Below are 143736 nucleotides of genomic sequence, written 5' to 3' on the forward strand. Positions count from 1 at the left end.
GGAGTAGGGTTGCCAGCTCTGGGTTGGGAAATATCTGGAGATTTTGGGGGTGGAGCCTTGGGTGGGTGGGGTTTGGTGAGGGGAGGGATTTCAATGCCATACAGTCCAATTGCCAAAGTGGCCATTTTCTCCAGGTGAACTGATCTCTATCGGCTAGAGATCAGTTGTAATAGCAGGAGATCTCCAGCTAGTACCTGGAGGTAGGCAACCCTACCTGAGAGGGAATTAAATAGTATCATAGGAGATAACACAAACCTCCCCTGAGACTAGTAAGGATGCCAGCCTCCAAGTGGGACCTGGAGATCCCCTGGAATCACAGCTCATCTCCAGACTGCAGAGATCAGTTCCCCTGGAGAAAATGGGTGCTTTGGAGGCACACTATAGGGTATTGTACCCCACTGAGATCCCTGTCCTCTCCAGGTTCCACCGCCAAATCTCCAGGAGTTTTCCAACCTGGAGCTGGCAACCCTATCCCCCATCCCCCGCCAGTCACCAGGGGGACCTGGCCATGCTAACTGAGGGTGAAAATATGTTGTTTCTGAACTAGGGTTGCCAGCATTCTCCCAACATTACAACTAATCTCCAGACTACAGAAATTTCCTTGGAGAAAATGGCTGCTTTGGAGAATGTACTGTATACCTCACTGAGGTCCCTCCCCTCCCCAAACCCTGCCCTCCCCAGGCTCCACCCCCAAATCTCCAGAAATTTCTCAGTCTGAAGTTGGCATCAGAACAGGTATAGCATAAACCAACCAAACTTCCGATCTGGAAGCCCCAACTATGGTTCCCCCTTTTAAAGCTTTATAGTATGACTTTCTGTCTGTGCTGCTTCTCCCCGTTTTTCTTCTCCTTTGGCTTTAGTACACTAGCTTATCCATCCATCCATCCAGGTTAATTTTAGAATCATATTTATACAGAGTGGGGTATTCTTGGACTTCAGCTTTCAATCAGGAAAGTCTAAATACGGATGACTTTCTCAAAGTCACCCACTGAGCTTCATGGCCAGGCAGAGATTTTAACTCATGCTTTCCAAGTCATAAAACGTTTACACGAGCCATAAGTGAAAAATGAATCTGCAAATGTCCTGTGAAGCAGAAGGTCTTGAGGGGCTTTTTGCACGATTGGGGGCCCTTTAAAGTATCTTCCAGAACAGCCCACAGAATTGGCGCTGCCAGCAAAAAAAAGCAGCCGGGATTTACAGCACACATGCGTGCAACTGTGGGCCATGGAGCTAAATGCAGCCTTCTAGGAGTGTTGAGAGCTCATTTGAATATATCAATCCAGAGGGTTGGGTGTTTCCCCAGAGAGGGAAAAAATGGTTCATCACCAGGGCTACTTCAGGGCAGGAAACTGGTGCTGGGAAAAAGTTTAAACCAGGGGTCCGCAATGTTTTTGAGCCTGCAGGCACCTTTAGAATTCTGACTCAGCACGGGGGCGGGGGGGGGGGTGCAGCTACAAAATGGCTGCCTAGGAGGCGGAGCCAACCACAACATGTCAGGGAGTGAGGTCTCACATAACTCTAACTCTTCAGCATTTCAGGCAGAAGCTCTGCGTAACAGGACACCTTTTAAAATGAAAATACTGTTTTTAATTTTTTTCCCCCCGCACACACAGCTAACCTTCATTCCTGTAGTGAAGATCCTTGTGCTGTGCCGGCAGCTACTGCCAAAGCAACTTTTTAAAAGTCTGCATATCCAATCAGATCTCCATGGGGTTGCCATAAGTCAGCTGTGATCTGACAGCAAAACAAGGGTATTCAAAAAGATTACATAAGCGAATAAATAAATACATGGCTGAAGCAAAGAATCATACTAAAGTTGCATAAAATCCCCAGCGTGGACCTTCTCCCCCCCCCCCATGAAACGATGCTTCCTTTGCACATGAATTGCTGGAACCTCACCAGATTCTCCCCTCTGCCTTAACTAATTGACACACGTACAATAGATAACATGATATGCCTGAATTTCGAATCTGGGAGGAACAGCCAAAGAAAGGTATGGAAATGAAACTTTGATTGAACATTGAATTTTTATTCCATTTTTTGTTTTGCTGTCAAGTCACATCTGAGTTATGGTGACCCCGCAGGGCTTTCAAGGCAAGAGACATTCGGAGGTTGTTTGCCATTACCTGCCTCTGCATCATGCCCCTAGTATTCCTTGGAGGTCTCCCATCCAAATACTAGCCAGGGTTGGGGCTGAGTGTGTGACTGCCCAAGGTTCCATGGTGCCGGTGGGGATTTGAACCTGGGTTTCCCAAGTTAACCACTACACCATGCTGGCTCCCTATTTGTATTAATAGCGGCACACCAGTTAATGCTGGAATGTTGTTCTGCTATGGCAAAGTAACACAGCTATCCACCTGAAATGTCAATTAATATGACTAACATTATCTTTCACCATGAACTGCAATTGATAGCATTCGTTACTGATTGTAGCTATTAGAGAAACGGTGAGTTTGTGTGTGTGTGTGTGCATATATATGTGTATATATATGTATATATGTGTGTGTATATATATGTGTATATGTATACGTGTGTGTGTGTATATATATATATATATACACACACACACATATGGGTGTGTATGTGTATATGTGTATATATATGTGTGTGTGTATGTATATATGTGTGTGTGTGTATATATGTGTATATGTATACATGTGTGTGTGTGTGTGTGTGTGTGTATATATATATATATATATATATATATATATATACACACACACACACACATATATACACACCCATATATATATATAGGCACTCTATCCCACCGTAGACCAGCCCTTTCCATAAAAGGACAACGAGCCCAGGGCACAGACAGTCCTGCTGTTCTTCTCATTCCTAAAGCAGAAACAGCAGAGCTCTGCCCTGTCTCACAACCACCCTGTGAGGGAGACTGGGAGTGACTGACCAAGGTCACCCAGCAACGTTCATGGCAGAGTGGAGCATTGCTCCCTAGTCTAAACCTGACACTATAGCCAGGGCCGTGACGCGGACACAGGCCATGGCAAACCACCTCGGAACGCCTCCTGCCTTGAAAACCCTACGGGGACACCATCAGTCAGCTGTGACTTGACAGCAAAAAGAAAAGGAAAAAAAAGAAATATAAATTACTGTTAATTAAAACAGAAAACATTAAATTCCAGCGTGTTCCTTTCCCATATTCAAGACCACCGTTGCAACCAGTGACGTTTAACCCCCGCGCTAACCCGGAGCCCCGCCCCCCGGCGCAGCCGCACCGCCGGCCCAGACGCCCCTCCCCCTTGGCCTTCTTGGGGAGCCACGCGGAGCCGCCCTGGCCACGTGACCGCGCCAGCCTCCCCTCCTCCGGAAGTGGCTGAGCGTGCCTCCGGCCTCGTTATGGCCTGGCGCTAACGTCACGCTGAAAGTCCTGTATCCCAAGGCTTGGAGGCCTTTCTCTCCCCCCCCCGCTTTTGCTCTTCCGCTTCCTTTTTCCGCCGGAAGCGAGGGAGGAATTTCCTTTTCCGGGTACGGGTCCCCAGGCGGAGGGAGAGCGAGAGCGCTTGAGCCCCTGGGTGCAGGAGGCAGAGAGGGGCGGGCGGCGGTTGAGGGACGGACGGCGGCAGGAGGAAGAAGAAGCGGCGGCGGCGGCGCGTGTCATGGCGGAGCTGGCGCAGGGCCCGAACGCGGCGCCCGTGGGCGGGATCAAGGCCGAAGGCTTCGCCGACGCGCTGCACCGCGTCCGCCAGGTGAGGAGGAGGCCGCGAGGCCTGGTAGGGGGTGGGGACGCCAGGCCCGGCTAGGCCGCCTCCCTCGAGCATCCAGCTTTGGGAGCCGCGAGAGGCTGTCCGACTCCTTCCCCTTCGGGCCTCCTCAGCCTCAAGCCCTGCGATGGGGGAGGCAGCCTCGGCCTGTTTCCCCCTCCCACGAACGAGCTCTTGTGGGGTCAGGGGGATGAGTCCTGGGCCTTCCGGTCTGTGCCACAAACTCTCCTGGCGGCCTGAGGCAGCAGCTGTCTCGTGGGCTTTCTCTTTATTATAATACTGCACGGCAAAATAACAGGGTGCTTGCTTGTCGAGCGTGGGTTTTTTCTAACGCTGCCAGGAGCTGAGGGTGGTGGACTTGGTTGTTCCCTTCCCCCTTTTTAGCCTCACAGCAACGACCCTGCAAGGTAGGTTAAGTCGCTGGCACAAGATTATCCAGCAGGCTTACATGGGCAGCGTGGGGGTTTGATTCTGGGTCTCCCAGATCTTAGTCTGACACTATAGCCAACGCACTGTGCTTGCGCTGTGTTATACAATGAGCAGTTTGACCAGTTAAAGTTTCATGCATAAATGTCAAAATTGTTTTTACTGTGGACATACTTTTTAGGGTATATTTTAAGTATTTAGAGTGGAATTGTCTACTCTGGCTGACAGCTGCTGTCATAAGTATTAAAAGGTCTTTGCTGTCATTTTTTTGCAGTAGCATTTGAGAAACCAAAGCTGTAATCTCTTGCACGTGGAGCAAGTGCTTCTGCTGCTTATCCAAGGGTTCATCTTATAGTGAACCAGATGGCTTATTTATTTCATTCAGTATTGTCTGCTCCATGGCACAGAAAAGCTGTTTCTGATTCCTGCTGCATAAGGGCCTTTAGGTGGAGATTCCAAAGGGTAAACCTGAGACTTCTACGTAAAGCATCTGGTACTGTGAGATCCATACCACTGAACTCCCAGTAATTGGTTGCCTAATATACAGTCAAACCATTGGTCTGCCTAGCTCAGAGCAACTTGTCCCAACTGGCAGCAGCTTTCCAGCATCTCATGTAGAGAAAAGTCTTAACACCTGCTGCTTGAGCCCCTTTAACTGGAGAGGCTGGGCCTGTCTTCTACAGTGTTGCCTAATCTGAAAGGATTTCTCCCTCATTTAATATACGGGTCTTTCCTAATAGCTCCTACCTGAATAGAAAAAGCTTACCTAAGACCCTGGAGAGCCGTTGCCAGCCACAATAAACAATACTGTGATAGACTAAGGCTAAGTCATGTAATGTTAGGCCCTTTAACAGGGGATGCCAGGAATTAGATCAGAGGCACTCAGTCTCTGAGCCATAGTCTTTTTTTTAGAGTTTTCTCTGCTTGCTTGGGAAGAGAGAAGAAAGTAAGAAAATCTTTGTCCACCCTTCTGGCACTTTATGATGGGGATAGGCACCCCTTTTGGCCCAGATGCTGGGGGGGAAAGCAACATCTGTCCTCAGAGGATTGTTTTGGACCAGGCTGGAGGCTGCCTAGTTCTGGAAGGTACCTACACTTCCAAGTCATGCCTCTCACTTCTCTGGTGGACATCCAGCCCCGCTTGTTGAGCAAAATGGTTTGGCGTGATGCTGTTCAATCCACCCGCTGGGGTTTACCCGCTCCTGGTTTATGGCATGTCATGCCTCCAAATTTGAAGTAAAAGAGTAAGGTGTGAAAAAGGAGCTCTTGGGTTCAGAACTTACTTCAGCCATCATCTCATGGACTTAGATTAGCTCATAGGTTCCCAACTTTTTTGAACCTGCGGGCACCTTTGGAATTCTGACACAGCCACAAAATAGTGGAGCCAGACACACAATAGCTGCCGTGGCTTAACACAGATCTTGTTTTGGCAGTGGTTGCCATTATAGCACAACATCTTAAAAAATCTGCACAGCCAGTCAATCTCCAGTGGCCAATCAGAAGCCTTCCTGGGCAAATGCCCCAACTACCCACTTTCTAAAACCACTTGGCCAGCACCGTGTTGGGGACCCCTGGATTAGGTACTCTCAAGATCTGCATCCCCCCCCATGTGGTGGTGGAAAGTGGCATCAGGTCACAGTGGACATTTGGTGATCTCATAGGGTTTTAAGGCAAGAGACATTCAGAGGTGGTCTGCCATTGCCTTTCTATACATAGCAGCCCTAGATTTATGTTCTTATTTCCTTGGTGGTCTCCCAGCCAAGTACTAACCAGGGCTGACCCTGTTTAGCTTATGAGATCTGAGGAGATTGGGCTAGCCTGGACCAGCCAGCTCAGGGGGGCCCCTCCCCCGCATATAGGAATGATAATACTTGCTTACCTAACTGTTCTGATAAAGTTGACTGTGATCAGTCCTTTGCTCAAAACACTCAGAAGCCTTGCTCAAATAGCATTATGATTGCATTTGCAAACAGCGTTGAACATCAATTCCACCTCAGTAAGTTTAGGGAAAATTAGAATTGTTCTCCTCTAACCTTGCTAAAAGAATGCTGCCAGAAGAGGCTGGGGCTTCCCTTTCCTATGATGGGACCATTGCCCTTTTTACAGGAATTCTCATTTTGGAGGACTGGAGATATAATGGGTTGGTGGTCTGTTCCACTAATGGTCTAGTGGTCTGTTCCTCTGGTGCAAGGAACTTTCTACAAACGACTGATATCAGCAGAAGGCTCCTTGCTCCAGCGGAGAGCATTGCCGTTAGTGGAGTGTGGGCATGCTCTGCCCTCCTCCCAGTCTGTTGTCCACCTTTCTCCTTTGCTGAGTTGTGATTTTTAAAGGCATGGTTCATTATCTGCCACCTTCTCTTTGCGTGATATTTTTGCCTGCTGGAAATTCTGTACCCTTGTTTGAAGCTTCTGCAGGAAGCTCTTCTGAAAAACCTAGTGGTTTTGTCTTGCCCTTTTGCAGTTACCCTGATGTGTGGCTTTGCAGACACTGTGGGGATGCCTTCCTGTGGGAGGGAAGAACATGTGCATGACCTTGCTGTAAGAAGCCCCGGACATATTATGTGAGATTGGAGTAATTAAGCATTGTGGGGTCCTGTAATAATGGCTGACATCTCCTAATCTGTGAGAGTGCTTGTGTAGATTCCCCTTGATCATAAATGAAATGTAATTTGGCTTTTTAGTCATCTTCTCCGTCAACTGTGATGGCGCTAATCTCTTCATTTCCCCGTAGTTCAGTGGATCAAGCTATCCTGATGAGTGATAAAAACACTAGTGCATGTCTGTCAGTTTATCCAATCTTTTACTAGCTCCTGTACACTCACACATTTTTTAAAAAAACCTCTGTATTTAGATATCTTGAGACTTTTTCCAAAGCAAGCTTCCATGTGGTTAGAAGGCTCCATCTGACTGTAGTAGCTATTGGTTTGAACACATGAAGCTGCCTTGCACTGGATTAGACTATTTGATCTGTCAAGGTCAGTATTGTCTACTCTGCCTCGGAGCATCTGTCCAGGCTTTTAAGTAGAGGTCTTTCACATCACCTACTACCGGTGATGCGGCATGAACATTTTTCCAAAATGGAAGATTTTCCGCCCCCATATGTAAATATACTCTGAGGTTGTAAATGTTGCTTAAGTATTTAAATTCGAAAGTTTCCTGATCCAAATTTTTTCAGTCCTTTTTAATTGGAGATGCAGGAGATTGAACTTTGGACCTTTTTCGTACGGTGCAGATGCTCAGCCTACTGATCCATGGCCCCTCCTTGTTTTTTTAATAGATGACAGACAGAGTCACTTGGGGAACCCTGTTCTAGTCCCTTTACGGACCAACAACTGTGCATTCTCCTCTCCCTGCCCCTGATACTATCTGAATTCTACTTCCTGCAGTTGAAAGGGAAAAGGAAGTTGCATCATCTTCGTTGTTTGGCTCTGTTGTTTGAACAAATATTTGGGTGTGGCTGTAGGACAGGCCACTCTGAGAGAAGGCTGGAATGGGATTCTCTGGCTCAGTAGCGCCTTCCAGAACCAGTTGCCGCTGTAGCCATCTTGAGCAGGACTATGGAGGGGCAGCATGTAAATATTCTAAATTATGCAGAGAAACAGATTTCTAACTACATGTTTTGGTCTGTGGTATGAGTTGGCTGCATGCTTCTCTCCTTTAGCTGCTTCAGTCTTGGTAGGGCTTAGAGGGCAGTCTCATGTCCTTTTCCTTAAATCCACTGTTGAATGCAAGAATTGCTCCTGGTGCTTCGTATCCTGGGTCTTTTACATGAAGAGTCTCAACCCTGTCTTCTCCCTTACCAGGGCCTTCAAGCAGTTTCTAAAAATCGCAAAATGTGAATCTTCATGCATATCAAGTTTTCTGTTCTATAAAACCTGGACTCAGGTTCTCTGGAGATCATAACGGATAACATTACCTGATTCTTTTGCACTGTACTCGTAGCACTATGAAAACCACTATGTCAATGCCATTTATTGTTGTTCGGTGTATGGTGCTGTCTCAGATAGCTTCATACCAGTTGGAATCTCTCCAGTTTAGAGGAGGAAGTATTGTCAGCTAAAGCATAGGCTTCCAAACCTATTAGGCAGTATTAGTCTTAGCAAATAACTTCAGTCCAAGGTGTAGTCTTGAGGACCTCTTCTTTACTACATAATGCAGTCCATGGGTCGGTGCACTGCCCCACTCCCACCCCTGGCCAGCAGCTCACTCTCACCCCGTAGTTTTCTTTCCTAGCAGGACGGTTCCCACAGACGAAAAGATCTCTTGGTTCTCTAGAAGCACCTCTAGGGTTGGAGATTTCCTTACGTGATTGTTCTACTAAGTATATATATTCAACAGAAAAATCATGTTAGAAAATCCTCCGTCACAGGGACCCCATAGGTATCTTCCTGGTCTGTAGGAAGGCCAGGTTTGGTATACTGTTGTGTTATATATTTTGCACCCTTTCCCTGGATTTAGCAGGCCTGTAAGAGTTTTTGTCTAAACTGCAGGGCCTCCTACCATATCACAGATTTAATTTGAAAGGCAATGTACAGTCCCGTCCCCGGTTCCAAAAGTGCCATGGAAAGAAATATACAGTGTCTATTTGCAGTGATTTGAGCTGGTTATGTGATTTTATTTAGAGTCCTCTCAGGGACTGGTGGAGAACAATTGGGGCCTCTTTTCAAACATGTGAGATGGACTTTCCTCTCTTTGGAGAATGTTTGGTTGGAAGATGGGAAGGGGCAGTCTGTGTTGCGAGTGGGCAGAGGGAAGATCTCCAGACCATGTGTCTGTATATAATAGGTAAGCATGGTATGAGTTTTGAAATGGGTTGATTTGCTTTGGAGGTGGGCTGGTATATTTGTGTAGCTTTGAATTTGGGGGCTCAGACCCTCATGAGGCAACTTCACACGGTACATTTATCCACATCGAAAACTCCATTATTGTACACATATGGGGGCCTAGTCACAGTGCATTTGTCATCTCTATTTTCTTATTAAGACGCCTTTGAAAAGATGCCCTGAGCTGGCTAAGGAGGTGTGCTCATTCAGCCAGACTTCATTGCTACGTGAGATACTGTGGATGCATATTGATTGCATGTCCCAGCATCAATTCTGTGTATCCATACAGTGTTGCTCTCCACATGATATGTGTTCAGATGGCAATCCATGTTTGGTGCAACTAACAGAGCATTTGCAAAGCATGCTCAAAGCTGAATCAGGTGTATATGAAGTGTCCACTGTACAGAGGCATAACGGATGTAGTCAATAAGTATGAACAAAAATTAAATAACATTTACTTTCTCAAATTGTTTTCTCGTGTAGCTTGTAGTACTGAGAAAAGTGGGTTTCCAGTCATGTGGAATTGACATTTCCCTGGCTTGGCATTAGGATTGGTACTTAAAAAAGACTTAGCATTTTTGGCTTGGCTGTTGGAAGGTAGAATGAGGTGTGGAAAAAGTTACATGGGGTATGTGTGTCTGTCTGCTAGATGCTCGCTGAGTCATCATTTTCTACCCAGAGTGCAGAAGCCTCATTACATCTAGCACAGCATGGCAGCAAAACTAACCTGTGCAATACCTGTCATCATGAGAGGTAAGGTCCTGCTGGATCTAACCCTGGGTCCTTCTGGTCCAGTGTCTCATTTCCACTTGTGAAAGCATCAGTCCTCCACCAAGGGCAGAACACCCATCCCCTCTGCAGGCATCTAATATTTGCCTGTATCATGCCTCTGATTATGGAGATTTAGCTGTCAAGACACATAGGTCTATGAGGCACAATTCTGAGTAGAGAAATTGTCACTGGACCTGGGTTAAGACACCTCCCCCATTAAATTCCTGGTAAAATAGTATCCTACAGTCAAGAAAGCATTCATTTGCAAACACAAAATCAAGCACATTTTTTAAAAAGTTGCATAATTTAGAGCCCAGTTTTTTGCAATTCATTTAAAGGTTTCTGCCAGATTGCATGGAAGCCCCAGGGGATTTGGTGACCATCCTGACACCTGCTTGGCATCGACATGGGTGTTCCAAGGATTTTTTTTTTTAAAGTATTTTATTGAAGGTTTTTTTGGGGGGGTACAAAAATAAAAAGGCGAAGGGAAAGGGGGAAAACATTTAATTTTCTGTGTCCAAACTTTTCCAATACACCATAAACATGTCTCATAAATTAGTTTTGTTTAAAATACACTCTTTAGTTTCCATAATTAAAAAATACAGTATATATTTTTTCTCTTTTTATAAGCCTATCATAAACACGTGCTATAACATTTTATGCCAATAAAAAAAATTTCCCCTGATAATAATACAATTATCTCTGTTAAATACAATTATCTCGGTTAAAAACAAAAACTATGTCATCAACAGATTATATATAACAAATTAGCATATTAAATACAGTTGGCAATATTGTTGCTGAAGCGTATTTGTCATATACTGGTTGCCATTTACACTTGAGGTCATCAAGCAGGTTTGTTTAGACATTGAGGCAAAGTCAAATAATTTGTAAATCCACTCGTTTCTTGTAGGGATCTTAGAGTCTTTCCAGTAAGAAGCGTACAAAATTCTGGCCGCAGTGGTTGCATATTGGAAGTTCTCTATGGATTGGGCTCACTTGTGAAGGAATAATGCCCAATAACATGAATTTAGGATTTAGTTCGAATTGTACATGTCTTGAATTCTTTGGTGTATCAACTTCCAAAACTGTTGACTCTTTTTGCAAGTCCACCATTGGTGAAAAAAGGTCCCCTCTGTCTCTGAACACTTCCAGCAGTTTGCTTGGTTCGTCTTAAACATCTTTTGGAGATCTTTCGGAGAGAGATACCGCCTGTAAAACATTTTATACCAAGGATTTATTATAGGGGCACATTTGCAATGCCTTTAATTGATTAGGATCTTGTTAGCATGCTTGTTTGAGTCATGATTAATAACCAAAATGTTTAAAAGTTCACCTGGTAAGTTTTCATATAGTATCAATAGTCGTTTTTAATAGCCAAAACTAATTGAATTGAAATGTGTGATGAGGTGGTGGAACCAAGTAAAGCATATTTAATGTAGCCTAAATGTTTTCAGTTGTGGCTCCCACCTTGTGGAACGGCCTGCCCGAGGAGGTCGGGAAAGCTCCCTCTCCTCTGTCCTTCTGCAAACTATGCAGAACTGAACTATTCAAGGGCGCTTTTCTGTGCAGGTAATAAGGCTGCACGGTACAAAATGGTTCACAGATTTACTTGGATAAATGATTGGGACCTTGGTCTATATTGCTGTGTATAGCGTATGGTAAGTAGGATCCTCTTATGTAATTTCTGTACCACTTAATGTGTCATGTGAATACTTATGCTATGCTTCAGTTCTTTCTGGAGGTTCAGGTTTTTAAAATCCTAATGCATTGGTGATTGAATGTCCTATTTGGTTGATTGTACTGATGCACTGTGTGTAATCCACCTTGAGTCCCTGTGGGAAAGGCTGATTATAAATAACATAATTTTTAAAAAAGATTCAGGCACATACAAGTCTTTACTTGAAGATTTATGTTTACTGGACTACTTTTAAATACTTTAAGATGTGTAGGATTTACTTCCCTTATATTATTCAAATGTTAAGGGGGGAAATATTAAGGCACAAAAAACTGTTGTCTTAGTTTTGGGTTGGATCTTGTGAAACGTTTCCATTGGTGGAAGGATTTTCTGTCAGCACCGCATAACTTCCTTGCTCTGCAGCCCAAAAATGCCCCTAAAATTCTGTTCCGGGGGGAGGGGATCGTCTGTCCTTTCTGACAGCAGAAACAATCTATAAGATCCAAACCCTAAGTCTTACTATATGACAAGAATGCTTCATATGTTGCTGTGTTAATCTGCTTCAAAAGGGTCTTTTGCTGGGCATTTTTGTTTTTTCATCTTTGCCATCGGTAGGGCTGCTTGGTGGTGGAAGGGTGCCACCAGCTCACTGGGGGCTTATGGTTTTCAAGGCTTAGAGGCAAAGAGAGGTGGTTTGCCATTGCCTGCCTCTGCATGGCAACCCTGGACTTTCTTAGTGGTCTCCCAACCAAGTACTTAACCTTCTTAGCTTCCAAGATCTGATGAGATCAGGCTTGCCTTAGAACTTCTCAATTCCAGTTCAGAAGGAGGCACAATTCATTTTGAATCTTATTCTCCTGGTTCCACTTGCAATGAGTCTTTTAGTAACTTATCACATGCTGCCTCCTTCACTAGTTGTGCTTGTAGGCCTGCTCAGGGAAAGGGAGTTGGGGGCAGACTTCTGGGGGCAAGGTAAGCCGTGTGATTATGTGTTAGGGTTGTTGTTTTTAATAGCCCACTGATCCCTTTCTAGCAGGGCCCAAGGTAGCTCATGAGATGTTTGGGCTGGGCGGTATGAGTGAGGTCCAGATGAACCTTTATCTGGGGGCTTTCGGGCCTGCTAATCATTGGTAAGGCAGGGTGGAATTTTTTCCACAGAGAAAAACAGTAGTGGAGAACTTCCTGCCGTGTGTGGCTGCTCTTGGGTGTGATTGGTCTCCCTCCCCCCAGCCTCCAATATCCTTGTTCAGAGAGGTTTGCCACTGCAGAGGGCAGTTAAGGGGCCTCCTGCCAGCCCTAGCTGCTGACCCCCACCCCATATCGTTATTAAAGGGTTGGCTGCATTATAAAGCGTTGTGCGCAAACCCACAGAAGTTACACAAGAGGTATTTAGCCTGGCTGCCTGTGTCTACCTTGCCCTTCCCGTTGCAGTTCTGGCTTTCTGCGAGGGCCAAGGAAACTCTGGAATACTTGATGGCTGCTGATTATTTGGTCCTGTTCAAGCATCATTTGAGTAGAATGTTATCCTGTAAATGAAAAAGGCGTGATTCCGCTACAGCTTGGTTTGCATGCCATTCTGTTCTCTACAAAGGGCACCGGATAACTGGCTTAGCTGATCTCATACTAGGGCAGTAGCCTGCACTGTGCTGCTGTTGCTGAATTGGATGGAAGTAGGGTGGAAGGTGTCAGAATTGGGGTTCTCAAGTAACAAAGCTCATGGTGCCCACAAATGGAGAGGTTTAACTTGCTTCTGTTGGAGAGGTTTAGCTTGCTGATTTTCTTTTCCCCAACCCAGCAACTTTGTTCTGCCCACTCCTCCCTTTTCTTATCTTGTGGCTAGTGGATTGTGTTACATAAGCTGGATTTCAAGTGTTTGCTGAGCGTTTTCTGAGCAGCTGCGAGCAATAGTAGAGGGGAGAGAAGGTATGCATGGCCCAAGGGCCTAAACAGAGCAATAGTCTGGATATTGTCGAAGGCTTTCACGGTCAGAGTTCATTGGTTCTTGTGGGTTATCCGGGCTGTGTAACCGTGGTCTTGGTATTTTCTTTCCTGACGTTTCGCCAGCAGCTGCGGCAGGCATCTTCAGAGGAGTAACACTGAAGGACAGTGTTTCTCAGTGTCAAGTGTGTAGGAAGAGTAATATATAGTCAGAAAGGGGTTGGGTTGAGCTGAATCATTGTCCTACAAAAAGTATCCAAGGTAATGTGCTAATTAGCTAATGTGCTAATTAGGTAATGTGCATTAAGTAATTAGGTAATTAGCACATTACCTTGGATACTTTTTGCAGGACAATGATTCAGCTCAACCCAACCCCTTTCTGACTATATATTACTCTTCTTACACACTTGACACTGAGAGGCACTGTCCTTCAGTGTTACTCCTCTGAAGATGCCTGCCGCAGCTGCTGGCGAAACTTCAGGAAAGAAAATACCAAGACCACGGTTACACAGCCCGGATAACCCACAAGAACCAATAGTCTGGAGTCTGACCATTGCAAACTGTAATTCAAGCTCTGTAGCTTCCCATTACATAGCTGAGAAAAGAGAACTGCTGTGTAATGGGTAGTTGGTATTTATTTCCACCATCGATATCCTGCTTCCTTGGCCTGTCATCAGTCCTCCTAGCAGTTTACTAATTAGTGAAATACAGAAATATGAAAATATTCAACAGCTCATTTGAAATTATACCACATAAAATCCAATTAATAAAAACACATGCCCTAAATCAGGGGTGGGGAACCTTTTTTCCACCAAGGGCCATTTGGATATTTATAACATCATTCATGGGCCATACAAAATTATCAATTTAAAATTTAGCCAACCAAGCCCCAAGCAGGCAGCTGCCCCAGATGCCCCCCTCCCCGGGGCGCAGGCAAGCATCAAACCGGTGGTGCACTCGCCCACCTGGTGGCACAGGATGGTCTGTTGCACCAGCCAGGCATAGCCATCCAGCCACACGCTGGAATTGCTCCTGCTCCGCATGGTCGGGGCCAGATTCTACAGCCGGCTCCAGCTACCTCCGCCTGCAGGGGTGAAATGAGGACACACTGGCTAAGAACTTGCCCCCCCCACACACACACACATTCTGGCCCTGCTCCCTTTAACCCCTCCATTATTGCCACTTCTGCCCTCAGCCCTCTTGTAGTACAGAGGGAATACGTTTCTCCACGGCCCGGGTGGGAAAGGGTTAACACAGTTTCTTGGGCGGTTCTAGCAGCTCCATAGCTAACAACTCTCCTGCAAGGGGGGGGAAATGTTCCTTTTCTCAGCAAAACAAACTCACATCTGCCTTGAATAGAGGCTATTCCTGTCCGCGGGAGGGGGTGGATTGCCAGTCTTAGATCCTTCTGAGTTAGAGATCTGTCAGGACCCACGAAGGGCCAGACACCAAATGATTTCTCGGGCCTTAAATGGCCCCCAGGCCTGACACTCCCCACCCCGCCCTAAATCCTCATGCTGCTATCTGGAACCATAATTAGTCCCCTCCCAATGACTTAGAAAGCAAAAAATGTTTCAATCTGGGATGGTCCACTGGCCATATCCAGCCTTTACAGAGAGCCTCATCTTGGGATGGCCATTGGTCCTGTCAAAAAAGATTTGGTCATGTGACCAGTCAACAATGGATGAGGTATCTTTAATGCATTAACTTCATTGGATAATAAAAATATGTTGCTTATCAGTGAGCTTTACCCTGGTGCTGAGCACTTTCTCCTGATTTGTTTATTGGAGATAGTGTATATCTGTTGGCGTTGTGACTCATTCACAGGATGTGTCCATTGAACATATGCTTTGGGCATGTCCGGTCATTTGGTTTTTCTGAGAAATTATTGTTTATATTAATTTTGTATTCAAGTATTCATTAATTTTTGAGAATGATTATATACTTTTAAACGTTCTGCCTGTCTCTTGGAGGCTAACCAATGGTCAACAAAAATGGATCCTCTGCCCTGTGCTAAAAAACTTGTACTACAACATTGGAAAGATAAATGCCCACCTCTGTTAATGGATTGAGGACCTTAGAACATCAGTATTTGAACACGTGTCATAGAGATGATAATTGCATATGGACTTATTTTTAGATATTTGGAAACTTTTTTCAAAAACTAATGTGTAGTTCTGCTAAAAAGGTAAAGGTAGTCCCTTGTGCAAGCACCGGGTCATTCCTGACCCATGGGGTGATGTCACATCCTGACGTTTTCTAGGCAGACTTGGTTTACTGGGTGGTTTTCCAGTGCCTTCCCCAGTCATCTTCCCTTTTCCCCCAGCAAGCTGGGTACTCATTTTACATACCTCGGAAGAATGGAAGGCTGAGTCAACCTTGAGCTCTGCTACCACCGTTATATTTATGTCTCTAGGTATACTTTTTTTCTTTTTCTTTTTTACATTCTACTTAGCTGCTGAATTTTGAGGGTTTTTCCCCCTTGTTCCTTTTTTCTTTTTGAAAAAAGAAAAAAAATCTAGAGGGAAGTGTGGCTGTTAGCGGGTAGATCCGTGGGAGTCAATCCAATAGCGGGTCTCTCAATTGAATTATTCCAACAATGATAAATATTACTGGTACACTGAATGGGTCTTCTCTTTGTTTTGTTTAGTAGATTTTTAACCCGCCCTATCCCAACCATGGCTGGACTCAGGGCGGCTTACATCAGTTAAAATACAACATCATACCATAAATAAATCACATTAAAATTAGTAATACTAGTTCTAGTGCAAAAAGAGCACTTGTATGCAAATGAGCATTTAAGCTTAACTTGATTATAAGAAGAAGAAGAGTTGGTTTTTATATGCCAACTTTCTCTCCCATTTAAGGAACTATAGAATCATAGAATAGAATCTTAGAGTTGGAAGGGACCACCAGGGTCATCTAGTCCAACCCCCTGCACAATGCAGGAATTTCACAACTACCTCCCCCACACACACCCCAGCGACCTGTACTCCATGCCCAGAAGACGGAAAAGATGCCCTCCCTCTCACGAACTACCTAAGGTCATAGAATCAGCATTGCTGACAGATGGCCATCTAGCCTCTGCTTAAAAATCTCTAGGGAAGGAGCACTTACCACCTCCCGAGAAAGCCTGTTCCACTGAGGAACCACTCTAACTGTTAGAAAATTCTTCCTAATGTCTAGATGGAAACTCTTCTGATTTAATTTCAACCCGTTGGTTCTGGTCCAACCTTCTGGGACAACAGAAAACCACTTGGCACCATCCTCCATATGACAGCCCTTCAGGTACTTGAAGATGGTTATCATATCCCCTCTCAGTCTTCTCTTCAGGCTAAACATACCCAGCTCCTTCAACCTTTCCTCATAGGACTTGGTCTCCACACCCCTCACCATCTTAGTTGCCCTCCTCTGGACACGTTTATTTATTTACTTATTTTGTGATTTATAACTCGTCCTCCCCGGCCAAAGCCGGCTCAGAGAGGGTAACATCATATAAAAGTATTACTACATCAATATAAAAATCTAAATTTAAAATAATAATGTCTACATCTTTCTTAAATTGTAGTGCCCAAAACTGAACACAGTACTCTAGGTGAGGTCTGACCAGAGCAGAGTAAAGCGATACCATCACTTCACGTTATCTGGACTCTATACTTCTGTTGATGCAGCCCAAGATCGCATTTTCTTTTTAGCTACCGCATCACGCTGCTGACTCATGTTCAGTGTTTGGTCTACTAAGACCCCAAGATACTTTTCGCACACACTACTGCTAAGACAAGTCTCCCCCATCCCATAATTATGAATTTGATTTTTCCTACCTAAATGCAGAACTTTACATTTATCTCTGTTGAAATACATTTTATTGGTTTTAGCCCAATTCTCCAGCCTGTTAAGATCATCCTGTATCCTGGCTCTGTCTTCTACCGTATTTGCTACCCCTCCCAATTTAGTATCATCTGCAAATTTAATAAGCATCCCCTCTATTCCTTCATCCAAATCATTTATAAAGATATTGAACAACACAGGGCCCAGCACAGATCCCTGAGGCACTCCACTAGTCACTCCTCTCCAAGTGGACGAGAAACCATTAACAAGCAGTCTTTGGGTGCGATCTGTCGACCAATTACAGATCCACCTAACAGGAAGAATCAAACTGGCTTACAATCACCTTCCCTTCCCAACAACAGGCACCTTGTGAGGTAGGTGGGACTGAGAAAGTATGGAGAACTGTTACTAGCCCAAGATCACCCAGCTGATTTCATGTGTGGGAGTGGGGAAACCAACCCAGTTCATCAGATTAGCGTCCACCACTCATGTGGAGGAGTGGGGGATCAAACCCAGTTCTCCAGATCAGAGTCCACCACTCTTAACCACTACACCACGCTGACTCCCCACTTTCGGCGTATCTTGAAAGCGGCTGTTAAGTAGTAAACTACAGATAGAGTAACTGTCTTATCATTACCAGATGGCAGATAGATTAATTGGTAGTCATGAGAAGATTAATTGGTAGTCATGAGAACATACAGGAAAGCGTGAAATCAATGGAGTAATCAAAGAAGATATCATAGAAGAATATAAACCATATCTGAATAAAGAATGGATAAGTGTTGCTGTCTTTGCCTTTCCACACGGGCAGACTCTCTGTTCAACTGGGGTTCAAAAATCTGCCAGTTAATTCATTGTGTGGTAAGGCGTTATGTCTGGCCAAGAAGAAAAGTCTTCGAAAAGTTGGAATTGTTAAAAATTCCAAAAATCATTAATACTTTTTAAGAAATCAATTAAGCTAAACATCTAATGAATCCTTTAATATCAGTACCAGTGGTGTCATAGTGAGGTTGAAGGCGGAAGATAGATCAATACACAAAAAATAGGCAGATGGAGTAGGGAGGCTGGTCATGATGGAACCGCCGCTGCCCTCAACCATAGGCCTGGTGGAACATCTCAGTCTTACAGGCCCTGCGGAACTGAGCTAGGTCCCTCAGAGCCCAGGTCTCAGTCAACAGAGAGTTCCACCAGACCCGGGCCAAAGCCGAAAAGGCTCTGGTACTGGTTGAGGACAGCCGGATATCTCTTGGGCTGGAGATCTCCAGTAGGTTGTTATTTGATGAGCATATTGCTCTTTGAGGGGTGTATCAGGAGAGGCGGTCCCATAGGCCTGGCTTTTATCCTGGAAGACCAGAGGTAGCCCATCATTTAAGAATAAAGTAGAACAGAAATAAAGCAAGTAAGCAGCAACTATTGAAAACCAAAAGTCAGTTTTTAAAGGCGGTTGTGGTAACTGTGCAGAGAGCCATATTCTTATTTGGAAGCTATGACAGGTGGCACGTAGGGAGGGCTTTGCTGCTACGGTGTGGAGCAAGTAGTCCCCCTTGCTAAAGAATGAAACCAGAATTTTGCGGCGGGTGTGTGTGTAAATGGCTGCTTATGCAGCAAGGCAGGTTGGCTTCATAGAACATTCGGCACTACCTTCTTGATCAAATAGGTAGTCCACTGACCTCCACTTCACCCTCCCCCCCCCACCTCCCTAACACATTCCAGGCAAGGTGTTTGAAAAAGGTTTTTTTTTTACCATGTTCTTAAAAGGAGCCATAGCGTGCAGTAGTCTTGCTTATCCCTGAGCATTCTGGGAAAGCAAATGGCCACAGCCAGTATGCTTCTGGAGGTGGTCTTTCAGAAAGCCTGTTTGCTCCTCATCCCATAATCGCTGGCCTCATTCCACCCAAACCCGTGTCCTAGATATGGGTGAAGATTTCCACTGATATCACCTTCATCATGCAGGTGACCATCCTGGAAGGGGCCAGACTGACCTATGAAGAAAAGCCATTCCTCCCACACACACACACACACAACCTGGAACACAATTGTCAGTTTACCCTGGAAGGTATTAATCTGGTGTGCCTCTTTTGAGAGGGAATTCCTCAGTGTGGGACCACTACAGAAAGGGCCCTGCTCCTCATGGCCTCTAGCCATGCCTCCCCCTTAATCAGAGCCCCGTGAGTGATATGGGAGTTTCAGATAGAAAAATGCAGTCCCTGAGATCCTCTGGTCTCAGTTGGCTTAGACAGTTGTCTGCTTCTAAGACACAGGTGAGAATAAGAATTGAAGTCCTTTTTTTAAAAAGGCATTGTCCAGGTTATCCTGCCAAATTGTACTGCTTGCTTTGCTCTCCCTGCAGAAATTATAATCTTAAACCAGTCATACCTCCACCTAAAGAAAAAACCCTCTGGTAGTTTAAACAAGATCAGTCTTACATTTTAAGTGTGTGCTTGTACACATTTTGTGTTGGCTTTGTCCCTATAAATATACCAAGCGAGATAAACTTCTATGATTTGCAGTTCAACTCTGATAATCAGAGATTAAGTAGCTCGGGGGGAACGCATGAAATACTGTGAAAGGAGGGAGTTGGTACATTGAACATCTAGAAAGGCTTCTTTCAAGGTGGAAGAAGGCTTTGTTTGACTATCACTGTGATAAATCCCTCCCTCCAGAGCTGAAGACATCCCAGGTACTAGACTGCCCAGGTGTTACAAATAGTAATGATATTCTTCTGCCAGAGTTCCAATATAAAGGGCTTGCAACAACCATTTTCTTAGCTTATAATTGTCAGGAGCGGGCCTGTTCTCGTGGGTAAAAGTAAAAACAACGTGGCTGTAGCAGCCTCAAGGGGGACCGCCCTCTTCTCCTCCGAGACCTGAACTGGCTGAGCCAGGGGAGCTTCCTCTGCCTCCCACACATCCTGCCGCATCATCTGCCCGGCGCAGGTGCGACCGCGCCCAGGGCAGCCCGGCTCCTTCTGGCTGTCGGTCGGCCAGTTCCTCACCTCTCTGCTTGGGGTCTTCCCTGCCCTCGCGGACGGATCAGGGTTACAGGGTGTCTGGGTTAGTCCTGGACAGCCCGGGATGGGGGCTGTCCCAGGACAGTGGCGGCGACCCCCCAGAAAACACTTCGTGACCCCCTTGGGGGTCCCGACCCCCAGGTTGAGAACCACTGCTTTACTCGGTCAGGATCATGCCCCACTCCTCACCCTTTTGGAGCGAGAAGCCCTTTCGATAGTCACCGCGGCCGTCGCCTTGAAGCTTGAGGCCGACCAGGCGCTCGCAGACAAACAACGGGCTGAGGAACAACGGCAAGCCACGGAAGCAGCGGCGGCCAAGGCTTTGGCCGACAAAGAGAAGGAGCAACAATTGGTTGCCGAATGGGCCCGGGCAGATGCAAAAGATGTGCGCCCCAAAGGGACTATGGGGTCAGGGTTCTCTTTTGGGCCCTCTTTCTCCCCAACATTCACCCCGTCTCGCACCACGCAATGTGCCCGGCGCCTTGCTGAACGTCCCCCTGACTCGGACTATTCCGACGAGGAAGACTTATATGGCGACGGATCCCACTGGGCTGCCAACCTCCGGGTCAGCCGATCCAGATGCACTGGGGGGATCAGCGACGACATGTATTACTTGCGGAACCAGAATCGAGAATTGGCAGACCGCGTGAACCATCTACAAGATCAAATGGAAAAGCTACTCCGTGAGAATGAACGGTTGCAACGGGCTCAAACCGCCCCTGTTCTACCTGCTCCAACTCAGCCACTGCAACCAGCTCCGCAACCTCCACCCCAAGCACCGGGCCCAGGGGCGCCGGTTGTGCCCGGTGCGTCGCTGCGCCGCCCATCGGGGCGCCAGTACAGCCTCTCCCCGGGGCGCCAAATGTACCGCCCGTTGGAGCGCCAGTATTACCGCTCCCTGGGCAACCTATTCAATGGAAACAACCTCGACTAAAGATCACTTATGATGGCTCGGTCGAGGCTTTACCCTGTTTCCTGCATCATGTAGACAGTTACATGAGAGAACAAGGCCAGTTTTTCCCTACCGAGGACAGCCGGGTCCGTTTCGTTGCCTCCCTCTTAACGGGAAAGGCGGCAGACTGGATGATTCTCCAGTTCGACACTCGGGCTTGCTCCCTACGCTCTCTCAACAACTTCATGTCTGCTTTGCGGAGACGCTTCGAAGACCCCTTCTTGGGGGAGAGGGCTAAAGCCGAACTTTTGCAACTCCGTCAGGGCTCAACCCCAGTTCGAGAATTCGCTGATGAGTTTCAGCAACTCGCCAGTAAAATAGTGGATTGGCCTGAATCCACCCATATACACTATTTTCGGGAATCTTTACATCCCGACATTTTAAACTGGGCATACATGCGTGGGGATCCTGACACCTTGGAGGATTGGATCCTGCTGGCGGAGGAGGTAGAGAGCCGCCGCCAATTCATTTCCCTGGTTAGGCGCCGGACCAAAGAGGGCAGCAGCCAAAAGCCTCCTCCTAAAGTGTCAACCCCTGCTCCGCGGAGACCAATGCGACCCTCAGGACCGCGTATCCCGATTTCAGAGGGGAGCATGTCTCATTTGCGGCACCATGGGCCACTTCGCATCAGCCTGCCCGCGTCGTCCAGACCTCTCTCTCCCTCCCCGGCCAGAAGGACCCCCTCGGGCTTGAGGGCGACCTCAACGCAGGGGCACCGCGGCTGTATGCAGTGCTGCCCCAGGTCGACACACACCTGCACTTCACGTCGGAGAAGTCCCCAGTGCACCAACTCCTACCGACCCACCCGGGTCTCGGATTACAAGTGCCCCATTGGGGGACAGCTCTCCTTCCTCGGATGAGGTTCGCACCTGGGATGTCCTCTCGATCTGTCAAAAAACGGGCAGGGTCTGCGGTGAGCGGAGCGACATTGCAGACCTCTGCAGCTTCTCCTGTAATACCCAAGGCTCCTGTCATGGTGAGTGAAGTTGAGAATACAGTTTATGTGGATGTTGTGTTGCAACATTACAAACGAGGCCCCCAACTACATGTCAAAGCACTCATAGACTCTGGCTGTGGCCGCTCCCTAATCAATGAGGCCACTTTTAATGCACTTCAGGTCAAATCAGAGACACTGCCTGGTCCCATCCAGTTCGCTCAGATGGATGGCAGTACCTTCAGGGGTGGCCCAGTAGACCGTCGCACACGTGGTGTTGCGATGGGAATTGGCTCTCATTGGGAGCAGATTGACTTCACCATAGCCCCCATCCGGTACGAAGTCATTTTGGGAATAAACTGGCTCAAGGGACACAGCCCCTCTATAGACTGGAAGGCTGATACTATTACTTTTTCTCATCCTGACTGCGCCCAACACCGGCACGAAGTCGCTGTTGTCCTTCCCACAGCCTCAGCTTTAGTCTCTGACACCCCCCCTCCTTTATTGCTGCCCGCTGAGTATCGGGACTTTGCAGACGTTTTTGATGTAAAAGAATGCTATGCTCTACCCCCCCCCCCACCGCAGAACGGACTGCGCCATTGAAGTCGTGGGGGACGGCAAATTTCCTAAGAGTAAAATTTATCCCATGAGCACTGCCGAACGCACTGTATTACGAGACTTTTTAGACAAAAACCTTGCTCGTGGTTTTATTCGGCTGTCTTCAGCTCCCAACTCAGCCCCTGCTTTCTTTGTCCGTAAAAAGGAGGGCGATTTACGTCTGTGCATTGACTTTAGGAAGCTCAATGCGGTCACTCAAACTAATGCCTACCCCATTCCTCTAATTTCTGATATTTTAGGACAACTAAAGGAGGGGCGCATTTTCACCAAACTGGACTTAGTCGAAGCCTATTATGAAGTCCGCATTCGTGACGGAGATGAGCCCCTCACAGCATTCTCCAGCTGTTTTGGTATGTTTGAGTTCCTCGTCATGCCCTTCGGATTAAAAGGGGCCCCGGGGGTCTTCATGCAGTTCATTAATGAGATCCTACATGACTTATTATACCGGGGCGTGGTGGTTTATCTGGATGACATCCTTATTTATTCTAACTCTATTGATGAGCATGTGACTTTGGTGCGAGAAGTGCTACAACGTCTCCGGGACAATCAGCTCTATGCTAAGGCATCTAAATGCGAATTCCATCAGAGACAACTGACTTTTCTGGGTTACATTATTTCGCACCAAGGTCTTACCATGGACCCCGCTAAGATACAGTCTGTTATAGATTGGGCTCCCCCCTTGACTCGAAGGCAAGTGCAGCAATTTCTTGGCTTTGCTAACTTTTATCGAGGATTCATTCCCAACTTTGCCCAAATAGCACTCCCAATCACGGACCTCCTAAAAACTAAAAGGGAAAGAAGCTTCAGCCTCGTTACCCACAGCCAAAATCCACTGGACTACCCAATGCCAGACCGCTTTTGACACCCTTAAGCAACTGTTCACTTCTGAACCAGTATTAAAGCATCCTGATTGTATGTTTGTGGTGCAAGTGGATGCTTCAGATGTGGCTATGGGAGGTGCTCTCCTGCAACAAGGGAATGATGGTCTGCTACACCCCTGCACTTACTTGTCTAAGAAGTTTGCGCACTCCCAGCTCAACTGGCCCATTTGGGAGAAAGAAGCAGCCGCCATCTACCACACCCTAACTACTTGGCGACAATTCCTTGAGGGTTCCAGGGTCCCCTTTTAAGTCTGGACTGATCACAAAAATCTGGCAGCCCTCACTGGGACCCATAAACTGTCCGCGAAACAACTTCGTTGGGCCGACTTCTTTGCCCAATTCCATTTCGTACTCAAGCATGTCCCTGGAAAACAAAATGTGCTGGCAGACGCTCTCTCCAGACTGCCCCAGTATCCTTCTAAAGTCGACTGTCCAACTGTCTCCTTATTCACCCCTGTGCAAAGGAATCTCCTTCCTACTTTGGCCGTCCAAACAAGGTCACAGACCCAACCCCATTCTCAATCGGCCGAAGCCCCCGCTCGGGGGGGGGGTGACTACTGTCCAAAGACCAAACCTGGCTCCCTCGCCTACTTCGCCCGCACCTCCGACACCCAGGCACTCAAGCAAGCCGGTCCCTCCACCCTCTCCACCGGTTTGTCCTTCGGCTCAGCAGCCTGCCGCCAACCCGCCCACCTCGCCGGGAAAGATGGATTTGCCTGCTTCTTTTCTGGACTTGCTCCGTGCCCAATGCCAGACTGAACTCTCTGCTCAAACTCTTCCCCCTTTCCTACTTGAACGTGGTGGTGGTTGGTACAGACTCTAAACTGTACGTACCCAAAGGGCTACGAAGTCCTGCAACTGGCCCATGGAGCTGAAACGGCGGGACACTTTGGTTTCTTAAAAACTCTCCACTTGTTGCGCAGACAATTTTGGTGGGCGGGTATGTGTACTGACGTGGACTCCTTCATCCTCAGTTGCCCGGTTTGTGCCACCGTCAAACGCTCCCAAGGGAAACCCCCTGGACTCTTGCTACCATTGGAAGTCCCCTCTAGATCCTGGGAGGTGATTGCAATGGATTTTATGACTGACCTCCCTCTCAGCGAGGGTAAACTGTGTTGTGGGTTATTACCGATCTTTTCTCCAAACAGGTGCACCTCGTCCCGTGCGCAGGTATTCCCTCCGCCCCAAAACTGGCCTGCCTCTTCGTGTCACATGTCTTCCACCTACATTCCTTTCTGCGCAAGATTGTGAACGACCGCGGAAGTAGCTATGTGGCAAAATTTTGGAAAGCTTTCCTTAAACTGGTGGGGGTGGAACAGGGTCAATGCTGTATTGGAATGTTATCTTCGTTGTTATGTGAATTACCACCAAGATAGCTGGGTAGAGCTGTTGCCTTTTGCTGAGTATGCCTACAACAATGCTGTTCACCAATCCACAGGCTTCAGCCCGTTTCAAGCTGTATATGGTCAGGACTTTGGTCCTATCAACTAGATTGATGTTTCAAGGGGGGAGGGCGGTGTAGATGTGGCAACGTGGGTAGAAGCAATTCACACCACCTGGCCCTGGCTAGTGAAGAATCTGGAACGAGCGAAACGTAAATACAAGGCTCAAGCTGACAAGCACCGATCTCCTAGTCAGGACTATAAAGTGGGTGATTTGGTCTACCTATCCACCAAAAACCTTAGGTCCACCCGCCCTTGTGACAAGCTTAGTGCCAAATATGTGGGTCCTTATCCCATTTCTCGTATCATCAACCCGGTGACAGTAGAACTCTCCCTTCCAAAGGCACTAAGACGTATCCATCCGGTTTTCCATGTAAGCCTTCTGAAACCTCACACTTCCTCCACAGAGTGGCATCCCGACCCGCTTCCAGAGCAACCGGTGATGGTGGTGGTGGGGAGGAGCATTTTGAGGTTGCTAAGATCCTAGATTCTCGCATTCGTCACGGTTCCCTCCAGTATCTCGTCCGTTGGAAGCACTTCCCCCCTGCCTACGACAAGTGGGTATGCTCCGCGATGTTGCCGCCCCTCGGCTAGTGCGTGCCTTCCACTCCGCCTACCCCCACAAGCCAACCCCCTTTCCAGCCGGGAGGGGGCCTTGAGGGGAGCAGAATGTCAGGAGCGGGCCTGTTCTCGACACTTCTGGATTGTTTTGGGTTTCTCGCAGCTGCTCTGCTTTGCTTGTCTCAGCCAAGGACTATTTACCTAACGGACATTCCTCTTGGCTCCTCTCCCGTGGGAGCTTGGCCGAGGGGTTACCATGCCAACCTGTGTTATCTGATATGACTTTATATACAACTGTGTAGATTCTGTTTGCCATTCCTGGCTTAGTTTAGTTTGCAAGCTCTGTTTTCCTGCCTGTTTTCCATTAAAGTCAACTTTCCTTGGATTACCTGCCTGGGCTGTTGCTTTTGGGAAATTCTTCAGGACAAGTGCTTACAATAATGCTTGACTGCACCATGAGCTGAGCTCCCTGTGCCCTAAAGTTCTTACCCTGCTTGGACTCCTCCCCCAAACTGATAGACTAATCTGTTAATCTGTTCTGATGGTCATAACTTGACAGCAGGAACTGATGTAACTTGTTGGCTAAGGAAATGAGCTGTGCTCTGCAAATTGCTGGTTCAAATCTTCAACATACTTGCTTGGCTTTGGGTAAACCATTCTCTTTCCCAGTCTCAGTCCCCCCGCAATCTGCAATGGTCATGGTTCCAGCCTACCTTACAAGGGCTGCAATAATTGTGTGTGCGCAAAGCATTTCAAACACTGACAGTGCTGTCTAAATGCTAAGTGCATTTATTCCAATTTGTGGTGTCCGTTTCAGTTACTCTTAACTTGTGCTGTGATATTTACCCATTTTACCTATTTTCTCTACTTTGTTACAATCAGTTGTAACACTAAAGTTGACAGAAAACGTGTGTTATGAGTGCACGTGTGTCTGACTGCTGAATAGGATCACTGTGTTTGCACAGATTACTTAAATCATTTCTCCCTACCCCACCTTCCCTTGATTTACTGAAATTGACTAGAACTTTTGAGAACAGTAAATTACAAAACAGTATCCTGGCTTTTGTTAATGAGTCTTGGTGGGGGTGGAAGAAGCAACTTTTAAAAAAGTATTTGGCAATAACAGCTACATGATTGACAACTTAGTTATGATTTGAACAGAGGGGAAATGACAATCACTAATAGCAGTTCTTGCATTTACCTAGCATATTTTAAGTGTTCAAAGGGCTTCATGTACAGTAATCTTTACAGCATCCTGGTAAGATAGTAAATATCAGTAGTAATATTAGAGATGGGATGGAGGACTGAGGCTGAGATTTTTGAGGGGACTGCTTGGTTTTGATCCGCTGTGACCAGTGTAGCCATTGTGCATGGTTGTGCTGTGTGGCTTCCGGGCACAGTAGCCCAACTTTTCACTGACTTTAGGTTGCAATAAGGTTGGCTTGCTGCCTTTTAAAATTTTCTGCTCCTAGGTCATTCAGTAGGGATGCTGTTCTTGGGTACACCTGCATCATTCTTCCAAATGGGAAAATTACCCTTTACTTCTATTCTCCCCCCTTCCCTGCCTTACACATACCTGGGGTTGGTGGTGGACCATGCCATCAAGTTGCAGGCAATTTATGGCAACCCAGTAGAGTTTTCAAGGCAAGAGATGCCCAGAGGTGGTTTGCCATTGCCTTCCTCAGCATAGCCACCCAGGTATTCCTTGGATAGGTTCTCCCATCCAAATACTAACCAGGGTGGGCCATGCTTAGCTTCCAAGATCTGACGAGATGGGGCTAGTCTGAGCTATCCAGGTCAGGGCATACCGTACAGAATCCAGCCAGAGCATGCTTGGAATCATCAAAACTTAACTTTGGTTGGATCATGTCCATCAAAAGGGAACTATTTGGCAGCAGCAGTGAGAAGGTATTCATGGCTTCTTGTGTGTGTGTGTGTGTGTGTGTGTGTTAAATGCTGTCAAGTCGCTTCCGACTCATGGCAACCCTATGAATCAAAGTCCTCCAAAATGTCCTATTTTTGACAGCCTTGCTCAGGTCTTGCAAATTGAGGGCTATGGCTTCCTTTATTGAGTCAATCCATCTCTTGTTGCGTCTTCCTCTTTTCTCCCTTTATCTCTCTGCATCAGGGATATGAATGACCTCTCCTGCAGAGCAGTTGTGTTGGTGGTCACATGAACAGTTATGCAGCTCTTCTGTGAGTTGCTGGCACTCTCTGACCAGCAGTGGCCCACTTTGGAGCGTCAGTCCCTTTGCTCAGTCTAATCTGTACCTCAGTAATTCTCACAGTACCTCTGAGCAGCAGTTGCTCCCACGGTACAGTAGGGGAACTGAGGCAGTGGGGCTCTCTGAGATGCGCTGTGGGATCACATCCAAGTCGGAGACCAACATGGCTCCCGGGTCTTTGCCGAACCCCCTGGGCCATCAGACAGTCATGCAACTTGTCGTTTGAAGCAGGTACTCCTCCCCCCCCAGCAAAAAGCACTGCTGCTCCCTTAAAGTTGTGAATTCCTGTAAAGCTGCAGAAATTGCCCTGATCTCAAGCCTCTCTTGCTCATCCCCATGTGGAGGAGATGGTTCACACAGACATGCTTCTGCCTGAGTGTGGCCCAGCTTTTCACTCGATTGTACCCTTGCAGGCTCTTGAGGTATTTGTGTGAGGACCCCTGACAAGAATTAAGTCACCGTTGACGTGATGCTAGCCAGTGACGTGGTGGGTGGTGGTGGAGAGGGGTGTATGCGTGGAAGGGCTTGTATGTTGCCAAGTCCCTGGAAGGACCAAAAAAATATTACTCCTAGTTCTGCTGAAATAGTTTAATATAATGTACAACAGTAGGCTCAATAAATATCAAACAATATCCTTGGGAAACTAACTTAGCTCTCTTGAGCATAAGCATTGGAAAACTCGCTGAAGTATACTGGGCAACTAGAGAAACTATTTGAGGTTGATGAAGCCTTAGGTGAAACGCAATGAATACCATGGATCTGCATTCCTCCTCCTGATCTGGTTCTGAACACCTTGATTCAGTTGTGGTCCCCACCGGACATTTGGCATTACCCTTTTAAGTGTAAGCTCTGTGCTTGGTGACAAATCCATTAACAGATTCCATAGGCAGGAAATCCTAAGAAAGCTGGTTTATTGGGAAATGTACAACAAGTTGCAGAAGCTAGAAAAGTAGAAGGACTCTAATGGGATGCAGTCTACAGAGGTTTGTATATATAGAAGAAAGGCTACAAAGTCAGGCCACCTCCGGTTGCTAGGGCAACCTTCATTTCCCACAGAAGTTAGGCAAAACATTAGTATGACAGCATAACAGTTGCAACCTTGGATTAGCACCTGGCTAAACCTCAGTACTCCGTTCTCAGGCCAGGCCGGTCCTGACATTAAGCAAATTTCAAGAAACAGAAGAAGCCGGGTGCTCAACTTTGAGTCTACCGACAATACATGTATCTATAAGCTGGGTAGCTTAATGGACTTATCTAGTGGTGACTATTTTTTGTAAATATTGTATATAGTACACTATTATTGTTCAGCACCATTGTTCGTTTGCATAGTCCTTGTTTGTGGCTTGTTGTTTTGAATACATTTGATATTGTTTGATATTAATTGAGCCTACTGTTGTACATTATATTGAAGTCCCTGGAAGGGGCAGCCCCTTTGGAATCTCATTGGTGGCGAGGTGAGCCGACCAATAACGGAGTGCGAGTTTTGCCATTGCTGCAGCCATGCCCCCTCATTGAATTTTCAGGGAGTGAATGGCAACCATTCGAGGACATGGGAAGCAGTTAAAGGAGGGAGGCTAAACTCAGGGAGGGGGCTAAAATTGCTCTGGTCCCTTGGTTTCCCCATCTCTTAAAATTCCAGTCTGCTTCTGTTTGCACGGTACCGCTGCCTCATCTGCATCTCACCATCCTGAATACTGTTTTGGTCATGCTTGAGTGTTACAGAATGTTTGGGAATGACTTATAGGGTACTTTCACACAGGCTGAATAGTGAACTTTCAGTCCACATTCAATGCACTATAGTGATTGTTTGCAAGTGGATTTTGCCATTCCACAGAGTAAAATCCATCTGCAAAGTGTATTGAAAGTGGATTAAAAGTACATTATTCAGCATGTGTGAAAGCGCGCATGTATATTGTACTGGAAAGGCAAATTCACAATCAGTCTACCCATATAAATGGTAGTATCCATGCTAACGTATTAAAAATCTTTTTTCAACAGATTGCTGCTAAAATTGGAGATATTCCCCACTTGAATAATTCCACACCGCTTGTGGATCCCTCCGTCTATGGTTATGGAGTACAAAAACGGCCCCTGGATGACGGAAGTAAGTTCCTTATTGCTCTCCCCTAGTGCTTCAGACAATATTTTTGTAGGGGATGGGAAGTGAACCGGAATGCTGAGTGTGAAAGAACACAATAGTTCTGGAATCCCAGAAGTCCAGTTAGAAGAGTAATGTTGTATGCAGTAGTGATGCCTGGACTTCCCAGTGCTTCATCTTCCCCAGATGAAGCAAACTGTGGCTGTCGAACTGCACTGAGAACACCTGTCAGATGACAGCTAGGCTTCATTGCTGCTGGTGAAACCTGATTATGGACCCTGGATTACTGAAAGTGAAGTTCAGTGGAAACTTTACTATTTATATAAAATATTTATACTCTGCCTCCATATAAGCATTTGCAAGGAAAGTTACAGCAGTAGAAATTCTAAAAATAAATGATAAATCGGCAAGGTAATAGGATAGAAATGTCAGTGGAATCAGAATGAAATACAATAAAACAAATTAAACCAGCATGAAATGAAACCAGGGGAAGAACTGTAGGATGGTGGCAGAACAGCTCCAGTGCTTCCTGAATGACTCACCTGCCCTTCACCCATTTAGGTCTGGATTCATGCCTGGGTTTGGTACCGAGACAGCTTTGGCTGCACATTTAAAGTTGGTCAGGGGACTATCTTGCCTATTGATACTGTTGGACCTCTTGACTACTCCATTCTTATCCACCAACTTGAATATGGAGTTGGTATTAAGGGCATATCCCTTCGATGGCTTCACTCTGATCTGTCTGACCAGATGCTAAAAAGGGTACTTTTACTATAGCTGAATAATGCACCTTACGTCCATTTTCAATGCACTTCAGCGATCGTTTGCAAGTGGATTTTGCCCTTATACACAGTAAAATCCAGCTGCAACGTGCATTGATAGTGGATTGAAAGTGCATTATTTGGAATGTTTGAAAGCACCCAGAGAGTTTCCACTGGAGGTGAAAAATAAACCAACGGTGGAATTTATCTTGTAGGGTGCCACAGAGTTCTATTCTCTCACATAGATAGACAGCTGTCTGTCTCATATACACACACACACATAAATATGATGCTGAGTGAGATTGTCAGAAGCTTTGTGATTGGGTATCACCAATATGCAGATAACACCCAGCTCTATATTTCATTGTCCAAGCCTCCAGATGCGTCCATCTTAGTTTCCAGAACCAGTTCTTTGAGGCTGTGGTCAGGTGACTAAAGCAGAACAAACTGAATCTGAATCCAGACAAGACAGAGGTAATGCTGGTTGAGAAGGCTGGTATTCTAGAGGGACTGAATCCACTTGTCCTAGATGGAGTAACATTGACTGAATCCACTTGGCAGGATATAAATGTTTTAATAAATAAAGTAAATAAAATAAAAGAAGCGTCGACTCATAAAGGGGAGGGGGATCTGAAAGGCCTAGGAGAGTGCAGATGTCTTTGTCAGTCACCTAAAAGTTTGTCAGATCAGTGCCAGGCTTACCAACATGGTGTAGTAGTAGTAGCGGTGGTTTGGAGTGGTGGTCTGTGATCTGGAGAACTGGGTTTGATTCCCCATTCCTCCACTTGAACGGCAGAGGCTAATCTGGTGAACTGGGTTTGTTTCCCTGCTCTTCCCCATGAAGCCAGCTGGGTGACCTTGGGCTAGTCACTGCTCTCTTAGAGCTCTCTCAGCCCCACCTACCTCACAGGGTGTCTGTTGTGGGAAGGGAAGGTGATTATAAGCTGGTTTGTTTCTTAAGTGGTAGAGAAAGTCAGCATATAAAAACCAACTCTTCTTCTACCATTGCTTGAAAAAGAGGAGAGTTGTGAAGAGGCTGCGATCCTATGCATGCCTGACCTAATTATCTTTACCCTGAAGGGTTTGGACATACAGTGAGGAAAAAAAGTATTTGATCCCCTGCTAAATTTGCCCATTTGCCCTCTGACGAAGAAATGACCAGTCCATAATTTTAATGGTAGGTCTATTGTAGCTGTGAGAGACAGAATAACAACAGGAAAACCCCCAGAAACCCAGAAGACAAAAGTCAGAGATTGATATGCATTATAATGAGTGAAATAAGTATTTGATCCCTTTGCAAAAGATGACTTAGTACTTGGTGGCAAAACCCTTGTTGGCAATTACAGAGGTCAGACGTTTCTTGTAGGTGGCCACCAGGTTTGCACACATCTCAGGAGGTATTTTGTCCCATTCCTCTTTGCAGATCCTCTCCAAGTCAGTAAGATTTCGAGGCTGACGTGTAGCTACTCGAACCTTCAGCTCCCTCCACAGATTTTCAACGGGATTAAGGTCTGGAGACTGGCTAGGCCACTCCAGGACCTTAATGTGCTTCTTCTTGAGCCACTCCTTTGTTGTCTTGGCTGTGTGTTTTGGGTCATTGTCATGCTGGAATACCCATCCTCGACCCATTTTCAATGCCCTGGCTGAGGGAAGGAGGTGCTCACCCAAGATTTGACGATGCATGGTCCCGTCCATCGTCCCTTCGATGCGGAGAAGGTGTCCTGTCCCCTTAGCAGAAAAACACCCCCAAAGCATAATATGTCCCCCTCCATGTTGGACGGTGGGGATGGTGTTCTTGGGGTCGTAGGCAGCATTCCTCCTCCTCCAAACACGGCGAGTTGAGTTGAGGCCAAAGAGCTCGATTTTGGTCTCATCTGACCACAACACTTTCACCCAGTTCTCCTCTGGGTCATTCAGATGTGCATTGGCAAACTGCAGACGGGCCTGTACATGTGCTGTCTTGAGCAAGGGGACCTTGCGGGCTCTGCAAGATCTCAGTCCTTCACGGCGTAGTGTGTTACCAACTGTTTTCATGGTGACTATGGTCCCAGCTGTCCTGAGATCATTGACAAGTTCCCCCTGTGTAGTTCTGGGCTTCTTCATCACCGTTCTCATGATCATTGCAACTCCACGAGATGAGATCTTGCATGGAGCCCCAGACTGAGGGAGGTTGACAGTTATTTTGTGTTTCTTCCATTTGCGAATTATTGCACCAACTGTTGTCACCTTCTCACCAAGCTGCTTGGCAATAGTCTTGTAGCCCAGTCCAGCCTTGTGCAGGTCTACAATCTTGTCCCTGACATCCTTGGACAGCTCTTTGGTCTTGGTGGCTAGTTTGGAATCTGATGGATTGATTGCTTCTGTCGACAGGTGTCTTTTGTACAGGTACTGTAACGAGCTGGGATTATAGGTAAGACCTCTCCCTTACAGCAGGTGCTTCTAATCTCAGCTCGTTACATACAGTGAAGATACCAGGTGCCTGACATCTGGCTGGTTGATAGGGGATCGAATCTGGCTGGTTGATAGGGGATCAAATACTTATTTCACTCATTATAATGCACATCAATCTCTGACTTTTGTCTTCTGGGTTTCTGGGGGTTTTCCTGTTATTCTGTCTCTCACCTACCATTAAAATTATGGACTGGTCATTTCTTCGTCAGAGGGCAAATGGGCAAATTTAGCAGGGGATCAAATACTTTTTCCCCTCACTGTATATGTATGAGGCAGCACACGTGGAATGGCTGTTAGTCTCACGGTGCCTGCTTTTGTAGGCTGCATGCCTGGAAAAATGACACATCTTTGGGAGCTGGAGGTACCACGTGCCCCAGTGACTACTGTATTCTACTAGCTCATGCTTAAGGCAGAAGGCAGCAGAGAACCTTAAAATATATTCCCTTTTCCTGTTGAGGTGGTGTGCTTTGTTTATCACTCCTTTTTCCTCCCTTCAAGTCATCTGCGGCATGGTTTGGGCTCACATGCTCTGTGGCAGGAAAGGGTCTTGCAGGGGCTGGCAGACAACATCAAGCAGGATTCCTTCTACTTCCTCCTTGTGCAGAAAGGCCACTTGGTCCATTGCCGTGTGGGAAATTAGCTTGAGTACCAGTTGTTGAGGGACAGGGGGTGGAGGCCGCTGATGGGGGGCACAGAGCTGAGAGGAATGAACACACCACCCCATAGTTGTCTGGTTCTAGAGTTGTAGGTGGTGTTCATGTTCTCTGACACTTCCGTTGAAACCCCCTGAGGGCTAGTAACTTGGAACTAATTTCAGCATGTTGTGATGGGACTTGGGCAAGGGGAGCTGGAAAATTCAGACACCCCCACACACGTACCCCAAGAATAATACACACTAGAATAATACACATGTGGAGCATGGCGGGGGGATGCTCTTGAGCGGCATCCAAACCATGCAAGGGGCTGCAATTAGGAACAATCTGGCCAATCCCTGTCATGTGCAGAAAGCTTTCATTTTAGGATCATACACAGCGTTCTTTAGATTCCAGCAGGTGTGTGTTTGATTTTTTTTTTTTTTTTTTTACCCTGGGTGTGACTTGAGAAAAATGGAAAAATACCTCTCAGGGAATTTATTTTATCATCCAGAAAGTATTTTACTATAAATGCTACAGCAGCTCTTTATCCTTTCCTCCAAGTATAGAGTCTTAAAGGCATTTTTTGTAAAACTGCAGTACATTTCCTGCATACTGTAGCAATAACAACTGCAACCCCATGCTGTGAAACAGCTTCTGACTTGTATGCATTATTACAGAATTGAGCTAAATATGCAAGTGACCTCCTAGCCCTTTGGAGTGTTAGTCCCTTTAGAGGTGTATGAATTTTCTGAGCTGCTTTGCTAGATGTATACAGGTAATTTATCTGCTTGGTGGTGTGGAGCCATAAGTATTTCTATACACAAGTAATATAATGTTTGTAGCTTAACTCCAGTGTGGATGGGATCTCTTTTCAGTTTTCTGTTTGCCAGCTGACAGGTGCTTGAGTACATCATGGGGCAGCAGCTTGTAGCTCCATATATTCGTAATTTTTCAGAAATTAAAAAACAAACAAAACTTATGTTCCTCTAAAAGGCTCCAGATGCCTTCCACGCCAGTATTTATCCTCCCACGAGTCCTGTGTGAGGTTGGTTAGCCTGAGAAGGTATGTCTGGTCCAAGTCAATAGCTGTCATCCTTTGAACTTGGGCTTCCCCACACTATCTCACTATGTCATGCTGTTGCACCCCTGTGACAGTTCAGTGTGGCTAGAAGAAGCAACGTGATGAGTGTGTCCATCTATGTGAGTTAAAAGTTCAGATTAAACCAATGTGAAATATACCTATTAAATGTAGGTAAGCAGTTGCTCTCCAGAAAATAAAACTTAGCAAAGTCGTTGATTTCTGAAAACTAATAAAGAAGGATGTCCCCACTTCCTCATTATTATTAAACTTAAATTATTCATACTTATTCATGACTTGTTGATCCTGCTATCCATGTAGAAACATTTGAAGGTACCTTGCGCTGAATGAGACCATTGGTTCACCTTGCTCACTCTTTGGGTAAGCAGGGTCCCCTTTCACTGGAGATGCCAGGGATTGAACCTGAAGCCTTCAGTGTTACTCCTCTGAGTAACACTGTCCTTCAGTGTTACTCCTCTGAAGATGCCTGCCACAGCTGCTGGCGAAACGTCAGGAAAGAAAATACCAAGACCACGGTCACACTGCCTGGATAACCTACAAGAACCGCTGAAGCCTTCTGCTTGCAAAGCATGTGTTCTCCCACGGAGCCAAGGCCCTCCTACATATGGAGGGGTCTTACATGGAGCTGGAGCACAGGTCTGTGTAGTCAGCCAGGTCTTCTCTGACCAGCAGCAGGTCACCAGGATCTCAGCCAGGTAAAGGGTTTTTCCAGCACTTGCTGCCTGAGATGGTTTATGGGAAGATGCCGAGGACTGAACCTGGGGACTTGCGCAAGCACCACTTGCCTCCTTCACTGAGCTATGGCCTATCCGCTAATGGAGCTACTCCCTTCAACCACTGCTGAAATTATGATCTGGCACCTTCCATGGAGAGGGGTTTGGGATGTGCAAGAAAACATGCATGTTGTTCCTTCAGTTTGGGGCGCTTGGTACTAGAGCGGGGATCCCCAGTGTGGTGCCCCTGGGCATCATAGTGTCCACCGAAACCTTTCATGGCACCTGCCAAGTGCTTTGAGGGGCCAGGTGAAACTTTTGTCCACCAAGACTTCTGATTGGCACTGCAGATTTTAAAAAATTTGCCACCACAGTAGCCACTGTGTGACTGAAGGTAAGCCATAGCAACAATTTTGTGTCTGGCTCCGCCTCCAGTGGCAGCCATTTTGTGGCTGCACCCACCACACTGTGCCAGAATTCCAGATGTGCCCTCATGCTAAAAAATGGTTGGGAACCCCGTCCTAGAGGTATGGCTTGGAATGATTTAGGGGCTCCTGCAGAGATTCCTAGAGGGGCACGTAAGGGCACCTCATGATGCTCTCCCAGGAGCAGACGATGGTGACATGACCTCTCCCAGCTGGAGATAAGAGATGGAGTGCTGACTGACCAGCGTCTGTGGCAGTTCTGCCCCAGGGCTTGCCTCTGTGGGACCATAGCTGGAAGTCTCGTGGTGGTAAAGCAGAAGGCTCAAGGTACTAGGAGGAGGGATTTGTAAGTCCATGTAGAGCACCTCACATTCTTCTCTAAGGCCTGTTTGTGACATTAGGCCTTCTTTTTCTGCCTCCCCTTCCAGGATTACACATGTGTGAATGCCCATGCATTTGTACTAACAGTTCGGGCTGACAGATACATGTGACTGTCAGGCAAACTAGAAAATCTCAGCAATTTTATTTTTAAATGGGGCCATATCTTGTATTTTACAAGGGCTGGAGGGCCAGCAGTGTTTGTTCCAACTGCTTGAAGTCCTCGGCTAAGGGCTCCTTTAACTCTCTACTCCTCAGTCTTGAACAGCAGCAGAGGCTCTGGCAGGATGTAGTTATTTAATGTGTATCCCGATGGAGCTGACCCAGGGCCTCCTTATGCAGTGCGTCTGATTGCTACCCTTCCCCCTGGATCTTGGCTTGATCGGCTGAGGTCTAATAGTGGGAGAACTCTGGCAGATAAATTTGTGTTTTCCCACAGCGTGGGGTGAGTTTTCTTTTTAAAAGTCCATTGCCAGCAGGAGAAAGTGCCTGAGGAACATTATAGCGGGGGGTGGGGGAGATGCACTCGAGACAGAGAAATATTTTTAGCCAGTTTACATCCCGAAGTCTCTAGTTGCTGATCCCTAACTTAAAACCTCAGTTGTAACCTGGGCTGGGCAGTCTCATCTCTACAGAGGTTTGTCTTTCACTGTCTTTGCGGGTACAGGTAGCCATGATTGTCTGGCATTTATGTGTGTGTTTGGGGGGGGGGAGCCTTGACTTGACAAATCCTTAAATCTCTTTCTCCCTTTGTGTCACTGTTGCATATGCTCAGTCCTGCTTCCTAACAGCCTAGAATGACAACAAGCTTCAGCATCAAGGATAACTCTGTGCCCATCCATCTCTGTAAATAGACAGCTGATTAATACAGGATTATGGATCTGAGGTGCAGCAGCGAGTAACACTGAACATAACAAGTTCTTGGAGCTTTCTTAAGGTGGGGGAATTTATCATATTGAGAAAGCGGCCTACCATCCCCTTCTCCCTTCAGGTAGCCTTAATCTATATCTTGCAGCTGTTGGAATTTGCGGAGCTGACCTGGGCAATGGGCAGGAAATGAAGCTTGAACTGCGGGGTTGATTCTCTCCCCTGCCCCAGTTTCGATTATGTGCTGCAAAGTATACCTGCCTTTCCTCAAAACAATCAGCCAAAACTCAGTAGTAATTGTCTTGCTCAAAAGACGCTCGCTAGCACTTCTGTGATGATATTCTCAAGGAGCTGCCGTTGGGACTTGGGGAGGGGCCGGAGCAGGGAGCAGGCCAGGATGCTTTTCATGCAGAAGATTTCCGATTCAGTCCCCAACATTTCCAACTGCAAGTGTTGGAAAAGATCTTTTTCTGCCTGAGGTCCTGAAGAGCATCTGCCAGGAAGAGGAGACAGTGTTGAGTTCAGAAGCACCAACAGTCTGAATCTGTATAAGAAGTGCCACATGTTCATCTCTAAGGCTCCATCAATCTTCTGGCAAATCTGAGCTATTCTTACTCTAATTTTTACTCTCCCCCCCCCCTTCTGATCTCATATTTGCCAACAAGTGTGCAATTTGTGTGCTTTCAAATCTTAGTAGCCTGGGGTCCCCAGTGTGGTGCCCACCATCACCTTTCCTGGTGCCTGCCAAATATTTTCAGAGAGTGAGCGGGGCCATTGGGGCTTTTGGCCATTGGAGATAAGATAATCAGAGCCTCTTCCTGAAATGCTGAAGGGTTACTATTAGATTTTTGCACAGTCTTACTCCCTGACATTTTGAGGTTGGCGCTGCCTCCAGGGGCAGCTGTACTGATATTGTGCCCACCACCCTATGTTAGAATTCCAAAGGTGCCTGCAGGCTTAAAAAGGTTAGGGACCCCTGGAATAGCCTATCTGCTCATGCCTATGTTTGTAACCTGAAAGGGGCAAGCCATATTGGTAATGCTTCCCCTGCGTACCGCCTGGAGGTAAATTTTTACTTGCTATAGGTGCCTGTGAGTGCCCACTTATAAGACTGCCTCCTATGCATGACCCTGTGGGTGCTGTCATGTTTGCTGCCAGCGAGATGGAGTCCAGTCCTAGCCAAGATGCTGGAGGCCACAGAAACAGCTGTCCCCATTGGTGCTGAGCTGATGTTTTTCGCAGGTGTTTTGTGGAGTCTAGAGGGGATGAGGACACTGCCTATGAGAGCTTAACATGCACATTGGCTGAACAAGCTTGTGCTTTGAATATTGCAAATGGGATGGTAGTGAGCGATGCTGCGGCTGAGGGTGCAGTCAAGGGTGGGTCTTGGACCAGGAATGTCAGAACCTGAGACAGTGACCTAGTCCAGGGGTCGGCAAACTCATTAGTCAAAAGAGCCAAATATCAACAGTACAACGATTGAGATTTCTTTTGAGAGCCAAATTTCTTAAACTTAAACTATATAGGTAGGTACACTGTTTATTAACTTAATAAACTTTAATTAAAGTTTTAAGTCTTAATTAAACTATAGGTACACTGAATAAAACTTGATATCATACTTAATAGTGATCTTATTTATTGATAAAAATTAAATTGTAAGTCCCTGCCATTTCCCCCTCCCCGTCCGGAGTCCTCGTCTGGAGGCCTGGTCTACCGCCATAAAAGCCTATTGGTAGACCTGGCCTCCGGCTGAGTCCCATTGGGAGACCAGGTCTACCCACTGGCTTTCTTGGCAGTAGACCTGGCCTCCGGAGGCCCATAGAAGCCAATTGGTAGACCTGGCCTCTGAAGGGGGACTTTTTCCCCTCCTCGGAGTCCAGGACTACCGCCAAGAAAGCCAGTGGGTAGACATGGCCTCCCAATAGGACTCAGCCGGAGGCCAGGTCTACCAAAGGAAGCCCGCCCCACCCAACAGCTGATAGGAGGGGGGGCCCAGGAACCGCCGAGCCACCCGCCCAGCAATCACGCTGCTAGAGGGGAGGGGAGGCAACCATTGAGGGCAAGGGAAAGGGGGACCCGGCCATTCTCCACGGTGGGGGGGGAGAGAGACAGCTCGCCCACTCTCTCTCTCTCAGGCGCACCGGCTCTGCAGCCCGGCTGCCGGCGCGAGCGGGCGCAAGAGCAGGGGCTCCGAACCAAGTTCGGAGAGCCGCACTCAACGGGCCAAAGAGCCGCATGCGGCTCTGGAGCCGCAGTTTTGAGACCCCTGACCTAGTCCGTTAAGGGCTTGGTATTCCCCGTCCTCAAAAGCCCTCTTAAGGCACAGAAGACAATATGGTTGTGCTCTTTTTGTCCCTGCAACTGTGGTAGAATTACCAGGCCTACAGAGTAGTGCTTTCATCCTGCTGCGGCTCAAGTTCAAGCCCCCGGTTCCACCATCTGATTACAGGGGCTCTGGAATGATGGCTGCACTGCCTTCCCCATTATGCTAATTCTGTCTATCGCACTCGATCCTATCTGTCTCGTTTTGTCTGTCCCTCCAAGAAGGTCTGGATGGCCTGCACCCATGGCCTTCATTTGATTCTCCCAAAAGCTTTCTGTGGTGGGTTGGGCTGAGGGAGAGCGATGGGCCCGAGGAGCTTCTTGGTGGAGTCCTTGCCATACACTGCCACGACACTGGTTGGCCTTGTTTGGCTGTCCAACAAGTTCTGTGCCAACCTCATTGTCTGTAGCCACCAAGCTATGGTGTGCTGAACAAAATTCTCTTCTCTAAATATGGAGAGAGAAGAAACAAGTCAAAATTCCAAAGAGAGGGGATCTGTTGGCCTTTGTCTCTTAGTTTTCCCAGCATGAATAATAGAATCATAGAGTTGGATCATAGAGGGTCATCTAGTCCAACCCCCTGCACAATGCAGGAAACTCACAACTACCTCCCACACACACACCCAGTGACCCTTACTCCACGCCAAGAAGATGGCCAAGATGCCGTCCCTCCCAAGGTCTGAACTACCCAAGGTCATAGAATCAGCATTGCTGACATCCCATCAGCTGACATTGCTGATGGGATGTCTCTGTCTCTTGCACTAGTACACATGAAGCTGCCTTCTACTGAATTGGTCCATCGAAGTCAATATTCTCTACTCAGACCGGCAGCGGCTCTCCAGGGTCTCAGGCAGAGGTCTTTCACATCACCTACTTGCCTAGTCCCTTTAATTGGAGATGTCAGGGATTGAACCTGGGACCTTCTGCATGCCAAGCAGATGCTCTACCACTGAGCAATGGCCCCTTGTGTGATTGTTTCCACATTTAATCCCAAAGTGAGGGATGTCCAGAGGCAGTGATACCGCAAGGTAAGGGAGGTGGTTGCCTCCACTTAATTGTGGGAAATGGAAACATCTGTCCTTCTCAACTCCCATTCAAAGAAGGTCTGGTAGAAGAATTTTGCAGTGGACTATGCTGCATTTGGATTTTCCATCCCAAATGTATTGGATGAGTCACGTTCAGTGCATGAGAAATGCAGTGGTGGTGTTGGTGTTTCCTCATGCGGACAAAAATACATCTGCCTTGTTTTTTTTCGTCCTTTGTTAGGGCCAAGCTCAGTTAAGGAAAAGCCAGCAGCGGGATGGGATAGCATTCTGAATTCTTTTTCTTCTTCTTTTTTTTTTGAGAGGCAGAGGCCGTTAACGGGAAATGGGGCTGAATTTATGCAGTGCTTTTCCTTATTTTGCAGTAAAATGACTGCCATTACACTTAAATTGTGTTCAATAGACATGGGGGGGGGGTAGCGTGAGTGTGGCCTGTGAGTTCAGCCGCCCCTCCTCTGCCATTTCAGGCTGATGGGAAGTTCTTCTGCCTGGGCTGTAAGCGGCTGTGCGTGTTCTTGCAGCCTTCGTGTTCTTGCCCTCGGGTTCGCCTCTCTATTAGGCGCTCCAGTTTCAGAGCAAAATGGGTTCGTTTGACAGCGAATGAGGTTTCAGATTGTACATGGCAGTGGGAGGGTGTATAATTTATGTTCGGATGACTTGCCTGCATCTGCTTGTGTTTTGTGCTATGCAGAAGAGGGGAAGGGTGTATTCTTAGGCACGCTTACTCGGGAGTCAACCCCAGTGAATTTAGTGGGACTCATAAATGTGAATGTATCAACAGTTGCTAGCGTGACTTTCTAACCCCAGACTTCTTTCTGTGTATTCAGAACTTCCTGTCTTAGCTAAAAAGCTTCACCTGTTCCACTTGCTTAATACCTGGGGCTGTTTTCTGGAATGCCAGTCTGAGGTTGCGACTTACTATGATTAATCTCTTCTCCCTGCTCCAGAGCCTTTTCGCCTGACAGCTGAGCACAGACAAACCCCCCATGTCAAACTGTTTGTGCTGCTCAGCCTTCCATCTGCTCTTACCTGTTTCATACTCCCAAGTATGTATTGGGGTGCAGCGTGGCATCCAAGGCTCACTTCCTCTTCCTTCTAAGAGGTTTTATATCCTTTGTGAAAGGTTGAATTGACGCCCTGTAATTTTGTGTGTTTGTGTGTCTTGGCTAGCTTGATCTAAAATGTCTAGGAGAGATTCCATTGCAACAGCTTCAGGCAGACCCAAAGCTTAACTATGGCTAGCACTGTCCGCAGATGCCTTAACCCTGGTTAAGGTGCCAGGCATGAGGGAGGTATCATCTTGTTCTTCGCTGAACTTAGCTCTACCTTTTCATAGTGACTGTGTAGGGAGATGCCCTGACCTGGATGGCCCAGGCTAGCCTGATTTTGTCAGCTTTCAGAAGCTAAGCAGGGTCGGCCCTAGTTAGTTCTTGGACGGGGGACCACTAAGGAATACCAGGGTCGCTATGCAGAGGAAGGCTATGGAAAATCACCTCTGTTAGTCTCTTGCCTTGAAAACCCTACTGGGTTGCCATAAGTCAGCTGCGGCTTGACAGCACTTTACTACACACACGTAGGTAGACGCCAGCAGTCCCTGCAAACACAGCACTTGCATAACTGCCTTCATCATGATTTGCTGGGTGCATTGCAATATCTCACCATATCTAAAGCACACCGTGGTTTCACACCTTGGTTTGCAGGCAGCCCTCACCCATACTATCAGTATTTGGCCATACCATTTAACCATGACTAAGGAAAAACCATGGTTGTGCATTACATTTGTGAAAACATAACGTGAAAGAGAGGTGTGGGAACCAGCTGGGTGACTTGAAGGAGAGCAAATATTATTTTCTTCCTGAATAATACCACCCATTCCATTGCAGGATCTTATGCACTGCAGAATACCCGTGTTACCTTTTGCTGTGTCAGAGAGCTTGTTTCTTGTAGTGGGAAGAACTGCTTTGGACTTAGATTAATGAGTCCTGGGTTCAGATCTCCAGTCAACAATAAAACTTGCCTGGTAGCACATATTCTGCCTGACTTGGGTATCTTGCCTTGAAGCTTGGAACATGGGTGAGGGATACAAATGGAACTGTATTGAAGTATGAGAGGAACTTCTTTGTGGGGGCACATGTTTGCTGTCCCACATGTTTGCTGTCCCACAAGAATTCTCAGAAATAAAATGGAGTAGGGGAAAACCATCTGTGCTGCCCTTGGCTCCTTGGAGAAAGGGTAAGATAAAAAATGTGCTAGATGAGGTTGTGTCCAACCCAGCCTAAGGAGAATGAAGCGTTCCCACTTCCCCTTTGCTGCCCACTGACCCCTTTAAATGCTGTCCCAGGAGTGTGTTAAGCACAGTGTGCAAGTCTGCAGTGGACTGGGGAAGATCAATAAAGACACACCCCACCCCCAGCAAAAGTACCGTTCACCTGGGGAGAGCTGCTTTTGGATATGACCTGTTATGAAAACTGTGTACATGCCTGTGTACATGCCAAACTTCAGAATGTTCCCCTTCCCACCGTCCCCAAGAGTAACTCAGAGAAGACAATATATGTGTCTGAGTCACTGTAGTAGAACCCATATTTTATCGCTGTGATGCGATTGGCCTCACCATCGGGTAAGTGGGAGGAGAACCACGGCAAACAGAAGAATGGGCTGCCATAGCTGTGACCGGCAGGGCAATGGAGTAAGTGCTGGGGCTTGTGAGTTGGGAAGCCAGAGCTTGTATGTTGTAGAGAAAGCAAAAAGGCCTCAGCAGGAGGCGTGGGCCTAGGAAGGGTCGCCAGAGTCTTCTGTAACTGCTGAGTGGCAGAAGATGACTGGGTTTCCTCCCTCAGTCTCCCGAAATGTGCCTCATCACCTGGTTCCACCATCCTCCTCCCCTGCCATCTTACAAGCTTGTATCTGATTTGCTTGGCTCCCCGACGCCAAGGCCACTCGTACCCCTTCTGGTCCGTGCCGATTCTTCTGTATGGATAAGTAGCCAATAAGAGGCTCCTTCTCCTCCCAATGAGAACACGTGAAGGGGGGATCTGGTCATCAATAGCACAGCAGCAGTCCCCTTCTCGGAGATGGAGAGTAATAAAAACATATGTATTTGGTCGATACTTGGACTGTTATTAAACTATTGATGTAGAACAGGAATAGATTATCCCTCTTCATCTGTGTTTACTTCTCTGCAACGTATGCTCAGTCGCAGAGTTGGCATGTTCTCCCCCCCCCCCTTGCTTGCGATCCTTACTGTGTCCCTCGTGTTTGTTCCCTGTGTTGACTCCTGGAGCGGCCACTTCGTTTCAGGTCAAAAAGAATAGGTGGGCAAGACCACAGCTCGGGAAAATGTATCTTATCACTGCTTGCTCATTTTTCCATGGCACTTGCCTTCTCTGCCCTTCAGCAATATGATGTAATTGAAATGGGCTTCAACCGGTTGTTAGATCTGAATGGCCCATTTTCCTGTAATGTTCAGCTAGAGCTCGCATGGACAAAGTGAGCTGCATTAGGTAGTTCTTTGGAGGTTCTTTGTGTACAGAGCGTCTTCCATTGTGTTCGTGCAGCACTACAAGTGCAGGTGGGAACCTCGTGCCACAGACTTGAGTGACTTGCACAGCTTTCGAAAGAAGTAGGGCGGCTCTTGGCAGCGAAGGCCGCTGGCCAGACCGAGAGATCTCGAATTGCAGGCATTTCAGGAGATGGGCTTGGAGGCCTTTGTGTCGCTTCATTCCTCCTCATTTGGGATTTTTGAGCCATGTGTGACCTGATCATGCTGGGAGCATAACGCTGGATCTTGTGGTTCTGTTCTGTGAATGCTGGCGCTTTCTACGGATGGCGTTCAAAGCAGAAGGCTCCCTGTGCCAGGGGAAAGTTCTGCTGTTAACTGTAACAGATCTGTGTGATCCAGTGTCATAAAGCTGGCAAGTTGCATGATAGGAAAACAGTCGTGATTTCATTTTTACCCCCACCCTTTCCCCAAGGAGCCCAGGGTAGCACACATTGTTCTCCCATCATTCATTTTGTCTTCACAGCCACCCTTGGAAGGGCAGGGTAGGTTGAGAGAGAGTGACTGAGCCAAGGTCACCCAGCAGTCTTCCCTGGCAGAGTGGGAATTTTGAACCTGGTCCTCTTAGATCCTAGTGTGATCTTGGTGGTGGAAAGTGCTGTCATGTCATAGCCAACTTATGGCAACCTTATAGGGTTTTCAAGGCAAGAGACATTCAGAGGTGGTTTGCCATTGCCTGCCTCTGCATAACATCCCTGGACTTCCCTGGACATCCAATTCCCAACCAGGGCCCACCTGAATTAGCTTCTGATGAGATTGGGCTTGCCTGGGCCATCCAGGTTAGGGAGCCTGACCTTAGAGTCAGGAAAATCTGCAGAATCAACTTCTGATTCTAAAATGGTTGTGAATCAAAAGGATATCTCCCATGTCTTCTATAACTTCACCATCTACAGCAGAGCAGAGGTTCCTGCCTCATATGCCCAACCCTTCCCCTGCTTCGAGGTCCTGCACTCACGGGCCATGAAGATCACAGGGGCTCTGGAATCAAGACCAAAAGCTTCAGCCAAGCTGGTTTCGCTGAACAAGGTCAACTGTGCATATTCAAGAAAACATTCAAAACTCACCTCTCAGGTGGTTCATGTTATTTATTACCTAGTTGATTTCAAGATGGCAGCTGTCTGGTAAATGGGCCGTGACCCATGAAAGCTCATATTGAAATAAATGTTAGTCTTTAAGGTGCCATGCAATTTTTGTTTCATTTTGCCATTTCAAGCCAGCTGACTCTGATTGTCCGTTTCTCATTGGTTTAGACAAAACTTAAAGACTTTCCCTGCACACACATTTTGTGTTCGTGTTGGTGTGGAAGAAGCTGCTTTTAAAGACCCCCACCCCCACCCCAGCACTTTGAATTTGCACACCGCACAAAAGCGAAAACTTTAATCCGAAGGGTGCACAAAACATTTCAGACTGTGTCTGACCAGATGCCCCGTCCCATTCCCCTGCGCACACAATTCAGAAGGATGTCTTGTGTAGCCTCTTCCTTCGGCTCATCACCACCCTCTACCTCTACTTACATTTCCTAATACAGGCGAGGTTGGTGTGCTCCAAGGAGTGGAGGAACACTGACACACTCTGCAAGCGGAAGCACTCTGTGTGTGTGTGTGGGGGGGGGCTTCTACATCCTCCGTTAACCTGGCCCTATTGAGTAGCAATGTGATCACACCTGCACCTTGGTGGCACGCGAATCTTTAACAGACCTATTCCTTTAACAGGTCTTCGTTTAAGTTGGCTCCATGGAGCACAGATAAGAGAAACCCAGAGAAGTATGTCATAAACCCTCTCTCAATGCTTTGTTGATTAGACTGAATCTCCCCAAATCTCTGTGTTTCGGCTTCTTCTTCTGTTTTTTAAAAAATGAATACCAATCTGCTTGATCTTTTACATCGGGTTTAATTTGGGGAGGTTGCTTTGTGGCGGTCAGGACGGGGCTGGGGGGGAGAGGGGATGCAACACTTTCTAGGGATATGGGGTGGGGAGGAGGCAGGATTCTGTCCTGTGCCTCTCAGCATGAGGGTGAGCTGGATCAATTTCCTATCCTGTGTTCAGCTGGACACTTTGCTTCTAGGCTGTTGTTGATCAAGAAATCCCCCCCTGTTTTCGTCCCACCTAACACATTCATTTCAGCCACTGAACCTCAATTGCTGTTTGTATTCCTCTGCTGCTGCCGCCGCCGCTTCTTTTTTCCTTTTGGTTTTTTTTGTTTCTTTCCCCCCTCCCTCCCCTTGATGAAAATGGTAAGAACTCTTCTCTTCTATAGAGACAAAGTTAGTTTATCCGAGCTAATGCTTTGATTTTTCTTTTCTCTCTCTTCTCTGCCACAGTAGGTAACCAGTTAGGGGCCCTGGTACATCAAAGGTAAGCAGTGGGTTATGTTTTATTATTTATTGATCACTTCTAATTGTTTATCGATCCGCCCATCTGTACTGGAGTGTTAGGAAGTCAGAGGTTGAGAACGTGTCAGAACTGCGAAGGCTCAATTCCCCCCCTCCCGCCCGTCCCCCAACTTCTTTTCCCAGCCTGAGGTTTTTGGCCTGTGCTCCTTGAGCGTGCCTGCATTTCTAGGAAAGAGGCAGAGGCTGGTGGGGCCAGTGTGAACACAAGGTTGTGCCAAAGAGGGAGGCTGGGCTGAATTAAGCAAGTGGGTCAGATCCTACGGATCCATTCCACTAGCAGAGGGTCTTTCCTCTAGTGCTAGGAGCCTTTCTCGATCAACTTGTAAGAGGGAAGGCTTTTGCCTCCTGGAGGAAGGCACCTCTGTCAATGAGTTGCAGCCCACCAATCCGTTCCAGCATCTTTGGCCAGGGTCTGAAGAACTGCTTTGAACAGACAGTGCAGTTTTTTTTTAGCAGTAGATCCTTACCATCTTATCATAGGCTGCCAGCGTGGTATAGTGGATAAGAACGGTGGTTAGGAGTGGTGGAGTCTAATCTGGAGAACTGGGTTTGATTCCCCACTCCTCCACATGAGCAGCGGGCGCCAATCTGGTAAACCGAGTTGGTTTCCCCACTCCTACCCATGAAGCCAGCTCTCTTAGAGCTCTCTCAGCCCCACCTACCTCACAGGGTGTCTGTTGTGGGGAGGGGAAGGTGATTGTAAACTGGTTTAATTCTTAAGTGGTAGAGAAAGTCGGCATATAAAAACCAACTCTTCTAGTCCCCAAAAGCAACTTGCTGTGTGGCATTTTGCAGGGGTGGGGGAGAAATGGCTCGAGCCTGAAACCCCCTTGAATGCCTAGGGCCTGTTGCATGGCTCTTTGGAACGTGGCTTTTGCTGTTGGGACAAGTAACGGAACTACATCCTAGAGGCAGCAGGGAGCCGGCTCTTGTCTTCTTGCCAACTTTTGGGCTTCTTGGAGTCATCGTGGCCATTGAGAAGCGGGATATAGGACTGGGTGGGGCTTTGTTTGGCCTGTTCCAACAGGGCTGCTCTCAGGTTGGTTGCTTGTTGGATTTATCTGCCTCCTCTCCAGGGACCTGCTTGAGGCAGTTTACAGACTATTAAAAACTCAGCTGGCAGCAGCCCTTTACAGGTAGGTTGTTACTGATGTGCCTCCTCCCCCATCTGTAATGAGGGAGTGAAATAGTGGCCTGAGGTCAGGCCACCCTGGTGACCACTGTTTGGCTGGAGCAGTATTTGAACCTAGGACCTGTGGTTCCACAGCTAGGGTTGCCAGCCTCCAGGTGGTGGCTGGAGATCTGCTATTACAACCGACCTCCAGGCGACAGAGATCAGTTCACCTGGAGGAAATGGCAGCTTGGGAAAGTGGACTCTGTGGCATTATACCCCATTGGAGTCCCTCCCCTCCCCCAACTCTGCCCTTCTTGGGCTCCCCCAAAAAATCTCCAGATATTTCTCAACCTTCAGTTGGCAACCCTATTCTACAGCTCAGTTTTGTAGCAAGATCTAGCTCTCATAAACAAAGTCCTGGTTGGTTTTGTTCAGGGTTTTTTTTGGATGGAGATCTGTACTATTAAAAAGCCAGTTAAAACTGGTTCTGTGCTGACAGATTTTCACTGGGCAACAGCTGGAGCTGCATGCAACTGATGGTGGTCCAGTACAGGAGCATGAGCTTGGATCCAGAGGTCATTTTCTAGGAGCAGAAAGTGTAGGGAGGGTGATTTTGTTCTGCTGATCTCTCCAGTGATACTCCTGAGGGTCTTCTGGCTCCAAGGAGCAGCATTTGGGAGAACTCAGTAGGCAGGAGTGAGGAGCTCCATCACACTGGGAGAAATGCTTTATGCTTGTAGAACCTTTGGATTAAACCCGTGATCTTGAAACGCTGGCCTCTTGCAGGCTGTGAAATGCTTTGTTTCCCCTAAGTGTGCTTGTGTGTGTGTGTGTGTGTGGGAGGGGGGGGTATTCTGGAAGTCCAAACATTCATTTTAAGGAGAAAACATCCAGCTTCCATATCAACAGCTGTTTTTGTGAAATACTTTGCTAAACAGGGTGCAAAAAGCAGTGGGATGTCTGGGGTACTGGTGGTCTTGGGGTTGGGGGCTGGATTGCAAGAATTGCATTCCTGGGGGAGACCAAGGGGTTGCATCTTGTCCAAGGTTCTGCTCCAGCAGTGGCCTCTCCGATGACCCTGGGAAGCATACAGGCAGGGTTCAGAAGCCACTTCCTCTGCTTATCCCCCAGCACTGGATATGGACCAGTCACAGGGACTAATAGCCATGGATTAGACGAAACCATGCTGTTTTGTCTAAGCTGGTAGCCTTTGCTACCTCTCCTGGCAGTGAGGTCTGGAAGGTAATTTCGTGCTTTGTTGAAATACTTTTATACCTGCCATCAGCTTCACTGGGTAGCCCTGAGGTTTGGATTTCAGAGAGGAGGTGAAAATTATGTGAGGGAGGAGGCAATTGGAACCCATCTTCCGGCGACTGGAAAGTCTTCCGTAGACTTGCTCCACTTCTGTGGTCTTCCGCTATTACCTCTCCTACAGCCCTACATATCAGAGTAGGGAAGACCCAGCTCTCCAAACAGCCTCCCCACGTCACGTGGTGGTGTTTATTGATGGCAGCCCAGTGAGCCCCTGTCCTATAAGGAACTCTTACTTGAAGTGGTGTGCCCTGCCTAGGATGCTTGATGTCAGTTCTATTAGGAATCCTCCTTTCAGTAAATGTGTGTGAAAACAAAGGCTGGCTTCCAAGGACAAGACTGGCTCACTGGCCAAAAGCCCCTTTCCTCCTTGTATGGCATGAGTTTTTTCACTCTCTGCTTTGCCATCTTGGAACTCAGCAAGCTTTTAAAAAGCACCATATTCCATGACCATTGCTATCTGAGGAAAGGCTATCTTTTATCGTCATGATAATGAGTCTTCATTTCTCTTCTCTTCAGGGCAGTAATAACTGAAGAATTTAAAGTGCCTGACAAGATGGTAGGATTCAGTAAGTATTCCAGCAGAGGCTATTTTTCTGTGTGCTGCACACAGGGCCCGCTGAACTGTTATTCCCGCTCCAGCCTAATCTGTATTATGATAGGTAGCTGTTCGTTGTAACAGCACCAGTTTGAGGCAATTTGGATGGGGGAAATGCATCCTTCCCCCCCACAGGTGAACTTTAAAATCAGTCGAGGATAATGTAGTTACTTTCTGCCTGGTACAGCGACCTGCAGTTAAAGAGCCAGATGGCAAACTTTGCTGATAACTATGCCTAGGTGAAGAATGTGTGGAAAGTTGCACAGGGGGAGGGGTCAGTATGTGGGCAGGCATATATTGCTTAAAGGGAGAGCCCCTGGCACTTGCTTTACGTGCCCCAAGTCTCTGCTTCAGTCCCTGCCGATTCCAAATAAGAGGACTCTGATCACTAGGCTGAGATAGAGACTCTCCCTTGAGACCATAGAAACTCACTGGCTGGTTAGAGCCAGTGCTAGCTAGACCAAGATGCTTGCTCGGTACAAGGCGGCACCACATGGTGACTTCAGGAATTATTGTTATTGTTGTTGTTATTAGTGGTGTAGAGAGCCAGCATGGTGTAGTGGTTAAGAGCGGTGGTTTGGAGCGGTGGACTCTAATCTGGAGAACCGGGTTTAATTCCCCACTTCTCCACATGAGCGGCAGACACTACTGTGGTGAACTGGGTTTGGGGCAGCCATTGGTCAAGATACATCTCCTCCTACCCATTCTTCAGAGCCAGGGTTGATTAGACTACACCCACATTCCATGCACAGCTGTAACCTGGAACATGCCTGCCTGCTCTTGAAATCAAACTCATTCTGCTCTCTTGAAAGCAATGATAGTTAAATCCTGGATTTTGTTTCAGTTATCGGCAGGGGTGGCGAGCAGATCTCCCGGATCCAGGCAGAGTCGGGCTGCAAAATTCAGATTGCTCCAGGTACGAGATATTTCCCCCTTCTGTTGTCTGCCTGCGGAGTAGGTTGCCATTGCACTGTGACTGCTGGCCTTTGGCTGTGCAATACACTTGGGACGTCTGCCCAGGACTTTGGTTGAGACTGGCCCTAGCCAGACTGGGAGAGCTGAACTGGTTTGTTCTCCTGGAGAGTTCAAGCATGACCTTCAGCAATCTTCAGCATGAAATGGTACAGCCCAGAAAAAGCTCTGCCGCTTGATTCGGCTAAAAGGGGCATGCTGGGTCTTGCCTAACAGGATGCATCTCTAAGTGGTTGCTGCAAACGTCATTTCTGATTGATGGAGTCTGATTTGTAATCCTCTTCTTGTTTGGAGTTCTGAAAGCAACTTGCATGGAGTGCGGCAGGTCCTATTAAAATTAATAAATACACCAGTTTTCATTTTAAAAAGCAGAGACACAGAATAAACGAGCCAGTGAGAAGAGATGTGGTTGGAGAGAACAGGTTTGAAAGACACAATTTCAAAGTGCAGTGAAAAAAGTCTTTTAAAAAATTCCCCATGGAACATTTAGATTCTTGGAACATGGGGCTAGGTGACAAGCTGAAGGGACAGCTCTCTGATCCAGAAGGAGGTGCGTGGTGGTGCCTTTGCCCTCCTGTCTCCTCCTGTCGTCATTGGCAAGGGCCAGCTGGTAAGTTAAAATGGTGCTGGAGCAAGTGCTACAAACCAGCTGCTTGCTGTCCTCTAGGGCAACAGGCCACTGACAAATTTAAAGGGCCAGTCCTCCTGTTCATTGAGGGTGTGTAGATGCTTGATGCAGGTGCATAAATGAAGCTGAAAGTGTTTACCTCAGTGCCTAAAGAGCTGGATAGCAGGGGGGCAGAATATAGCTATTTTAAAGTAAATAACAGGAAAATGCCTGCATCGTTGAATCAATTTTTAAAAATCTTTTGATCACCGAAAAGGACACCTTTTGATTTACTACACAGCAATTCCTTTTACATTTTTTAAAAACTTACAAAAAGTTCAGACAGCAAGCTCCATCATGGAAGAGGCATTCTCCTTTCTGGCTCTTCTATGAGGGCGCCTGCCACGTCCCGTGAGTGCATTGTCTGTTTTGTTGCTTTTTATATCCTGTCTTTCGACCATAAGATCCTTAGCGCACTTTGCAACATTCTGAACATGCACTCTTAACTGCTCCTTCCCCTCCTTCCTGATAGCCTGGCATTCCACTGCTGTGCAGAACTGAGCATCCCGGCGCACAGTTTTCTAGCCTCCAAGGAGTTAGTGAAGTAGAAGGTGGCCTAGTACCTGCCGAAATCTCTGATTGCAGAAAGGTGTCCGGCTGAGATTGTCGGGGGGGGGGGGGAGTCTTGGCTTCAGCACCCCATGGAGTCCTCTTTCCCTGGAGCAACAAGAAGCAGAAGAAATTGTACAACATAAAAGCATTTAAGCAAACAGTCCTGTTTTGCACAATCTGTAACCAGGTGCAGAATTGAGCTTTTTATGGTGCCAGTCTCAAATTCGGTTCATGCACAAGTTGCAACCATGGCTGTAAATCGGAATTAAAACAAACGTTGGGAGCTTGGGGAAGAGTGGTGGCTTGAGAACTGTGGGACGGCCCCATGCACGCCTCATCTTCTTCTTTATCTTTGTAGACAGTGGCGGGATGGCCGAGAGACCCTGTGTGCTCACTGGGACGCCAGAGAGCATTGAGTGAGTCTTTTAAAATGTATTATTTGCTTTAAGCCCCATCTTTCCCTTCTCTCCTCTTTCCTCTCCTGTTTCTCCACACACACCTTAATGCTTTTTCTTCTCTATGTTGTTGCTCCCATTTAGCCCTCTACAAATGAAGGTTGGCCCTTATAATCGCTCTTCTCCAAAGCCTCTTAAACTGACTTGAGTTTACCTGTCCAAAGCTGCCTTTGATTTTACCCTCCTCCTTCCCTTTCCTAATTCAGGCTGGTCTGTGGAGAAATATGCTTTTAGGGCGTCTGAGGCCTGTCTGATTACCCAAGCCTTGTAAATAATGACACAAAACTGAGACACTCCAGAGAAATCTTCTCTACCAGTATCTACATTAATAGTCCAAAAAAAAGCTCTCTTGGCGCTTTGTAGAATCTTTTCTGTTTTGGTCACCTGGAGCAAATATGGAAGTCGCCACAGGAGAACTTGCTGTTGGCTATTTACAAGACAGGGTTCCCTGACTGCTCAGAATGTCTCCTGTGCCCTTAGCGCCGCCCCCCCCCCCCCCATCTTCCCAGTTCTTTTGAACTGACCGTCCTTTCCACCTAAATGTGGGAAGGGAATGCTCAAGAATGCTATCATTAGCAACACCTGAATAAACTTGGGTAGTGTTGCAGCAAAAATCCACCCCCCCCCCAGCCTGAGACTTACCCAAATCTTTTCATTTGGCCCATGCGTGTCCATAATCCCCTTTCACCACCCTGGGTTTGGCGCAACATCGCCCAGGTGTTGTTGGCTCTCCCCAAGCTCCTTGTAAGATCCTACCACATAGCAGCCCAGCGGGGGGTTTCTGCTCTCTCTCTAGCCCTATAGAAACTTTAGGGACAGTCTTTCCTCCCTCCCCCTTCCCAGGAGCTGAGCTTGCCTCTCCCAAGCTATTTTGAGGACCTCCCCTCTCGGACTTGGAGCCATGAGCCTCAGGCTTACAGGAACCCACTTAACAAAACAGAGCGGCTCCTTCTGTCCCCCAGCCTTTTGGGTAGGTGGGTTTTTTCCAAATCCATCCCAGAATCTTCTATTTTTTTTAAAGAGTTTCATTTGGTGCTTCAAAAAAATTAAGGAAGAACCCTTGAGATTCTCAGGCCTTAGAGGTTATGCTTTAAAAATCTGCTTTGCTTCTGCATTTGAAGGTCTTGTAGGGCCATAATTCTACAAGCATTGAAGCAGAATAAGTATGATTGACAGGTGCATGTCATAGGGCAAGCAATATGGGGATTTTATTTGCTCATATTGAGGTGGGTTCTCCCCCCACCCTTTGCAGTAAATGGATGTTTTGGAGCAAGATGAAAAATAATGAAAAGCTGGAAGATCTTTTTTTAAAATATAAGTGTGTGCCTGCTGGGGGAGGGGGGATGCTTATATTTTTATGCCTGTACTGTACAGAGGCACTGGCCCACTGGTCTGGTTTCTGCTTAAAGATCTGGCTCTTTAGAGCGAGGCAGGAAACTGAGGCTGGGAAAGAGAAGGATTTATGCTGTTCTACATGTGCAGCGGTTGACACTTAAAACAAAATACTACTGTGCACAGGAGTGTCTGGGAGAATGTCTCTAGTTCTCTGGAGGTCACCCTGGGCTGCAGGAAGCATGAATTGTACATTCATCTAAGAGGGTGGGAGATTCCTACACAGGAGCAGGAAAACCTGTGGCCTTTGCAGTGGACCTGCGGTTTTGACCGGCCTCATCCATACCGAGCCGTAGAATGTTAGGTGCAAAACCACCCCAGGGCTCTGGGGTCCCGCGCAGGTACTGTTGTGCAGTCTGAGGATGACCCTCATACCTTACTTTAGATTGGTGGTACTCCAGCTAGGATCACTGGCCCCAGTTATTCGAGTTGAGTGCGTTTATTTCCGTCTCTCCAAGAAGCTTTGGGGTGGTGTCTGTGCTCAGGCCTTCTCCTGTTTTATCCCTGCCAGAACCCTGTGAGAGACTAGCCCTGAGCCTCCTGTGTCTTCCTTGGCCCTCTGGCTCTCAGTTCTAGTTAATATAGTCAGAGGATCAACCAAAGAGACTCAGCGTGGTGTAGTGTTTAAGAGCAGTGGTTTGGAGCTGTGGACTCTGATCTGGAGAACCGGGTTTGATTCCCCACTCCTCCACATGATGCCAGCTGGGTGACCTTGGGCTAGTCACAGCTCTCTCAGCCGCACCTACCTCACAGGGTGTCTGTTGAGGGGAAGGGAAGGTGACTGTAAGCCGGTTTGATTCTCCCTTAAGTGGTAGAGAAAGTCGGCATATAAAAAACCACTCTTCTTCTTCTTCAAAGGCACTTCCTGATACTGCACCAGCCACCAGCGTTAGCCAGGCAAACATGAAGTACAAAGAGACTTCCTGTTGGGGTTTAGAGTGATTATTTTGCCCTGAGGCCAGTATTTACCATCTTTTAGCCCATTTGGATCAGCAGTAGACCAAATGGGCATCTTCCCTTCCTCTCCCTAGTCTCCTCCCTAGAGGATAGCAGTTAAGCTCTGTCCAAATAGGGACCCTGGGAGTTTCTCAGAGCTGTATGTGTGTGGGGTTGAAATCAGCAAGGGAAAAGCCTGACGGGGTGGGTGAAGTGGAAGGGTCTTTCCAAAATGCAAAGTGAGAACATTGCATTTGAGGTGGCACCGCATCTTTTTTGTCCATCTCCCTAAATACTGAGTCTATAAACAAGCGAGGAAGCCTGATCCAAAATGCCAAGTTGCCATAGTGACCACCAGTTACCTTCTCGTTTCTCTTTCCTCCTCCTTTCTCTCTTCTCTCCCAAAGTCCTTGCATCCCAGTGATTTGTTTTCCACCTAGACCCAAGCAGATGGGAAGAGTGCAGTCTAATTGTTGTTTTCTCCCTTGAGTTTTCTCTTTACGGCTTTTTTCCCCCTTCCAAAGACAAGCAAAGCGGCTATTGGGACAGATTGTGGACCGCTGTCGGAATGGGCCCGGTTTTCACAACGACGTGGACGGCAACAGCACGATCCAGGAGATTCTTATCCCGGCATCCAAAGTGGGCCTGGTCATCGGCAAAGGTGGAGAGACGATAAAGCAGCTGCAGGTGGGTGGAATATCGTGTCTCCCTCCATCGCTCAGCATGCTGTTGCAGACAAGAGTGCATTATATTCTCAGCGTGGGTTGAAGGGAGAGGGTTGAGTCACATGGGTCTGTTCCACTAGGGTAGGAGATTTCCAACAGTGGAAGTCTCTTTGTTACAGAGAGCACCTCAGCTAGCAGAGCAGATCTGCAAGATCCTACCCAGAATCCATTGCTTTCTGAGTATGCCACAGTACCATCGGAGTATGTGACTTTTACACAATAACATAGGTTCAGGTCCTACAACTCCCTTCTACCAAGTCTTTGTCCAAAGAACATCTTCCATTGGAGGAAGACTTGGCAAAAAGAAGTTGTGGGAACCGACCCATCAACAAAAGAGCATAATTGCTGCCCGGGAATTAAGATCACAGGGAGCGGTTCCTCCCGACTGTTCCCCTATCAAGGAAGCTCGTTTGGTGGGTACACGAGAGAGGGCCTTTTCCTCTCTCGTGGCAGCCCTACGATTATGGGAAAACCTCCCCAGGGAGGTGCACCTGGCCCTCTCACTGGCAATCTTTAGGAGGCATCTGAAGTCGGTTTTATTTAGGACTGCATTTGATTGAATCAAACCTAACCTGTGACTTTACATTTTGGTTTTTTTTAATGTAATCTATTTTATGTATGGTTCAGCCCCTGGCACCCAGCGTGGTATAGTGGTTAAGAGCGGTGGACTCTAATCTGGAGAACCGGGCTTGATTCCCCACACCTCCACATTAGCAGTGGACTCTAATCTGGTGGACCAGGTTGGTTTCCCCACTCCTCCACAAGAAGCCAACAGGGTGACCTTGGACTAGTCACAGTTCTCTCCGAACTCTCTCAGCCCCACTTACCTCACAAGGTATCTGTTGTGTGGAGAGGAAGGAAAGGTGATTGTAAGCCGGTTTGTGACTCCTTAAAGGTAGAGAAAGTCGGCATATAAAAACCAACTCTTCTTCTTAAAAGACCTCATCTCTGCTTTTGCAGACTAAATTTAAACCGTGGAAGTGAAGAGTTGGTGATCTTGTAGTTGAGTTGCTTGGTTTCAGGCTGACAAAAGCCTCAGTAAACTTGTACTTGAAGAACATAAAGAACTTTGTCGGATTAGAACACAGGTCTGCCTAAGTTTAGCATTCTGTCTTTGGCATGAGCCCCATGCTTTGGTGTTTTGTGCTGCTGCTCGCAGGCTGAATTCTGTGCCTGAGCACCACTTTTGATCTGCAAGTCTGTAGAATTTCAGCTGACTTCTGGGGGACTGCTTTGAGAGTCAAAGAACCCACCAAATGTCCTAAAAGAGGCTTTCTCTGTGAAGCGAAATGGTGCGCCAGTGTCTTTCCTTGCTAGCTTTCCTCTGATTTTTGTCTTTGTTATGGAGTTACTGGGACAGGCTAGGTGGATCAAGCTGCTTAACAGATTATTGACCAGCACTTTCAGGCTTCTGTTATCCCCCCCCCCTCTTATTTTCACGGCCTTCTGCCTGTTTTGGCATTCCATTTATTCTGGCTTTCCATTGTCTGCATGGTGCATGTGCAGGAACGAACAGGCGTGAAAATGATTATGATCCAAGATGGCCCTTTACCGACTGGAGCGGATAAACCTCTTCGGATTACCGGAGATGCTTTTAAAGTACAGGTGTGTATCAAAGAGGATTTGCGGTCGTGCTGATTGAGTTTTAGGAGGATTTGGAATAATGGCACAGTTGGCGGTGCTCGTGAGCCACTTTCTCTTGTGTGTGTGTGTGTTTGGGGAGGGGAGGCTCTCAGGTCTGCGGGCCAAACAGTCCTCTCCCTATTTACATCTGGCCCCCTTACATTAGCACCCTCCCCAACCGAGTTCTGCCAAGTAAAGAAAACCAGAGAGACGTGCAAATCCCTGTATTGCAAAAAGAAAGAAAGGAAGAAATAAATAAATAAAAAGAAAACATAACTATCTAGTCAGTGCTTCTTGAAATCTCAAGATAATGGAAGCTGTCTTCACTTGAGGGAAGACATCTTTGAAGGAGGGATACGATGCTGTGAGCCAGCCTGGCCGTAGCACCAGACCTTTCGGGGTACTTTTGTACCATGGCTGGTGTATGGCCACCATTGGTGGATTCTGTTACCTAGTAACATTCCCCTAGGAGGGGAAACTGGTCTTGCTGCAGGTGGGCAAAGGGACGGGACAACTGGTGGCAAGGTTTCGTTGTTGTTGTTCTTGCTTGCTTTCATGGGGAAGGGAATTTTGCTTTCCCCCACTGTTTGTCGGGGGGGTGGGTAGAATCCCTGTTGCCTGTACCTGCAAGGAAGTGTGTGTTGCCAGCTTCATCTTTGGCAGTGTGGCCACTAGTACAGTAAAAGTCCCCCTCTTTGGGGAGGTTACATCAGCCAAGGTCAAAGGGATTCATATTCCCCACTTAAAATAAGACGGGGATTCTGGTGGAGTAAATGCTGTGTTCAGATTATGCTTTCCATCAGTGAACATGGAAGCAGGGTGGTGGCAGGTAATTAGGGATGAATTGAGTAGAAAGGTGGTGTGGGGCATGTGGGGGGAAGGTCTCATGGATTCCATTCCCAAAACACTGCTTGTTTTGTGTTTGTTTTTTTCTAAACCTGCCTGTGCCGGGTCAGGCATTTGGCCTTATGGCAGTCTGTGAAAATGTAAACTGTGAAAGTCCCGGATGTCGAATTTCCTTCCAGGAACCAGGTTCTGTTTAAGTTTGCAAAAGGCTTGCTACCCCTAGAGGATTTGGAAAGGGGGGGCTGGCAATATAACAGTTTAATTTCAACCTGTCTTTCATCCTTATGCATGTATAGCAAGCAAGAGAGATGGTACTGGAAATAATCCGCGAGAAAGATCAGGCAGATTTCCGAGGGGTACGCAACGACTTTACCTCCAGAATGGGAGGAGGCAGCATAGAGGTGTGTACTCTTCTTATGAATGCAACATCTTTTCCTGTGGGTGAATTTTCAGTGGCCAGGGTTGGAGAGTGGACTCTGGCGTGCATCTAGTGGGAAAACTAACAGAAGGAGAACCACAACTACAGAGTCCGGCCACTTGTCCACTGTCTGCTCTGACTGCCGATGGTTCTTTAGGCCTGGGAGTATGGGAGTGTTCCCAGCGGCTGAAGCTGGGCTGCCTTGCATACAAACCATGCATGCTGCCATAGAGTTGTGGCTCTTTCTCATAATCATACAGAGTCAGGCCATGAGTCCATCTATCTCCAACTGTCTGCTCTGGCTAGCAGTGGCTCTCAAGGGCTTTTTCCAGGTAACCTGAGATTATTTGGGTTGGCAATGCCAGGAGCTCAATCCTGTGTTCTGCCACCTCAAAGAGGGCAACCACTGAGTCCCTGAGCGTGCTGCTTGATGCTGTCTTGGTGGCACTCTCACCTGCTTAGCTGGGTCTCTGTACTGTCTCTCCAATTGCTCCCCCCACTTTTCACTGCTTTCCCTTCTCTGGCAGGTGTCTGTGCCCAGGTTTGCCGTGGGAATCGTAATAGGAAGAAATGGAGAAATGATAAAAAAAATCCAGAATGATGCTGGCGTTAGAATTCAGTTTAAACCAGGTTTGTAGGCTTTGTAGTTGGTTTGCAGCCAACGAGGTCTCCCTCTCTCTCCCACTCCCCCTCCTTTGGGGCAAACCCATTATAAATTTGGGAAGGGAGTAAAGGTGGAGTAGAAGGGTACACTTTGTGGGGAAGAGATACCACAAATCAGTGTAAACTGGCAGAAACATGAATGCATGCACATATCAAAATAGGAAATCTATTGCACATAATAAAAATAAACTGATATGCTAACAAAGCCGAGGCTGTCAGTCATCCCCATGTCTTTGCACTTGTTGGCCATAATACTGGAAAGTGGGGCTACTTCTCTTCAGGAAGCATGTCCTTATATCTCCGTAAGGCTCTGTTTTTAGTAGAAGCTGAAAAATTTAGGGGGAGGCCCAGGAAGACACTTGAGGGGTCAGGCCTTTCCCCATGCTTGGTACTTCTCAGTGTCAGCTTAGATCTAGCCTCACTTCCTCCTGTGGCTGTGTAGATATGGGTGGGCTGTAACTTTACCCTTTAGAATTTGTTACGAGGGTTCTGCAAAACCACCGTGAAGGCTTTTTTCCTCTTTCCAGCACCGCTTGCTTCTGCTTCTAATTTCTCCTGTCTCCTCTTACTCCACAGATGATGGGATTAGCCCAGAAAGAGTCGCACAGGTCATGGGTCTCCCGGATCGGTGTCAGCATGCGGCTCACATAATCAACGAGCTCATTCTCACTGCTCAGGTGAGTGGGGTGGCCTTCAGCATCTCCAGAGTGTGAGGGCTGAAGCTGCCAGCACAGCCCTGGGCACATCCTCACATTGCTTGCTTCTGCCTCTGGAGGAGCCGTGTCTGTGATGTGTTGAGTGGTCGCATCCGGGAGGATGGCGGTCCTCAAAGTGTTGCAACACTTTGGCCCGCTGTTAGGGAGCTAGAGAAGGCCACAATACGGATGGAGGAGTAGGGAATCAAATCCAGTTCTCCAGATTAGAGTTCACCAGAATCCAGTAGCACGTCAGCTTTGTTCAGACGTGGGTGTGCTGCCTGCAGCCTGCGGACAGGACAGAAACTCTTGCAGCTTGTTTGGAATGCGGGTGTGGTTGCCCATCAATTTGCATTGCAGGGAAGGCCTTGGGGGCTGCTTCTTGGCTATTGCAAGCTAGAGTGATGGCAGCAAGACCCTTGAATCAAAGGGCTGCTAAATCCACAGTGGTTGGGGACAGGGACTAAGTCCCCCCTGCACATACACACACTTTTTTTCAGCAGTCTTTTCTGTGTGGGAGCAGCTGCTTTAAAAAGGAAATGGAATGGGGGGAGGGCACAGGGGGACAGCGATGGGTGGAAGATTCAGCTTCTCCCCTCCCTCCTCCCATTTCTACCCTTTAAATCTTACCTCCCTCTTCTAAAGCAGGGGTTCCACACGAACTGGTTTGGGCCGCTCTGGCTTCGCATCTGCTTGCGCTACTGAAGAGAGGGAATAGGTGTATTTTGAGAAAATAAACAGTGCAAAAATCTGTTCAAAAAGCTAAATAAAATGCCACTGTAACACTGACACACAATAAATATACTAAATACAAATGCCACTATAACACTAAATATACTATTAAAACAATTGTTGAACTAGTTATTTTCCTTCATTTTTCCAGTAAGGCAAAAAAAGGTTTGTAGCAATGAGGAAAAGAGGGCTTCACAAGTCCAGAACTCTGGCAGTGGAGAAGCAGTAAAATGTTATGCCTCTGAAAAATTTATGAATGTAAACAATTTTTGCATTGGGGAAGATTTGAAAAATCCAGAAACTCCTTGGGGGCGTGACGAAATGACTCCAATTCGTCTTCTGTCTCCAATACACAGCCTTTGTGGGTAACTTTCCTGCAATAGAGCTAAGAGGATTACAGGAACTCTTAACCACTAACTTCACATATTGAACTCAGCCTGGGCTCATTAACGAAACTTTCTTGCGAAGCCCTCTTTTCCTCATTGTTAAGAACTTTTTTTGCCTTACTGGAAAAATGAAGGAACATAACTAGTTCGACAACTGTTGTAATAGTATATTTATTGTGTGTTAGTGTTATAGTAGCATTTGCATTTAGTATATTTATTGTGCGTCAGTGTTACAGTGGCATTTGTATTTAGCTTTTTGCATAGATTTTTGCACTGCTTATTTTGTATGCTGCCAGTTTTGTTTAGACATTAGTACAGCATAGAGTATTCTTGAGTTTGGTGTATTTTGAGAGCCAGCATGGTGTAGTGGTTAAGAGCGGTGGACTCTAATCTGGAGAACCAAATGTGTTAAAAAAGATACACAATACAAATAAAACAAATCAAGTGGCCTGCTGGAAATGTAATGCATTAGATGGTTCCTATTTCCATGTATGGTGGACCTGTCTGAAGCTGCAATCATACTGGAAAGATATACATCACAAACTCAAAAGATGTTCTAACAAAAACTCACCCTAGATCCTAAGAACATGCTGTTAGGTATTACACCAGCAGAATTATCCCTGCAACTTCAAGATCTATTCAAATACGCTACAACAGCCGCCAGAGTGGTCTTAGTGAGGAAATGGAAACAGGCATTCCTTCCAGATGTAGAAGAATGGAAGGAAAAACTAATGGAATATGAAGCTATGGCTAAAATGACTATTTTGATAAATAGTAACAATTATGAGAACTTTCATGAAAAATGGAAATTATTCTATCACTATATTGAGGGTTAATTATGATAAGAATTGTTGCGGTTCGGGCCGTTAAGTGCCTACACTCTTATAAAGGACCCCTTCCTGAGAAGGAATATTTTATCTTATTCAGCGAGACAACACTAGACCGGAATCAACGGTTCCTAGAAACTTGTTACAGTTCCTAGGACATCTCTTGAACACGCCAATAAATTTATAATACTGGACAAGAGTATAAGAATAATAAAAACACATTTATTTACTTTATATAATATATGCTTTTGGTTGCAAAGTCTTAACATATTATATAAGGCTAGACATCATTAAACATGTTTATGTAACAAGAAGTGGCAAGTAATCATTCACAATCTCTATGCCTCCATAAACGAGTATCTAAGTCAGAATATACCTCATAAAGTATCATTAGTGCAATGCACTTTCATTCAGGATATAAAGTTACAGAACCCCTGTCAAAATATGGTTAATTCTTTGGGAAAAGATCAGGTTAGAAGCATTCTAACTTAAATCATTTAAAACATTATACAGAAGACAATATACCTTGCTATGTCATCTGCAAACCTCTAAGTAGCTAAGTTCTATAAGAACATATGAATTTATCCCAAAGTATCTGTATTTTCTAAGTCTTGAATCCTTATAAGACTTCTATCAGTATTCTTAGCTAAAAAGACCTCTGATCATCATTAAGATAAGGCATTGTCTTTGTACATGCTATGCTTGTTCCTTTAGTGTTAGACAGCAATGCTGAATATATAAATACTATGTGTTAGCTTAAAGCTGTTTAAAGTCTCTCTGGCAGTGCCAATTGTAGAGAGTTTTGTATGTGAACTTATGGTTCAAATCTGTGTATGCGCTGTACAATGTATCAGCATTGTGCATATCTCACAGTACAGAGAGTCTCCTTTTCCGTCAGGAACATCTCTGGTCTCTACTCTGAGGAGGTTCAGAAGTCCCTCTGTTAAGTAGAGGACTTTCTGACGCTATCTCAGAGGTCTATCTATTAGTCCTGTGTTCAGGATGTTCTTTAGCATTGGTAGGCCAAATAGGTTTAATTTGTAAGAATCCATTAATCCAATGGACTCTCAGTGTTCCAATTTATGGAAAGATCACTGCACTTAGATTCTTATTCAAAGGATAAGAATTCTAAGGGTCTCCATCCTCTTCTAGGAATAGAGCAGTCTCACAAGAAGACTGTGAATATTATAAGATATGTTGAAATATCCAGATCTTGATACTCCAAGATACCTTAGAGAACTTCTGTACACGCAAGGATCAGAGTCTCAATGTTTTACATCTCAGGCCTCTGAGATGGAGAGATGCTGTGTCTGTGCAGCTACAGTCTGCCCAGCAACAACATTCTGAAGTACTGGCTATCCTTCTCCGCCTTATATACACTTCAGATCTATGCTATCAACACATCTGCAGTATGTGTTGTTGCCCCTTCTACATCTGATAATGTAGATAATCTGATTATTCTTCATGCATCAGCATATTTTGGGGGGAAATTGTATTTCACGTTGCAACCACACCATTGTCCTTTCTCAGATATGTAACCATATCTGATGCTTGCCTCTTATCTCTATTCGAAAAGGTTTTCCAATACTACAATACTACTTTCCCCTTCTGGAGCAGGTGTTGTTTTATCTATTCCTCTGGCAATGTTCCCAGAGTACTGTAAAATACACTTCTGTATTCTTCTAAGGCAAGTTTCTTCTCAACCTTCTAAGGCAGGAAACCTTCTCAACACATGTCATACTTAATCTTTTATGAGGTTTCTTATAGGGTTCTAAGGGGTTTCTATAGATTTTCAATGGCAAAACTATCAAAGGCCATCACAGAATATTGTGGTCTGATTATAATAATCATAATAGAACAAGAGAGTAGACTTATATTTTTGATAAGATTATTAGTATTTCGCTGTTAAAATGCTTCTCTTTAAGCTAGATACTTATTTCTGTCACAAGATAGTGTTGAATAGCTGGGCATTGAAATTGTAATCTGCTTGATCTGCTTTTTTATCTTTCCTGTATGGTCCAAACTTTATGTTGACGCCATTATTCCCCTTCCCTTTTGTATACCTTTTGATACCAAAAATAAAATTTATATATTAAAAAAATAATCCGGAGAACCAGGTTTTTTTCTCCACGTGAAGCCTGCTGGGTGACCTTGGACCACTCACAGTTCGCTCCGAACTCTCTCAGTCCCACCTACCTCACAAGGTGTCTCTTGTGGGGAGAGGAAGGGAAGGTGATTGTAAGCTGCTTTGCGACTCCTTAAAGGTTGAGAAAATGGGGTTATAAAAACCAACTCTTCTTCGTCTGGTAGTAGTAATGCTCCTCCATGGAGCCAGCGTGGTGTAGTGTTTAAGAGCGGTGGTTTGGAGCAGTGGAGTCTGATCTGGAGAACCAGGTTTGATTCCCCACTCCTCCACATGAGCGGTGGACGCTAATCTGGTGAACCGGGTTGGTTTCCCCACTCGTGCACATGAAGCCAGCTGGGTGACCTTGGGCTAGTCACAGTTCTCTTAGAGCTCTCTCAGCCTCACCTACCTCACAGGGTGTCGGTTGTGGGGAGGGGAAGGTGATTGTAAGCCGGTTTGATTCTTCCTTAAGTGTTAGAGAAAGTCGGCATATAAAAACCAACTCTTCTTCTTCTTAACAATGACCTTCTAATGCTTGTCAACATGTTGACGTGTGCCGCTTTTCTCCCTGGAAGGAACGTGATGGTTTTGGAAGCCTTGCTGTGGCCCGGGGGAGAGGCCGTGGTCGTGGGGACTGGAGTGTCGGGACTCCTGGAGGTGTGCAGGAAATCACCTACACGGTGCCGGCTGACAAATGTGGTCTTGTTATTGGCAAAGGTGAGCAGCGCGAGCGTTGAAGCACCTCCTTGCTGGCTTGTTAAGGAAAGTCACTTGAACTGTTCCTTTGAGAAGTTGGAATGAATCACACCTGATCTGCGGCCTTTTCCCAACGAGCAACTTTCATACGTACCTTTTCTGTCCCCACCCCCTTCGCATGTCCTGTTTCTGTGTCCACATTGCTCAGCAGCTGGGAGCTCTTCAATGCATGGGAGAGTCTGCCAGTTTGCAGCTTCACTGCCTGGTATTTCCATATCAGGGGTCCCTTACCTTTTTGAGTCTGTGGGCACCTTTGGAATTCTGACACAGGGTGGTGGGGGCAGTCACAAAATGGCTGCCATGTGAGACAGATCCAGGCACAAAATAGCCACTGTGGGAGGCAGAGACACACGCAGAGGAAGCCCAAGTGCAGGGGATAAGTGTAATAAATATATATATATATATTTAATACACTGGGAAAGAGGAGCATGAGAGAGAAACCAGTGTTGGCAGTTGGCACGGAAGCCATGTTGTTTTAATCTGTCCAGCCAATCAGAAGTCCTGCTGGGCAAGAGCCCCACCTGGCCCAACCCATTTTTTAATAATGCTTGTCGGGCACCAGGAAAGCTGCTGGTGGGTACCATGGCACCCGTGGGCACCACTTTGGAGCCCTCTTTGCTAGATATTCTTTGGGCCCAGCACACCCAGTAATCTGTATCATGAGCCTTCAGTTAGATTTATAGGAACTCATGGCGGATAGCAAATTGATTTTGTTGGCATAGACCCAAAACACGATGGTGGCATAATTCTCAGCTGCTAGATGCGAAGGCAGACGCTGGGTTAGTTTTAAAAGGGCATTTGGCAAATTCATGGATCTGGCAGCAGCTGCCAGTTGAGGTGGCTCAGTGGCAACACTGGATTATTCTCCCTGGGCAGGTTTGATTGGCCACTCCCCTTTACTGAGTTTTGGGAGAAAACCATTTCTTTTGCCTGGCCCATTCAGGCTGTTTCTTTGCTGTTTATTTCATCTGTTGCTTGCTGTCTTTATCATTCATTTGTTGGACATTTTATTGCACTGGATTGCTTTTCAGTATTATTTTTATGGCGTCTTAAAATTTGTTGTAAACCTCTCTGGAAAATTTATTTTTTCAAAGGGTGAGATATAAATTTCAATAAATGAAACCTCCATGATCAGAGACAGTATAGCTCTGAATGCCTGTTGCTGGGGGAGGGGCAACAGTAGGGGAAGGCTGCTTTGTGCCCTGTCTGTGGAAGCATCTGCCTGCCCACTGCAGGAAGCAGGGGATTCGACTTTCTGGCATTTGGTCTGAAGCACTGATGTTCCCACTGTTACTCCAACTTCAGCCCCACCTTACCAATGGCTGCCAAAGGTCCATTTGTTTATAGCAATCTTCCTGCTTCTGGAAGGTTCTCTGGAATCGGAGTCAAAGGACAGCTACCAAGATCTCACCTAATCGCTTACAGAACCAGCTGGCACACGGTGTCGGTGCCCGTGAACAAAGGTCGGAGCAACCTCTGCCTTGACAACCTGCGTTTTGGCCCTCAACTGCTTTTGCTGCCTACCCCCAAAAGCAAGTGTTTGGCTGACTTGCTGAGCTGTTGGTGGGACTCTGGTCCCCCCCCCCCACTGCTGCATGCTCTAGGGATAGCTGTGGGGTGCAGCTTTCCTTTTTTTTAAAAAGGGGGGCCGTCCTCCAATTGTTCAGTCCTCCCCCTGCGTGCCAGCACTTGGAAACAGACCGCAGCCACTGTGGGCCCCTGATGGATTTCCATGATAAACGCACCAATCTCGACAGATAATGCGGCCCAGCCCTGCTCTTGTCAACTCTGCCTTTTAGTGCTGTTTGATTAATTACTTTACAATTTTGCATCCAGATGGAGGGCCCCCTGTTCAAGCACTGCTGCCCCCTCCCCAGGTTAAAGAATGGAGCGCGCCTGTTGAATGACTCTCGTGGACGGGCACCATGTTCTGAGTGGGTGACTTTGTTCACAAGAAGGGGTGAACGTCTTCTCGCACTGGCCGACATCATGTTTGCAGTTCCGTGTTGCCTTCTCCAAAGGCCTGAACCAGAGGGCTTCCATGTGCTCAGAAGGGAAGGGCTCTCGGTGTGTTGGACCAGAGATGGATACCAGAGAGTTGGCAGCACTGTGCAAAGGCTGCTCCCATTGTAATCTCCATGGAGGCTTCGTTCGTTGTTGTTTTCTTGTAGAGCTTCCCAAACCCACAAAACTTGTTTTGACCGGTGGTAACAAAAGAAACGAGTTCTCGCACCCCAGGAAACGATGCTTCTTTTGTACCTTTCGGACAAAGCTGTAGGCTGTTTGCAACCAAAGCCGGGACTCTTCTATGTGGGATCATGAGTAAGGATTTACTTATAATTGGAGGGTGGGGGCGAGACCACACAACCGACCGCCTTCTGAACAAACCCTGTTCAAAAATTAAATTGGCGTGGAGGAACACGAGCAGCAATTGTTGAGTAAATAGCTATTTATCAATTCCCTGTTCTTGTTCCTGGAGGAAACGGCTGGCATTGAGAATCCTTCTGAATGCTTCTTGGAGGGCAAAGGTCCTCCCATCAAGGCCTTTGCTCCAAGGCAGAGGGACAGACAGACCAGACTTCGCCAGGGCCTGCCACTCACGCTCCTTAGAAAAAGCCTTGTTGGCTGCAAAGAGGTTAATGATTTTTAAGGTTCTCCTTTCTGCTGATTGACACCTTGCTGGCAACAAATTTTGAATTCAGGCTTATCTGTTGCTTCATTTTCACTGTAAATAAGACTGGAATAATTATTATTAATGGTGTGATAATTTTTAATTAGTAGTTCTAACTGCAGAATAAGACCTAGTATTTATTCAGCAGCTTTTCACGGCTGTGACGATGTTTTCAGTCATCACTACATTAATCGTTTTCATAGTTAACAAGCTGCTGTGAGAAGTTGCAGGGGGCGGGGTGGATTTTAAAAAATCTTCATTCCATTCCCAAGAAAGCCCACTCCATGGCTGGGTATGCTGTTAGGGGTTTGAATAGGCTGGCGTTAGTTCCTTTACTCTTCTTTGTCCTCTGACTCTTAGCTGCCTTCTGTGTTTTATGCCTTTCCGGAGCTTGCTGGGTCCCCATCAGATTGGGTTCCCCCCCCCCTTTACAGGGTGGAGAACGCCCCGAGGAGTTAGAGACCCCTGCGTTGTCTGTATTGGCCTGGTTTTTTTATTTCACAGTTGGCATGGAGGCCAACCACCCGACTACGAGATATGGTGACAAACCAGATAACCCACAGTAATGAATTACAACATATTTCGGAGCATTTCAAGAAACCAATTCTAAATGCAGAACGTGCCTACAGTAGGTAACTGAATTGTTTGGTTTGTGGCTGTGAATACAGTTGGGTATAGCTGTGTATAAATTCTGCCTCATCATTTGTGCTAAAGTTTAATGAATCCGCTTATTTTCTCCCCTCTTCACCCCCTCCTGAGACCCAATAAGGTGGTGTGGTGGTTTACAGAATTTAACTTGGGGGAGCTGAATACAAATCCTTGTTTGTATCGTCAAGCTCACTTTTCCCCATTTGCAAGAGTCGACCCAATGAAAATATTTTGCCTATTCTCTAGTAAAACCCACTTTAAAAAAAAATTAAACCTACTTTTATCTGTTCTCTGCCCAACGGCTTGTTGTGTGGTCCAGCTATTCCTGAACTGTAACTGTTCAAACTGTATGCTTAAGTGAATTGTCTGTATTAAAAACTACAGTGTGTATGGAGTGGGCGGGTATATGTAGGCTGGACTAATTTTCTCTGTGCTGGAGGCCTGCAAATACATGCGTACCTGCAGTTGGAAATGAAGTCAGAACTGCTTATTTATGTGCTCCTCTCCTCCCCTTTCTCTGCCAACAGACCTCCCAGCTCCAAGCCAGGAGCCTTTTGGGCTGTGTGATCTACTAGTTGCGTAGACCAGCTTATGTTCTCCTGGCCCAGAGCAGCAACAGCTGTCAGTTTGGAGCAAGGAGGAATTGCCTGTCACCAGTGCATGGGGGGGAAGGGGTGCGTGGTGACCAGGAAGGAGCATCTTAAATTGTTTGACTACATATCCCTATTGGATGGGCACCTGGTTGCAGATGCTTGCTAATTGGTTCTGTCCACTCCATAGTCAACAGATTGCCCCTTTGCCGGTCTTAGATTTCAGCTGGTGGCCCCATCTAGGATTGAGGGGAAGGGGGAGAGAGAGGGGTCATGCCACGTATGGCACCTCCACACCCCCTTTTGGTCTGCTTCAATGAAGGTTAACCTCCAACTTTGTGTGAAATTCCAAAAAGAGAGAATTCAGCCATTGTAGCTGCAGTTGAAGCCTTTGTTAAGCAAATTTCATTAAGAGACCAGGACTCCCCCTCCCCCAGTGTGTGTGTGTCTTTTTTTCTCACTCTCCTTTTGGCTGCTGAGTCTAACCAAACTTTCATTGGTCTTGCTCCTCCCTATTACAAGCCATTTGTATTTGCTCATTTTAAGGAGCATGCATTGGTAGGCGAAGGTGGGGGGTCTTGTTCAAGAAAGATGGGTATCAGTTTTCTTTGAAGCATGTTAATGGACAAAGCTGTGTGGTGGTGCTCATTATTGTGAATAAAACAAAGTGTCCTGTGAACCCAAAGTCCTGTCCCCCCCAGATATCCCAGGAGGCCGTCTGCCTCTGTTCTACTAATTTTACCATTCTGCATTTTCCTCTACTGGTCCTGGCTATTTCTGATGTAGAGACTGGGAATGGGCTGTGGCTCAGTGACAGAGCATCTGCTTGGCATGCGGAAGATCCCAGGCTCAATCCCTGTCTTCTCCAGTTCAAAGGACCAGGTGATGGAGAGACCTTTTTACCTTAGACCCTGGACAGTGACTGCCAGCTGGAGTAGACAATACTGACCTTGATGGACCGAGGGTCTGGTTCAAGTAGAAGGCAGTGTGACTCAGCACAGGGATCCACTTGAATCCAGTGACTTCTAGTTTTCCCCAGTGTGGACACCACAGAACCGTTCTGTCCTTTTGAGAAGGCTGCCCACTGTTTGTGAGAGTTCCCGCTCTAGATCTGCCTCCTCCCAATGGAAATGCATGCCCCAGTGACTTAGACTGAAACACAGCAGGTGGGCTCCACAGAGGGGAGGCAGTTTTCACAGTTGCCCATTCCAGCAGCAAGCAAGGTAGGAGAGAAGCGTGCCTCGTGTTAACTTGGGCAGTGTGGGCGGAGAAGCGAGACTCACCTGTCCAGAAATGGGAAGCACTGCTGCAGTCGTTCAGTGATAGCTGCTCTGGTGATAATGGTGAATTCAGGAGGAGGACCGCAGAAGGCTGCTTCCTTCACACTTGGCCACTGAAAGTTCTGTGGTGACGTTCCTGCGGAAGCATTCCAAACGAGTGCCCCTGCTCTTCCATAACTCTTGTGCTTGTATAAGGGCCTATTCACACATCCACTCATGTCAATTGTTTATTGCACACTTTGACTGGGTCTGCACAAGCACAGGAGTTAGCGAAGATGCTGCCATTTCAGAATTCAGAAGCCAAGAGGTACCATTTTTGACTATTCAATCTCCCTACAGTTAGAATGAGTGCATCCGGGGGAAAGTGTTCTCGATCATCCTTCTCTGTGTTGTGCTATTATTATTATTATTACTTGATATGATTACTTAAAATAATACAGGATCCTATATGGCAGACTAAAATGGTCTTGTCTGGTTTTTTCCCATTTGAGAACTCTTATCACCTGTGCAGGATATGCGTAAAGTTTACAGGAGGTGGCTGATCAGAATTGTAGGACAAAGTTTCTTAAACTGTGTGTCACGACCCCATAGGGAGTTGCATAAATGAATGTGGGGGTTGTGAAAAATTTGGTAACAGTAAATGGTAAAATTATATGTGTAAAAGAAGAACAAAAGAATTGTTTTAAAATAAATTTCTTTATGATTTATTATTAGTAAATGTTTGATTCATATACCTATTTTATATACCTATGTAGCCGAGGTCGTGTAAAAATTTCTTGGGCGAAAAGGGGTGTCAGGAGCAGGCCATGAGGATGGTATGTGGTAGTGTTGTTGTGCTGCTTCCATGTGCTGCTTCCATGTGCTGTTGTGCTATTCTGTCCAAGCCCCGTTTTTAGTCTTCATAGATTCCCATACTGTGGGAATCGCCGAGTGCTCCTTCCTGCCTGTTGGAGGGGGGGGGGTTGCCTGGGTAACCGGTTATCTCCTTTTGCTCTCCCATATATGCTGTGTGCCTTGCCTTTGACCCTTACTAGTGTCCTTTTGAATATGGCTTCTGAAACCTGTCGATTCTAACCAATAAAACTGCTTTCGTGGATTTGCCGTCTGCTGAAATCTGTTTATGGGTTTGCCACAGGGCTAGAGTTTACATTAGGACACTAGTCCTATCCTTACTTGCTGACCTTGGCTGGAGCCCTGGAGGGTTCGCCTAGTCACTCGTCTCCTCGGTTTGGGGTGCAGGACAAGCTCCCCGAGGACCCCGACTTTCTGCGTGCCGTCTTGGAGGAGGCGCAGCAGACTTACACGAAGTCCACCCGGCTGGTTGGGCTGGTGATTGATCAGTGGCGTCGCCTGGCAGCGGCGACCCCCTGGAGGACTCAGGACGCTGATCTACATGCCCACAACAACCTTTTGGGGCTAGATACTTTGCTGGAGGAGGCCCGGTTGGCGCAAGAGGACTTTGCTCTCCTAACTCGGTTGTTCGCTGATCTTACGCTCCGCGGGACGCAACAGGAGTCGGCGGCCCCAATTCAGGGGCCTGAGTTCTGTTCCCCAATGGCGGGGGCTCAGGGGGAAGACGTTCCGCAAACTGTTCCGGATCCCGCCCTATGCCGCTGGGAAGCACAGAACGCTGCTGCCAGGACAGTCCTGGTTCTTGTGGATTTCACTCTGACCACGGTGACGGCGGTCGACGTCGAGAAGATACTAACTCCTGAATTCGGTCCTGCCTCTGCGGATCTGGCTCAACAGGTCCAACCGCTGTTGGGCCAGCACAAGGAAATCCAGATGCTCTTGGAGCAAGCGGCCAAACCAATTGTGACGGCTGCCGCCGCTGACAAACTCAAGGCGGACAGAGCGCTCGCTGACCGGAGGCGTGCGGAGGAGCAACTGTTGGATGCGGCCGCCGTGCGGGCGCGGGCAAAGGCAGGAACTGGAGCGCGGTTGATAGTTAGCGGGGGACTGGACTTTCCCCTCATTTTCTTTGGGCTCCCTGGAACCTGGCCTGCCCCGGGAAATGGCGCGCAGGCAACTGCTCACCTTTGCTCCTGATGTGCAAGAGTATTCGGAGGAGGAGGACTTATATGCAGAGAAGGGCAACTGGAATACGAACTACCGTGTCAGCCAAGCCCGACGGACTGGGGGGGCTGAGGAGGAGATCCATGCCTTGAGGTTTCAAAACCGAGAGCTGTTGGATCGTATGGCCTGTATGCAGGACCAAATGGACGTGTTGATGTGTGAGTACGGTCGCCTGCAGCGAACTCAAGGGGCGCCTGCGCAGGCACCGGTCCCAGGCCAACAACCCCCGGGCCAGCAGCCTCCGATGCAGCCGGCTCCGGGGCAGCCGGCCCCGGCGCAACCGCCTCCGGGGCAGCCGGCCCCTGGTCAACCACTGGCACCACCACCAGTGGGACCGATCCAGCCTGTGGTCCCGGTCGTGGCAGTGGAAGCAACCCCGTTTGCGAGTGACATTTGATGGCTCCGCGGACGCTTTGCCCTGTTTCCTACACCAAGTGGACAGTTACATGAGAGAACAAGGGCATTCCTTTCCCACGAAAGACAGCTGAGTAAGATTCGTTTCCTCACTTTTGACTGGAAAGGCTGCAGAATGGATGGTCCTCCAGTTTGATATCCGGGCCCGCTCCATACGGTCGCTTAATGAATTCATGCGAGCGTTGAAAAGACGTTTTGAGGATCCATTTCAAGGGGAGAAGGCCAAAGCAGCCCTCCTACAACTCAGTTAAGGATCCTCCTCAGTCCGAGAGTTTGCGGATGAGTTCCAAAGACTCGCTAATAAAATAGTGGATTGGACTGAAGCTACCCGGGTGCATTACTTTCGAGCAGCGTTGCATCCTGAGATTCTAAACTGGGCATACATGCAGCGAGACCCAGCCATCTTGGAAGAGTGGATTTTACTGGCGGAGGAAGTGGAAAGCCGCCGCCAGTTTATTTCCCTTGCCCGACGGCAGGCCAGGGAGGGGGGAAGCCAGAAAAACCCTCCCAAACCTGCTGCTCCTCAGGCCCCGCGGAGGCCGGCTCTACCTCCACAAGACCGAGTGTTGCGGTTTCAAAGGGGAGCCTGCCTCGTTTGCGGTGCCAAGGGTCACTTCGCTGCCACTTGTCTGTCATGTCCGGGACTGCCGAGTCCCACTCCCAAGCCAGAGGGGACTCCTCGCAGGAGAGGACGCGCTCGGGGGAGAGGCACCGCAGCCGAGCGGAGCATCGCTCCAAGACGAAAAGCGCCCCCAGCTCTGCACATCGGAGAAGTGACAACGGACCTTTCGCCAGCGGACCTGTCAGGGTCCAGGATTACAGTTACTACTCCTGGGGAGGGCAGCTCCGCTTCTTCAGAGGAGGGTGACCACTGGAACTCCCCAGCCCTTAACTTGGAGTCTCCCTCGAACAGCCAAAAAACGGACTGGGTCTGCGGTAGAGGGAGCGATACCGCAGACCTCCGCAGATATTCCTGCGAAACCCGAGGCTCCTTTCATGGTGAGTGAAGTAGAAGAGACTGTGTATGTACATGTGATATTACGGCATTATAGAAAAGGTCCTCAATTACAAGTTAAGGCCTTAATAGACTCTGGATGTGCCCGCTCGTTAATTAACTAAACCACCTTTAAGGCGCTCCAAGTGAAATCAGTCCCTTTGCCGGCACCTGTTCAATTTGCTCAAATGGATGGCAGTGATTTCAGGGGGGGGCAGTCGACCATCGCATTGATGGAGTGGCGATGGGAATTGGCCACCATTGGGAACAAATCAACTTTACTATTGTGCCCAATGTTCGATATGCTGTGGTGTTAGGAGCAAATTGGCTCAAAGGACACAGTCCCATCATAGACTGGGAAGCTGAGACTTTAACGTTCAATAGCCCGCAGTGTGAGTTACACCGATATGAAGTGGCCGTTAAAACCGTAATCAAACCAACTCCTGCCCTGGCCTCGGACACCTCCAGTCCGACCCAAGTGCCGCCCGAATATAAGGACTTTGCAGACGTGTTTAATGTGCAGGAGTGTGATGTGTTACCCCCTCCCCCACCGCCGGACGGACTGTGCTATTGATGTGGTGGGGAATGGAAAACTGCCAAAGAGTAAGATCTACCCAATGAGTCCTACGGAACGGACGGTGCTCCACGAATTCTTAGACAAGAACTTGGCTCGTGGTTTCATCTGACCCTCCACCACGCCCTATTCGGCACCGGCTTTCTTCGTGCATAAGAAAACAGGAGGTTTGTGTATTGACTTTCGAAAACTCAGTGCTGTTAAACGAATGCTTATCCCATACCCCTCATTTCTGATCTCTTGGGACAATTGAAGGAGGGACACATTTTCACCAAATTGGACTTAGTCGAGGCTTATTACAGAGTCAGAAGCCGGGAGGGGGATGAATCTCTGACAGCCTTTTCCAGTTGCTTTGGGATGTTCGAATTTATGGTGATGCCTTTTGGATTAAAAGGGGCCCCGGGGGTCTTCATGCAACTCATTAATGAGATCCTCCATGATCTACTGTTTAAAGGAGTGGTGGTCTATTTAGATGATAGTCTCATTTACTCTAAAACCGTGGATGAGCATGTTGCCTTGGTTCGAGAGGTGTTGCAACGTCTCAGACAATCAGCTGTATGCTAAAGTGTCTAAATGCGAGTTCCATAAAAAGCAATTGACTTTCCTAAGATATATTATCTCGCACCAGGGACTGACTATGGATCCTGAAAAGGTGCAAGCGGTGCTCAGTTGGGAACCACCCTCTACCCGTAAACAGGTCCAAAGATTTCTCAGGTTCGCGAATTTTTACAGGGCATTCCTCCCACATTTCACTCAGATCGCGCTACCCATCACGAACCTCCTTAAGACTAAGGGAAAGGGGAATACAGCCACTTTACCCAATGCCCCGGTGGAGTGGACCCCCCAGTGTCAAGCCGCCTTCGATAGTCTTAAGCAGCTTTTTACATCCAAACCTGTTTTGCAGCACCCAGACTGCAATCAACCATTTGTAGTGCACGTAGACGCTTCCAACGTAGCGATGGGGGGGTGCGCTCCTGCAGCGGGGAGAGGATGGGCACTTGCATCCGTGTGCTTATTTTTCTAAAAAGTTCACTCAGTCCGAACTCAATTGGGCCGTTTGGGAAAAGGAAGCCGCTGCGGTAAAGCATGCCCTGACAGTGTGGAGGCAGTTTTTAGAGGGTTCCAAGGTGCCTTTTGAAGTGTGGTCTGATCACAAAAACCTAGAGGCCCTAACGGGGGCTCGCAAGCTGTCCGCGAAGCACGTGCGGACTTCTTTGCCCAATTTTGATTCGTCCTAAAATATGTACCAGGGAAGCAAAACCTTCTGGCTGACGCTTTATCCAGACTTCCCCAATATCCCACCAAGGTTGATCGGCCCACAGAGTCGCTCTTCACCCCTGCCCAATGAGGTCTATTGCCCACCTTAGCCGTACAAACCCGTTCTCAGACCCGATCCCCACCGCTGCCACTTTTGGTGAGAGGGGAAGCCCCAAGCCCGGATAAGCCGGCAGCGCCACCCGCCTCGCTTCCTCCTCCCCCTGAGCGACTGACAGCCACGGTGCGGGGACCTGAGCGCACGGTTCCCTAGGTGCGGGGACCTGAGCGCACCATTCAGTCACTCCCTGCACCTGTGTCGTCTCCATCCCCGGTCCAGCTGCCCGCCGGCACAACACCAGAGGGGGTGGAAGGACTGACTGATTCCTTTAAGGAGACTCTTCTTCACAGTTATCAAGTGGAACTTTCCTCACAGGCCCTTCCAGATACTCTAATTAAACGCGGGGAATTTTGGTACAAAGATTCTAAATTGTATGTTCCGGAAGTGTTGCGGGGGGAGGTTTTGGGTTTGGTTCATGGCGCCAAGACTGCAGGACATTTCGGATTTCTCAAGACATTGCATTTGCTACGGAGACAGTTTTGGTGGGCGGGCATGTGGTCAAATGTGGACACCTTCATCCGCAGCTGCCCCTTATGTGCAGCAGCCAAACGATCTCAGGGCAAACCGCCGGGACTTTTGAACCGTTAGAGACTCCCTCAAAACCATGGGAAGTGATTGCAATGGACTTCATGACGGACCTACCCCCTAGTGGGGGAAAGACAGTTCTTTGGGTGATTACTGATCTGTTTTCGAAACAGGTGCATCTTGTACCCTGCGCAGGTATCCCTTCCGCCCCGAAATTGGCCCGCCTCTTTGTGTCACATGTCTTCCATCTCCATTCCTTTCCGCGCAAGATAGTGACGGACAGGGGTTCAAATTTCGTGGCCAAATTTTGGAAGGCTTTTCTCAGGTTGGTCGGAGTAGAACAAGGACTGTCTAGTGCCTTCCATCCCCAAATGGATGGTCAAACTGAACGGGTGAATGCGGTGTTGGAATGCTATTTACGCTGTTATGTTAATTACCATCAAGATGATTGGGTAGACCTGTTGCCTTTTGCTGAATATGCTTATAATAATTCGGTTCACCAATCCACAGGGTTGAGCCCTTTCCAGGTTGTCCATGGTAAAGAGTTTGGCCCCGCTGGTCATGTTGATGTTTCTGAGGAGGAGGGGGGAGCTGACGTGGCCGAATGGGTGTGTTCCATTCAAACAACCTGGCAAAAGCTGGTTAAAAATCTGGAGCGAGCCAAACGAAAGTACAAGGCTCAGGCTGACAAACATCGCTCCCCCGGTAAGGAATGCAAGGTGGGGGATCTCGTCTATCTGTCCACCAAGAACCTACGATCCACCCACCCGTGCGATAAACTCAGTGCCAAGTACGTGGGTCCGTTCCCCATTTCCCGGGTTATTAATCCAGTGATTGTAGAACTCTCCTTGGCCAAGTCTCTACGGAGAATTCATCCTGTGTTCCATGTCAGTCTTTTAAAACCGTACATTCCTTCCCAAAAATGGCATCCTGAGCCACAACCCGAAGTGCCTGAAATGGTGGGGGGGCGGGGAGGAACATTTTGAAGTAGCTAAAATACTGGATTCTCGCATTCGCTATGGTACCCTTCAATACCTGGTCCGCTGTAATTATTTTGGTCCCGCCCAGGATGAATGGGTGCGCGCCTGTGATGTCTCCGCCCCCCGCTTGGTACAAGAATTCCATGCCGCCTACCTTCACAAACCCATGCTGGGAGGGTGAAGGGGGGTCTTTAGGGGGGCAGAATGTCAGGAGCAGGCCATGAGGATGGTATGTGGTAGTGTTGTTGTGCTGCTTCCATGTGCTGTTGTGCTATTCTGTCCAAGGCCAGTCTAAGCCTTGTGTTTAGTCTTCATAGATTCCCATACTGTGGGAATCGCCGAGTGCTCCTTCCTGCCTGTTGGAGGGGGGGGGTTTGCCTGGGTAACCGGTTATCTCCTTTTGCTCTCCCATATATGCTATGTGCCTTGCCTTTGACCCTTCCTAGTGTCCTTTTGAATATGGCTTCTGAAACCTGTCGATTCTAACCAATAAAACTGCTTTCGTGGATTTGCCGTCTGCTGAAATCTGTTTATGGGTTTGCCGCAGGGCTAGAGCTTACAAGGGGTCACAAGTGGAAAAAGTGTAAGAAGCCCTGTTGTAGGCAACCAGCTTATTTATATGTCGCTTTGCTCCCCAGTGGAAGTACAGTCTCTCTGCCAGCAGACCTTCTTCCCAGCTCCAAGCCCGGAGCCCTTTGTGGTTCTGCTTGTGCCGTAGGGTCATGCCTCGGGGCAGCTAAGGGTTTAAAAGGTTACCTGCAAGGAGAGGGCAGAGGTTGAGCTTCAAGGCAGCTGGCTGGTGTTCCGGTTCCTTCCTTTCCAGGCCCCCCTGGTGTCTGCTTGGGAGGCATCAGCATCTGCGAGCTCAGGCCGCAGGAGGTCCTCCCCCTCCGAATTACGATTGGACATAAAATAAAGCAAATGATGAAAGCAACTCAGTTCTCCCTCTCTCCTTTCTCTGCCCCCTTTTATCACTTTTTCCGCAGGTGGGGAGAACATCAAGAGCATAAACCAGCAGTCTGGAGCCCACGTGGAACTTCAGAGGAACCCACCTCCCAACACGGACCCCAACGTGCGGATATTCACCATTCGGGGAGTCCCCCAGCAGATCGAGCTTGCCAGACATCTCATAGACGAGAAAGTTGGCGTGAGTACAGCGCAGGGCTCTCAGGTTTCTCAGCTCCACCCTATTCGAAGGCCTGTGGTCCCGAAACCGCCAAGTGAGAGCAAACACCCCACGAGGTCATACCTTGCTTGCCGTACTCGATACATCAGGGAGCAAAGGTGGAAGGAGTTCCACCAAAGGGCTAGGCTGGGTGATTACTGCCATTCCCGTCATGCCGTGTTTGAGATGGTTACTTACCCAAAGCCATACTGTGGAAATCCAAAAGTCCAAATTACCTTTGGGGCTTAAAAAAAATAAACCATGATGTTGAGACCTTTTTGACAGCATGCTGTAAGCCTCATTTCTCTCCCCTCCACCCCTGCCTTTTCTTTTGACAGGGTACTAGCCTGGGGGGCCCTGGAGGCTTTGGGCAGAGCCCCTTCAGCCAGCCGCCTGCTACGCCTCATCAAAAGTAAGCTTTCCTGCTTGCCTTCTCATAGCCCTTGAATGCAGTTCTCCCCACCCCAGTTTATTATCTTTGTGGGCATATTGCACAGCATCTTCATTGGGCGTGGTTGGGCTTTCGCTGTAAAAAATAAATTGAGCAGTCCCTGCAATATAAAATTTCATGTGGGGAGCCGTGGGAGGGGGGAAGAGAACCAGCAGAGGAAGAATGTGCATTCCGCTCATTGATTCATCAAGCTTCACGTTGGCAGTGGACCGTGGCAAAGAGAAGTCTCCCCCCACCCTCATACCTGGGATACTTTAATTAGAAGTGCCGGCAGTTGATCCTGGGGTTTCCTAAATCAGAGTGGGTGGCTCCACCCTTGAGCCGTGGACCCTCCTGTGCTCGTGTACTTTGCATCTGGCCATTTTGTTAGGAGCAGATGGAGCTCTTTTATACAATTCCTGACCATTGGTCCATTTAGCTCAGTATTACCTACTCTGACTGGCAGCTGCTGAGGCAGAGAAGGGTCATCCCTAGTGCTTGCTACCTGAGAGCATGGGACTTGAACGTGGGACCTTCTGCATACAGAGCAGTTGCCCTGCCACTAAGCCAAGGACCATAATCTACGGGTGTGCTGTCCGGTATCCTGAGTCAGTGCGTCTAGCTTGGTTATTTTCTACTCTTGAGCGGCGGCAGCCCTTCAGGGTCTTGGGCAGAGGGAGGTCTTCTCCAACCCCTGTTGCTGGTGATCCTTTAACTGGAGATGCCGGGGACTGAACCTGGGACTTTCTGCATGGAGAACCTGTATTCTGCCGCATAGCCACAGTGGTCTGCAGACTCAGTGTTAGCAGTAGATGGGGGGTAAGGGGCTGGTTGGCATGGCAGAGGTGTTCCAGGAGGGAGTTTTGGGCACAAGGAGCAACAAGGGAGATGTGTGGAGTCATTTAAGAAATGGGGGGGAGCTTCAGAACTCAAGGGAGGATCTGGGAGGATGCCTTAAAGGTATCAGAGAAATGGTGGTGGTGCTGCTGCTGCTGGAAACTCACCCCTCCCTGTTTTGGTTGCCATCTCTTGGGTAACTGGGTAATGTTTGGGTGGGTACAGGAGAGAGGGCCTTTTCAGTGGCAGCCCCATAATTGCGGAACAACTTAAGAGCAGTCCTGAGTTGTGGCTTTAAATTTTTATTATGATGTTTTAATGTATTTTATTCTGTGTTATCTATATTGTAGACCGCCTTGAGCTCCATAAGGAAGAAAGGCGGCTACCATATGTTTTAAATAAATGAGTAAATAAATATAACTGCTACCTGGGTTCCTACTTGGACTGTGGAATTTGATTGTGTGTGGTGGGGGTTACATCATGACAGTCTCTGGGAGGTTGATAAGTCTGCTGGGCTTCTTGTAGAAGTGACTATTTTTGTGTTGGGGCAGTTGATCCTTCCAGGGGCGGTTGGTCTTTGAAGTGTGTGATGTTTTATTTCGTCTAATGTCTTGTGTTAATGATGTGGTTTACTCTTAAGCAGAATGTGGGATGTTCCATTTTTAAGAGGAATAAATGGAACAAGGGTTGGTTTGAGAGGTCCTCTTGCCCACAGAGAGTAAGGACTGCACGTGGGGGGACACACGACGGAAATCAAGTGCTGCCTGCCTGTTTACTCCAATGCAGCTCCAGTAACATTCAAAACCTCTGCCTGTGTGGTTATGGTGAATTGCCTATCATACTAGAGGGGTATATTGGGGGGGGGGGCACAGGGCAGGCAGCTTCCCCACCCTGTTCAGTTGACAGGTAAGCCATGCCTAGTTTTTTTGGGGTGGGGGATTAGACCTGCTTTTCGCACCAGTGCCTGAGAAATATGTCTGGTCTCTCCCGCCTCCCTGTACCATTATCTGATTTGGATGGTGCCACTTCGGGGAACAGGGCCCAGCCAGTGAGTAGCCGCTTTTCCCTGGCTCGGTGGTAAAGCATCTGCTTGGCATGCAGAAGGTCCCGGGATCAATCCCCGGCATCTCCAAAAAAGATCATTTAGAAAGTGATGTGAAAGACCTCTACATAAAATCGTGGAGAGCCACTGCCAGTCTGAGCAGACAATACTGACCTTGATGGACCCCTGGCCTGATTCAGTATAAGGCAGCTTCATGTGTGAGCCTTCTAAATAGGGTGGGCTCTGTGAGCCTAAATGAGCAAGTAAGCCCATCTGCATATGAAGGACGAAGGCAAGCTGCGCATTCCAAACATCAAACGCATTCATTCCTGCCAGGCAGACTTTCTTTGGGTAGGGATAGTGTTCGGGTGGGCTTGCTTCTCGGCTCCTGTAATCTGTCGAGGCCAACATCCTCCTGATCCAGGCGCTGCTTGGGACTGAACATGGCGCTCGTGTTACGCATTGGTGTTAAGGTTACTGTCTTGCATCTTGGTGAGCACTGATGATGGTTCGCTGTGCAACCCAGTGTGCATTTTGCACTAGTGTCTGTCCTGCTTCACCGACCCTCTTGCTTTGTCCTCCACAGCGGTCCTCAGGCATTCATGACGCAGAGTTGGGGTGGCACTTACCAGACGTGGCAGCAGCCTGGACAGCAGGTTCCAAGTAAGTTTATTGGGGCTACAGAACTGGGGGGAGGCGGCGGGCAGTCGAGCAGTAGAAGAATCGGGACGAGACTAAGCAGAGTCATTTTTTTCCTGCAGTGTGTGGAATTCACTGCTGCAAGATAAATTGGACGGTTTTGACTGTGGTTTAGCCAGCTAAACGGAGCCTAAATGGACAGAATACATGGAGGATAGGCCCATCAGTGGCTAGCTAAACGGAACCTCCATATTCAGATGCAGCCTACCTCTGTACACCAGGTGCTGGGGAGAGCCATTGTTCAGTTCAGTTTTTATTGCATAAGGCCAATGGCCGTTACAAGACATAATAAAAAACACCACAAAACTGGATGACAATCATTAATAAAAGTTACATTTTAGTAACAAATTAAAAGCTTTAAGGGTATATTTCTCTAACTCTCCGGATCCTATTAAATTCAGTACATAAAACATTATTAAATGGTTAACCTTCAGAGTTATGATGGCTTACCTAACATGAAATAAACAACAAAGCTACTGGGGAGAGCCATTGTAATCTTTGTGGCTGCTTTGCAAGATTCCACTGACATTTTGCAGCTGAATGCTAAGAACCTCACAGCACAGAATGAGTGCTGGAATTCTGGACTTTAACTTGAGATTGCCGATTTGGGGAGTAGATTGTTGGATAATTGAACTCTCCCCCATCCCTGCGAATCTCCCTACATTTGTTTTTGTGTGCTCCCAGATTCCCAGTATACTATTTTTGCTGCTTGCTGGGAATATTATCAGTCAGGGTAATCTCACCTGCACCTGAAGTAGTACAGTCCTGTGGTGTGATCCCTCATGCTGCCAAATGTGTGAAATGGCTCCAGGGCTGAGCCCAGTCTGATTCAGGAGCTGTGTTCTGACCACATAGAATCATAGAGTTGGAAGGGACCACCAGGGTCATCTAGTCCAACCCCCTGCACAATGCAGGAAATTCACAACTACCTCCCCCCCACACCCCCAGTGACCCCTACTCCATGCCCAGAAGATGGCCAAGATGCCCTCTCTCTCATCATCTGCTTAAGGTTATAGAATCAGCATTGCTAATAGATGGCCATCTAGCCTCTTCTTTAAAACCTCCAGGTAATGAGAGCTTACCACCTCCCGAGGAAGCCTGTTCCACTGAGGAACCGCTCTAACTGTTAGAAAGTTCTTCCACGTTGAGAGCTAGAGGGAGGGAAAGGTGCACAGCTGACCTAAGAATGGCACGCACCAAGCAAAAGATACTGTTGGGTGTTTCTAATTCAGAGGGAAGGAGAGGGGTTCCCTTCTTCCTGGGGATGCTGATATGGGGGGGGGGCTACACAGGCAACAGACAGACATGCTCATTCAGGAGAAGAGGAAGTGGGAGCCCCCACTAAATGGCTGCCTTGGAGACATGCCGATCAAAAATTGGCTACCCCAGCAGGTGAGGCAGTGACGACCTTTTAGGAAGACTTGAGAAGCAAGCAAGCAATTAGGAAATGTGTTGGCATACACCAAGTTGGAGGGGGGGTCACTGATCTGGCAGACAGAATATCCTATTGCTTGCTACCAGCAGTGGGTGGAATGCCACCTCCCAAACCACTCCCTTGTTGGGCTGTGTCATCTCTGTGGCACAAACAGAGCGCAAGATTCTGGCCGAGGGGTAATGGCTGTGCTCGCATGGTGCTTTCAAGCTGTCTGAGTGCCACGCGCCATCCCAGCGACCCAGCATTATGACCGGATTGGAACTGAAGGCCGGTGGGGGTGTGTGTCTTGAGTGAGCCCCGGAGCCCCTTAGCGTGTGGCTTGCTCTTAACTCCCCTGTGCCCTCTCTCAAGTCAACAAGGATAAAGTGATACACACCTGTCAAGCACCACTTCTCTGCTTCTCCTCACTCCTCAAAATACACTTTGGGTTTCAATGTGTGAAAGCCTCTTCCGGCATCTTTCCTACTGTCTGCCGCTCTTCATGCACTTCCTTCTGTTTGCAGGGGCTCCAAGCACCCTCCACTGCCCTGCTGTCTAACCACCTTGCAAACCTTCCGGACTAGCACCGGGGGCTGCCTGGCTTCCTTCTCTTTCTGTCCCTTCCATTTGCTGATGACCTCTTCTGCTCACCTGCAGTGGGGTGTGGGCTTGGGGGAACAGGGCCTGTGCCTCCCTGTATGACTAAGCGACTTCACTCTGACACATGTGCTTAGGACCAGAGGTAGTTCCCCTCTGAGCCACCACCAGGACCTGCTGTGCCACTCAACAACGGTTGTGCCACGCTTCTGCTTTCCGTAGGCTGCAGACTCAAAGTTGCTTCTTATAATAGCAGGATCAGAGGGTCAAAACCTTCTGGCCCGCCACAAGCCTAAATATCTCCAAAAACCCTTTAAAAAACAGCTGCTCTTGGCACACGTGTGAGTAGTACAGATGACCTTGAGGAAACAAAATCGGCAGCCAGTGATATAAGAAAGTAGTGAATTTTGGTAAAGATCTTGATGCTGGGGTCTTTGGCCTGATGATGAACCCGGGTGGGGGGAGGGCTGCCTCATATTCTGCTTTCTGGGCATCCTCTTGGCCGTTTGCGGCCAAGCTGCAGGCTCTAGTGGGGGTCATGGTGGGTCAGGGGGACAAGTAGAAAGCACGCTGGCTTCAGGTCGGGTTCACGGGTTTCTTCTCCTCCTGCTGCAGATCACAATGGCACCCAGTCAGGCCAGGTGGAGTTTACCAAAGCGTGGGAGGATTATTATAAGAAACTAGGTAAATAATCTAACTCCTCTTGGCCTGGTTTTCTCCCCCCCCCCATTTATTCACTTTATTTTTAATCACAAACACCCATCAGACTTCATTTCATATGGCTTGAGACTTGCACTCCATCGGTGCTTCCACCTTCTGTAATGTCACATAACTCAGGGTGCCGTGCGTGTGCTATGATTCCAGAAGAGCACAGAAAAACCTATGTGATGCTGTGTTTGACCATGTAGCTGTGTAGTTCTACTTCCTGAGTTTTGGTTTTTGAAACCAAGAGCAAGTTTCTAGCCCTTGAGAACATGTGAGCAACGCATGCTGGAATCTCTGCAGCCAGGAGTTTTCCCACGGTTGGGGGCTAGGCTCCCAAAGTTCCTTGTCCTCCCTGTGAGTAGCAAAATCAGAGCGAAACATTAAAAATAACATCTTAACAGTGCAAGAGAAAAGCAACCTGGCCTAATTCCTTCATTTACACAAGACCACGGGCTCGGCGTAACACTTGCGATCTTAAAAAAAGAAGAGTAGAAATTTGTGAGTGCGTGAACCCGTGTGTGACAGCTGGGTTTTCCTTGCAAATGAAATCTCTTGCGGAACATAAAGTTTTGTTTGCAGACTGTTCTCCTTTCTAGTCCTTTCTTCAGAAAGCATTTGGTTGCCCCCCCCCACCTTCTCCCGATAGTTTCAAACCACGTCCTCTTCCACTTTGCACATGGGGAGAGAGGAGTGGCCTCTTCTCCCCCCACTCCAGTGTCCTCTTAGTTTTTAATTACTTCTCCACCTCCACTAAATTAGCCAGCCCCAGGGTGAAAACACTTTGCCATGAAACACATTTTTTTTCAGCGTGGCCTCTCGACCTGCCTGTAGCCTGTAATTCTGCTTGGAAGAAAAGGCGTTGAAGGGGGCCTTTGTTGGCATTAGGGGGGGGTCGCCATGCTGGCCCTGACCCCTTGCGAGGGGAGTCGCTGACTTCTAGCTTTGGTGGAGCCTTCTAAGTCCACCACCTCATCCAGCTTTCTCTTCGACCCACTTCGCACTTGCAGTGTGTGATCTTTCCTGCTTCCCTCCCAGCTGTTCCTGCTTCAAAACACCTTCTCTGGAGCCCCTCTTGCAGTGGCCGGGTGTTGGGTCTCCTTGGATGGTCAGAAGCCTCTTCTCCTTCCTGGTTTTCCTGCTTCATGTTCCCCCCTTGCTTTCCTTCAATGCATGCTGCTTTCCTCATGCGTGCATTTTCGTTTGCCCTCCACCTGAATATCTGGCGCCTGGCTTGTATTCTTTATTATGTGCTTCCTTGTCAAGGGTGGGGCGTGAGATGAATTCGGGGGATATTGTTGAAGTTAATGCTGTTGTCATGGGGGATGGGGAGCATCTAGTTCTCATGGATCCCAGGGCAGAGACAAAGGTAGCCTGCTGCCAACTGTGGCCTAAAAATCAGGAAGCAACCCCCCCCCCCAGTTCCCACTGCTTCCTCCCCCCCCTATCAGGAAACATGCCTATAACAGTTGCTGTTCAGAGATCATCACAGTGTCAGATGCTCTCTAAAGAGACCAATCTTGGCTGTGCGTCCCCCGTCCTCCCCTTGTGCATGGCTCAAACTCAGCACTTCCGCTTTCTCAGCAAACTAGTGTTCTGTGAGAGCCACGAGCTACAGCTTGTTCTTTTCCCTCCAAGCCAGGATTAAACCTCTGGTGTACATTTACAGCACCCCCTTTTGACAAAGGATTTGCATTGGCTACTGTTTTGCTTCTGGGCTGAATTCAAAGTGCTTGTTATGATCTTTGAAAGCCCTGCAAGGTCTGGGTCCAGGGTATTTGGCCTGCCTGCTCCTGTGTAAACCGACCCAGTTACTGTGCTCATCATCTACAGCTCTATCCCACATTCCATTGGCATCTGAAATGAGGCTGGGTGATCATGCAAGGCGTGGCTTTTTCTGTGGTGGCACCACCATTATGAAACATTCCACAGAAACTCAACTGGTGCCGTGTTTACAGAGTTCTAGGCTAAGGAAGGCCTTGCATTACCCAGGATTTCTGTTCATTTTGAAATGTGATCTTAATATACAATTGTATTTTTAATTGTCTTTAAGCTCCCTTGAGCACTTCTGGTGGGAGGGGTAGGATAGAAATGCTTGAAGTAAAATGTTCTGTGTTTTGGAATTCCAGTCTGGAGAGCAAAGAACTGGCTGTTGCGATTCAGGCAAAATGAGAAATGCAAAACTGTTCCAATTTTTTTTTTTTGATCCACGCACGAGGGGAGGGGGAGCTCGTTCATGCCACAGCCTTGCATTTGAAAACCCCAGTGACCTGCTGAGAAACATAGAGGCAGGTGGTCTTCTCCCAGAATGAGTAATCTCACCCTTGCATGCTCCTCTGATAGAGGAGTCAAATGTGCCTCTTGTTTTCATTTGTGGATGGGGGAAAGGTGCTTGGAAGTCTGAGGTGTGTTTTGGGTTGGATCCTGTGGATCCGAGCCTCTTATATCAGTGAAAGACTTCTTGCAACAGAGAGAACTGTCACCATTAGCAGAAGAGATCCGTGGGATCTAACTCATCTTCTAGTAGAAAAGAGCAAGAGTCTAGTAGCACCTTAAAGACTAACAAAATTTCTGGCAGGGTAGGAGCTTTTGTGAGCCACAGCTCACTTCTTCAAAGTGAGCACCTTACAATAGCACCTTAAAGTAGCACCTTTGAAGTAACACCTTAAAGACTAACAAAATTTCTGGCAGGGTATGAGCTTTCGTGAACCACAGCTCACTTCTTCGTAGAGAGCTGTGGCTCACAAAAGCTCATACCCTGCCAGAAATGTTGTTAGTCTTTAAGGTGCTACTGGACTCTTGTTCTTTTCTACTGCTAGTGACAGACGAACACGGCTACCCATCGTGATCATCTTCTGCTGTTAGAGGAATGGGATCGCAAACCTAGCAGTGCATACCTGAGGTCGATACTGGCTTTTGACCCCTGAATTAGAGGCTGGCACTGAGCGTGCCCTGCTGTTGCACTTTGCTAGGTGGAATAAATAGTTGCTTAGGCACAGAAAGAGCCCTGCAGCTCAGAGTGGTCAGCTGCAGTACTGCAGTCAAAAGCTCTGTTCACAACCTGAGTTCAATCCCCACCGAAGTCTGTTTCAGGTAGCCGGCTCAAGGTTGATTTCAGCCTTCCATCCTTCCAAGGTTGGTAAAATGAGTATTTGGCTTGCTGGGGGTAAAGCGTAGATGACTGGGGAAGGCAATGGCAAACCACCCCGTAAACAGAGTCTGCCTCGTAAACGTCGGGATATGATGTCAGCCCATGGGTTAGGAATGACCCGATGCTTGCACAGGGGACTACTACCTTTACCTTTAGGCACGGAAGCAAGTTCCTGTGCCTTCAAGAGGTGCGAAGGCAGCAGAGGTGTGCGTGGCTGCTCAGAAACCTGAATAGGTCTCCTGATGAGCCATACTGGGGACCAGATTGGGTAACGGAGAGGTGATTCCTGAAGGCTTCAATATCTAATTGTGGCCTAGTTGCCACTGTGGGGGTAGGGTCCCCTGGTCCCCTGTTGCCACTGGTGTGTGTGGGGGGGGTAGGGTTGCCAGATCCAGGTTGAGAAATTCCTGAAGATTTGGGGATTGAGCCTGGGGAGGACAGGGACTTCTGCGGGGTACAATATCCTACAGTGTGCCTCCAAAGCATAGATTTTCTTCAGGGGAACTGATATCTGAGTTTGAAGATGATGTGTAATTCCAGGGGATCCCAGATCCCACCTGGAGGCTGGCATCCCTAGTGGGGGGTGGTAAGCCTGGGCTGTACCGTTTGGGCCTGCAGACGGAGGCTCAGGTGACACAATTCTAAAGCACCAACAAAGTTCCCTCCACACAGAAGATGCAGATGTCAGGTGAAGGGGAGCTGGTTAGTTGAGCACCTGTTTCCCTGACGAGCTGCCTTTCTGTTCACGGGGAGTTCTTTTAACAGCCTCTCAGCCCTGCAGACCCCTGAGCCTGGTGCCAAGCGATCTGAATCCAGGCCTGGATTGCCCGCCTTGCAGAGAACCAGGCCCAGAGAGCTCTTCCCAAAGGATTGTAGGCATTTCCCCCTCGAGGGTGTTTGAAGCTTCTTTTTCCTTTGCAGAGTGGGAAATAGGCAGAGGGGTTCTTAGCACTGCAGCAGAACTTGGGGGCAAAGTGGAAAGGGAGGCATGTTGCGGGGGGGGGGGACAGAAGCAGCCGTGGGCTGCTCCAGGGGCTCCACATCCAGATGCCCCTCAGCTTTTTGTGCATAAAGTAACCTGCTTCAGAAAGTCAGGTGCCAAGACCAAGCCGCCATCTTCTTCCCAGTACCCTTTCCTCTCCACTTCCAGTACGGCTTTCCCACTGCAGCTTGAACAGAGGACGCTGTGGCCTGGACTGCTTGGCACGTTACCAATCGCGGACATCCCATCCTTCCGCAGCTCATTTGGGAGCGCAGCCCGAGGGGAGGGACCACATCAGTCAGGGCTTCTGTTCGCCTACCCTGCTGGTTCTTGGACAAGAGAGGGTGTCCCGGCCCTGACGGACATCTCTCTTGTGTCGTCTTTGTGCAGGTCAACAGACCCAGCAGCAGAACAGCCAGCCAGATTACAGCAAGGCGTGGGAGGATTATTACAAAAAACAGAGTGAGTTGCGATGGGCAGAGGAGGGCGCAGAGGCCGGGTTTCCTGGACAGCGGGGTGCTAGCGGGGTGCTAGCGCCTCAGGGTGGTGGGTCTCCAGTTGCTGCCCCTTCCTTGATTTGCTCAAAAAGGGGCTCTTCCAGGTTCTGTCATTTCAGAATAAAAAACCTGATAGTGTGTGTTTGCTTGATACAGTCTTCTCTCGCTCCGCCTAGTATTTGAAATGCTTGACACTTTCTTTGTCAGCCCAGGGAATTGGCCAGGGCAGTGGGAGGAAAAGTTAAAAAGCACGGGGTACCATGGACCGGCTCTTAAGTAGGGAAAGGCAGTGGGGCAGATAAGCAGGAATCTACGAGCCCTCCAGGCAGAAGGGGGAAAGGCGCATTGTGTATTGGAAGCTGGGGGGGGGAGACGGGGACGGGATCTGATCTTCAGAGCGGGGCCAGTGGTGACCAACTGTTCTGTCTTGCTGCTGCGCCCATTTCCACCCAGTCCAGTTTGTGTAGAGCATGGCTGGTGTCTACAAATCAGACCCGTTCCACGGGGCAGGGGCTGCTGCAGAATCCCCCCCCCCAGCCAGTTGATATATCAAGCCGCCTTGTGCCCTCTTCCAGTTAGGCAGTCCTTGCCCCTGTGCTGGCACACCCAGGCTTTGTTTTCCCCGCCCAAGGGTAAGCGCTGCAAGCTGAATACCTGAAACGTGGTTAAGGATTGGCCACAGAGTGTTAGACTGCTGCATCCAGTTGGCTTCTGATCAGTCTGCATTAGTTTATTTGCTTCATTTATATCCCATCTTTCTCCCCAACGGGGATGCAGGGCGGCTTACGTAATTCTGCTGTCCTCCATTTTATCCTCACAACAACCCTGTGAGGTAGGTTAGACCACAAGTGTGTGACTGGCCTCAGGTCACCCAGTGCAGGGATTCAAACCTGTGTCTCCCAGATCCTAGCCCGACACTCTAACCACCACACTGGCTCTTGAGCATGGCTAAGCAAGCCACTGCGAAGCCAGAATCCCTTCCGGTCCAGCCTGCCTGCTCACAAAGTGCCTGGCAGGCACCTGGGCCCACACACATCCCTGTTCAGGGACATAACTTGTGGCATAGCTAACCTGGGCAAAGGCAGTAAGCCACAGTTAACGCTGATCGTGGTAAAAGTTGTGTCGGGGGGGGGGGGCTCGGTAACCGTGTTCCAGCTCCCTGTCCTTCTGACAGTGTGCGTTTCTCTTTCTCCTCCAGGTCACGCCGCTACTGCTGCTTCTCAAGCAAGCTCCCAGCCAGACTACACAATGGCCTGGGCAGAGTATTACAGACAGCAGGCGGCTTACTACGGGCAGACATTAGGGCAGGCTCAGGCCCACAGCCAGGTGGGTGTTCTCTTGGCTTCTCCCGTAGCTCAGCCTGCTTTCCTGATCAGCTGTCCCACGTTCGGTTCAGTCTTGCTAATGTCTCCTGGGATGCCCAAATGTTTGTACGGAAGGGGGCGGGGGGCAACTCCTTGTTCCCAGACATTACCTTTGCTAGCATGAGAAAAGAGCTGGAACCCAGCAGCACCTTAAAGACTAGCAAAATTTCTGGCAGGGTGTGGGTTTCCATGAGTCACAGCTCACTTGTTCAGATACAGCTGGAATGTGAGTCCATCTATCCTTAAGTAGAGAGGAGTGAATTCAGACACCCAATGACAATAGCATGTAAATGTCAATACCAGGTAAATGACATTAGCTGGCATTATTGGATCAGGTGTGATATGCAGAGGGGGTAGTAGGCATGGAGAAATCAGCATTGGTCATGAGACAAGAATCCCAGATCCCTGTTCAGTCCAGGAGAATGCATTGACTTGAGCTTCATTATTTGTTGTAATTCAGCAGTATTGGAATGAGGTAGACAAGACAGGAGAAATAGAAAAGAGCAAGAGTCCAGTAGCACCTTAAAGACTAGCAAAATTTCTGGCAGGGTATGAGATTTTGTGAGCCGAAGAAGTGAACTGTGGCTCACGAAAGTTCATACCCTGCCAGATATTTTGTTAATCTTTTAAGATGCTGCTGGACTCCTGCTCTTTTCTGCTGCTAGTGACAGACTAACATGGCTATCCATTGTGATCTGTTGCCTTTGCTAGTCACTTAGAAATGAATCTAACTCACCGCAGGCCAAGCAGGTGTGGCTTAACCATAGTGGATAGTCCAGCTGCCAGCACAAAAATTGGGGTACCGTTTCATTGTCCTGGCTGTGTATTTTATGTTTGAATCACGTGCCTTCAACAGGAGTCCACCCTCTGCATCTCTGCATGAGTCCTTTTAATTGGATGCCTTCAGAAGTGACTCATACAGACAGGCCAGATGCAGCATCTTCTGAGAGGCAACTTTGCCTTGTCTGTGTAATAGTGATTAGTGTCTGTTGTCTCCCAGCAGCAGCTGTCTGAAAGATGAGGATAGATCAGTAAATCATACAGAGATACAGCAGGCAGACTCCTCTGTTGCAGTTGGTCCTCACAGGAGTTTTTATTACTTGTGAAGCTGTAGCCGTTCTCACAAACCACGCTTCTGCGTCCTGGCTGAAATGATAGTATTGACAGGGTGCTGCCCTTGGTAGCATTGGTCCTTGTTAAGTCAGGTCAGTGTAGTTCCTTGTCCTGTCGGTCCTTTAGTGGGGACAGCATGTGTGGCGCTCCAGGCCTGTTGAGGTCATCCTGAAAACATGGCAGAGGAACAGTGCAAACTGCTAGGTCTTTCAGCATCTTGAAGCCACTAAAGCAAAATGGAGCTTCAGTGTACAGGGGCAGCATACCTCTAAATATCAGATGCCGGAGGCAGAGTACGGCTGGCTGACCGCTATTGGAAGCAAAGCAGTAGATGAACCTGGGATCAGTTCCAGAAAGGAGCTCTCATGGTCTAAGCACTTTCCAAAGGATAAAAAGGAAATCCCGGCCCTCATCCCCTGTTTGCCATTATTTTTAAAGCAAGTTAACAAAAGTACAAAAAATTGCAATCGTGCTGTATAATGTCTAGACTATCAAAAGCAAACAGCAATTATGGCCATAACATAAAGTTGCTGCTTGCTTCTGATTATTTCTAAAGCATGCATGCGCCTGAGGAAAGTCACACTACACTGGTTCAGAGAACAGCCACGTTGGTCTGCAATACAACAACTGGATTTGAGTCCAGTAGCACCTTAGAGATCAACAAGAGTTTTGGGGTGACTCTCACGAGCTTATACCCCCAAAATCTTGTTGGTCTCTAATGTGCTCCAGGACTCGAGTCTAGCTGCTCCACCACACGTGGCATGTTTTTGCCTCCAACAGGTCCCCTGCGGCAGATTCTGAATCTTTAGTTTTCCTGGCTTTTCGATTCTCTAGGGCAGCAGTAGCTGCCCTTCAAGCAATGAGGTGCTGGGCTCTCCCTGGCTGCGATGCCGTTCTCAGAGCATGTGATCGGTGTGACACTAAAGCTTTTACTTCCTTTTCCAACCTGCCCCAGCCAGGCACGCTTAGAGAAAACGAAGCTTCCTGCTCTCGCTTCTCCCTTTCTGTACTCATAATAAGTCCGGAAGGGCATCAGAGCCAGGAAGAATCACGTTACTGGCCTAATGGTACCTGCAGGCTGCCATGGTACCTACTTGGCTTAGTAGCTGAGATTGTGGCCCGTTTTCTGGAACCTTGCGCACTTGTGATTGCTAGGCCAAAGGGTTTTTGTGGACTTCTGTCCTCAAATTGCATGAACACGTGAAGCTGCCCAAAATGGAAAGAGAGCGCTGGTCCATCACGGACAGTATCAGCCACTTAGATTGGCAGCGGTTCTCCAAGGTCTCAGGGAGACGTCTTTCGCATCACCTACTGCCAGATCTTTTTAACTGGAGATGCCGGGGATTGAACCTGAGACCTTCTGCATTCCAAGCAGAGGCTCTACCACTGAGCTGTGGCCCCCTCCCTTATCAGCTGTCCAAGCTCTAAGAGGGACAGTTACAATAAAATACTTGGACAGCAGTCTTTCAGAGCTCATTTATTTCCCTCTTACGGGTACACAGATTAATAAGCCTGACGTTCATCAGCGTCCTGACCACTGTTACCTTGGCAAGAAATCTAGAAGCGACACTAGGGAAGGGCCAGGCTGGTGACTTTGCTGCGTCTGCAGCTTAGTGGGAAGCTGTCTGAAGAGCGGACGTTTCTCTTGGGCCGGGGAACAGCAGCTGCCTGGTTGGTGCCCAAATACTAGCAAAGTCTCTGATTTGATCTAAAAATTTACCCAGAAAGTGTAAGTATCTCACCCATACAAGGGTGCAGATATGCTTTCAAGCACATGTGGGTGATTGAAATCTTCGAAGGGTGGTTGAGCAGGACTTCTGGGGAAGGGGCAGAGGCTCAGTGGTAGAACATCAGCTTGCCATGCAAAAGGCCCCGAATTCGATCTTCGCCACCTCCAATTTAAAAGGGTCCAGTAGGGGTGATATGAAAAACCTCAGCCTGAGACCCTGGAGAGCTGCTGCCAGTCAGAGTAGACAAGATTGATCTTGATAGACTATTGATCTGAATCTGTAGAAGGTGGTTTCATGCATGTTCAGAGATTCTGCAGTTCTGTGGCTAGCAAAAACAAAAATGTTTTTTATTAATTAATACATTTATAACCTTGTCTTCCCTTGTGGCTCATGGTGGGTTACAAATTGTAATTAAAACCATCACCATTTAAAACTGACAAAATAGAACACCAAATAACCCCACCTTCCTCCAAAGATACCTGCAGTTCATACCCCATTAAAAGCCCTGCCAAATAAGATGGCCCAGCAGTCCTTCCTGAAGGTTTCGAGAGACAGAAAAGTTAAGGAAAATGAGAGAGAGAGATGCTTCATTCTTGTAAAGTCTTACATGCTCACGGAGGGTGGGCTAATCAGTGACTGTTAACGATAATAGTGAAATAGACTGCCCCTGTACTTGGAGGCTCTAATTAGCAGGAGGTTAACGGTGAATAGCTATTGAACCCCATCTTCTGTGAATTTGTCTAATGGTTTTTGAAAGAATAGAGAACCCGTTCTAGACCAGAATAAAGGGGGAAACCCCTCATCCAACATCTTGTTGTCAGCAGTGGCTGGCCAGATAACTATGGGAAAACCCAAAGCTGGGCATGAAGGCCACAGCCCGATACAGTTGTCTGGCTTTTTACAGGTATTCTGCTTCTGCACAAAGAGGTTCTATGTCAGGATATCAAATGCTGGGAAGCATTGATTGGGACGGCAGTTGTCTTCATGCTACGTTTGTGGGTGTCCCTGGTTGAGCACAGTAAAGAAAATGCGAGGGTCGGATCCCACTGGGCTGGTTTTACAATCTAGAGTTTTGCTGAGAATTTTTAACTGATTTTCCATTTCCTCTCTCTTGCAGGAACAGTAGGACAATGTCTGCGTGACTTTTTTTCTTTTCCTCCTCTCTCTTTCTCTTGGAATCAATGTGGAAGTAAACCTTTTTGTAACAGAGGTTTCTAGATTTGCAACATTTTGATGAAGACTTTTTGTTTTGTTTTTTTTGTGAAACACTAGTTGTTAGGATAATCTATACTGAACTTTTCTAAGAATCAGGAACAATTAGTAATGTACTAAACTTCATGGACATGCTGGGTAATTTTTTTTTGGCGGGGGGCTAATTTTATTCTCTTCCCCCCCACCCTTGGCTTTTTTTGTTTCCAAATTTGTAAGGAAAAAGAAAAAATAAATAAAAGCAAATCTCCGGGATTCTTTTTGGAGGGAAGCCAGAGAACAGCCGGCACCAAAATGTACCCCAGAGCTGTGACATTTCAACATGAGGGTTTTTGTGTGTGTGTCCCCCCCCTTGTGTTTTTAATTTTAAATCTTTTCTGTTGTAACAGAAAGAGGCTTGGAAGTCTTAGGTGGTATGTAACAAATTCTAAAAAGATAAATTTTTAAAAAAACAGTATTTAAATATTCTTAAATATGTAAATTCATTAAATATTTTACTTCTAATTTCTTGTATCTTGGCTGTCTTTTTTGATTTTATTGCATTTTTAAAAAAACTGAATTATGGTATGTATTGTAATTATGTGACTTTATCGAGGCAGTCTCGCTGTCTTACTGTCAGGCAGGTTATTGAGGGGGGGAATTTTGTAGGGGTTGTATAATTTCTAGAGATCTAAAGGGTTAATATAAAAAACAATGTTTAATTTTTTAGCAATACTATTTTTTTCCATGTCTCCGTTGTTGGTTGCATTTGTGTATCTAAGACCTCCAAGCTTGTCTTAAAAAATAGAAAAAACAAAACAAAATACCTTTTGTCTATTTCAGAAATAAATACTGTTATTTTTAATATTAAGAAGAAACTGCTATTAGTACGTTTAACAAACACTGTGGAACATTAAAACATATAAAATAGTAGTAGCTATTTTTTAATTCCAGGGTGTGTGTTGGCTTTCCCCCCATCATTTGTTTTTGTTTTCTTTTGGTTTTCTTTTTGAGTATTTTCTTATCTTAATATTTGTCAAAATTTACCTAGAGAAATAAATTGAAATCTAGTATTAACCACAGGTATGCGCTAAATAATTTTTTTGATTTAATAAAAGGGATAATATGGTTTCCAATGTTTACTGTAGTGTTTTCTTGTACAGATAACAATGTATTTTTAAAGGAGAAAAAAAACCCAGAAGTAAAGCTATTTTTTCTTGACATTTTTAATTGACCTCCGGGGACATTCCGTTTTGAAATGTACTGAAGTGACTGTTCTAAGATCCTTCCCCCACCCTTTATTTCTTTATAATGCTTGAAATGTCTAACTATACAGAGACACAATTGGATAATGTTGAGCATGATGTGTTTAAACAAAAAAATTGTTCTTTTTATTTGACTGACAGTTGCATTTTACACTCTCTATAATAAAAAAAATTCCACAAGGTGTCTTGTGGCTTAAGTATTAAATCTGTTTGGTCCCTGATCCTTTGCCTCCAAGATAGCCTGTAGAAAAACAGCTTCGTGGCGAACACAGTCCGAGCTTCCTTGGTTTGTGTGCGCGCCGTTTGGAAAGCCTTGGGAGGGGGGTTGATTGGTACTTTCCGTTTTTAGCCTGGCTGGCTCTGTTGAACCCTACTATATGTCACGTCAAAGTGCCATCTCTGTGTCCCTACGAAGGGTTTTCCTCTCCCAAAATAAGGTGCCGTGATAGTTAAGTAGCAATCCCAGACCAGAAGATTATCCAATGAAAGGAAACTTCTGTTAGTAGGACTGGTACAATGACGGCTTCCTCTGCTGGCAGGCTCCATTCCCTCGGTTGAGTCGATGGCACTACTGTTTCCCAGTCCTTCACACTCTCCTTCCTACTCTTTTATTCCCCATTGCTCCTTACAATAATATTTTTGCCTCCACAAACTCCTGGTAGTGTAGTCCTTTGGGAAGAAATTGGATTTCCTTTTGCCCGTTAATCATTCCGCCCCCCCAAAAAAATCTTTGCCTGGGACTCAACAAAGCCAATGAACGTACTGTGCAAATCTCTTCCTTACCGTGTTTCCCGTCTTCTCCCCCACGCAAAGAAACTTTTCGCTAGTTGCTCCCAACCTGGATTGGGGTGTACCCTCTGATAATGGTGCTGTCTACAATCTAGTTTCCTTTTCCACCCCACCCCCCAGCCACCTCCGCCCATTTACACTCCCCAAATACCCTGGCATCTGCTCGGCCTTTGTTTTTGTTTTTTTTAAGACGACCCCATCTGCAAAAGTGGCAACTTGAAGGCCCGTTGAAAGCCGGAAGAAAAAGGGGGGATACGGCATCTCTTAAATACACCTCCAGAGAATCAAGGCAGGCACACACATGAAAGATGGGATGGTAAAAGCCACTTGGGCAGAGAAGAGGGGGGGGGAATGGAAGAGGGAGAGAGGAGGTATAAATGCTGATGATGGGCATGGGAATTAGGGAGGGGCCATTACTGAGAAGACTTCCTTCTAATTCATCTTCGAGCTTAGTGCCAAAAGAGCACTTGGCAGGGGTCTCTGGGAGCAATTGTGTGATGATGAACCCTAAGGTGTCCTTTAATTGAAGAGAGAGTCCTGTTGCCCATCAGTCCAAGAGCCATAAATGGTTCGGGAGAGAAGACGAGAGGATGCATTTTCTTAAATGTATCTGTAAGTACAGATGAGTGACTCCCTAGTGAAATACCCATAATATGAATTATGGAGCTGGACTCAGATGCAACCTTCATTTGTTTGTTTGTTTTTAATATCGAGTGGGTGGGGCCTCCGAGTTTGCAAAAGGCCTTTGGAACCGGGCCAGCCATTAAAGAATGGCGCCTCACAAAGCAGGGTTTTTCATCAGCAGTCTGGTGTCAGGGAAGAAGTCTTAAGTGCTTGAAAAGTTACCAAATCCAGCGATCGATTTTCTCCCCCCCCCTTTCTCTCCCCTCACCCCCTCTTGCATTAGACCTGAAGGATTGTTGACGAAAAGAACGGGGAGTCCAAAAGAAATCTGATAGGTTTCTTCTGCAGCCCTCTGTCTTTCCATCTGTGTTGGCACTGGATCACAGTCAGCTATGCAGAACAAGCCTTGTCGTTACCAGAATTGCTGTTGACTCGCACTCGCGATCTGTGGTTCATTCTACCCAGTTTGCTGGAAGTTAACTATATTTAGCCCCCTCCTTTTTTCCACTTGACCTCTCCAGTCAGCGCTGAAATGCCCAGCTCCTCCTCTGAGGGCCTCCCATGCTACTTTCGAGTCCAAGCTAGATGCCTCTGGGAAGCTCAGAATCAGAGCATGAAGGTGGTGGCAGCAGGCATTCAGAGGTATACTGCCTCTGAATATGGAATCCCCACTAGCCTTTATGGCTAATAGTTGTAAGCTTGGTTACTTGGAGTTTGAACTAGAAGAAGAAGAGTTGGTTTTTATATGCTAACTTTCTCTACCACTTAAGGGAGAATCAAACTGGCTTACAATCACCTTCCCTTCCCCACAACAGACACCCTGTGAGGTAGATAGGGCTGAAAGAATGTGACTAGCCCCAAGGTCACCCAGCTGGCTTCATGTGTAGGAGTGGGGAAACAAATCCAATTCACCAGATTAGCCTCCACCGCTCAGGTGGAGGAGTGGGGAATCAAACCCTGTTCTCCAGATCAGAGTCCACCGCTCCATACCACTGCTCTTAACCACTACCCCATGCTGTCTAATTTGGTGCTTCATCATAACTGTGTTGGCCAATGGCTGATGTTATGAATCCCCCATGGTTTGAATTATACAGATCTATTACACTGGCAGAGGTGATTTCTTCCAGTGTCAGAGGGAAGGCCTCCCCTGCCGGAAGAAATCTCTGCTGGCGACATAGTTCTGGGGAACCTAACCCACATTTCTTGATGTGGAGGTAAGAACAAGATCACACATCACTTATTTTTATCATTGATGGTGTGCGCATGGCAAGCTGCAGTTCAAGCATTGCAGGTTGAAGTTTTGAAAGATTAAAATTTTGGCATGGTACTTCAGAACGTGCAGTTCATCTTTGTGGCTTCTATGCAGTCCTGCATGGGATCTGTGCTTGTGCAGGCGCAGATTCCATGCAGGACTGCACAGAAGCCACAAAAATGAAAAACAGAGTTGCACTTACCTGTAACTGTTGTTCATCAAGTGGTCTTCTGTGCAGATCCCATGCGTGCCTGTACAGAAGATCACTCAATGAACAACAGTGACAGGTAAGTGCAACTCTGTTTTTTACAGGTGTGGCTGAGGATTCCTTGAAGCATGGACATGCGCAATTCACTCTGGGGAATGCTTGTTCAGTGCGTGCCTCTGGAAATTCATGCTCAGCAATGCTCTATATGGGTCAGGTGTTCTGTGATAGTATCCTGCACCTCTTGCTGGAAGGCGTTAAGATGAGAACAGCCGCCAGCTGCGCCAGGAGGCAACAAGGAGATCTTGATCCCCCTAACCACAGCTGCTGCTTTGTTGTCTGTGTACCCATTTTTCAGCAAAAATATTCATTCTCCAAGCAGCAGGCATCAACTCTATTCATTCAGCGAGAGCAGGGGCAGGCATGATGCCGGCAGTTAGCAACATGGAGGACAGGGCACTCTGCTGGAGCTGGGCCCGGGCACAGTGTAAGGGAGCCTGGCTGCAGTGAGCCAGCGTGGTGGTGTGGTTAAGAGTGGTGGTTTGGAGCCCCACCTACCTCACAGGGTGTCCGTTGTGGGGAAGGGAAGGTGATGGTAAGCGGGTCCGATTCTTCCTTAAGTGGTAGAGAAAGTCGGCATATAAAAACCAACTCATCCTCCTCCTTCTCCCTCTGGCCTCACGGCTGGCTGGAGCTCCCCTCTAGGCAACTGCTGCCATCTGTCATTGGGAGTCTTACCCATTTCTGATTTGCCTACAGAAGGGGTCCCAATGTGGTGCCCCCTGGGCACCAACAGCAACTGCCAACAACTTTCCTGGTGCCCACTAAGTGCTTTTAGAAAGTGGGTGGGACTTTTACCCAGCAAGGCTTCTGTTTGGCCATCGGAAAATTGATTGACACTGCAGATTTTTTAAAAATGTTGCTTTGGTGGCGGCTGCCACCACAGCACAAGGATCTTCCCTGTGAGGGTAAGCTGCAGCAGCCATTGGATGGATGGCCCTGCTTCCTGTAGCAGCTGTTTTGTGGCTGTGCCCACCACACTGTCTCCGAATTTCAAAGGTGCGACTCCTGGTCTACACTGTGAGGTGTGTGGATGGTGGGTGGCCAGTCGTTCCTTCTTTCTGATCAGAAGGGGTCCTTTGCTCTTCTGGTGGCCTCTGTCCACATCTGGGGAAAGGACGATGGCGATATTTTTGTTCCACCTCTTTGCAGCCCATAGAAGAAGAAGGAGTGTTGGTTTTTATATGCCGACTTTCTCTACCACTTAAGGAAGAATCAAACCGGCTTAAAATCACCTTCCCTCCCCCTCCCCACAACAGATCTCCTGTGAGGTAGGTGGGGCTGAGAGAGCTGTGACTAGCCCAAGGTCACCCAGCTGGCTTCATGTGTAAGAGTGGGGAAACCAACTCAGTTCACCAGATTAGCATCCGCCACTCATGTGGAGGAGTGGGGAATCAAACCTGGTTCTCCAGATCAGAGTCCACCTCTCCAAACTACCGATCGTAACCACTACACCACGCTGCCTCTCCTATACCACAATAGAATGAGTCCCCACGTGGCTTAGGCTAAAGTACAGTGAAATACAGGTGGAACAAGAAAGCCAAAAAGGGGGTCTCCTTAAATTGGCTGTGCCACGTTTTTGGTTATCTCAGGATCCTTATCAGCTAATAGTTTGTGAAGTATTTTCGTGTTATTTGAGGAGAAGTTTGAAACTAAAGGTTTTATGAGGTTTCCTCTTGGGGAATCAAAGATGGCAGTCCAAAAGAATATGAGACGGAGTCAGGACATCCTACGCCACATCTGCAGACTCTTTCTGCGTAAGGTGTTTTCAGGAATCTGCCGCGGAGGATCGCCGAAGGCAATGAGTTAGTCCTAGCTTGCATAAAGACTTTCCTGAGCTTAGGATTGTCAAGGCGGTCCAGGTAGTTCAAACAGAAATTAGGTGGGAGTCCAAAGTATTGAGGTGAGCAAATTGGCAGCGTTAAAGGAAATTTGCGCTGGAACTGATCGGCTAGTCTTTGTTTTATTAGCCTTAGGATAAAGTCGAAAGTAGAATCACAACATTAAGGAATTATTTATATTAATTTTATTTTACTTTAACTTTTATCCTTTTATATTCTGCAAATTGTATTATGCCAATAAAGGTATTTGAAATTGAAAATCGGCTGTGACTTGATGGCACTTTACATACACACACCCATTTCAATCCGGCTTCAGGCCAGGTCATGGGACGGAGGCAGTGCCAGTCGCCCTCACAGATGATCTCCGTAGACAGCTAGATCGAGTCGGGTCAGCGCTGCTATTGTAATTAGACCTGTTGGCAGTGGTCAGCCATGACCTATTGACCCACCGCCTGGCCAATACATGGGTCAGCCCTTCAGTGGCTGGTCTCATTCCTTCAGAATCGGGGACAGAGAGTGGTGCCAGGGGAGAGAGAGTCTCGGCGCCACCCCTGTTGGTGTGTGCAGTCCCCCGGGGCGATTCCCCATTGCTCTTGAACATCTCTATGCGCCCTCTTGCTCAGCTGGTTCGGAGCTTCAAACTAGGGGTCAACAATATGCAGATGATACCCCCAGAGAGCCAGCGTGGTGTAGTGGTCAAGAGCAGTGTTTTGCAGCGGTGGACTGTGATCTGGAGAAGCGGGTTTGATTCCCCACTCCTCCACATGAGTGGCGGAGGCTAATCTGGTGAACTGGGTTGGTTTCCCCACTCCTACACACGAAGCCAGCTGGGTGACCTTGGGCAAGTTACAGCTCTCTTAGAGCTCTCTCAGCCTCACCTACCTCACAGGGTGTCTATTGTGGGGAGGGGAGGGGAAGGTGATTGTAAGCCTGTCTGATTCTTCCTTAAGTGGTAGAGAAAGGCAGCATATCAAAAACCAACTCTTCCTATTATCTTCTTTTTCTATATCTGTTGATGGGCGACCAGCTGGGCACTTTCCCAGATACATTTTGGCCATGTGCCTAGGACCTATGGTGAAGTGGTTGAGGCAGAGTCTCTCCTGGTACACCCCCAGAGAACATTACGTTCTACAAATAGTAATCTTCTGGTGGTCCCTGGTCCAAAGAGTGTCCGGCTGTCCTCAACAAGGGCTTTCTCAGCCCTAGCCCCGGCCTGGTGTAACTCCCTTTCTGAGCAGACCAGGGCCCTGAGGGATCTTAAAGCTTTCCGCAGGGTCTGCAAAACAGACATATTCCACCAGGCCGTGGTTGAGGACAGCCACGCTTTCCATCTATGCTGGCCTCCCTATCTCCTCCCCCCACCTGTGTTTCATATTGACCATCAATCCAATGTGTGGGGATGCTGGCTGTTCGCAGGCCATGCAGTGGGCCTATACTACAAAATGAGTGCCACTTAGGGTTGCCAACCTCCAGGTAGTAGCTGGAGATCTCCCAGTATTACAACTGATCTCCAGCCGATAGGGATCAGTTCCCCTGGAGAAAATGGCTGCTTTGGCCATTGGACTCTATGGCATTGAAGTCCCTCCCCTCCCCAAACCTCGCTCTCCTCAGGCTCTGCCCCAAAAACCTCCAGGTATTTCCCAACCCGGAGCTGGCAACCCTAGCGCCACTGGTTAATCCTATTTTATGGGTCTTTTATGAGGCTGGAAATTACTGATTCCATTTATTGATTTTAAGTGATGTGATTTTATTGTACTTATTGTATTAAATTTATTGTTGTGAGCTGCCTTGAGTCCGGCTTTGGCCAGGGGAGGGCACGGTATAAAACAAAACAAATAAATAAAACTGAATCCAGTGAAAATGGAGGTCCTGTGGACTGGGTCGGGGAGGCCCATAGCAGGAGGTCCAGCGGCCGAGTCTTGATTGGGTTCAGTTGTTACCAGCTTCCTCTGTCAGGAGCCTGGGCGTGAGCCTGGATTCCTCCCTTACAATTAGGGTTGCCAACTGCCAGGTAGTAGCAGGAGATCTCCTGATAATTCGACTGATCTCCATCCAATAGAGATCAGATCACCTGGAGAAAAATGGCCGCTTTGGCCATTGGACTCTATGGCATTCAAGTCCCTCCCCTCCCCAAACCCCGCCCTCCTCAGTCTCCGCCCCAAAAACTTCCCGCCGGTGGCAAAGAGGGACCTGGCAACCCTACTTACAATGGAGGCCCAGGTCATGGATACTGCTAGGAGGGCATTTTTTCACCTTCGCCAAATTAGGCAGCTGGTCCCCTACCTGTCCCACCCTGATCTAGCCACAATGATCCATGCAACAGTCACCTCTGGGCTAGACTACTGTAACTCACTCTATGTAGGGCTACCCTTGAGACTGCTCCGGAAGCTACAACTGGTCCAGAATACGGCAGCATGGGTCCTTACATTGACCTCATGGAGACCGCACAGTCAACCTGTGCTCCACCAGCTGCTCTGGATCCAGACTGAGTACCGGATCAGGTTCAAGGTTTTGGTATTGACCTTTAAAGCCCTAAACGGTCTGGGACCATTGTACCTGCAGGACCACCTCTCCCAATAAATCCCCCAAAGAGTGCTATACTCATCTGGAACCAATCTACTGGTGGTCCCTGGCCCAAGGCATATCCGGCTGTCTTCAACCAGAGCCAGGGTTTTTTCAGTTCTGGTACCAGCCTGGTGGAAGTGAGACCCGGGCCCTGCGGGATTTGACTCCTTTCTGCAGAACCTATAAGATGGAGATGTTCCATCGGGCCTATGGTGGAGGGCAGTGACAGGTGTATATGATTTAGCCTCCCTGCTGGGCCCTCTCAGGGAATCACCCCCTACTGTCTTTGCACTGTGCCCTGTTTTTTGTTTTTTATCAATATATGACTTCTGCTGCTGTTTGGTCACATTTTGTTTGGCAGCAATTGGGGGGGGGGATGCCATCTTTTGAGTACTTAAGTATTTTAGACATTATTCATCTCAGGTTTATAGTTTTTACTGTATTGGCTGTACACTGTTTTATCTAATGTTAGCCGCTCTGAGCCTGGTTTTGTTGGGAAGCGGAGGATAGAAAATCGAATAAACAAACAAACAAACACATTGTATAAAGGTATTTTAGCTGTGGATTTTATAGACTTTGAAGGGAGCCTCAGGAAACAGGGCGAGAAGGGGTGAGGTAGGATCAGGTAGCAGGGGAGATGATCTTTGTTTGTTTTTTTAAGCTTTATTACATCTAACAAAACAATACATTTCAATATAATATCTATCTTAACATCCAGGTTTCTTGAAGCACATTAACTCTAAAATTTATCTTTAAATTAAATACAAAAGGTGAAGAAGAAGAGATGGTTTTTATATGCTGATTTTCTCTACCTTTGAAGGACAATCAAACCAATTTACAGTTTCCTCTTCCTCTCCCCAAAACAGGCACCTTGTGAGGCAGGTGGGACTGAGAGTGTTCGGAGAGAACTGTGTCTAGCCCAAGGTCACCCAGCTGGCTTCACATGGAGGAGTGGGGAAACAAACCCAGTTCACCAGGTTAGAATCCGCCACTCCAAACCACTATACCATGCTGGCTCTCAGAAGGATACAAGGGTATGGAGAAAGCTCTACAGAAGATAGTTTCATGGGGGAAGGGGGAAAGGATGATGATGATGATGATGATGATGATGATGATGATGACGACGACGACGACGACGACGACGACGATGATGATGATGATGATGATGACTGAAATGCCAATCCAGGCCTAAAAACAGCACATTATAGACAACATGTTGCAGAGGGAAATGGGTAGGGGACCAGAGTGGAGAAAACCACAGCCATAAGCAGGGAAGATGATCATCAGCAGGGAGAGACATTTACCCCAAAGCCGTGAGGCAGAAATTACTTCTGTGCTCAAAACCGCAGCCTGCCCATGTGAACTGCTGCCAAGGAATTTATTTATTTGCTTCATTTACACTTTGCCTTTCTCCCCAGTGGGGGTGCAAAGTGGCTTATATCATTCTCAACTCCATTTTAGCCTCACAACAGCCCTGTGAGGTTGGTTAGGTTGAGAGAAAGAGAGAGTACAACTGGCCCCAGGGTACCCAACAAGATCTTCCAGGACCTAGTCTAGGGTTGCTATAGGGTTGCCAGCTCCAGGTTGGGAAATACCTGCAGAATTTGAGGGTGGAGCCTGAGGTCGGTGGGGTTTGGGGAGTGGAGGGACCTCAGTGGGGTACAATGCCATAGAGTCTGCCTTCCAAAGCGGCCATTTTCTCCAGGTGAACTGATCTCTGTCACCTGGAGATCACTTGTAATCCTAGGAGACCTCCAACCACCACCTGGAGGATGGCAACCCTGGTCTGACACGCTGATGCCTGTACCAAGGTGGCAAAAGCTTTGGCTGCCTAGGTGGTATTTTGAGTGGCAATGGTTTGGGAGCCAAGGAGGGGGATATAAGGTACAAACCTAGATTCTACGAAAGTTTTAATAGAGTTGTTATATATTAGTATTATATTATTACTGTTATTGTTTTAAAATGGATTGAATGTAGTGTAATTATTGTCATTGTGCAGGATGTGAGCCACCCTGAGCCCAGTTGGGGAGGGATGGGATATACATCAAATAAACGAATAAATAAAATAAATAGGGGCAGAGCTCTTTAGAAGCAAGATGAATTTCATTTGCTGGTTTGGTCTCTGGAACTCGATTGCCGTCTCTGTGGCTTTGATCCTGGGGCACCGGATGCCCCCCACACCTCACCTTCCTGGCACCCCCAGCATGGGGGATGCGTGGGGCACACCGAATTCTGAGCGCAAAAAGGGAATTGTAAAAAACACCTGAATTAAAGCTCTTACAATACCTAAGTGTCTTTATAGGTCAGTAATTCCTACAGTCCGGCCCACCTTTGCATCTCTGTGTAAACAATGGCCCTGCATTTCCCTGCTTCCCATGGAGTAGTTATGCCTAGACCACTGTCTCCTGCACCAGCAACAAGGCAAGGCTTAGTTACCATTGGGGGCAGATAGGGCCTTTAAGTCAGAAAATCAGTGCAGCTCAAGAAACAGAAGATTGTAGGGGTGGAGACACTGTTTTAGGTTCACAGGCTTACAGTGGCAGACAAGATTAAAGAGCCCAGCCTAGAAAACTCAAAGCAACTGTCACTTCCAGAATGGACTACTGTAATTTGCTCTACGTCGGGCTACCCTTGAAAACACTTTGGATATTGCAGGTGGTCCAGAATGCAGTTGCCAGGTTGCTGACCGGAAATGATGGTCAAGTCATATTACCGGTACTCCAATTTTGTGGCAGCTGCACTGGCTCCAGATCCAATTAAAGGTTTTGGTGTTAACATTTAAAGCCCTGAATGGTCTCATACCTACAGGAGTGCCTCTCCCGTTACAACCCCCCACGCTCCCTTCGGTCATCCTCTAGGAGCCTCTTGCCTAGCCCCAGGATGACTCTGTTAGCTGTCACCAGGGGAAGGGCCTTCTCAGGCGTGGCCCCTACCCTGTGGAATGCACTCTTAGGTGGAATGCACCTGTGCCCTGCCAGACTTGTTTAGTCTCCGCAGGGCATGCAAGGCCGAATTGTTTAGGCTGGCCTTTGGAGTGTAATCCACTTTTGGGGAGCTTTGTTAGTGGGATGGTAGTAGCCTAGGGTTGCCAACCTCCAGGTACTGGGGGAGAAAATAGACACCACTGTACTAGTATCAAAAGATTAGGAAATCAGTACAGGAGCGAAGAATACTTATAAGTGCAAAAACTATTTATATGCTACCGTGTCTAATATAATACGCACTCATAAATATACAAAAAGTACCATTCATAGAGTTGTATCACACATACACAGAACCATCTCTAGGATGGTGGTGAATAGAAACAGTTCAATGAAGAGGTACAGTCTCTATCAAAATATGCACATCAATCTTCTGTAATCATTCCATGCAGGTAAGTGAGCAGATGTAATAAATATAAATTCAGGAGGAATAACTTCATGGAGGATACGGCCGTTTCAAATTCTTTGCGATTTGAATTCTTCATCAGTCCTTCCTAATATAATTTACAATAATTTAAAATACAAATTTATTATATTACTATGTCATGACAATACAAAAATAAGTTCCATAATAAAATACATACAAAAATACTTACAAGCAGTTTTCTCATACTAGCTGGAGATCTCCTGCTATTACAACTTATCTCCAGCCGATAGAGATCAGTTTCCCTGGAGAAAATGGCTGCTTTGGCAATTGGACTCTATGCCATTGAAGTCCCTCCCTTCCCCAAGCCCGCCCTCCCCAGGCTCCACCCAAAAAACCTCCCGCCGGTGATGAAGAGGGATCTGGCAACCCTATACTAGCCACATATATTAATACTTTAAAATTTTAATGTTAATATTTTATATTTTTATTTTTCATGTTGGTTTTAACTCATTAATACTATTTTAATGTTGTAAGTTGTTGTGAGACCCTTTGGGTGAGTGGTGACTAAAAATCTAATAAATAAATAAGCTCATGTGTCCCAAACTGTTTTACAAAGTTTAACTCACTTGCATTATTAATAATATGGAGAGACAAGGAATCCTAAATCTAAAAGGCTGCAAACTTTCTTTAAAGTATACCCAAAAGGGAGGCAATTTATGTATTTAGGATAAGTTTAAACCAAATGAAGAAATCTTCTCTTGGGTTGGCCAAAGCAGAGAGAATTTTACACAGTCCACTAAATTTTTGTCAGTTTGTGCAAAGAAGGGGAGCTTCTCTCTTAAGAAGAAACTTGCAAATGAAACCATCAGTCACTGCATCTTTTTTTACTAACTCTATGGACATTTTTTACTAACTCTATGGACACAAAGTACTGCTTCATTCTGGGAATTCCAGCAGCCCAAAGCCACCCCACCAGCCGAAAGAAGCACCATGCCATCCTGCCATTTTCTGCAGGAGGTCTATTAAAGGGCCCGATTCGCTTTCTTTTTTGTTTTTTGCCACCTTTGGCGCCTAACCCAGGGGAAGGGGGGGGACAGTGTGGTGTTAAGAGTGTCAAACTAGTATCTGGGAGACTCAGGTTCAGATCCCCACTTGTGCCATAGAAGCTTGCTGGGTGACCTTGGGCCAGTCACACACTCTTGGCCTAACCTACCTCACAGGGTTGTTGTAAGGATAAAATGGAGGAGAGGAGAATGATGTAAATCGCCTTGGGTCCCCATTGGGGAGAAAAGCAGGGTATAACTTAATTAAATAATATTTTTTCAAGATCATACAATACTATTAATTCTAAAAAAAAATCATGGAAAGACTCCTGGGTTTTTGAAATCAACCACTTTCCCCCCTCCTCGCACATGCGCACACACACACACACAACCATGATGTTGTTTTGCTCTCTCTGCTTATGTAGATTTTACATTCGCAAATTGGGTACCTTTGGTAATTCCTGCCATAGAAAGCACTTTCAGGAAGTACTCCTATTGTTGAGACTTGCATATTCTTTGCATTTTTCATAGCTAAATTTTCAGTTTCTTTTGTTCTCTTTTCTTTAATAGATTTTCTTTTTCTTTTTACTCCCGCAAGAATTGTTGAAATGCCTGTCACTGTAATGGACAATTCTGCTCAGTTATCGACCAGATCTATTAATGTCAATTGTCTTGTCTAATTAAAGGTTTGTACCACTTTATTTTATTTATTTTATTTTTTATCTTAAGGCTCAGAGAAAGGTTACAGTATAAAATCCAAAATTTAAATCTGTTGTTGGTCTGCAGATGAATTTTTAAGTTGCTGTCTGAGTTGTGGTTAAGTGTGAGGCAATTGCCAGTTAGGAGGGGCTATGATATTTCTGGGGGAGGGGCTTCAAAGAAATGAATGGAGAATCCGTGATTTCTTAAACTAGGGTTGCCTGCTGGCTAGTTTTGTCTGGCAAGGCCAGATTTTGCCCTTTTCTGGCTGTTTGCTGCATGTCTTGTTTAATAATGGAAGGACTAGGAGAGATGCTGGGTTTTAACCGTTGCATGCCTTGAATTTGCAGCTCTGTTCCTTTAAGAGCTTCATGGACTAGATTTGCAGTAGAGTTTTACTCTCATTTTCAGCGAATGCTTTTTTTAAATCTCAAAAGTAAGCATCTCTTTTCCTGATATCTCCTCAGCCATAAAAAGGCAGTGGGGGAAGAAAGAAAGAGCACTCATCACCACTATTTTGCCCTGAGATCAGTTGCCCTGGAGGAAAAAGCTGCTTTGGAGAAGGGACTCTGTGGCAGTGAATCCCTGCTGAGCTGGTCTCTGTTTTGTTTTAACAAAACAATGCCATAGAGTCCAATTGCCAAAGCAGCCATTTTCTTCAGGGGAACTGATCTCTGTGGCCTGGAGATCAGTTATAATAGCGGGAGATATCCAGCTTAGGGTTGCCAGCCTCCAGGTACTAGCTGGAGATCTCCTGCTATTACAACTGATCTCCAGCTGATAGAAATCAGTTCCCCTGGAGAAAACGGCCACTTTGGCCATTGGACTCTATGGCATTGAAGTCCCTCCCCTCCCCAAACCCCGCCCTCCTCAGGCTCCGCCCCAAAAACCTCCTGCCGGTGGCGAAGAGGGACCTGGCAACCCTAATCCTAAACCTGGAGTTTGGCAACCCTATTGTAATGTGTGTATATAGTTAGGCGACAGGCAGGGGGGAATTTAGGAGCTTGAGTCCTGGACGAAGGATCCTAAGTCCTGCAGGCGCCATTGGTCCAAACCGGCTTGTGCCATTGGCCCTAAGCCAGCACGTGCCATTGGTAACCCGGGGTTGTTTCCCCCCATCACGGATCGGGGGGGGGAGTGGCGCGGGCCGGCCAAGGGAGCATATAAGCAGGGCCGTTCGCACTGTGTTCTCCAGTTCTGTTCTGTTCCTCAATAAACGTGTTGTTGTTGGAACTCCGTCTCGACCTCGTGTGTCCTCCCCACGCGGACATAACACCTATGGTGGCTTGAGATCTCCTGCTATTGATCTCCAGGCAACAGAGATCCGTTCACCTGGAGAAAATGGTTGCTTTGGAAGGCAGATGCTATGGTCTTATGTCCTAAGTCCCTCCCCTCTCCAAACCCTGCCCTCCTCAGGCTCCACCCCCCAAAATCTCCAGGTATTTCCCAAACTGGAGCTGGCAACCCTAGCTTCATAGCTGAACCATGGAGCACAAAACACAAAAAACCCCATACTGGGTCTTAGCTTGGGGAGAGCCATTAAAGGGGCCAGGCATGGAACTGAACTTAGCTCCACCACCACCCCCAGAAGAACATTCCCAAGGAAAGGTGAACCTTCGCTCCTTCCCCATCCCTGGATTTGCTGTGGGAAGACCATCCACACAGATGCTTTGCCTCTAAACTCCCCCATTTCCCCTTTGAGCTGTGAGTGTGTTTTGCTCCTGCTTAATGCCGGTGGAGTAGGGAATAAAGGATCCCCAAGAGTCATGCTCTGAATGAGCATGTTGTGTGGAAGGCTCACCAGAGCACTGTGTGGAAGCAGCAGTAGATTTTTTTAAAGAGTGAATTTGTTTTTTGAAAAAATCATGGTCTCAGGGGGCAAGGCAGAGAAACAGAAGAGGCCCTAACGTCCAGTGCTGCCCCGGGACCTCCCAGGGTGTGAGTGCATGCCTGCAGCTCTTTGTTTAATTGGGGTTCAGACAGGAGAGTTTCCTAACAAGCAGTGCCCCAGGAGTTAGATCATTAAATCTCTGCTATGCCACCCATCATGGGGTCCCAATTTCACTGCCAATTCCCAGATTTGGGGGGTACAACACACCCACAGTAGGCCCTCATCACCAGGAATAGGCACAGTGCATAAACTCGGAATTTCCTCGGGGGATGCTCCACGCCGATAGTGTTATGCCATGGAGCAGTTCTGCCATTTCTTTGTCATCCTGGGAATGTTGTCCTTAATTTACTGGTGGGTCACTGGGATGGCTGTTTCCCCTGTAGATACGTTTTTGGTGAACAAGAGGATCCAAAAAGATCTGATATACCCGGCCCTCTGTTAGGATTTATTCTGATTTATTTAAAGAAAGAAAACTGCTGGGAGCTCCAGATGTGCGCCGGGAGCCCCATATGTGGGGCTCCTGGCTCACATCGGGTTCGGCCCTTAGTACCATGTCTCATTTGGGCTTTTTTCCAAACACTGATAAATATCCCATCTTTGCTGAAGGGTTTATAATGAGCAATCCTGTAGCCATATTGGACTGACATTTTTAGCCGTCTGCTGCAGGAAGTCTTTTGTATGGGAGCCAGGTAGCTCCTTAAAGACTATGTATGTATGTAAAGTGCCATCAAGTCGTAGCCAACTTATGGCAACCTCATGGGGTTCTCAAGGCAACAGATGTACAGAGGTGGTTTGCCATTGCCTGCCTCTGCGTAGCAACCCTGGACTTCCTTGGTGGTCTCCCATCCAAGTACTAACCAGGACTGACCCTTCTTAGCTTCTGAGAGCTGATGAGATAAGGTCGGGTCAACTTAAAGTGTAACAAAATGTACTTCAGGATGATTTTTTGTGAGTCAGAGTTTGCTTCCTCAGATGCATAGAGGCCTACATACATCAGACTTTAAGTATTCAACTATCTCTTGCCCACGGGTCCCCAACCTTTTTGAGCCTGTGGGTATCTTTGGAATTCTGACACGAAGTGTTGGATGCAACCAAAAAATGGCTGCCACAGGAGGCCGAGCCACACAGGTGCACAGAGGAAGTCCAAGCGCAAGGGAGAAGGGGGGTAATTTTAAAAATACTCTGGGAAAGAGGAGCGAGAGAATAAAACCAACACTGTGCTAGCAGATGCCACCAGAGCAAGAGTATTTTAATCGGCACAGCCCCACCCACTTTCTGGAAAAACTTGGCAGGTGCCAGGAAAGGTGTTCGCAGGCACCCACGGGCACCACGTTGGGGACCACTGCTCTTGCTGGTCTTCCCTACTTATTAATGCACACCATTCTTCAGTTGCATTATCATCCTAGGATTTTCATCATCATCATCTTGTGACGATACAGCCTACCGGCTTCTTGGTCGTCATATGAGTTGTTTCCAAGTGCAATTTGAGTGGCAATCTTGTCTCTCTCGTCCTGCTCATCCAGCCTCTGCTTCTCACTGTGGTTTTTGCCCCCTGCAAATGTCTGACACCCCCCCCCCAGGAATGGGGTCAGTAACAGTGATGATACTAAGCAGTGTCTTATGATACGGAAGGGTCTTCTGCCCGCCTCCCTTGGTGGGAACGTACACTTCAAATGCAAAGAACAAAATCGACATTCAGCTAGCTTCTGTCATTCCATCCCTCTCTGTCCACAGATAAACACAGTATGTTGCAACCAGACTCTCTGCATACTTTACTCACAGGTAAGTCCCACTGTGCTCAGGAAGGCTTGCTAGCTACTGCCTGTGTGGGAGGGACCCCTGGTGAGCCGGTGAGCTGGAACCCTGGACTTTCACCCCACAGCCCAGCCGGACAGCACCCAGTTCCGTGGTGAAGTCATCTCTTCGTAAACACGAGGGTGGTGGGTCTCCTTCCAGTGCTCTCTTCACCATTTGGAGGGAGACGTTTTCCTCTCCTCCTCCATTTGGGGGACTGAGCTAGGAGGAAGATGTTCGACCCATTCAGAAGCAGTGAAAATATTCCCTCGGGGCTCATTTGCTGGCAGGGTCAGAGACTGCAGCCTTCTGTTGCATTCATCTAGTTCTGTATCAAAGCCTTGAGATCTTAAAATAATGCAAAACTTCGTTCCTGCGAATGATTCTCAATCTTGATGTTGTATTTAAATAGGTCACCCACATTGCTGCTTAAACAAGAAGGCCGGGTCTGGTCCCCCCATTAGTAGGGTGAGTCTTCTCTCTCCCCGCCCCCACTCCCTCCCTCTCTCCCTCCCTCCCTCTCTCGTTATAGTGTATTTACAGTAATTTGTATTAGCAGAGGGAAATTACCTGCTGGTGGTCCAGGCATTTAACTCTGAAGTCCTTTTTATTTGACAATACGCTGATTTATTGGGAACAGATTTCCCTTCACAGCATTTATAATTTATTGGTGGGGGGAGAACCCAGCCCATTCACAAACACTTGCTTGTCTAGTGATGCTTTCTTCCACTTTATAATTAAATGGGGCATTTGTGCAGGAGAAGAGAGTGGTGTCAAAGCGAAAGGTAACATGGTGCCGATTGATTCACACCCAGATTTTCAATCTTACATTTTGCACATGGAAATTGGTATTTGAGGACTGAAATGTTGATATCTAAACAGATGTTCAAGTATTCATTTGTCCTTTAAATGCCAGGAGGGACTTTCTTCTTTGGCTTAAAGTTACACTAGGAAAAAATGTAATTGTCCTTCAATCTGTTATCCTTCCAAATAGTCGTCACATGTATGTGAAATGGCAGGCTGGGGGCTACATTGTGCTTTAGTGTTAATGTGCATGAATTTAGGTACATGTGCATGAGAAGCAAGATGAATCCATCCTATTCTACCACCACCACCCAGCCCAATTCAAAGAATTACCTACTGGTGAATGGATGAGAGGGGTTAACCCTGAAGAACGGCAATGGTAGCAACTCATGCAAACTCATGTTTTTAATAGCAGCATCCTCAAAAGGACAAAATAAGGACAGTAATTTACGTAGGATAGGAGGACAAGAAAATAGGGATGATCCCTGGCAAAATAGCAATATTTGGAGAGTATGAGACTGTATGCCCAGAGTTTCTGAATGTGACTCATTTATGCCATAACAATTAAGAGATCCTAACTTGCCTTTCAATTGGAAGCCTGTTGGTAGGATACAGAGATTCTAGCTCTTTAAAAGGTAGACCGTGCAAAATAGAAGCCAGCCTCCTTCTGTCCCACAATGTGCCCCAAGAGTCCTTTACAATTTACCAGTGTTTCTTCTTGGAAGTTAGATTTTCCAGCTGGCCTGCGGCGGATCTGGACTGGCCCTCCTGTAGCTCCACCTTGACAGCCCTTGCTTAGGTCTCAGGACCTTGGCCTTCTAGTCACTTGGCTACCTCTAGCCCAGAACAGATGGTCCTTGTACCACTAGGGTGGCCCACCTCCAGGTGGGGTCTGGAGATCTCCTGGGATTACAACTGATCTCCAGGTGACAGAGATCAGTTCCTCTGGAGAAAATGTCCTGTGCTTTGCCTTATGCATGGGGATTTCACCTGGGCTGAGCTCAGGGGAGAGGGAAGAATCGGATTAACAGAGGAATGGGAAGTCCTGGGATTTGTGAGGGCTGGCCACGAGGTCACCTCTAATGGACAGAAAACTCATGCATAATTCCAAGGAACAACCGAGACAGATGGGGCCGAACGTGAGTGAAAGTACCCATGCGTATATGACTTGTCTTTTCCACTGACGCCTGTCTTCTTATAATGTGACCAAAGTATGATAACCTCAGTTTAGTCATTAGCTTCTAGGAACAGTTCAGGCTTGATTTGCTCTAGAACTCACTGGTTTTCTTTTTGGTGGTCCACGATATCCATAAATAGCCCAGGCTCCACCACCATATCACCAGGAATCTACCAACCCTAGGACCAACTCTCTCCAACACCGTCCCTGTGGAGGGGCTGAGGATTTTGAGTGTGCTGTGTTCAGGCAGGGCAACAGACGTCCCAGGAGAATAGGGCTGCCAGCTCCAGATTGGGAAATACCTGGATATTTCTGGGGTGAAACCTGAGGGGGGCATGGTTTGGGTAGGAGAGGGACTTCAATGCCATAGAGTCCAATAGCCAAAGCGACCATTTTCTCCAGGTGAACTGATCTCTATCGGCTGGAGATCAGCTGTAACAGCGGGAGATCTCCAGCTACTACCTGGAGGTTGGCAATGCTACAGGAGGAGCAGGCGGGAGCAGCTGCCCTTAACCTGAGCTGCCCCGGCCAGCTGCCTGGTCCATTGATGGCATACAGCTGGCTCCAGCTCTGGAACAAATAGCCTGCAGACAAGTGCTTATCTCTCCTTAGGAAGCAGAGTCGGTTGCTAAGCGGACTGGGACTGCCGTGTCCTCCTCTCCAGCTATGAGCTTCCCCTGGCTGCTTAGCTGATCATCCCGCCCCTTCCCTTATCTCTTAAGGAAATCCTTTTTCAAGGGGGTTTAGCAAAACCAACCCTCTGATCTCTCTCATTATCCTTCTCCCTGGGTAGCTCTTTAATCCAAGCCAGTTTCGGGTGCAGGTGCTTCCTCCCTGTGGCGATGAGCCGGGCCTTCCTGCAGGACTCGCACTTGGAGTCAGGATGCCAGGGCTGCACCATTCATCATGGAGGTATTAAACTGCCCCACAGCCCAGCCAGAACTGCAGCCGCCCTCAAAATTCCTTCTACTGACTTTGTTTTCTATTTATTATTATTATTTACTTTATTTATACCCTGCCTTTCTCCCCGATGGGGAACCAAAGCAGCTGACATTGTTGTCCTCTCCGTTTTATCCTCACAACAACCCTGTGAAGTAGGTTAGGCTGAGATCATGTGACTCGGCAAGCTTCCACAGCAGAGCAGAGATTCAAACCTGGGTCTCCCGGTTCTGAGTCCAACGGTATAACCACTAGACCACACTAGTTTTCTAACGGAAGGCAAGAATCATAGAGTTGGAAGGGACCACCAGAGTCATCTAATCCAACCCCCTGTACAATGCAGGAAACTCACAACTACCTCCCCCCCCACACCCCCAGTGACACCCACTCCATGCCCAGAAGATGGCCAAGATGCCCTCCCTCTCATCATCTGCCTAAGGTCATAGAATCAGCATTGCTGACAGATGGCCATCTAACCTAAGAGATTGCTAATAACATGATGAGTCCAGTAGGTCAGCTGGAGGCTTTTTGCTGTATCTCCAGCATGTTGTCAACAAAAATATTGCTGGAAAGATCTTGCCTTCTTTCTCCTTTTCCTTCCTGCTTCATGGTTTCTCTGGAAAAAATAGATGTCTTAACAGGAGAGGTGGACTGGATCTTTAAATTACCGGGAAAGTTCCTGATGGGCAGCTGTCTGGTAGGTCCCCTGGTGGTGTGAGCAAAAAGAATCCTGGGCAGGGAAATCTGGCAAGGTCAGAATTGCTATCATGTTCTGTATGTGTTTCCTTGCACATCCCAGATTGGTCCTTTCTAGGCTTCTTCCTATGCTAGTATTGAGATTGGTATTCCAGTCACCAGAACTGGCATGTAGCAGCAGGCAGTGTGTTTGCAAGTGAGGAGAGAAGGGATTCGGCCACTTTGGAGTGAGAAGGGATCTCAGTCTAAAACCATACATTTTGCCCCCCCCCTTAAATTACAAAACAGGGATCAAAATAATTTTAATAAATAAAGGAAATGGGTAGTTTCAGGCGGGTAGCCATGTTCGCCTGTATTAACAGATAAGGAGGGTGTCTCAGTCACATTGAATGTGACCAAGAAACAGAAATGCATGCACATGTGAGAAGGCTTGGTATGTAAGTTCTAGGGGGGGAATGGTGCTGAGACTGAATTTGCTGATAGGTGGAGACTCTCTGGCATGACTGGCAGCGCAGCACATCAGACCTGCATTGTTAGTGGGGCAAGAAATGCACTTTGTGCCCACTCAAGGGGTTCCTTCATTTGTGCTCAGTTCATACATCCCCACATTGAGACCTGGAATTGAAAACAGGTGCAAAGGACTGATACGTCCTGAGCAGTCTTGGTCCTCCATGGCTCCCATTAAGATCCATGGGATGAATTAAGTGGACTTGAATGGGCAACTTTGCTGGGGGTCAGGTCTAAATGTTCTCTCTTTTCCATGGAAGTTTGGACTTTAGGGCGATGGGCTACAGTTGCCAGGTCCCTCTTTGCCACCAGTGGGAGGTTTTTGGGATGGAGCCTGAGGAGGTCAGGGTATGGAGAGGAAGGGACTTCAATGCCAATTGCCAAAGCAGCTATTTTCTCCTGGGGAACTGATCTCTATCAGCTGGAGATCAGTTGTAATAGTGGGAGATCTCCAGCTAGTACCTGGAGGTTAGTAAACAGAATGTTAGCCTGCTGTATGGAATGTCAATATCATTTTTGTTTATTCTATGGTTGCTATTTATGCACATTTATGCTATTTATGCACATTAATATACTATAGGCTTTACAAAACTGCTGGTCTATTTCTGCTAGTACCTGGAGGTTGTACAAAGAGGCAGCACGGGGCTCAAAATAATATTTTGAGCCACGTGCTGCCTCTTCGTACAGTTACCACTATTTTCAGCATAGGTTCCTTCTTTCTCCAGTACCTGGAGGTTGGCAACCCTATGGTGGGCACATTTAGGTTTCACTCCAGAAGTGCCTCTTGGCAGTACCCTGTTATATGTGTCCGTGCAAGTGAGTGAAAACTAGCTCTACGAACACAGGATGTAAAGGGATGTGTTTAGATAGATGCTTGTTTATACCCTAGGTCCTTGTGTTCCAGTCACCTGTACATGCCTCAGGTAGCCACCCCCCTTTGGGTACCCACCTGCTATCAATGAGAGCCAGTGCCTTTTCTGATGTGGAACAGCCTCCTGGGGTGAAGGTAGGGTTGCCAGCATCCAGATGGGACCTGGAGATGTCCCAGAATTACAGCTGATCTCCAGGCGAAAGAGCTCAGTTCCCCTGGAGAAAATGGAAGCTCTGGAGGGTGGGCTCTATGGCATTATACCCTGCTGAGGTCCCTCCTTTCCCCAAACCCCGCCCTCCCCAGACTCCACCCCAAGTCTCCAGGAATTTCCCAGCCCAGAGCTGGCAACCCTAGGTGCAAGGGATGCTCTTCCCTGAGTTTTACTGGCCTGACCTCCACTCACACAGACTCTCCCCCCAGGAAGGTGGTCCAGTGGGCCTTAGGATACACACACACCCCGGTAGTACTCCCTTTAATATTCTGTAATATGAACCTACTTGTACACTCTGGTCATTTTTGGAGGCCCTGCTTCAGTTGCCCCCACCTGCTGAGGCTAGATGGGTAGGGTTGCCAGGTCCCTCTTCGCCACTGGAGGGAGGTTTTTGGGGTGGACCCTGAGGAGGGCAGGGTTTGGGGAGGGGAGTGACTTCAATGCCAAAGAGTCCAATTGCCAAAGCAGCCATTGTGTCCAGGTGAACTGATCTCTATCAGCTGGAGATCAGTTGTAATAGCAGGAGATCTCCAACTAGTACCTGGAGGTTGGCATCCCTATAGATGGGGGGCAACCCGAGAAAGGGCCTTCTTGGTCATGGCCCAATTCTTTACAACTCCCTCCCCTGAAAGATTTGTCTGTCTTCTCCTATTGGAGTCTTTAGCCAACAAGGTGAAGACTTATTTTGTTTGGTCTGGCATACCCCCAATACTGACCCTCCTTCTGGTGTTGTTTATGTGTTTTTGACTGAATTGTTTTATTATTTTAAATCTATTTTTTATTGCTCAAGTGTTTTAATTTTTTTATGTTTGCCACCTTGTGGGCCCTGATCGAGTGAAAAGATGGCATTATTTTTTTAAAATAATAAATCGTAATTATTTTCTCTTGTGTTTTCTGTGTCTCCTCACCCCCTGGTGATGTTAACACACATTGGCCATTTATGCACAGCTGTTTCCTCACGGTCACCCCGCCGACTACTTCGGGGCTTTATTTTGATTATACGTGCATTTTCCAACCATCAAAGGTAGCCTCACTTTCCCCGTGTGTTTCTGCACATTTTCCCCACATTTTCTGGATGCTGGCTAAACACAAATCCAAAAAACACAGGCAAAACCCGTGTGAGAGCGAGGTGACCTCTGATGGTTGGAAAATGCAAGCATAATCAAGCAAAGTCCCAAAGTAGTCAGTGGGGTGACCACGAGGAAACAGCCATGCATCAATGGCCAGTGTCTGATAAGAAAAGACATTTGTGTAGTTTTAAAAGAAACAGCAACCATGCTGATGGGCTGTTGCTCAGTGGGAGAACTTTGCATGCAGAGGTTTCCAGCTTCAATTGCTGACATCGTTACTTAGGGGATCTCTGGTAGTGGGGAAAGAACTAACTTGCGACCCTTCTTTGATACCCTCAAACCCCACTGCCAATCACTGTAGCCAAAATGGAGTTAGATGGACCAATGGTTTGACTCCCTATAAGGTAGCTTCTTATGGGCAAGGGCTGTGGTTCAATGGGTATGACATCTACTTTGCGTGCAGAAGATCCAGTTCCAACGTCCAGCATCTTCAGCTAAACAGATCAGAAGGCAGATGATGTGGAAGAACTCCGCCTTAAAACCCAGAGAGCTGCTGCCAGTCAGAGCAGACAATACTGACCTTGATAGACCACAGGTCAGACTCAGTATAAGGCAACTGGTTTCTTCTGGGGAGAGGCTGTGGCTTAGTGGTTGAATGTCTCTGAATCCCCAGTCTCTTAATCCCCAGTTTCCATCTGAGACTGCAGATTGGGATTGGGCAGACTTTGCAATGGCAAATTCCACACAAACCCCTTTCCTCCTCTCCCTACTTGCTGCTACCTTAACGACTGTGACTATTTTGCCAGAGTAATCGAGAAAACATCATTTGAAGAGAGAAAGGCAACGTAACTATCTCACTCTGCTTACCGGGACGCCTGCAGAGCAAAACAGATGCTCACAATGGCCGCTACTCCTGTTCAACCATTATCATTGGACTGTTTACAATTTGGCAGTACCGGAATGTGTTTACACAGATGCTGTGATACTGCGGAGAAGTCAGGACCCTGGAAACAAAGCAATCCTTTTAGGTATTGAAGCTGCTCTGGTACCAGACCGCTGGATGGCTGGCACCATGCGGATGCATTTCAAAATCCTTTGAGTGCCATCTTTCAAAGCCAAGGCCATTAGCACACAATGCAACATGCAATCGATTATTCTGTTGCTCCTCAGAGTTTCCAAGTCCTTGAACTCTGCAATTAATTTTTTAATGATTTTTTTAAAAAAAACTTTGCATTGGTAAAGTTTTTGTACCCAGAACATGGGTATTTCTGACGGTCACAGGCTTTGCTGGCAGAGGTGGCCAGCAGCGTAGAAACGGGGTGGCCGACTGAAGGCCTGTTGATGTGGATTTCTTTGAAACAATGGGATGCAGGTGATGTCCGATTCTGTCTCTCCTGTTTACCTGATCCAGGTGGAGCTGGACCAGGACTATGGAACCACAGCTCAATCCAAACAAGCTGTTGATAAAATACTACCTCTGTCATCTGCAACAAGGCTTATCTTTGTTTGGAATGGGGTTACACTCACTCATATTCACATATAGGGTTGCCTTTGAGAAGTGTGCAGGTTCGGAATATGGCAGCCAGTTCATGAACTGGGCCTCACTGAGATAATAACAAATGTATTTCACTAGAACAAGAAGAAAATAAAAGGGCCACTCCAGTCATTGAGAGATAAAAAATAAGGCCAAGGCCGATGGTGCAAGTAAAGGGGAAAATATATTTTGTAAGAACATAAGAAAGGCCCCGCTGGATCAGACCCAGGCCCATCAAGTCCAGCAGTCTGTTCACTTAGTGGCCAACCAGGTGCCTCTAGGAAGCCACAAACAAGACGACTGCAGCAGCACCATCCTGCCTGTGCTCCACAGCACCCAAAATAACAGGCATGTTCCTCTGATACTAGAGAGAATAGGTCACTATTTATTACTCAGCTAAAAATTCCCTGTGTGTTCCACCAACAGGCTCCTTCACGGGAATCTGTAATATAATAACACAAACCCAATACTGACTTCTCATAATTAAATAACAGTTGTGATTTAAAATATTGTCGAAGGCTTTCGCGGTCAGAGTTCATTGGTTCTTGTAGGTTATCCGGGCTGTGTAACCGTGGTCTTGGTATTTTCTTTCCTGACGTTTCGCCAGCAGCTGTGGCAGGCATCTTCAGAGGAGTAACACTGAAGGACAGTGTCACTGAAGGAAAGTTACAGGAGTAACACTGAAGGACAGAGACACTGTCCTTCAGTGTTACTCCTCTGAAGATTCCTGCCACAGCTGCTGGCAAAACGTCAGGAAAGAAAATACCAAGACCACGGTCACACAGCCCGGATAACCTACAAGAACCAGTTGTGATTTAGTTAAAATTATATAAATGTGGCCCTTTATGCACGGGTTGTTTCCATCGCAATCACCCCCCAACTACTTCAGGGCTTTCTTTTCATTATGCACATTTTCCCCAACCTTTAGAAGTCATTTTGCTCTATCTCCCCTCATTTCCCCAGCATTTTCTGAATGCTGTTTCTGGCAGTGTCCAGAAAACACAGGGAAAACGTGGGGAGAGAGCAAAATAACTTCTAAAGGCTGGAAAAGACATGTATAAGTTGGGGGTGGGGAGGTGGGAGGTGACTGCCTTGTAAACAACCTGCATAAAAGGCCTGAATAAAGTTATTTTTAAAATCAAATTGCAATTTGTCCATTGTAATAGCAAGTAAATACAAAACCATTAAGTATAACCGCTAGAGCAGAAGTTCCCAAACTTTTTGAGTCATGGAGTACTTTTCAGGAGAGAAATTCGTCACAGAGCACTAATTGTCACCTAGCACCTATATACTAAACCGAATGACAGTAGTATTTTTCTTTCCAATCTTCATGAAGCACTAGGAGATGTTTCATGGAGCACAGTTTGGGAACCTCTGCGCTAGAGCTTATGCTCTCCTTACAACTGCATGTATGAAAACAAGGGAGAGAAAGTAACTCCCCAGAAGTATGACAGATAAGATAGCCTGTTCAGTACTCAACAGGTTTTGGTTCAATTTAAAAAGAATCTTTCCTCTGCCCAGATGAATGCTACAAACCTGTACGTCTTTCAGTGTTCCTGTCAATTCCCAGGGCCAGAGGCAGGGAAGCAGGGACAGGTGTGGTCCAAAGTCAAAGCCGCTGTATCTGTAGAGTTCAGTTCCAAGTAGTAAAAATGTCAAGAGTAGAAGATCAGTAGCTGTTTCCAATTAGCTGAGTAATAAAATATATGTTTCCTTTAATTGCACCATCAGCCTTAGCCTTATATTGTCAAAGGCTTTCACGGTCAGAGTTCATCAGCTCTTGTAGGTTATCCAGGCTGTGAGACCGTGGTCTTGGCATTTCCTGACGTTTCGCCAGCAGCTGTGGCCTTAGCCTTATTTTTATCTGACAAATGTATTTCCCCAGCAATGAGGCTGGCTCACCGTTTGTTTTCAGATACAATGCAAAGTATTGCTTTTGACTTAGAAAGTCAAATACTGAAAGCCCCACCTTTCTCCATCAGCCTACCCACTGAGGTCATCTGTGGGAGTTCTCTGCCAAGTGTTCCCCCTTCAGAGATGGGCAAGCATGGTCGTCTTGGTGCTGACACCCCAATTATGGGTTTTCCTCCCAAACCTGGCAAAAATGCTATTATTAGAGTTATATGCCAGGCTATGTCTGCCGTATTCACATAGCCTGTTACAGATGGTTCCGTCGATCTGCCTTTAGGCTGATGTGGAAGTACTGAGGCAGATATTTTCTACTGTTTAAGTGATATTTTTAAGCTACATTGAGGAAAGAAATGGTAGAAAGATGGAACATGTTTTATTTAATTTTAAAAAAAACTTTTGAGGAGGCTCTGCTTGTAGTTAGTACTGATGACTGGTCAGTCCTCAAAGCAAACTTTGGAGATTAGAGCAGCCATTTAGGGGAATTGTGAGGTGGGGAGGGGCAGTGGCTCAGTGGTAGTGCATCTGCTTGGCATGCAGAAGGTCCCAGGATCAATACCCGGCATTTCCAGTTAAAGGGTGGGCAGTAGGTGATGTGAAAGACCTTTCGCTGTCTGAGACCCTGGAGAGCCACTGCCAATCTAAGTGGGCAATATGGACTTTGATGGACCACTAGTCTGTTTTAGTATAAGGCAGCTACATGTGTTCATTTGCAAGACACCATCCCAGATCAATCACTGGATGCCAATTTTTAATCTGGATCTGTGAAGTAATCAGATCTGCAAGGGAAGGACTGTTGTGTGTCTCAAAAAGCCCAGATTTTAGGAGAGGGGGTATTTGAGGTGCAGGATTTTCTTAGAGTCCTAGGATGGAGTTTTCCTAGAACTTCTTGCTGTCTCAGATCCAGCTGCAAGTCTTCAATGGTGTGTGTGTGTGTGTGTGTGTGTCTGCGTGCATGTATATATATATATATATATATATATATGAATGGGTTTGTATTTTAGGATTTTTATTGTCTGTAGTATAAATTCTGGATTCCATTTAGTCCTCATGGTTAATAGCCACTGATGGATTCATCATCCATGAATTTCTCTATTACCTTTTAAAACCATTTAAATTGGAAATTGTCACTACATCTTGGGCAGTGAGTCTCCCAAAGTCATTACTCCTGGTGCGAAGAAGTGGTGTGTTTTACTTCTCCTGAATCTCTCTCTCTCTGTCCCTTTAATGGCATATGAATTAGTCACAATAGTTAAATATAGTTGTATCCAAATAAAATAAAACTTCTGAATCTACTGCCCATCAACTTCCTTGGGTGTTCCCAAGTTCTACTATAATAGAAGAAAGCATTCTCTCTATCAACTTTCTCTAAACTGTGCATCATTTTATAAATCTCTGTCATCTTCCCCCCCCCCCCCCCCCGCCCGCGGTCTCTAGATTGAAAAATCGTAGACTTTCCTGCAAGGAACGTATTCCTTTCCTACTCCTTGATCATGTTAGTTGCCCTTTTCAGCACCTTTTCCAGCTACCGTGTTTTAGTTGGGCTGACTAAAACTGTTCCGAATGGGGCCAGACCATAGATTGAAACAAGGGCACGATGGGATTGACTGTTTTATTGTCAGTCCCTTTCCTAATAATCTCTAGCACAGCGTTTGCCTTTGAAATCACATACTAAAACATGAAGGAGGCATGTGGATTGTGGAGGGCGTTTTTTGCCATCTTCTGGGCGCGGAGCAAGGGTCTCTGGGGGTGGGGGGTGAGGTAGTGGTGAATTTCCTGCATCAGGTAGGGGGGTTGGACTAGATGACCCTGGAGGTCCCTTCTAACTCTATGTTTCTATGTTACTATGATTTATTTGTGATTTGCCTCCCAAGTGTCATGGCAAAGGATCTTGCTACCCATCCATTGAGTTAGCCTTCATTCATTTCTTCACACTTCAGGATCTATTTGTTTATTGATGGGAATAAATCAAGGAGGGTTTTGTCCTTTTCATATGGATGTTTTTGTGACTTTAAAAGGTAAAGGTAGTCTCCTGTGCAAGCACTGACCCATGGGTGACATCCCATCCCAATGTTTACTAGGCAGACTATGGCCAGTTACGCACCGGAGGTCAATAAGCCCCCTTGCAGACTTTTGAGAATTTAGATGGGGGAAATGTGCATCTACAGAGCAGCCAATCCAGGGCAAAACGTCCCGTGTGGTGGTGCCCCATGGCCTCCCCCGGTCATCTACACTTGACCCCCAGCAAAGCTGTGGCTTTGGAGAACAGTTTTCCTTTTAAATCCTAGGCAGGGTTCATCCTGTGCAGGAGGCACTTTTTCCTCAGTGTTGAACACTCTGCACATGTTCTGGTGCATTTTTAAAGTCCTGGTTCACCTGTCCCAGAGTCTAATTCCTTGTGTTGCCAGCCGGGTTTTGGTTTTTTTTGAAGGGGGGCCTGCATATTGCTGGAAGAACAATGGCATAGAGGGGCCCCCTCTGAAGCAGCCATTTTCGGGGGGGGGGGCTGATCTCTGCAGCCAGGGGCTGAGTTGCCCTTGGGGGGGGGGTTCTCCAGGGCCCCCCTGGGGGTTGGCAGCCCCAGGCCCGATGTGCCCCGGAGAAGCCCCCTCCTCTCCCCCCGCCGCTTGCCTTCCTGCGGCTTCCCAAACGAGCGCCGGAGGGGACCCCGGCGGAGGGGCTGGGGTCCGCCTCCTCCCCCGCCCCTGTGTTGGGGGGGATCTCCCTGGTGGGCTGGGGGACGGCGTTTCCTGGAGGGCCCCTCGCTCGCCGGCGGGGGGCTGGAAAACTCCTGGGGGGGGTTGGGGGTCGAGCTTGGGGAGGGCCTCCGAGGTGCCCCCTCGGAAGCTGCCACTTCCCTCCCTGGAAACGGATCCTGCCCCCTGGGGGCTGGCAACCCGACGGGAACTCCCCCCCCCCGACGGCCGGGCGGCCTTTGGCGATCCGGATCGCAAGAGACGGACGCGGCTGCCCCTCTGCCTGGGTCTGGGCTGCAACGGGAAGGGGAGGAGAAGGGGGCCGGGAGAAGGAAAGGCCAGCGTGCCTAAACTCGGGGGGAGGGAGAGAGGCAGCTCTCCAGCCTGGCTGGCAAAGCACAGGTGCGCTGGAGGTTCGTGGTTTCCCACCCTCTGAATGACGCGACTCCCATCCATTGTGCAACTGGTCTCTACTGGGCGAATGGCCCACTCCCCTCGCAAGCTGGACGCGGATCCCTGGGCGGGGGGGGCAGCGCCCTCCCGGCCCCCGGCCCGGCCCCCCCATCCGCCGCGAGGTGGGCCGGCGGCTGCTGCGGGCTGGACGGCGCTGCGGAGGGAGCTCCAAGGGGCGCTCCTGAAAAGCCCCCTTCCTCAGCCCGGAGGGGGGATTCGAACTCGGCTCCCACTCCCCCGCAGAGGGGCTTCCTCCCCCCCCCCCACCTGAACAACTTCTGCCTCGGTCAAACCAGGAGGCCAGAAACGGCGCCTTTCGAGTCCGGCCGACCCGGACGTGTCCAAACACGCGTGCAGCCGAGCCCCGGTCCGGGACACGCCGAACGTGGGGACGGTGACTCGCGAAGCCACGCCGAGGCCCCCGGCCGGTCCTAGGCCAGCCTGGCCGCTTGCTGGGGGGTCAAGGGGCGGAAATGCACGGGGGGCTCGGCCTGGCATTGGCCACCCTCGGTCAATGGTTCCCAACCTTTTGTTGACCAGGGACCACTAGGACTTTTTGGTTCGGTGCGGGGACCCCAAGGGTCAACATAAAAACGCCGAGAATTTGAAAATAAACTTTAATCATAAGTGTTAGTTAAACATTAAACTTACAATAATATTTGAATATATATATTTTATAATAGAGAACTTTTAATTGAAAATATTAATTTGTTATGGGTTTATAACTTTGTTTCGCGGACCTTAATTTAGTTCTCGCGGACCCCTGGGGGTCCACGGACCAGATGCCCCTTCCCCCCCCCCTGAATGCGCAGAACTCTGCAGGGGGGCCACTAGTGGGGCGTTGAGACTGTGGCCGGGGGACAGGCGCGTCCAGACCCCCCGGGCGCTTTCGCCCAAGCTGGAGCGACCTCAGAAGACCCGAGTCCCTCCCGCTCTGGTGTCCGGACTAGCCCGGGCCTGGGGCGGGTGGGGGGCGGAGGGCCTGGGAAAGCGAGCCCGGCTCCTCGCCAGCCAAAGGCTCCAACCCCTCGCGGCCCGGGCCCGGGCTTGGAGCGACCGCTCTGGCTCTCCAGAGGCCGAGCTTTTCCGACTAAACTTACACGACTGGCAGCGCCATCCGAAGGCCGCTTTCCTGCGAGTAAGCCCCACGGAATACCCCCGAGTAGCTTCTAAACAGACCTCTTTCGGATGGCTCTCTTGCAGTGCGGTGCGGAGGCTAATGAAATTCAACAGAAGGGCATAACTTTGCCTAGGATGGAACTGGTAATTTCCTGAACAGTAAGGGACAGACAGTGGAAAGGGAAAAGAAAGGCTTTCTTTCTTTCTTTCTTTCTTTCTTTCTTTCTTTCTTTCTTTCTTTCTTTCTTTCTTTCTTTCTTTCTTTCTTTCTTTCTTTCTTTCTGTCATCTGTCACATAATGGTTTCTTCCTTTCCTTCTTTCCCTTATCTATCTATCAATCAAGCAATCTATCATCAACCTACCTACATACCTATATTACATAATTCTTTCTTTCTTTCTTTCTTTCTCTTTCTCTTTCTTTCTTTCTTTCTTTCTTTCTTTCTTTCTTTCTTTCTTTCTGTCATCTGTCACATAATGGTTTCTTCCTTTCCTTCTTTTCCTTATCTATCTATCAATCAAGCAATCTATCATCAACCTACCTACATACCTATATTACATAATTCTTTCTTTCTCTTTCTTTCTTTCTTTCTTTCTCTTTCTCTTTCTTTCTTTCTTTCTTTCTTTCTTTCTTTCTTTCTTTCTTTCTTTCTTTCTGTCATCTGTCACATAATGGTTTCTTCCTTCCCTTCTTTCCCTTATCTATCTATCAATCAAGCAATCTATCATCAACCTACCTACATACCTATATTACATAATTCTTTCTTTCTTTCTTTCTTTCTTTCTTTCTTTCTTTCTTTCTTTCTTTCTTTCTTTCTTTCTTTCTTTCTTTCTTTCTTTCTTTCTTTCTTTCTTTCTTTTCTTCCCTCCTACCGGTCTTCTCTTTTCCCCTTCCCCTTTTGCAGAGCAGCTCTGCCAAAGTTGCGACTGACTAGCAAAAGTTAATCCGGCATCGTTCAGATGGTGTTTTATGGGTTGGGGGTCATCCGGGGACCCCCCCATTCTCTTTTCTCTCCTCCCCATTCACAAAATGGTCATTGTAGCGACAGAGAGACATTCGAGAGCTCTTGAGGGGCCCCTCCCTCCCAAAACAAGAGCGGAGAGGAAGAAAAGCCAGCCTTTCGCCCAGTGTTCGGTTTCTAAATGTGCCGTCAGCTGCAGAAGCCACCAGCTCTGCCCCCTCCTCCCTCCCAAAAAAAGAGCTGAAAAAAAAGTGGGTTGTTTTTTATTTGCAGCCAATCAAATCCTCATCGGCCCCTGTAGATTATCTCTGCGGTCTTCATTTGATACCCCTTCCATACAAAAGGGGGCTTTCCAGGGCCCTCTTTTCTCTTGTCTCCCCGGTGCTCTTTAAGCGCAATAAATGTTCAGGCGCGAGAGCCATAAATCAATCTTCCCTCTCTTCCACCCCTATTCATGCACCAGGGGGCTGAATGGAGCTGGCGAAGGACCCCTCCCCGTCTACCCCCCCTCCAAGCAGCTGTTGGGGGCTAATCTCCTTTCTTGCTCTGACATCCCTTCTCATTTTCCTGCCCCCACAATCACTCCATCCATGGTTTCTCACTCTTTCCCCTCGCATCCTTCTCTTGCACATCATCCCCCCCAAATGTGTCCAGTTTTCCCCTAGCCTACCCCTCTCCCTCCCTCCCTCCCTCTGCCCATCCCCTTATGGAGGGGGGAAAGGAGAGAGAGGCGACTCCCCGAATGTCAAATTGCTGGCCAAAAGACCATGCAAGATTGATTTGCTCCACTGTTCTTCTCCCGGCATTATTTCAGAGGGCTTCTGAATAGGAAACCAGAAAGCCTAAAGATGGAATAAAGATGTTTTCTTTCTATAGGAGAAAAGAGGGGAACGGGAGGCGGGAGGTCCATCAAAATCCAGAGTGGAAAAAAAGGCTGGGGTGGGGGGGAGAGAGAAAAGAAAAAGGGGAACTGTGGCTATTGAGTCCTTTGCAATATGTACACCTTTGAACAATGGCCCAATATACTCGGGGGCTCTTTATTAACACCCATGAATATTAAAGTCCTTCAGAAAGAACGACTATCGACAGGGAAATACCGAGCCCACAATGAGCTCCCAAGAAAAACGGCTGCTCTATTAAGGGCCATGAATATTAAACTGGTTTCCTCCGAAATCTTTGGAGAAAGGAAGAGGTGAGAGGAGGGGGGAAAGAAAAGAAATAAAAACAGGAGAGGCAAAGAGGTTGGGGAGAGAGACGGAGAGAGGGAATGCGCACATTTGGGCCACAGGTTTAAAAGGTCGCCCATGTACAGGCAGGAAATGGGACATTCTTTACTGGCGAGGAGGCCCATAAGAACCAGCAACTCCACAACCAGCTACTTTGAAGAGGAAGACCTGGTTAGTGCAACTGTTGTCTTTGAGCCACGAGCACAGAACATCGGACATGCATGGAGGCTGAGCCAGGGCCGGTTGGTTCTGCTCCAGACATGCAGGCACCCACCGTGGAGATGCTGGGCTTCTGCCATTGGCTGAGCAGATGGCAGGATGGGACCAGGGTGGGGATCAAAGGGCAGGAGGGAGGTTATGAACTGTGATCATGCCGGTGAGGATGGACCTCTAGCTCCGAGAACTGGTTGTGTGACTTGATCACTGGGCCTTTTGGGAAGGTGTTTTTGGAGCTACAAGTGCAAATGGCAATTTGCGGAAAGATGTCCTCATTTTAAAAGACATATGGGTGATGCCCATAGAGTCATAGATTTGTGGCATTATTTCATAAATTGTCCTTATGTTCTGAACCAATGGAGACATTTACTTGGAACCTGATAGGGCCTGATACTAATTACCCAGGTTTGTGTTAATTGCAGTAAAGTAGAAAGAAAAGTTTGTTGAGGTTGACTTGGTCAATTGCAAAGATGTAATGTGATCCAGGATTTACTTTCTATACATATACCTCCACCCCGCCAAAAAAACCACACTGAGTGGAAAGTGTACCAATTCTAGTTTTCTGAAGTCCACAGCTGCTGCAGAGAGTGGGTGTCCCCACCTCTGTCACTTTGGGTAATGTGTCTTTGTGGGTTAGAATCATAAAATCATAGAGTTGGAAGGGACCACCAGGGACCACCAAACTACCCCCCCCCACACACACACACACCCAGCGACCCCTACTCCATGCCCAGAAGATGGCCAAGATGCCCTCCCTGTCATCATCTGCCAAAGGTCATAGAATCAGCATTGCTGACAGATGGCCATCTAACCTCTTCTTAAAAACCTCCAGGGAAGGAGAGCTCCCGACCTTCCAAGGAAGCCTGTTCCACTGAGGAACCACTCTGTTAGAAAATTCTTCCTAGTGTCTAGATGAAAACTCTTTTGATTTAATTTCAACCTGTTGGTTCTGGTCTGACCTTCTGGGGCTACAGAAAACTTGACACCATCCTCTATATGACAGCCTATCAAGTACTTGAAGATGGTTATCATATCCCCTCTCAGTCTTCTCTTCAGGCTAAAAATACCCAGCTCCTTCAACCTTTTTTCATAGGAGTTGGTCTCCAGACCTCTCACCATCTTTGTTGCCCTCCTCTGGACATGTTCTTAAATTGCGGTGGCCAAAACTGAACACTAGGTGAGGTCTAACCAGAGCTGAATTGCCATTATGATCCTAACGGCTAGCATAAGAAACGTCTCAACAGTTGTTGAGTGGTCTCTCCTGAAACCAAAGTTCAGTCACACCTTTTCTTTCTGCATTCTGGCCTGGCCGAGGCTGCCAGCAGAATGCAGGATCCTGAGGGAATACAACAGAGGCCATTTATGCAGGGCTGTTTCCTTCGCAGTCACCCCGCTGACTGCTCCGGTGCTTCCTTTTGATGGTGCATGCCTTTCCCAACCATCAGAGGTTGGCTCTCCCCTTGCGTTTTGCCTGCATTTTCCACATTCTCACTAAAACAGCATCTGGAAAACACGGGCAAAAGGCACGGAAACACGCGGGGAGAGTGAAGCGACCTCCGACAGTCAGGAAAGGCATGGATAATCAGTAGGAAGAACTGGAGCAGTCAGCAGGGGGTGACCACGAGGGAAACAGCCCTGCATAAATGGTCAGAGTAGGCAGGTAAGAGTTGCCACTGCGGAATGCTCCCACGCATAAAAATCTCCTTGGAAATCAAAACTAGCCCAGGAGGGGAGGGGTGTACCTTGATGGGGGGGAGGGGTTGACAAAATGTCTTGAAATGGACTTGGTCAACTCTCTCTCCCCCACTCCTAGGAATGGAGTTACCCATGATTCGGTGCTCACCCTGTCACAAAGGCTCTGCTGCATCGAGTGTGCGTGTGCCGTGCATGCATGCTTTGGTGTGATTTCCAGTGCTTTCAAACACCCCATCACAGGCAGGCTCATCAGCTTTGGAAACCAGGGCCAAAGGGAGCTGTCCTTGCTGGGTGGGGCTGCCATATACTGGGAGGGGGGCTTCAGTGATTAATTCATAGCCCATGGAAACTTTGGAAACCCTTTTGCCATGCAAAAGAAGCTGGGTGTGTTTTAGCATCTATGAATCATCAGACTTACAAAAGTAGATGTGGAATAAAAAACTATTTTAAAATTTGAAAACTTTTACCTGCTTCAAATGAGCACCTTCCTTAAATAAGTGATAGCATCCTTAATTTAATTGAGCCTGACTGTCTTTGAGAGCCAGTATGGTGTAGTGGTTAAGAGAAGCAGGCTCTCATCTGGAGGATCGGGTTTGATTCCCCACTCTTCCACAGGCAGCCTGCTGAGTTACCTTGGGCCAGTCACAGTTCTCTTAGAACTCTCTCAGGTGGGGGAGGCAGGCAATGGAAAACCATCTCCGAATGCCTCTTGCCTTGAAAACCCTACGGGGTCACCATAAATCAGCTGTGACTTGACGGTACTTTACATACACACTCATACTCTTAACGCATCTTGCCATTAAGACAATCAAAACAGCCAAAGGATTGATATCATTTTCTTGAAACATCCACCCTGGGTGGGCACGTGTGTTCTGGGACAGGTGGTTGAAGACTGGCATGTGACCTACCTGGGCAACACTCCACCCACGTTTTTTTTAAATCAGAAATTCTCCTAATCTTTCAAAATAATCTGCCAAATTACAGCAACGAGCCTGGATAAAACAACAGTTCTCCTCCCCACCCTCCACAAAAAAAATCCTGGGGTGTGGCAGTGAACTCACCTGCTTCACCTTGCAAGGAATCCCTGCATGCTGCATGTGATTCTGCAAACCTCACATGCTGTAAATGTAGGCACCTAGTGAATTGAGAGTGTAGTCCAGGTACACCTAGGAATTACCTGTCCCCAGGGGAATCCCAAATATTAGCTTTCTCTCCCATTCAGTAGAGTCCAGCAAGCAATGCATCTTTTTGCTCCAGTGGGGGAGAACAGAGGGTGCCTGTTTGTTATCCCAATGTGGCAAATGAGGGGTGGGGGTTGAGGTTGTGACAATGGCTTGGGGGAAAAGGTTAAGCCCCCTCCCCTCCCCTTGTTGCAGCTGCCACTTACCTTTTTCAAAAAAGCTTTTCATATCTCCCAGCCTCTCACTGCATTTGGCTCTCAGCCACAAATTCACTTAGGGCAAGCTGTTGTCTCTCATTCTTCCATTGGCACCATGGTGGTAACAAAACTGACCTACCATACAGGGGGGTTGTAAGGAAGGAGTATGTAAAGTGCTTAGAAAACAAATGCATTGTATCAATGTCAAATATCAGGGTTGCCAACTGCCTGGAGAAAATAATGCCTTGTTCCTCCATTGTTATTTACTAGGTGATGTTATTGACCTCCATGCCACGAAAGCCTCAGCAGTCCATTTCTATGCATCCAGCCTTTATTAAAAGGACATAACAGTTTGTTCCAGGCCTGTTGGCAAACCTGAATATTCAGCATTGCCAGCAAGCTTGGAGAAATAAGGAACAGCCTCCAGCTCCTGGAAACGCTAGAAGCAGAACCCCACCTGTACCTGATGACCCTCAAGGCCCAGAACTCTGAGTGCAGCCCTAATAATGCTTTCCTGGGAGTGAGCCCTGTGGAATAAAATGGATCTTACTTAAGAGTCGACCTGGTTAGGCTTGTACCGTGAATGTCCCCAAAAAGGCATAGACTTTGCTTAAGGAATGGGAAGTGGAAGTGAGAGGTGTTTATCGGACAAGTTTTTGGTGTAGCGAACAGGTGATCTTTCACTGGTTCATCAAGACACTGACTACTTCTAGGGATGTCCGTGTCTTCCCCCCCCCCCCCAGTGTAAAGTGGCTTTAGTTGATACAAAAGGGAGGTGGGACAAAGAAAAGGGTACAAATGAGGTGGGGTTGATCAGCTGTGAATCCCTCAGCTACGTGGGCACTCTCACCGGACCAGGGACTGAAGCACAGCCTTTCCAACATCCGCATCCTAATGCGTGTCTGCACAGAAGACACTGGTTGCTTATGCACGGGTACTTGGACTCATGCCCGCCCTCTGTCTGACTGGGTTGTTCTTTGGAGTTTTGCATGAGTTTTCCGTCCATTCGAAATGACCTCGCTGCCAGCCCTCGCAACGCCCGGGTCTTCCCATTCCTCTGTTAACCCGACTCTTCTCTCTCCCCTGAGCTCAGCCCGGCTCAAAACTCTGTGCAGAAGTCAAAGCGCGGGACACAGGGCGATCTGCACTATGTGACTGAAGGCAAGCTGCAGCAGCCGTTTTGTGGCTGGCCCCATCATACCATATCAGAAATACAAAGGTGCCCACAGGCAGAGGAATGGGAAGTTCTCCTGGACAAAACAGTGGACTCCATGGTATTATGCCCTGTTGAGGTCCTTCCTCTCCCTAAATCCCTCCATCCCTCCCCAGGCTCCACCCCCAAACCTCATGGACTTTTGAAATCCAGAACTGGTAGCCCAGCTCCTTGCCTCAAATTTCCCTCTAGCTGCTCCACCCTTAGGTGCAGCTGCTCCACCTCCAATGACTGTGCCCAGCTAAGTTACAAAAAGACAACAGAGGTGTGGCAGCTGCACCTAACTTACCTCTGTCACCTGCAGACAAGTTGTAATTCCAGGAGATCTCTAGGCCCCACCTGGAGGCTGGCAACCTTAATCTGAGGTTGTAGCTCCACTCCTTCTCCTTTCATCTATGCCCATTTAGTACCCCACCACCTTTTAAAAGGAAACCTCAATACAATGAGGAAATGGTGAGCACTCCTTCCCTGGAGGTTTTTAAGAGGAGGCTAGATGGCCATCTGTCAGCAATGCTGATTCTGTGACCTTAGGCAGATGATGAGAGGGAGGGCATCTTGGCCATCTTCTGGTCACTATGGGTGTGTGTGTGGGTGGGGGGGAGGTAGTTGTGAATTTCCTGTATTGTGCAGCGGGTTGGACTAGATGACCCCGGTGGTCCCTTCCAACTCTGATTCTATGAAATGTAGCTTCGGAGGTTCCGTTCCAGATCTCCAGATGATCCCTCCCAACTTCTTCACATGGATTTTAAACAGCTCTGGAGAAGATGGACTCCATTGTGTGTTATTCTGTGGGCCAAAGATCATGGGCAGGGCAGCCATCTTTGCACAGGGAGGAAAGGGGACATAACAACAGCAACAACAACAAAAAAACCAACCCATTCTGTGAAAATACTACAGTCAGTGGAATCAAAAGTTACTGAGGTCTTTTATGCACGGCTGTTTCTCTCGTGGTCACTCCTCCAATGACTTCGGGTCTTTGTTGTGACTATGCATGCCGTTTCCTACCATCAGAGGTTGCCTCACTCTCCCCCTGTGTTTCCCCACATTTTGCCCACATTTTCAGGGACCTGTTTTACCTCCAATTTGAAAATGGGGGGAAACACAGGGGGAGAACGAGGCGACCTGTGACGTTCGGAAATGGCATGCACAATCACAGCAAACACCTGAAGTCGTTGGAGAGGTGACTGTAGGGAAACAGCCGTGCATAAAAGGCCTGAGAGATCCAGGACAACCAGGGTCCTCCCCCCAATCAACTGACCAACCCCTGCTTATTGACTAGAACAATCCAGGTGGCTTCTGTCCAGGTCTGGATTCAGATGGAGAAGGATCATAGAATCATAGAGTTGGAAGGGACCACCAGGGTCATCTAGTCCAACCCTCTGCACAATGCAGGAATTTCACAACTACCTTCCCCCCACACACCCAGTGACCCCCACTACATGCCCAGAAGATGACCAAGATGCCCTCCCTCTCATCATCTGCTTAAGGTTATAGAATCAGCATTGCTGACAGATGGCCATCTAACCTCTTCTTTAAAATCTCCAGGGAAGGAGAGCTTACCACCTCCCGAGGAAGCCTGTTCCACTGAGGAACCGCTCTAACTGTTAGAAAATTCCTCCTAATGTCTAGACGGAAACTGTTTTGATTTAATTTCAACCCGTTGTTTCTGGTCTGACATTCTGGGGCAACAGAAAACAACTTGGCACGCTCCTCTATGTGTCAGCCCTTGAAGATGGTTAGCATATCACCTCTCAGTCTTCTCCTCTTCAGGCTAAACATACCCAGTTCCTTCAACCTTTCCTCATAGGATTTGGTCTCCAGACCACTCACCATCTTTGTTGCCCTCCTCTGGACACATTCCAGCTTGTCTACATCTTTCTTAAATTGTGGGCCCCAAATTGAACACAGTACACTAGGTGAGGTCTAACCAGAGCAGAGCAGAGCGATACCATCACTTTGCGTGATCTGGACACTATACTTCTGTTGATGCAGCCCACCACATTTACCTTTTTAGCTACCGCATCACACTGCTGACTCATGTTCAGTGTTTGGTCTACTAAGACCCCAAGATCCTTTTCGCATACACTACTCAGACAAGTCTCCCCATCGTCTAATTATGCATTTGATTTTTCCTACCTAAATGTAGAACTTTACATTTATCTGTGTTAAAGTGCATTTTATTAGTTTTAGCCCAGTTCTCCAGCCTGTCAAGATCCTCTTGTATCCTGGCTCTGTCTTCTACCATATTTGCTACCCCCTCCCCAATTTAGTATCATCTGCAAATTTAATAAGCATCCCCTCTATTCCTTCATCCAAATCATTTATAAAGATGTTGAACAACACAGGGCCCAGGACAGATCCCTGAGGAACTCCACTAGTCACTTCTCTCCAAGTGGACGAGGAACCATTAACTAGCACTCTTTGAGTGCGATCTGTCAACCAGTTACAAATCCACCCAACAGTAATAGGATCTAAACCACATTTCCCCAATTTGTCAACTAGAATACTATGTGGAACCTTATCAAAAGCCTTACTGAAATATAGATAAACTATGTCTACAGCATTTCCCTGATCCAGCAAGGTAGTAACTTTCTCAAAAAAGGAGATAAGATTAGTCTGACATGACTTATTCTTGAGAAACCCGTGCTGGCTCTTAGTAATCAGATCCATCCTTTCTAAATGCTCAAGGATGGACTGTTTGATGATTTGTTCGAACACTTTTCCTGGTATAGAAGTCAAGCTGATGGGTCGGTAGTTACCTGGATCCTCCTTTTCCCCTTCTTGAAGATGGGGACAACATTTGCCAGCCTCCAATCTTCTGGCACCTAACCTGTTTGCCAAGACTTTTCAAAAATAATGGACAGAGGTTCAGAAATTACATCTGCAGGTTCTTTAAGTACCCTTGGGTGCAATTCATCGGGCCCAGAAGATTTTGTTTCATTTAAAGAAACTAGGTGTTTGTGCACTACCCGAGTGCCAATCCTCGGCTGCAACTCCCTTCCCTCATCACGTGTTCTGTTTATGCCATGTTGAGCACCACTTCCCTCACAAGAAAAGATGGAGGGAAAGTAGGAATTGAGGAGTTCTGCCCTCTCTTCATCTCCCGTTACAATTTCACTTTCCGGTCCCCACAGTGGGCTTATCTTGTCCGTGTTCTTGTTCTTACTCTGCACGTAGGAAAAGAACCCTTTTTTGTTGTGTTTAGCATCTCTCGCTAGCTTAAGCTCATACTGAGCTGTAGCTTTCCTAACACTCTCCCTACAAGCACTAGTTATTTGTTCATATTCCTCTTTGTTTACAAGGCCCTCCTTCCACTTCCTAAAGGAGTCTTTTTTATTTCTCAACTCTTTAAAAAGCTGCTTATGGAGCCACCCTGGCCTCTTTAGGCTCCTCCCATTTTTCCTTCTCATAGGAATGGTTTGGGATTGCACTTCAGTATTTTATTTTTAAGAAACGCCCACCCTTCTTGAACTCCCTTCTCCTTTAGTATTTCTGACCATGGGATTCTACCCAGCATCAGTTTAAGTTTGTTAAAATTTGCTCTCCTAAAGTCCAACCTATATGTCTGACTACGTACAGGTTTCCCTTCCCCAAGATTATCCCATCCAGAAACACCTGGACTTCAGAAGGGACCTCCCTTTCAAGTACTTCACACCAGGGTGGCCAATTTGAGACTAGCCTGTAATTACTCAAATCCTTCGGATCAAGAATTGTTGCCATTTGTTTAGAGGCCGGCCGGTCCCCAACCTCAGCATCTGAGGCCTATCGGACTCCTCCGGCCGCTCTATTTGTTTATTTTCTGAAGGACACTTTGGCTTGAAATGCTGCAGAGGCAGAAGTGAAGCTTTTTGAACCATCTGATCAGCTGAAAGGATCAAAAAGCAAGATCCCTTTGAGGAAAAGATTATTTCCTTTAGGGAAAATGCTACTAAGGAGGATGATATGATAAAGGGACTTCTCCCTCTCCTAATAATACTTGCTAGGGTCATCTAGTGAAGCTTCTTGGCTTTCAAAGAGACAGAAGGGAAAACTTATTCATGAAACATTGCTGATGGAATTCATTGCCATAAGAGAAGGTTATGGTTTCCAACCTCCAGGGGTTGGCTGGAGATCTCCTGCTATTACAACTGATCTCCAGGTGATTTTCTGCTGAGGTTTATTGCTGTATAATTTTTTACTGGTCTGACTGACTGTATTAATAAATTTGATTTCATCTCCAGGTGACAGAGATCAGTTCCCCTGGAGGAAATGGCCATTTTGGAAGGTGGCATTATACCCCATTGAAGTCCCTCCCCTCCCCATTCCCCAGACTCCACCCCCAAAATCTCCAGGTATTTCCTGACTCAGGGCTGGCAACCCTAGTTATGGTCACCACACTAAGCATCTATCTTATTTATTTTATCTAACTATATAACTTGGCCTTTTCCCCAAAATGGGCATGAGATGGCTTTGGGAAAGATTGGACAAGTTTGCAGAGGAAGGGAGAATCAATAGCTATTTACCTCTGTAACTGTCTGTGATCAGGTACTTGGAACATATAACACAGGTTATATGTCAATTCCGTTGTTTGCTTATCTGCTTTGGGCCCCAAGTCACAGTGCTGGTTATCACCTTTAAAGCGCTTCATGGCCTGCAGCCCTCATAACCTCTTAAACAGCATCTCCTAGTATTATTATTCATAATAATATTCCATTCATTTCTAGCCTGCCTTTCTCTCTCAAACTCAAGGCAGATTAAAAAATCTGACAAGCAATTCCACCGGACAGCAAAGGCCTCCAATAACCAGTGCAGGAAAAGGGTTACAGAACAGGAAAGACGATGCAAGTCCAAACCAAACTGAGGCATGAGATGTTATTCCAGTGCAGCTAGGGTTGCCAGCCTCCAGGTGGGGCCTGGAGACCTCTCGGAATTACAACTGATCTCTGGACTGCAGAGATCAATTCCCCTGGAACAAATGGCTGTTTTGGAGGGTGGTCTCTATATGGGATTTTACCTGCTGAAGTCTCTATCCTCTCCAAGTCCTACCCCCAAATCTTCAGGAATTCTCCAACCTGGAGTTGGCAACCCTAAGATACCCTAAGCTAAGCACTTGTTCTCCCCAGACAGTCTTCTCTCAGTGGTCCCCTCACCTAGGAGGGTTCGACTGGCAACAGCTTAGGGTCACAAGCATCCTCACAGTGTATTGGTTTTCAACCGCATGTTTCAATTGTAAGCATTTCCCAACCTGGAGCTGGCAACCCTAGTTACTCCACATTCATTTCAAAGGGCTTAGACTGGAGTAACTGTGCTTACGACTGCACTGCCAATTAACTTGTAGACCTGTTGGTCATGAGATGTAGCCAAAGCCATATTCTTGGATGGCTTTAAAAAAGGATTTAACAAATTCATGGCAGACAGACCCATGAGTGGCTAACTAAATGGAACCTGCCTATTAAGGGGCAGTATACCTCTGAATACCAGCTGCTGGGAGGCAGCAGCAGGGGGAAGCTTTGGCCTCTGTGTCCTTGCTGTGGGCCTTCTGGGGCATCATGCTGGTCCTGGGATGCTGGAGAGATGGACCACTGGCCTTGTCCTGCAGAGTTTTTGTGATGCCCTTCAGGAAATCCCAGCACATTAAATTCAATGTAACAAAACAGCAAACTCAGACAAAACAGTGAAAGTTGCAAAAACCTGTAAACACCTTTTTCAAAGCAGATATTAAACCAGCACCATCAATCCAATAGCATTACATTTGAGCAAAAAGCAGTATTGTTCGTGCTTCAAATCAGTTAGGCAGGTCAGTGCAGAGCTTAGATCAGGGTTCCCCAACCTTTTTGAGCCTGTGGGCACCTCTGGAACTCTGACACAGAGTGGTGGGCACCATCACAAAATGGCTGCAGGAGGAGGTGGAGCCAGTCACAAAATATCCGAGAGTGAGTTTAAACATTATTCTAATAGTACCTCTTCAACATTTCAGGTGAAAGCTCTGTTCAATAGGATGCCTTTTAATCTGACAGCTAATCCCCACCTAGCCCCGCCCACTTCCTAAAAGCACTTGGCGGGCACCAGAAGAGGTGTCTGTGGACATCATGGCACCCATGGGCACCTGGCTTAGATCAAGCTGTCCAGATACCTCCAAAAAGAAAAACTGCAACCATAAACTCATTTTTTAAAAAAGGTTTCTCACTGAAAACTTAAGCAAAGGGCTAAAGGGCAAACAATTGGGGGAGGTGCTGCCACCAAGAAGATCCTGCTCCTAAACAAAGTACACCTCATGGAAGAGAGAGGAGGGGGGTAAAACGGATCCTAGTTGATGGGCAGGCATGGATGGGAGCCAGAAGTCCTTGAAGGCTTTAAACAGAGCCCTGAAGTGGGGGTGGGGGGAGCAGGTGGGGATGTTCTAAGACTGGCCAGGTGTGCTCCTTATAAGCGGCCGGCAATTGCACAGGTGCATTTTGCCCCAAGAAATGTTTCTGAACTGTCTTCAGAGGTAGCTCCATTACAGCAAATGAGATGTAACCAGAGCAGGCATTGCCTTGACCAGGGGAATCTTTAATTCTTCTGTGATATGTAATGTGTGTGTAAAGTGCCATCAAATGGCAGCTGACTTCTGGCGACCCCTCATGGGGTTTTCAAGGCATGAGACGAACAGTGGTGGTTTGCCATTGCCTGCCTCTGCGTAGCGACCCTGGATTTCCTTAATGGTCTCCTATCCAAGTACTAACCAGGGCCGACCCTGCTTAGCTTCTGAGATCTGGTGAGATCAGGCCAGCCTGGGACATCTAGGGCAGGAATGCTGTATGTCATACTCGACACACTAATATATATATATATTTAAAAAACCCTTAGTAGTGATGTGGTGTTTTCAGTGTTGAAAGAGCTTCGCATATTTATTTAAAACACTAGGGCCTCCTGGCACAATGCTCTGTGTTATCATGGTAATCCTTACGACACCTCTATAAAGTAGGCCATCGACTGAATTTGTGGCAGAGGTGAGATTTGGACCAGCACCCGCCCAGGTCACATGACTTTGTTATGCCTATTAGGGTGTGCATCCTTCCACAATCTTATTTTGGGTGACCTTGGAATTCCAGTCAGCTTTAACTATGGGGAGAGTCTCCATGCTGCAGCCACCACCCCATGGAACCTGCTTGATAGGATTCCCCATAGTGTCTCTCTGCTCTATGGTGAGCCATCCGCTGTGTTGACTAAGTGGTTTCCCCCATGCTTGTGAACGTTTTTCTTCATGACTTCTCTGCCTGGGAGCTTTCACTGAGTTGTGAATTAAACCAGCCTCTGTGGTTTCTCTCTTTCATGGTTGCATAGGAGGGAATTTCTGAAGTTGCAGCTTTTCTTAGCCTTGGGTAAAAACCTATATCTGCCCAAACTCTCTCTTATTATAGATGCCTGCAAAAGTCGTTTTGAAGTGAAAGGGATCAACTTTTTCAGGGCAGCCTAGTTGGAAACCAAAATGGGCATTAAAAGCCATGTAAGGGGCAGTTGTTAGAATAATTACACTTTATTGTGTGTTCCTTCAGAAATATTGAAGCCTGTTCCCCCTCCCCCCCAAGATCATTGCTGAAAAGCCACTTATCAGCTTGTGGCGAGGCTTAGCAAGTGCAGCAGGCCAGGCAGAATTATAACAGTTGGCAGTTTCCCATGGGCCCTGAGCCTGCCGCCTAAAACAGAGAAGCACATTCAACCATCCAGTACTACTGGTGGGGGAGGCGGAAATGGAGGCCTTGGAGAGCAGGTGGTTTTGCCCAGGGGCTGCTGAGCAAGAACAGAATTTATGTATTTACCTACTTCATTTATGCCCTGCCTTTTCTCCCCAATGGGGACCTAAAGTGAATTACATCGTTCTTCGTTCCTCCGTTTTATCTTCATAACATCCCTGTGTGGTAGGTTAGGGGGATACACGAGTGGCCTGCAGTCACCCAGAAAGCTTCCATGGCAGGGTGAAGACTCGAACCTGGGTCTCTCATATTCTCCTCTTCCCACTACACCACACTGGCTCCACCTGAGCAGCAAGATTACACAGGATTTACATCATTGAGAGGAGAACTGCCAGATGCTTGTGCTGCTGTTCTCTGCTTAGACATACAGTGATGCATAGAATCTACTTTTGTCTAGGAATAGTGCCAGCAGGTATTGGGAGAGGGGGCGTGGCTCAGTGGCAGAACATCTGCTTGGTCTGCAGAAGGTCCCAGGTTCAAACCCCAGCATTTCCAGTGACAATCATTTTTTTGGGTAGTCAGTGATGTCAAAGAAGTAACGAACGCTACCATGAGACCCTGCAAGTCAGAGTAGAAAAGACCTCTACCCTGAGACCTTACCAGTCAGAGCAGACAATACTGACTGGGATATACCCGTGGCCTGACTCCCTGTAGACAGCTTGGTGTTCTCATAAGTAACCCCGCAGCCTTCAGGTGCCCCCAGGACAAGCAGTTTCCCTGCTTCCCAACACTTTGCGCTTCTGCCATTCATTTGTTCGTTCATGGCTGTGTTGACTCTGCCAATTGAGTAGAACAATGCTGTGTCTTTATTTTTGACTGTTGCTTGTAAAAAGAACTCTCAAGTGATAAAGAAAAAAATACCAAGTATGGCCTACAGATGAGCATGACCCTGGCTCAGTGGTAGAGCATCTGCTTGGCATGCAGAAAGTCCCAGGTTCAATCTCTGGCATCTCCAGTTAAAAGGGCAAGGCAGTAGGTGATGTGAAAGACCTCTGCCTGAGACCCTGGAGAGCTGCCGGTCTGAGTAGACAATACAGACCTTGATGGACTGGTGGTCTGATTCAGTACAAGGCAGCTTCATGTGTGTACAAACTGCTTTGCCTGAAGCCTTCTGCAGAACCACAAGAGCAGTCCGGGCTTGTTTTTTTCAGGTCAGTTGGCAACCCTTCTGCCCAAGTCTGTAGAGTCACCAGGTGCGCCTAAGGCACCTGTGCCCCAAACGGGGAATTTCGGGCAGGTGTGGCTTTTCTCACTGACAGCAAGAAGCTGCCCAAATTCTCCCTGACTGCTTAATTCACCAAGGATGGCAGCCCTTCTCTGTAGGAAGGAGCATCTCCTCTCTGGTCAGGGCCAGGAAAGAAGGGCAAAGCCACCAGAAGGAACAGGTGGGGGAGGGCTGGTGAACCTCAGGAAGGGGGGGACACATGACGATGAAGCAAGCCTGATCACAAGGCAGCAGTGGCCGCCTTCCACCAATTGGCCTGGCACCCGAGGCTGGGGCGACAGGGTTGCCAACTGACCAGAAGAGAAAGAGACTTTGGGCAGCTCTTCTCCCTCTGGCAGTAGTTGGCACTGCAGGAATCAGAAGGGGAATCATAAAAGCTGGCGGGTTTCGACTCTGCTTGAAGCTCCCCGACAGAGACAGGCTGAACAGTTGGCAACCCTCCTGGCCGACGCCTTCAGGGTAACCCTTGGAAGGCAGGACAACTGCGTTGGCGCCTGCCAGCCCCTGCAGGACCACCCCCCTCACCCACCCTAGCCTCATGAAGCCGCAGGGAGCCCTGCAGTCCAAGCGAGGGGGGCCACCTTTCGAACAGGGCCCCGCGGGTCCCGTGCGAGAAGCCCCCCCCCGAGCCGCCCTCCTTCCCCCGGCCTCCCGCCGAATCGGAGCCCCGGCGGGAGACGGGGGACGACTGGAGGCGGCCGGGACCCCCGTCCCTGTCTCCCTTGGCGGCGGAATCCCAAACCCCCACCCCCCGCCGGGGGAAACGACACACCATTCCCCCCCTGGACCCCATTCGTTAGAAAACCCCTCTAAAGGTCTCATTTGGGGCACATCGAAAACCCATGTTGTAGGGTGGGCGAGAACCCCCCCCTCGCGTGGTTGTCACTGTAATGTTGTGTCCCCCCACCCCACCCCACCCGCCGTCGGATCCTCGGGAAGGGGAAGAACGACTTTTAGAACCGGCTTAAGAATCCCGACCAGACGTTTATTTGGCTTTGGGGAGCCGGCTTGCAACCCCCCAGCCCCCCAGCCCGCTCCCGCAACCGGGGCTCCCGGCGGCGCCGCTGCATTGAGGCGGCTCCGGGGTTCTGGTGCGGGGAGAAGCTGCCCACCCAAGCCCCGGCGGTCAAGTGCTTCTGTTTGCACCCAGCCGCCGAACCGGGGGGATCGTCTCCTCGCCCTTGGCGCTTACTTCCGAGCAAACCTAGGATCGCTCACACACTGATTCCATCTGTGTTTCTTCCCCGGGATGTATTTAAGCACGTGGAGAAGAAAAAGAGCCCCCCCCCCCGTCTCCCCATAGACATTTATTTGAAATCCTTTATTCCATCCCATCCATCAAAACCTTCCTTGAGTCCGAAACGAAATTTTAAAAACCCGTGCATATTGAGGACACCTCCGGACCCTTTTAAAAAATTTATTTGATCAGCACATTATTGGGAGGCCGGTCTGGTTTGGGAGAGGGCGGCTGGACGGGGAGGCTCCGGCGGCCGCGAAACTCGGCCCGGCGCTGCAACGAATTCGCCTGCTCTGGGGCGGGGGGCGCCTTGATTTTTATTCTGTGACACGTATGTGTATATGCATACATTAGATATCTATAAATCGAGCATTAGTACGTTAATAATTCTGCTCTTCCATTAATTCCGTTCCAGTTTCTTTTTAAAAACTCTCTCTTTAACCCAGTTCCACTCCGGATTTAAGACATTTTTATTTTTTTTAACAGGGGAAAGGGTGACCATCTGGGGTGGCGCCCCTTGGCAGCCCGGACCTGTTTCTCTTTTAAGGGGGGAAAATTTTAATGCCCGTCTTTGCTTAGAATGAATGCAGAATCGTTGTAGAAATGAAAACCAAGCCGTGCCTGCTTCAAAATAAATAAATAATAAAAAAACAAAACAAAAAAAACCGTTCCCCGTCTCTCGCCCCCACCCCCACCCCCGCGGGTCCTTCTCTCTTTCCATTCTGTGTCCTCGTTTTTTGGGGAGAAATTCGAATTGCCGATGAATTCCCAAAAAAGAAAAGAAAGAAAGAGAGAGAGAGAGAGAGAGAGAGAGAGAGAGAGAGAGAGAGAGAGAGAGAGAGAGGAAAGAAAGAAAGAAAGAAAGAAAGAAAGAAAGAAAGAAAGAAAGAAAGAGAGACAGAGAGACAGAGAGACAGAGAGACAGAGAGAAAGAGAGAGAGAGAGAGAGAGAGAGAGAGAGAGAGAGAGAGAGAGAGAGAGAGAGAAAGAAAGAAAGAAAGAAAGAAAGAAAGAGAAAGAAAGAGACAGAGAGACAGAGAGAAAGAAAGAGAGACAGAGACAGAGAGACAGAGAGAAAGAAAAGAGAGAGAGAGAGAAAGAAAGAAAGAAAGAAAGAAAGAGAAAGAAAGAAAAAGAAAGAAAGAGACAGAGAGACAGAGAGAAAGAAAGAGAGACAGAGACAGAGAGACAGAGAGACAGAGAGAAAGAAAAGAGAGAGAGAGAGAAAGAAAGAAAGAAAGAAAGAGAAAGAAAGAAAAAGAAAGAAAGAGACAGAGAGACAGAGAGAAAGAAAGAAAGAAAGAGAGAGAGAGAAAGCGAGCGAGCGAGCCATGGTTGCGCCGAGGTGACGGGTGGAGCGGAGCTGGAGCGGGCCGGGCGGCGGCCGAGCCTGTGGGCTGCATCCCGCCGAAGGACGCGCTCCGGGACAGCTCCAGGCTGTGGGGGGGCGCAGCGATCCCTGGGGGGGGGGGGCGCTGGGCGCTGCTGCGGCCGGGGTGTGCCCTGCTTTCTGCCGGCGCCTGCCGGGCCGCGCGGACTGAGACGGGCTCCGGCGCCCCTTCTCCGCGCGCCCACTGAATGCCGGAGGGCGGGCGAGGGGCGTCCTGGGCTGCCGTCGAGGGCCGGAGACGTTTGGGGCGAGCGGGCGGGCGGGCGGGCGAGCGGCCCCGGGCGCCCAGGTGCCTTCCCGCAGGCCGGGCGCCGACTCGGCCCGTTGCCCGGGTGCAGGGCCCCGTCGCTCTCCCCTCTCCCCACTTTGGGGCTGTTTCCCCCCGCCCCGCTCCTCCCGAGCAGCCCCCCTGCACTGGCAGCGGATCCGCCGCTTCGCAGAACTCCGCGAGCTGCCGGGAATGGGCGCGGACCGCTCCCCCGGGGCAACGAGCTCCGCTCCAAACCCTTTTGCCCAACCAGACAAGAGCCCCCGGGGCGGGGGGGCGGGGGGCCCCGTCTGCGTGCGCCCCCGGCTTGGGCCCCCAACGAAAACGCCCCGCCGCTGGCCGCCGCCTTCCCCGAGGTGAGCCGGGCGCCGGCCAGGCTTGCGGAGCGAGAGGCGCGGGGCTGGCAGGTGCCGGTGGCTGCATCTCTCTCTCCCCCCCCCCCCGATTGGCGGGCCCGGGGTGGGCG

At 47.7% G+C, this 143736-nt stretch overlaps 1 protein-coding gene across 4 annotated transcripts; it reads left to right on the forward strand.

Annotated features, from left to right (window-relative positions):
* The first annotated feature begins 3578 nt into the window (after positions 1-3578).
* On the forward strand, positions 3579-93349 carry FUBP3 (far upstream element binding protein 3). Of its 4 annotated transcripts, XM_056860547.1 has the most exons (20): positions 3579-3710; positions 29813-29918; positions 45875-45925; positions 46484-46517; positions 49500-49549; positions 50423-50494; positions 52128-52185; positions 55077-55239; positions 56784-56882; positions 58043-58147; positions 58692-58794; positions 59404-59504; positions 64168-64309; positions 77462-77622; positions 77979-78052; positions 80536-80612; positions 83275-83343; positions 87885-87956; positions 89190-89317; positions 93316-93349. In XM_056860547.1, the coding sequence occupies exons 1-20, from the start codon at positions 3621-3623 to the stop codon at positions 93322-93324; spliced, it is 1764 nt and encodes a 587-aa protein (XP_056716525.1). In that variant the 5' UTR covers positions 3579-3620; the 3' UTR covers positions 93325-93349. The 4 variants fall into 4 exon arrangements, with proteins under 4 accessions (XP_056716525.1, XP_056716527.1, XP_056716526.1 ...); XM_056860549.1 differs by lacking the exon at positions 83275-83343; XM_056860548.1 differs by lacking the exon at positions 45875-45925.
* Positions 93350-143736: the final 50387 nt, after the last annotated feature.

The sequence above is a fragment of the Euleptes europaea genome, chromosome 14 (assembly GCF_029931775.1).
Source record: "Euleptes europaea isolate rEulEur1 chromosome 14, rEulEur1.hap1, whole genome shotgun sequence".
Lineage (NCBI taxonomy): Eukaryota > Metazoa > Chordata > Lepidosauria > Squamata > Sphaerodactylidae > Euleptes > Euleptes europaea.

Excerpts from the sequence above, each read along its gene's own strand:
- FUBP3 (XM_056860547.1), top strand. The coding sequence starts at position 3,621 with ATGGCGGAGCTGGCGCAGGGCCCGAACGCGGCGCCCGTGGGCGGGATC. Across the intron at positions 58,795-59,403 it reads TAGAATTCAGTTTAAACCAG|ATGATGGGATTAGCCCAGAA; the intron begins GTTTGTAGGCTT and ends CTTACTCCACAG. Across the intron at positions 80,613-83,274 it reads GCCTGGACAGCAGGTTCCAA|ATCACAATGGCACCCAGTCA; the intron begins GTAAGTTTATTG and ends CTCCTGCTGCAG.